Source organism: Cricetulus griseus, assembly GCF_003668045.3.
Source record: "Cricetulus griseus strain 17A/GY chromosome 1 unlocalized genomic scaffold, alternate assembly CriGri-PICRH-1.0 chr1_1, whole genome shotgun sequence".
Lineage (NCBI taxonomy): Eukaryota > Metazoa > Chordata > Mammalia > Rodentia > Cricetidae > Cricetulus > Cricetulus griseus.
The window spans coordinates 99,844,264-99,986,453 of record NW_023276807.1 but is presented as its reverse complement, the minus strand read 5'-3'; the positions used below and the strand labels follow the sequence as shown (position 1 = coordinate 99,986,453).

The 142,190-nt window shown below is 46.3% G+C and overlaps 3 protein-coding genes and 1 non-coding gene across 10 annotated transcripts in view; 3 read left to right on the top strand and 1 right to left on the bottom strand.

The window, feature by feature from the left end:
• The window catches only part of Thoc5 (THO complex 5), a 35,419-nt gene extending 20,207 nt beyond the window's left edge, over nt 1-15,212 (top strand). For 2 of the 3 annotated variants that reach the window (XM_027387346.2, XM_027387347.2), the window contains exons 9-20: nt 230-307; nt 1,501-1,541; nt 1,766-1,865; nt 2,391-2,499; nt 4,624-4,725; nt 5,334-5,430; nt 6,407-6,521; nt 7,787-7,890; nt 8,005-8,092; nt 10,874-10,989; nt 12,255-12,445; nt 15,019-15,212. In XM_027387346.2, coding sequence (XP_027243147.1) covers nt 230-307; nt 1,501-1,541; nt 1,766-1,865; nt 2,391-2,499; nt 4,624-4,725; nt 5,334-5,430; nt 6,407-6,521; nt 7,787-7,890; nt 8,005-8,092; nt 10,874-10,989; nt 12,255-12,445; nt 15,019-15,082 — 1,205 coding nt within the window. In that variant the 3' untranslated portion in view covers nt 15,083-15,212. Of the gene's footprint in view, nt 1-229; nt 308-1,500; nt 1,542-1,765; nt 1,866-2,390; nt 2,500-4,623; nt 4,726-5,333; nt 5,431-6,406; nt 6,522-7,786; nt 7,891-8,004; nt 8,093-9,283; nt 9,398-10,873; nt 10,990-12,254; nt 12,446-15,018 lie in introns of those variants that run through there. The other variant, XM_035452236.1, reaches the window with a different exon arrangement.
• A 12,686-nt stretch (nt 15,213-27,898) lies between these two features.
• Nucleotides 27,899-37,457, bottom strand: Nefh (neurofilament heavy). Its single transcript, XM_027387349.2, has 4 exons — nt 36,572-37,457; nt 34,586-34,785; nt 33,005-33,129; nt 27,899-29,840 (listed from the first exon to the last, which is right to left on the bottom strand). Exons 1-4 carry the CDS (start codon nt 37,455-37,457, stop codon nt 27,899-27,901), a joined length of 3,153 nt encoding a protein of 1,050 aa, XP_027243150.1.
• Nucleotides 37,458-73,522: 36,065 nt separating this feature from the next.
• Nucleotides 73,523-129,919, top strand: Ap1b1 (adaptor related protein complex 1 subunit beta 1). Of its 5 annotated transcripts, XM_035452101.1 has the most exons (23): nt 73,534-73,674; nt 76,403-76,465; nt 96,011-96,073; nt 98,611-98,716; nt 100,978-101,113; nt 102,005-102,250; nt 103,437-103,627; nt 104,682-104,903; nt 107,154-107,274; nt 108,662-108,757; nt 109,748-109,863; nt 110,156-110,321; nt 115,843-115,941; nt 116,518-116,777; nt 117,332-117,536; nt 118,636-118,791; nt 124,286-124,431; nt 126,046-126,175; nt 126,424-126,508; nt 127,097-127,183; nt 127,266-127,420; nt 128,022-128,030; nt 128,887-129,919. In XM_035452101.1, the coding sequence occupies exons 3-23, from the start codon at nt 96,037-96,039 to the stop codon at nt 128,959-128,961; spliced, it is 2,844 nt and encodes a 947-aa protein (XP_035307992.1). In that variant the 5' UTR covers nt 73,534-73,674; nt 76,403-76,465; nt 96,011-96,036; the 3' UTR covers nt 128,962-129,919. The 5 variants fall into 5 exon arrangements, with proteins under 5 accessions (XP_027243154.1, XP_027243152.1, XP_027243156.1 ...); XM_027387353.2 differs by lacking the exon at nt 76,403-76,465 and having other exon boundaries at nt 73,523-73,674; nt 117,335-117,536; XM_027387351.2 differs by lacking the exon at nt 76,403-76,465 and having other exon boundaries at nt 73,523-73,674.
• LOC113832308 lies at nt 124,864-124,960 on the top strand. Its single transcript, XR_003479525.1, has one exon. It is a non-coding gene; the product is annotated as a small nucleolar RNA SNORD125 (small nucleolar RNA).
• Nucleotides 129,920-142,190: the final 12,271 nt, after the last annotated feature.

Below are 142,190 nucleotides of genomic sequence, written 5' to 3'. Positions count from 1 at the left end.
CCTGTCTCAGGGATGCTTACCTGGGAAGCAGTACTCTGGATTATTTGTTCTTAGCAAATCATAGAGAAAAGATTTGAGTTTCTATCTCCTTCCTCTGTGTGGAGTGAGTTTGCCCTCCCCCTCAGTCGGCAAGAAACGGGGGCAGGTGTAGAAGAAACACAGCTGCCGAGTTGGCTTGTACTCAGCAACCTCCCAGCAGCTTTCCAAAGAGGCCTTTTCTTACCTCCAGATAAGACGTTGTCTGTGGCAATTGAAGGCAGTGTGGATGAAGCCAAAGCTCTCTTCAAGCCCCCTGAGGACTCTCAAGGTAATATGGTGATTGAGATACCTTACCCAAGGATACTAAATCACTACCAAAGGACCAAGAGTCCTTTGAGAAATAGCTGGACTGATGAAGTATAGCAGGAGGCCTGACCTTAATGTCAGTTCCCAGAGTCACCAAAGGCAGCCTTTGGATCTTAGCCCTGCCACTTACTAGCACTCACCAGCACTTTGAGCCTGAGGAAGGCTGTTGACTTATTGTAAAAGGTAGCTGGTAGCTGGTTACAGGTTAATGCTTGTAATACCCAAATTCTAGAAGTTGCAGTAGGAAAATTGCGATAGGTTTGAAAATTGGTCTATAAAGCAACTTCCAGGCCAGCCAGGGTGACATATTGAGACCCTGTTTCAGTGCCCCCTGCCACCCCTAAAAGAAAGATAAATTCCTCATATAGAATTATCATGTGGGTTACATGAAAGAACAGTCTTAACTTCTGCACACAGCAGCCCTCTAATTATACAGGCAGCTACTGTTATTTATGCTACTTTTACAAGCATACCACCAACAAAGGGTTTTATGCTCCGTAGAAATGGCATTTAAAATACTCTTGAAAAACAGGATGGGAGGCTGGGGAGATGACTCAGCAGGTAAAGTGCTTGCTGCTAAGATGAAGACCTGAATTCTGATCCCCAGCACCCACATCAAAAAAAAGCTGGGCTTTGCAGTACATGCTTTTAACTTCAATGCTGGGGGTGAAGTGAGGCAGATCCCAGGAGCTGGATGGTCAGCCAGTCTTGCCAGAATGTCTAGCTCAGTAAAAGACTGCCTCAAAAATAAATAAACAAGCAAACAGGTGGGCATGGCACACACCTTTAATCCAAGCAGGTGATTCTCTGTTAGTTCAGACAGGGCTATATACACCCTGTTTCAAAAAACAAAAATAAGGTGGAGAAATGATTTAGAAGTGCATTCTGAGTACAACCTCTGGCCTCCTTATGTGCCTATATGGGCAAGTTCACACACACACACCAAACAAACAAGTCAGGCTGATAGGCTTATAGTCATTCTTTTCATTATGTTTTCTATACCAAGTATGAAGCAGGCAGTTAACTCAATTCTTATTTAAAGAAACTCATACAAAGGACAGACTGGGTGGGCCCCTCAGTATCTGTGGTTGAGGTTTGTCATCAGGGAGCCTGTGCAGTTGTCCACTTCTCACTACCTTTTCTGTGTGGCTTCAGATGATGAGAGCGACTCCGATGCTGAGGAGGAGCAGACCACGGTAAGCCCCATTTCCTGTTACAGGAATATCATGCAACCATGCTGATGTTTTCAAGAGCACAGTCCTAAAGCAAAGGAGAAATCTGAATAAGTGTCTGTGGGGACAGGAGCCGGGCAGCTGGGTAGCTGAGGCATAAGGTCTCAGGCAGCTGTGCTGAGCTCGGGGAGGCAGAGATGCAAATGGGAGATTCGTATAACTCATGATTGGCTATTTCTTTTGTCCAGAAACGGCGTCGACCCACACTTGGGGTTCAGTTGGATGACAAGCGCAAAGAGATGCTGAAAAGGCACCCACTGTCTGTCTTACTTGATCTGAAGTGCAAAGGTCTGACTGTACTCACTTAATTCCCATAGTACCTACGAGATTAACCAGTTGTTGGTGCAAAGAGTTTAGTAAGCTTGGCCTGTAATATTTCAGTCTCCTTTTCCTATTTTTCCTCCTTTAAAAAAATTTTACCATGTTTTTGTCGTGTGTGTGTGTGTGTGTGTGTGTGTGTGTGTGTGTGTGTGTGTGTGTGTGTGTTTGCATATACCACTGCAGCAGGCAAATAGAAGTCAGAGAACATGTAGGAATTGAGTCTTTCTACCATGTGAGTCTCAGGAATTGAGTTGAGACTGTCAGGTAGCAAGTGCCTTTACCCTCTGAACTGTCTCATTGACCATTTTACATGAAGTCATGTTTTTGCTTTTTTAATTTTTATTCTTGTGAGATGTGGCAGGGGTGGGGGATCTGCCTCACTATGGCTGTCCTAGAACTTTGTAGGCCCAGTGGCCTTGAACTTAGAGATCCTCTTGCCTGGCCTCTGATGTGTTGTTTCATAAATGATCTCTTGTCTCCCTGCTCTTCTAGACAACAGTGTGCTTCATCTGACTTTCTACTATCTCATGAACCTCAACATCATGACAGTGAAAGCCAAAGTGACAACCGCGGTAGAGCTGATCACCCCCATCAGTGCAGGGTAAGGGGAAGGCACTGGGGATGGGGCATGGCGGGGCAGAGAAAGGTGGTGGTGGTGGTGGTGGTGGTGATGGTGAGAGCCCCTGTTCTCCAGTCCTCCCTCTGACTATGAGAGGGTCCTTTGCCATGTTGACTTGTTATTGTATCCCCACGGCATGGGAGTCCTGGCACATCACTGAGATTTATAAGTGCTCTTTGATTGACATTTGTGAAGACCTCTTATGGCACAGCATATAAAACAAGTGATAACAGTATATTTGCTGTGTAGGGCAGAGACATAGGCTTTTGTAGCCAGTAAAATGCATGGAAATGCATAAATGAAGTATGGGAGATGTAACCAAATTGACAAGTTTTGGCCCTTCTTTTCCCATTTCAGACCCAAAGTGTCAAGCATTTTAGTTTCCCAGTTCAGTTCAGTCCCCAGATTTGTCCTTAACTTGGGTGGTAAGTAGAGGACTATAAACAGGTAGCGACCACATCCCCAGTCTTGTTCTGCAGTCCAGAGTAGGAAGAACAGAGAATAGAAAAAACCTGGGGGTAAACTAGCCTACCCCTAGAGGATCACTGCCCTGGCCTGGCCCTACCTGGCCTGGTCCTGCTGTCAGCTGGAGAAAGAACACTGAGGCTCAGAAAGGCACAGGCCTGGTGCCTAGTGGAGCAGAGCTCTGCCTATCCCTTCCCATTCTGGGAGAAGTCTCTCTTCAGGCCTCTGCAGCCTTTGCAGTAGTGTTGAACTACCTAGGGGCATGCTGGGTGCAGTTGACCATGTTCCCAGCAGAGGGAGCCCAGAACTTGGTTCCTCTATGTTCCACATCTCAGCTGGTTCTTTCATTCTCTGAGCATTTCTAGGACATGCTTTTTGAGAGGCTTGTCACCGTGTAGTCCTTGCTGGTCTGGAACTTACTATGTAGACCAGGCTGGCTCCCAAATCATGGAGATACTGCTGCTTCTTGAATTTAGGGTAGTGGGGTCCTGGGTAGTGTAGCAAGTTCCTGGCTAGGATATATAGTGAGATAAGACTGGCTGGCCAGCAAGTCCCAGTAATCCTTCTGTCTCTGCCTCCTCAGCGATTGTAGGTATGTACGTACGGCTATACCTGATTTTTTTTATGTGATGGCAGACATTGAATTCAAGCTATCATGCTTGTGTAGTGGTCACTTTACCAACTGAGTCACCTTCTCAGCCCCACTGTATAATTCTGGAAGGGATAATTTTTAAAATGGAGTAAAACAAAACAAATCAGGAAGGTAACTTATCAGTAAAATCACTTGGTATGTAAGCCTGATAATCTGAGTTCAGTTCCTAGAACTCCTGTAGAAAGCCAGCTATGACTGTATCTGTTCTTCCAGCAAGATGGGAGTTTAGGGCAGGAAAATCACCTGGAATCTCTCAGCCCAGCTTGCCTAGAGTACACTGTGCATGGCAAAAGCAGGAAAGACCCGCTTCAATAAGACAGAATACAAAAACTGTCTTATAGGTGGTTTTTTTCTTTGGACCACCAGCTCACAAAAAATGACACAGAGACTTCTTTTTAATTATAAAAGTTCGGTCTATAGCTTAGGTTTGTCCCAATAGCTCTTATAACTTAAATTAGCTCATTTCTATTCATTTACATGTTACCACATGACTGGTGGCTTTTACCTCTTGTATGTTTTGCTCTCTCTGCATCTGGCTGGTGACTCCACCCTCTTCTTTCCAGAGCTCTCTATACCTATTAGCATCATGAGCTTCAATGTCCTACCTTTCAAAGCCTCAAGTTTATACTTTGAGAAATGGTATGATAATCCTCTCTGCTTCACAATGTTGTGAGAGTCCACTGGCTTGAAGCAGGAAGCAGTCTGTGAAAGTTGGTAGTAGAACCAGGTGTGGTGGCGCACACCTTTAGTCTCTGTACTCGGGAGGCAGAGGCAGGCAGACCTCTGAGTTCCAGGACAGCCTTGTCTAGAGGGAGTTTCAAGACAGCCAGGGCTGCACAGAGATTGCTTGATTCCAAAAACAAATAAATCCAAAATGATGGTAGTTAACATCTTAAGAGCTTAGTGGCACATTGCCACTCCTAAATGCCCAGGTCCATTTTGAGGCACCATGTTGGTTGGCATTCTCACTGTGGTCTTTTCTTCTGTAGAGACTTGCTGTCTCCTGACTCGGTCCTGAGCTGCTTGTATCCTGGAGACCATGGAAAGAAAACTCCAAATCCAGCCAATCAGTATCAGTTTGATAAAGTTGGGTGAGTAAGCAGGGCTTCAACTTTCCCTGATTCTTTGTCTGTATCTGGTAGTTCAGGCCAAGCTAGAGATCTGTTAGGGTCAGAGGATCTTGGAGCTGGAGGGGACATCTTCCTATTCTTGCATAAAAGACAAAGGGATGTCATGGAAAGATGAAAACTTGGGGAATATAGGTACATGAGAGTTAGGGATGTGGCTCAGTAGTGGTATGGTGGGTTAAATCGCTAGTACTGCAGACAGCAACAAAACAGTATCAGCAATAAAGTGAATGGCACTTTATTTCTCTTGAATATTCAAGATTTTAAAGACTATTTTATGAGTGGGTAGAGCAGTGAAGAGGTCAGTAACTGCCTTTTTGAGATTTGCTTTATGAGGCAAAGGCACAAAGAATGACTATTGGAGATGAAGTTCTAGGTAGAGATTTGATGCAGCCAAGGAGCTTCAGTTTGTGGGACTGGGGTTGGCCTGTTTTGGGGACTCTGGGGAATGCCCCAGGGTATATAGGAGGGCTTTATTGGGGCCAGGCCGTGAGCCTACGGCCTGTGTAAGGGCTCTGCTCCTCAGATGCATTCTTAACTCATAAAATTATTTTATTCTGTCTTTTCTGCAGCATCCTGACTCTGAGAGACTATGTACTTGAGTTAGGTCATCCCTACTTGTGGGTACAGAAGCTGGGTGGCCTCCACTTCCCCAAAGAGCAGCCCCAGGTGTGTACTCTGGCCCTGCCTCCTTGGCTGAAGGTCTGTGCCGCTCCTCTTCCTGGACAGATTCCAGAAAGGCCTCTGATAGCCTCATAGGGTTTCGATCTAACAGAGGCTGTGATTTGACCTCCATCTACTCAGAGCACTAAAATACCCTACCTAGTGTAACGATAAGTTTTTACTCCATCCGACTGAGCCCCGCCGCCACATGGGCATTCAGAATAACAACCAGAGACTTATATTAATTACAATGCTGCTGGCCAATTGACTAGGATTTCTTATCTGCTAGCTCAGTCTTGATTATCAATCAACCATAATCATAAGACTTATCTTATGGAGGATGCCGGTGGTAAGTGCCCTCTCGCTGGCAGATCACATGGTGGCTCCAAAGCAGAGAGCAGGGGGAAGAGTAAGAGCAAGAGCAAAAAGGAGCACTTCGTGCTTGTCCTTGCTTAAATTCTGAATCTGTCTGCTATGTCACTTCCTGCCTGGATCGCCAGACTTCTTTTTCCTACGTTTCCCAGAATTCTCCTTGACTCCTAGTCCCTCCTAACTTGCTGCCTCATTGGCCAAACAGTGCTTTATTCAACAATCAATAAGATAAACATACACAGAAGGATATTCCCCATCGACCTAGTCTTCATACATTGAAATGACTTGGCCTTCCCTATGAGCTTATAAACCAAAGATAACTTGGTCTTGTCCCAGATATAGCACAGCTACCGCTTTTGCGGTCCTTATCTCAGGAACCAGGGACCATAGAAGCCTGCCTTTTCTCAGGAGCTGGTCACAGCCCCAGTATCTTGTGTTCTTGCCAGGGCTTTATCATTTGATCTGTTAAAGTGGGTAAACACTGCCATTCCCAAATAGCACCCACCTTGCGACATAACCGTTCAGTCTGGCTAGTCCAGGAGGGATGGAGGTCCCTGAAGGAAGGAAAGGGGAGCTCTCATATGTACCTTTCATTGTCATTCACTATTAGCACACAGTGATAGCAGACCACTCACAGAGTGCCAGCCACATGGAGACCACCATGAAACTGCTGAAGACCAGGGTACAGTCTCGCCTGGCTCTCCACAAACAGTTCGCATCTCTAGGTAAGCTGGGGCAGGAACTAGGGTCTGACAGCCATTTGGCCAACATAGGAATAAAAGCCACCTCCTTTCCTTCAGAACTTGTAAATCCTGATTACAGATCAAAGAGACCTGTGTTCCTGGCATCACTGAGCAGTAGATGGTAGGGCCAGTGGGGAGAGCTGCAGACCCCCTCAGGCAGAAGTCTGAGCTCCCTGCAGAGTCATCAGTTCTGGGCCTGCCTTCCCAGAGGACACAAAGCCATTGGCACAAGTTCACAGGTTCATCAAGGCAGCTTATCCTAGGTCCATGCATCACAGACTCATGTATGTACTTGGCAGGTATTTAATGAGAGTCTAATTCATGCTGGTACCCCATTTAGCCTGAAGGGAGAACAATAGGACTCTTGTGTTTCCTGAGCTCATATTCAGCTCACTGATTGTAGCTATACAGGGGTCACCCCATTATCCTTTCCCTAAGACCTACTGAACTGGTGCTTCCAAGGGTACAGCTGAGCCCCTTGGATTTTCTCCTAAGCTCCCAGGTGATTATGATGAGTCACTGACCTAGGCAGTAGCCACATAGCTTCTTTCAGTTCATTGGGTATTTACAAGACACTTGTAGGGTGGAGGTGAGGTTTTGGAGGGAGTCAGATTTTGGGGTATTAGAGTCACTGTCAAGGTAGGCACTGAATTTCCAGGACCCAGCTGGAGACAAGACCCCTCTTCCCCACCTCCAGGCCAGTTCTTTGGTTTCATGTGGACACTGATTTCCAGGGCAATATCACCTATCTATCCCTCAGGCCTTGCTCCCCATTCAGCATTGCCAGTATTACCAAGGTTGGATGACTGTCATCCAGACAGTGTTCCCTGTGCTGGCATATTTGTTCATTGAAACACCAGCAGGGAACTGACACAGAACACTGCAGTTTTTTTTCTGTCAAGGTCAGCTGAGAAAACACAGTCCTCTCAGCTATTTGATCTAATTAACAGTTCCTGCAACAGAGACACCGATGCTAGTTATGACTGCAGGGATTTGTTTTGCTAGACATTGTCGGCATTAAGGATAAAGCACCCATGAATGAAGGTGCTAGGTCTGACTACAGGCAAATAGCCCTGCATGAAGTGGGCTATTCCTGGCATGTGATGAGCGGGTACTTCTTGAATAACCAGGTGTATAGACAAGTGTCAAGACCATGGTAGCCTTCTAGCAAGCCACAGGCAGATTCTAGTTCCCAGCTGTGGTACCTGATTTCTACCTGTAATACTTCCTGCCTTGCTCTCTTTTAGAACACGGCATTGTGCCAGTTACCAGTGACTGCCAGTACCTCTTCCCTGCCAAGGTTGTTTCTCGCCTGGTAAAGTGGGTAATAATTGCCCATGAAGATTACATGGTAGGTAGAACTGTGGCCCCTATGATCATGTCACTCATCAGCTCCTGTCTCCATCCTCTGTCATCAGGGCAGAGGCTTTAGGGGAGCAGCAGCTCACCCTGGTTCTTGTTCTAGGAGCTGCATTTCACTAAGGACATAGTAGAGGCTGGACTGGCTGGGGACACCAATCTCTACTACCTGGCGCTTATTGAAAGGGGGACAGGTAGGTGATTGCTCTGTGGACCACAGGGCTGTGAAATAGAATATGTGCCTGGAGGTTTCCTGAAAGAAGCAAAAGGTCCTAAACTCTTCCATAGAGATTTACAAACACTAGTGGCCAGGGAACCACCCTTTCAGTGAGGACTTGTTCTGCAAAACAGGCACACACGTGTTGTGTCATTGAATCCTCACGTAGTCACTATGGTGGTGGGCTCATCCTATTTCAGAGCTGAGTCAGTCCTGGCTGAATCACAAGTTTCATCTCACCTCAGCTTCATTTTGGTTTTTTTTGTTTGCTTGTTTTAGTTCCCTGTAGCAGCCTACCTCATTTCTACCTCACATACAGAAGGGTGAGACTGTTACTCTGATTGTAAAGATTAGGTAGCAGGACCTCCCTCCCTCTTCTGACATCTGACCTTGCTGGTGCCTTTTACTGGAGCCACACAGATGCCATGCTTGGGCAGTTAGGCTGTTATCCCATCCCAGCCTCAGCAGCTGGTACCTGCCCACTCATCCCAACCCCCGTCCTCACAACTGTGACTCCTGAGCTGAGGAGTCTGTGGTCCTGTATTAGTCAGTATTTTGAATGATGTAAAAATCTTGGGCTGGGGATATAGATCAGGAATAAATCACCTAGCATACCTGAGGCCTTAGATTTTTTCCCCAGCACCACAAAAGAGAAATAAGATAAGTAAAACAACATTAAATCCCCCAAGCTGAAAACTTTACAAAGGAGAACTTATTTACTCCTACATTTGTGAGTATGTTTGTTAACAATTTTTGTTACATTTACTTAGTGCATGTGTGTGTGCACTCAGGTCTAAGCAACACACACACACACACACACACACACACACACACACACACACACACACACAGTTATCAGAGGACAACTTGAGGGAGTCTGTTCAGTTTTTTCCTTCAACCTTATGGATTCCAGGGATCAAACTTGGGTCATGATGCTTAGGAGCAGCCACCATTGCCTACTGAACTATCTCACTGCCTGTTTGTCTTCTTGAGAAAGAGTCTCACTGTGTGATCTGGAACTCACAGAGAGCCATTTATCTCTGGAGTGCTAGGGTTAAAACTTTGTACCACCACACTGCTTTGTTTTTGTTCTTGAAATTAGCTAAGGCTGGCCAGAAACCCATTATGTAGTCCAGGCTGGCCTTGAACTCCTGATCTTCTTTCTTAGCTTCCAGAGTACTGGGATTGGACACATGGGCCACCATGCCTGAGGAGCTCAAATATTTGAAGGCTGAGAATCAAAGATGACCCAATGACTCTCTGGTGAAGGCCTTCATGGCAGGTGAAAAATACAAAGACGTATAGAAGAAATCATGTGGTAAAAGAGGAAGCCAGAGTGATTTGGGAGCCATGATTGTTCTATAACAACTTTCTTGGCACTAACCAGAGTACCTTAGTCCTTTCAGAAGTGCCAATCAAAAGACATCTGGCAGCCAGGAAAGGGGCTCAGTGGGTTAAGGCCTAATGACCTGAACTCAATTCCTGGAACTTACATAAAAAAGCTGAATGGAGTGGTATGCAGCTGTAACCCCAGAGATAGGATAATCTTCTGGAAGACCCAATAAGTAGCATAGCTATGGAAGGAGAGCCCCTGCCTCAAAACAAAGTGGAACGAGAGAAGTGGTTTCTGAGAAACAGTCTTCTACCCACATGCACACTGTGGCACGCTCCTGCACTCAAACACATACTCTTAATAGCAACAGGGGTCAAAAGTGTCATGGGGGGGAGAATTAATATATGGAGATATTTTATTTAGGGATTTTGAATGCAGATTTGATGCCAGGCAGTTCTGGTTATACTCAGTCTTATGCTTTTGTAGCTGTTTTATGATAGAGAAGTTTCTGTCAGAGCCTTATTTTCCTCATATATAAATTGGATTTGAGAAGCTGGGAACATTTGCCACCAATCCTAGTTGGTAATCAGAAGCAAGAGGATCAAGAATTCAGAGTCATTCTTGGTTATTTATTGAATTTGAGGCTAGCCTGGTATGTGGCTATGTGATATTCTCAACAGCAACAACAAATTTTTTTGTCTAAAAATTTATTTTTTATTTTACATACCAACCTCAGTTCCTCCTCCTTCCCCTTCTCCCACCTCCCCCATCCACTCCTCAGAGGGGGTAAGGCCTTCCTTGGGGACACAACCAAGTTGACTGGTATACCAAGTTGAGGCAGGACCAAACCCCTCCCCCAATAACAAGGCTGAACAAGGTATCTAACCATAGGGGATGGGCTCCAAAAAGCTAGTTCATGTACAATAGCAACAACAAATTCTTTAAAGGGAGGGGGGCACTGGAGAGATGGATCAGTGGTTAAGAGCACTGGCTGCTCATCTCAAGGACCTGAGTTCAGTCTCCAGCACCTACATGGCAGGTCACAGTTACCATCTGTAACTCCAGTTTCATGATGCATTGCCTTCTTCAGGCTTCGAAAGGGACTGTTGGTGCAAAGATACATGGAGGCAAACAACCAACCCCCCCCACACACACACACAGTGTTAAAAATTATAGTGACATTTCTTGAGGTAGCAGATTTACTCTGTTGACAAATGCCAGTAATTAGACCAGATTTTGGAGGAAGCAGAATTACTATACCTTACACTCAGCAACCTGGCAGTTTTACTTAGATTCTAAAACAGTACCAGTATACTTGGCAGCACTTAAATTAATGGGAGACATTTGTGTTGGCTTTGGTATGGTGTGGAGACCATCGTGGGAAGCTGGGTGATCACTGATTTTCTCCCTTTCCTCTGTTCCCAGCTAAACTTCAGGCTGCTGTGGTATTGAACCCGGGCTACTCCTCCATCCCACCCATTTTCCGACTCTGTCTAAACTGGAAAGGGGAGAAAACCAACAGCAATGATGACAATATTCGGGTAAGACCCACATGTGTGTCAGGAGGAACAGGGAGAACCCCTAGAAAGGTGGGCAGTGGCCACGCCTGCAGCTGCTGAGGCCATGTGCTTCAGTCCCAGAATAGGAGCTTACAGGATTTATAGAATGTGCTCACCCCTTAATTTCCCTGAGGCCCACAGCTTTTCCCACTCATCAAATAGCATTGTTAACTGGGTGCAGCATCCTTGCACTCCAGGGACTTAGAACTCACTAAGGGAGATGAGGGAGAAAAGACAGGCACACAGAAAGCTCAGAAAGCTGGAATCCAGTGCTCTGGTCTCTCAGCTGGAGAAATCTTAGTCCACCCCCAAGCCCAGCATGTTTATTACATAGAGTTGAACATGGAAGCGGGGTCATGGTACACAGATGGACCAAGAAGGCAAGGTTAGCTAATCCCAGTAGGAGCAGGCTCCAGGCCGTAAATATGCAGGGGGTATAAAATTATGGTTGATCAACATTCCCATTTGGATCAGAAGGGAAGGCTTTCCCATTCCTTTTAGCCTTATGTGGGGGAGGGGAAGGCTTTGCCATACCTGCGTGGATGTGAGGTTAGGGTCCCAGCTCATGATGACAACACATATTCACTCAGGACTTTATACATACTCATTCTGGATTTCATACACTCAGGGTTTCCTCTGTTCCCTACAGCAAGGCATGGTACTGCACACCTTTAATCCCAGCATTGGGGAGGCAGAAGCAGACAGATCTCTGTGAATTCAAAGCCAGCCTGGTCTGCATAGTAAGTTCCAGGCCATCCAAGACTACACAGTGAAACCCTGCCTCCAAAGAAAACAAAAAGTTTTCTTAAAATCTTGTCACCTGGGGCTTCTGTGAGATGGTAAATAAACTCTGGAAACATTACAGAAACACTCAGATTCAATGACAGTGAGTGTGCTGAGACTGTTGTTTAAGGCATTGCCTCTTGACAGGATTTGGTAGCCTATGGCCATAGATCAAGTTTTTAAAGCCTAGTGCCTTCTGACTTGGGACTTAAGATTTATCCTCTACAAACCTGTAACCCTTGCTGTAGGCATTTAGGGGAAATCCTTATAATCAGGGGTCTCTGGACAAAGCTGTGGCACGACTCTGTGTGTGTGTATGTGTGTGTGTATGTGCACTCAGGGGCCAAGTGTAAGGCTTGTGGTGTTCTCAGGTACAGCAATGAGGTAAAAGCCTGGCCAGTGTGGTAAAAGCCCATCCATACTTAGGAAGGAAATGCTGATGTGCTGGCTTCCCACCCATACAGGCTATGGAGAGTGAGGTCAACGTGTGCTATAAGGAACTGTGTGGCCCTCGGCCCAGCCACCAACTCTTGACCAACCAGCTGCAGAGGCTGTGTGTGCTGCTGGATGTCTACCTGGAGACGGAGAGCCATGATGACAGTGTAGAGGGCCCCAAGGAATTTCCCCAGGAGAAGATGTGCCTGCGGCTTTTTAGGTGAGTAGAGGGCTGGGCTTTTGTGACTCCTCATGAGGACATGGACAAAGATCAGAGTCCTCCAAAGACTAGGTCTCATTGGAAGGGCCTGAAACAGAGGGCGCCTGTTTCCATTCATGGCAGAAAATTGTGCTGCCATATTGCCAAGAAGAACGTGTTTTCTCCTTCCTGAGACTTACCTGCAGCTGGCTCACCTGTTCTTGGTCACCCCCTGGAGAAGGCCATCCAACTAAGGAAATTGCACCAGACCATGCTAAAAAGCTTTGGCTAAACTTGAGTGTTTTCTGTGGAAACAGCAGGGCCTGTTTACTTTTGATACCCAAGTGAACACTTAGGGTGGTACACCCCACAGTCCTAGTGAGCTTGCTGGCATCTTTGAGTGTTCTTTCCTCAGTGAGAAAAGACAGAGGGCATCCAGGCAGCATAGAAAAAAAACAAAACAAAACAGAGCTTCTAGAAGGCCAGCAGGTGAGCACCCTAAAGACAGAGTAGTCCATTCTGCCTAGCACCAAGCCCTTGGTCCTAGGCCTGAAGAGGAGGAGAAAGACCTTCTATGGGGTTCAGGGTGACTCAGATAATTTTTGTGACGTTTCTAGATGATTCCTGCTCCAAGTTAGGGTCTCAGAGTGTGTTAGCAGGCCTTGGCAACTTGTTGTGTAGAGTGTCTGGGCTTGCAGTACCTCAGGGTAGTTTTCCATTTTCTTGGGTGTTGAGGTTTTCTTTCCTGTTTGTTCCCTAATGTGGTTTATTTATTCTTTTTTTTTTTATTTATTTAAAAACTCTAGAGATGACTGTTAGATCTCCCTTCTCTTTTGAGCAAAGGAGTGAGGAAGGTGAGGGTGTTTGGATTATAATTCTTTATAATCTATCAGGCCTAGCATTGTGGCTCATGCCTAAAATCTTAGCACTTGGAAGCTGGAGGCAGGAGGACTGCCATGAGTTCAGCCTTGGCTACAGAACAGATAAAACAAAGGAGTTCTCACCTTGCTCTCAGTCTTGTTCTTGAATAGCCAGTTCTGACATCTTCCTTCCTGTCTGACACCTCCATTACCCTAAGGAGATACAAGGAAGCAGAGCTGAGCACCAAATGTCAGTCTGATTGAGGCTTGTTCCCCCCAGTGGGTCTGTGTGAGATCTAATCTCTTCCCACCTCTCCACCTACTCTAACACATTTGCAGGATGGGAGCCCCACACAGCCTGTGCTTATATTCTCTTAAATGGTTCCCAGAAGACTCATTTCCTGAGGTGTTGAGCTCTGCCAGTGCTCTGGGAGGTGAAAACATGTAATTGATGGGTGGGGCTGCAAGGTTCTTGACCTGGGTCCAGCCGACTACGAGTGCAGGGTGCTGGCTTGGTGTAAGCAGTGGTAGACCTGAGGTGCAGCTTGGACTGAGACCTGGCCCCTCTGCCTAGGTGTACCCTCTGGTTGGTGGCTTATAATGCCATGGAAGATCCTAGGCTCCCACCTATGAGATAAGTATCTCTGTGCTGAATTGATCAAGTAGCATATACTCCAAGTGTTAATGGAAAGATTAAATTGAGATGGAGAATGTTATGTGCCAGCATAATGCAGGCTGGATAAGCCCTCAGCCACTGGTGAAGAATAAAAACTTTCCTCACATCTTTCCACTCCCCGCCACCAACTCACACATTCCCCTAGTTACTTTTCTACTGTGTTAAACATGTGACCAAAAGCAATCTGGGGAGGAAAGGGTTTACTTCAGTTGTAGTCCTTCTTGAAGAGAAGACAGGACAGGAACTGAGGCAGAGATCATGGAGGGATGCTGCTTACCACTTGCTCACTCAACTAACTTCTTCCCATTTGACTCCGATGTGTGTAAGTTGACAAAAACAAAACAAAACAAAACAAAAAACAACTGTCCTGTGCCCATCCTTACTCCCATAGACCACGTCCCAGAGTGTAGCTGTTGTTTGGATGTCAGTCACGGACAGACAAACATGGAGAAGGAAGAAGTCCTTTTTGTAGATGTTTGTCTTTGTGGAGGTGTGTGGAAGTCCCTCTGTTGAGACTTGGTTTGAGGACCCATTTTCCTGCTAAAATCTTTACAGGTTGGAAGTTTGAACATAGGTCTTGCTGGGCCTGGCTGTGACTCAGCCTTCCTGGAGCAAACAGGCTTTGGTGTGACACCTCTGGGTTTTGTGTTAGTTGCTTCCTGGCCATATACATTGTGCAAAATTTTGCCTCCTTTGCTTGTGTCTTCAGTTTTAAATGTTTTCTTCACTTTTCAATTATAGAAATCTAGTGTTTGATGATAAAGTTATAAACAGTGATCCAAAAAATGAGAATGTTCATGTACTGTCCCCAGAATGTCTGCTGCATTAAGGGATCTTCCAGGTTCACACATTTGTAAGCATATAGAGGCACTTTTACAAAAATGGTACCACACCTTAACCAGTGTGATTTGATTTTTCTCACTGTGCCCTGTGCCTGAACTGTGCAATTCTGACATTTCCCCCCATGACAGCTCCATGGCATGCTCTTGTGAATAAACTGTAATTTATTTTATCAGTCCAGGAAGCACGTTAACAGTTCTCTTTTCTTGTTTCTCTAGGGGTCCAAGTAGGATGAAGCCATTTAAATATAACCATCCTCAAGGATTCTTCAGCCACCGATGATGTCCCTTTCTACCTCTCATTCCCCAAAGCCCAACCCTGGGTCCTGTGTCTCTGCTCTTTGCTCTGGCCACATGTAATTCTTGATATTTTCCAAAAACACCAGCTGATTAAAATGTTACCTGGCCAAATAGTCTGTGTTTGCAGCTACTTGGGCTGACTGGAAGAACAGGAGGGACCATGGCAGCATGAGGACTATTTCTGGATGGTTTTTGTTTGTTTGTTTTGTTTTTTTCAAGACAGGGTTTCTTTATGTAGTCCTGGCTGTCTTGGAACTTAGAACTTACTCTCTAGACTAGGCTAGCCTCAAACTCAGAGATCTGCTTGCCTCTGCCTCCCAAGTGCTGGGATTAAAGGTGTGCACCATCACCACCCTCCAACTTGGGTGCGCTTTTTAAAGGTGGCTGAGGGATGTTGGTTCTAGAGAGGTGTCATCTGTTTGTCCACATCTACTTTGTGTAGTTTTGCAGGGACAAAGTATCTTGGTGCTTATTATCCTAGATCTGTACTTATTAGAAAGTTATAGGAGAAATCAAAGTCAGTAGTTTCTTTCTCAGCCCTCATTCTTTCTACTAGACCTGTCTTTGTGCCTATGATTCATGAAGCCCTGGATTTGATCCCCAACAACACATAAGCCAGCTGTAGTGGTGTATGCCTATAATCCTGGCACGAGGAGGAGTTAGGAGGGGCACAAACTCAAGGTTCAAGGTCACTGTCTGCTTCCCAGGAAGTTTGAGGCCCCTGGGCTACCTAACACATTATCTCAACAATATAACTCATATTTTTGGAAGTATAATCTAGTTTGCTAACTCAAAGACAAATTAACTGTACCTTTTGTTATAGTCCAGGCAAGATTTTTCAAGCTTTTCTCCCTGTAGAACAGTCAGTGCAATCCAGCACTTTACAAACACATCTACTCTAAGTAGATTATTCTTGACAGCATGGACTTCGAGTATAGAAACTGCTTTTTCTGCCTATCTCAAGAATAAAGATTTCAGGGAGCACCAGGCAGTGGTGGCGCATGCCTTTGATCCCAGCACTTGGTAAGCAGAGGCAGGCAGATCTCTGTGAGTTTGAGACCAGCCTGGTCTAAGGAACAAGTTCCAAGGCAGCCAGGGTAACACAGAGAAACCCTGTCTTGGAAGGAAAAAAAAAAAAAAGAAGAAGAAAAACAGATTCTGGGGAGCTTGGGGCTGGAAAGATGGCTCAACAGTTAAGAGGATGTACTGCTCTTATAGAGGCCCCCAAGTTTGGTTCCCACAATCTATGTCAGGTGGCTTACAACCACCTGTACCTCTAGCTTCCGGGGAATCCACTGTGTCTGGCCTCCACAGGCACTGGCACCCATGCACACACCACCACCACCACCACTACCCCCCTACACACACTTAAAGATAAATTTTTAAGACAGACTGGGAGACTCCAAAACCTGCCTAGGTTCTTCATTCCAGCAAGAGGAGAATGGTACCTTAGGGTAGCCTTAAATGTCCAGCACCACTCAACACATAGACTCTTCCCTCTGACTACCAGAGGGAGGCACTCTCTGTCACAGGCCCTCAAACTACACAGGACTTAACTGTCTACAAGCTGACTAAAATCACTTTCCCAAGCAACTCAGCTGACCTAAGATGGGCAAGGAAGTATATTTTTTATATAACAAGCTCCCTAAATGCATTTTTCCCTGGCCTCTCTTTGAAGGAGTTGTACTTTTTTGTCCCCTTTGTTCCCTCAATTTTCTTGGTGATATAGAACACAGGAGAGCCAGTTTTTCTAGGTAGCTCCTTCTCTGCTGGCTTAGGCAGCTTGAACATCTGGGTGCTTTTTTTCCTGACCTAGTTGCTTGGGACTTAGTCCCTCCTGGCATAGTCTTGGTCTGGCTACTTTCAGGCCTACTGCCTGTGCTGAATAAGATTAAAATAGGGCCTAAAAATAGTTTCTTTAATGGCCCCTGCATTGCAGCCACCACTTTGGTCTTGTCTGGAAGACAGCCAAACTGACTCAGCACAAAAACTCACCTCTAGAAAGAAGCAGGGACTGGGCTGCAAAGACTGCTGTGAATGTTGGGGAGAGCTCTGTTTGCTACGAACAGCTTAGCCCTATCAGAAGAGGGTTTTTTTCTTCCAAAGAGCAGGCAGAGCAAAGGAATCCCTTAGTCTTACAGAGTAAAGCAAACTCGAGACAACCCAGCCCCTTCAGAATGCTTAGTGGAGCCACCCATGTCTATAGTGGGAAGAATCTCACAGCTGGAATTGTCCAGTCTTTGCAGTTTCTGAGCTGGGACACACCCCAAGCTGCAGCCCCTGCCAGCACTTGCCCTGCACCAGGAAACCCCCTTCATGTTCCTTGTCTTTTCTTTATTGCAGTGCCAGGGATCCAATAATCCAGGCCATCATGCTTACTAGGCAAATACTACTGAGCGGCAACCCTCAGCCCATCTGTCTAAGTGTTCCTACAGCTGTGATGAAGTTGGGGAGAAAAGGGTTTATTTGGCTTACACTTACACATCAGTGCACATCGTTGAAAGAAGGTCGGACAGGAACTCAAACAGGGCAGGAACTTGAACGCAGGAGTTGAAGTAGAGGCCATGGAATGGTGCTGCTTACTAGCTTGCTCTTCATGGCTTACTCTTACTTTCTCTGTCTCTCTCCTTCCTTCACTCCCTTTCCCTTCCTTCCTTTCTTTTTTTTTTTTTTTTTTTTTTTTTTTTTTTTTGTCTTTCCAGACAGGGTTTCTCTATGTAACAGCCCTAAATGTCCTGGAACTAGCTCTGTAGACCAGGTTAGCCTTGAACTCATATGGATCCGCCTGCTTCTACCTCCCAAGTGCTGGGATTAAAGGCGTGCATCACTTCCTTTTTATAACAGAGAAAACTGGCTGAGGATGGAATAACTGTCCATGTTCCTTTGTCTCTGGAGCTCTGTCCCAGGTTTGAACTCAGAGTCTGTCTGCATCTAAAAGGCTTACTCAGTAGCTGTAGGCTAAAGCCTATCCAGGCAGGCACTTTTTCTGGGCTGTAAACCATTTCAATAATACTGTTGTTCATGCCTATATACTAAGAGGAACCTGGTGGTCAGTGTTGTTCTTTTGTTTAAAAACTCGGCAGATGAGCCGGGCGTTGATGGTGCATGCTTTTAATCCCAGCACTCGGGAGGCAGAGGCAGGAGGATCTCTGTGAGTTTGAGGCCAGCCTGGTTTATAGAGCGAGTTCCAGGACAACCTCCAAAGCCACAGAGAAACCATGTCTCGGGGAAAAAAAAAAGAACGAGCTAGGTGGACTTGGAACATGAAACACAAGATACATTAACCATGGAGTTTATTACAGAGGTGGTGGGGAGAGAGGGGGGAAGTGAACAAGAGAGAGAGAGGAAAAGGGTAAGAGGAAGAGAAGAGAGCAAAGAGGAAGGGGTCCTTTACACCTGTGTGTAGACTAGCTTTCATGGTACCCTGGGCTGACCAGAGTACTGCCTGAGTGCATTCTGCCAGCTAACGGGCAGTCCAGCATAATGCCTGAATCCTTTCACTCCCACCTTTGCTTATTATTAAAAAGGTGGGGAGTTAGGCATGGCAGGTTAGGGGATAAGGACATCAAGTTCTCAAAACTACTTCCTGCTGATGTGGGGGGTGTTGACCATCTTTGGGGGACCTGAGAAAGCTGGGGTGTTGCCACGTCCTGGGATAGCTGGTTGTTCCATCGCTGTCCTGGCTGTATGGAACTCTGGCACCTCTTAGACCTAGCAAGATGTTAGCAGAGGTGAGGACAAGGTTAAGTTTAGGGAAAAAATTATTTTCTTAGGTCCTGGTACTTGAGGATCATTATAAGATGGGGGAGGGATTCCCCAGGGGGTCCCAAGATGAGGGAAGGGATTCCTGGGGACCAGGGAAAGAGTGAATAATATTTATCTGGAGTGAATCTGACCTGTTTGGGTGGGTCCAATTTGGCTCCCTGGAACCTACAAGAATCCTTTGAGTTTGTGAAAACATAAGTAGTAGACACATTGGCAGCATATTTATGTTAGAAGCAACATGGCTGAAAGCATTAACATTTTTAAAACTGACAGATATTTTAGGACAATGAAAAGTACCTTAATTTTGACTTTGTACTTATTGTATAGTGGGATAATATGATGTTTTGCACTCTGTCAGAGCTGGATTAGTAGCTTATTAAAACTTTATTGATTAATGTAAAGACTATGAACAGTAGCATAATGAGAAAGAGACAAATCTGGAACATGTTTCATTCTTTTGAATGTCTCAACTCGCTTTTTTTGTCATGACTTAAGCCTTTTTATCCTCAGACCTTCTTAACTTTAGTTTATCTACCTTACATTACCATCTTAGACCTTCTATTCTCAGACCTTTATAACTCTCATATTTAGACCTTCACACACTTTACACTTTCCAATCTTCACATAGATAAACCTTAAAATACCTGTTCCTGAAATCTGTTCTGCTTTAAGCTGGCAAAGTCATCAAAGCATCAAAAGCATCAGTTTTTGAGAAGGATAAAATTTTACCTGAGTTAATTAATAACAAATAACAGAGACTTGCCAGCTGGTTGCATGTACAGCCATCCCAAGGTCCTTCATAGTTGTTGAGGGCAATGGCTTTAAGGACACCTGTCTTCTGCTGATAGCATGCTACCTGTGGATTAGGAGTAGTAGAAAGATTTGCCTACCATTGGCCCAAGCAACGTGGAGAAAGTCAATTCCACTGTCCTCTTATCTGCGGTCTGAAGAGTTCTTTTGCAGTAGTTGAGGTGAAAGGCAGGGTTTCTCAGTGGCTAGCGTTGCTACTTTTTGTGGGTGGAGTTTCTTCAGTGCCCACCAGTCTTCTTGGAGGAAATGGGGTGGAGCCAGAAGCTGGCCTGTCTCTCTATTATAAAAAACTTTTAAATAAAACATTTTAAGTGCCATATTCTCTAGATCTCTGAGCATTTGAGGGCTGTCTGTCTGTTTAGTATATCTCAGCAGACAAAATTTGTCTTTAGTTACTTGCCTTAAGCACATAGGTGGCTACAGATTAGTGTAGGATCTGTCTGGAGAACTGGATTGAAGCTGAGAGGCTATGGAGGGATGTTTTAATTAGAGCCCTCTAGCCTGAGTGTAGCTGGTTTTAAGTTAGTAGGTTAGATTGACACCTCTACAGGACAAAGAAGTAGAGAAAAGTCCCCTTTTGTAATAGAAGCTTTACCTTTGTAAACAGCTTACAGGAAGGACTGGGTGGTATAAATATTTTGTTAAGTTGAAATGACCTTTATAACTTTAAATTTTTATCATCATTTAAAGATATATAGCAATTTAGAAATATTTGAGACTTAGCATAGTTGAATCTAAGTTGCATATAGAGTCAACCTACATTATTAAACAGTAGGTAGACCTTTATAACCTTAAATGTTTACCATCATTTAAAGATATATAACAATTTAGAAATATTTGAGACAGCATAGTTGAATTTAAGTTGTATAGAGTTACCTTACATTTATGAATATAAAGTTAAATTTAAAACACATGTACAGAGACAAGCAGACACATCAAACAGGACTGGATAAAAGCAAAAAGGGAGAAGAGTGTAATATCTGATTTTCATTCACATTGCAGCAAACAGACAGGAGGCTTTTTGTTTGTTTGTTTTTTCAAGACAGGATTTCTCTGAGTAGCTTTGGAGCGTATCCTGGCACTTGCTCTGGAGACCAGGCTGGCCTTGAACTCACAGAGATCTGCCTGCCTCTGCCTCCCAAGTGCTGGGATTAAAGGCATGCACCACCAATGCCCAGCTTTCAGACAGGAGGTTTACAGAGACAGAGTAGACTTTGTTAGACCCCCAGAAAACTAAGGTATCCGGGGTCCCAGGCCACGACCGAGGTCACCCCAATCACCAGGCAGATTCCAGAGCTTGCTGCAAACTGCATGAGGCTTTATTGTTTTTTAACGAGCTAACCCCATGTTAGCTTGGGTCTTTCACCCACCCGCCATGGCAGATGGCTAGCAAAAGACAGTTCCTAGGGGCCCCTGAGAGATCTTGTAGGGCAGCGTAAGGGGAGTGTCTAGGGGTATGCACAGGCTCACGATTGGTGTGCCTCCAGGCTTGGAGGGCTTACTTTGTGTTGATTGGTCAACTGGTTGTTATGGCCCATAGGCCCTCCCAGGGTGGTTGCTATGCTCTGTGCGTCATTGCTGTGCGCTTGTCTGTAAAGCACACCCAGGGTTGTAAAGCATAGCACCACCAGCTAACTTCTGATTGGTTCCTTGTCACAAGGCAGGCACCTAACCTCAAGTGACTAAGACAAGGTCATAGAGCACGTGTTACTGTCATGGCTGCCGAAATGGGGAGCTGGTCCCTTCAGACTTAAAACTGCCAGTGACAAGAGAGCAGATCTGCTGCAGATAGAACAGGAGGCCCTGGAAAGGCACAGTATTCCATAAACAAGCTGTGCGCAACAGGGCCAGTGAAAGAAGAAATCAGAGATGAAAATAAAAGGCTAGATTGCCGTCTGCCTAGGGAGTAACCCATAGAGTGGGTGTGCCTACAGTTAGGCCATGTGGTCAAGATGGCTGTCTCCATAAACCAGTTCCCAAGCTAGGCCACATGGCCAAGATGGCGGCTGCCATAAGCACGTTCCTGCCTGTCCACAGAAGTGGCTTTTTTCCCCACAAGTGAGGCAGAAAGATGTGTGAAACCAACAGGACACCAGAGTCCAAGTGGCACAACATCCAAAAAAGACCACCATAGGTCTGAGAAACGAACGCACCAGTCTATGGACAGTGCTAAGATACAAAACCCGAGAGACCCCTCGTGGGTCTGAGAAATAAATGTACCAGTCAATACAAAACCCGAAAACCTCAAACCTCATTCTCGGGGAAAGAATGAAAAATAAAAAATTCTCAGAGTGTCCCGAGCAGATGCTGCCCCAGGCCAGCTCACTGTGAGCCGCTGGCATCTGCACGGAGAAGAAACACGGTAGAAGGGCAGCAGAGAGGTAGAAGAAAGCTTAGAAGAATTACTCATTCCTGTTTGCTGGCTGTAACCAGAAAGGTCCAGTAAAATGATGAAAATTAGGTTGTCAATTTGAGAGCAGAATCCCCATGTCCCAGGTGGCTGCCAGCAGGCGATGGATGGGAGACATTACAGGGATCGCCTCCTCAGTTTCACCAACCAAATGTTGTTCTTTTGTTTAAGCTAAAGATACGCTCTATGGATGGAACCGGTGCGATGGAACATGAACTAAGAGATACATTAACCATAGAGGCCGGGGTGTCAGTGGCGCATGCCTTTAATCCCAGCACTCGTGAGGCAGAGGCAGGCAGATCTCTGTGGGTTCGAGGCCAGCCTGGTCTACGTAGCGAGTGCCAGGATAGGCTCCAAAGCTACACAGAGAAACCCTGTCTCGAAAAACTAAAAAAAGAAAAAGAAAAAAAAATTAAACATAGAGTTTATTACAGGTGTGGAGGGGGAGAAGAGAGAGAGAGAAGGGAAAGAGGGGAGAGAGAGGGAGGAGAATATGAGAGAGAGAGAGAGAGAGAGAGAGAGAGAGAGAGAGAGGAGAGAGAGAGAGAGCACAAAAAGGAAGGGGGAAGGGACGAACACTTGGAGGTGCTCACTTAAAAGGGGAAACTTGCACATGCATTCCGAGTCCTTAGGCGGCCCCATAACAAGTGAGGGGGGTGAGGTCAGCATAATGCCCCAGGTTCCAACAGTCAGGAATTAAGTTTAGTGTCATAATGGCCTATTGGGTGCCTTTCACCTGTGAGCAGCCTATTGATCCTGGACAGGCTGCTCAATTCATCTTTGGTGTTGGGATGAATCCTCATTTCCAAATGGAGACAGCTGTGCAGTGATTGTGGGGATTAAGAACCCACTTTTAGGGGCTACCAAAATAGCTCAATGGGGTAAGGAAAAAAAGCGTTTTCTGTACAACTCCATTTCACCTAAGTTAAATCCCAGGAACCCAAGTAAAGGTGGAAGGAGAAAACTGACCCTGTCTCAAGAAAGCAAAAAGAAAAAAAAAAGAAAAAAAAGAAAAAGAAAGCAAAACTCAAGTGTTAAGTGTTGTAATACACAGGTGCAGGATATCTTTCAACTTATATGGATTTCAACTTATATATGAAACTCACTGTTTAGGCTGGGCTGGTCTCACACATTGCTCTACTTGCCTTTGCAAGTGGCTCTTTTAATGCTATTACAAATTATTTTTAGATTCTCTGTTCAGCCAGATGTGGTAGCACACCCCTTTAACCTCAGTGCTCAGAAGGTAGACGCAGTGGATCTTTTTGAGTTCAAGGCCAACCTGGTTTCCATAGTAAGTTTTACGCCTGCTGGGGTTACAGGTGAGACCCTATCTAAAACAAACAAACAAAAAATCTGTTCAGATTGTTCATTGCTGGTGTGTCCAGTGTGTTCATATTGTTCATTGCTGGTGTGTCCAGTGTGTTCATATTGTGCATTGCTGGTGTGTCCAGTGTGTTCATATTATGCATTGCTGGTGTGTCCAGTGTGTTCATGTTGTTCATTGCTGGTGTGTCCAGTGTGTTCATATTGTGTATTGCTGGTGTGTCCAGTGTGTTCATATTATGCATTGCTGGTGTGTCCAGTGTGTTCATGTTGTTCATTGCTGGTGTGTCCAGTGTGTTCATATTGTGCATTGCTGGTGTGTCCAGTGTGTTCATATTGTTCATTGCTGGTGTGTCCAGTGTGGTCATATTATGCATTGCTGGTGTGTCCAGTGTGTTCATGTTGTTCATTGCTGGTATGTCCAGTGTGTTCATGTTGTTCATTGCTGGTGTGTCCAGTGTGTTCATGTTGTTCATTGCTGGTATGTCCAGTGTGTTTATATTGTGTGTTGCTGGTGTGTCCAGTGTGTTCAGATTGTGTATTGCTGGTGTCTCCAGAATGTTCAGTGTGTCATGTTCATTACTAGTAGTGAGTAGATACAAATAGACTCAATTGTTCTTTTCAATTTTTTCAGACAGGGTCTCATCTGTCTCCAACTATTTAAAAATTATTTTTGTTTTATTTTATGTATGTTAACTTTCTGCATTATGTTCTATCTGCACCTGTGTGCCTAGTACCTGTGGAGGCCAGAAGAGGGCATCACATGCCCTGAGATAGGAGCTGTATACAGACAGCTATAAAACACCATGTCGGAGCTGGGAATGGAATCTGAGTTTCTCTGCAAGAGCAACAAGTACTCTTAACCACTGACTCATCTCTCCAGCCCCTCCAACTTCTTATGTAGCGCTAGGATGACCTTGAACTTTTAATCCTCCCACCTCCACCTCTTGAGTGTTGGGATTACAAGTGTGCACCACACACCCAGTTTACGTATGTGTTATTGGTGTGTTGATCTATACCCTGAAGCTTTGCCAAATATACATTTTAATAACTCTAGTAATTAAAAAAAAAACTTCTAGAGTCGAATTCTGGTTCTAACATTTACAAGTGGTATTGCAATATTCTGAAAATCTCTCACATCCCAAGAGACTGGAACTTGTGCAGCACCTCACAGTTAATAACACACCTTGGAGTCACTTAAGACTGTTGTAGTGGGGTTGGAGATGGCTCAGGGGTTAAGAGCACTGGTTGCTCTTCCAGGAGGCCTGAGTTCAATTCCCAGCAACCACATGGTGGCTCACAACCATCTGTAGAGAGAGCTGGTGCCCTCTTCTGGCCTGCAGACATACATGGAGGCAGAACACTGTATATATAACAAATAAATCTTTTTTTTTAAAAAAAGACTATTTTTGGTTTATCTAAACTTGTTCTTTGTTAAATGAGATTTATCACTTCCACAATTTAACCTTTTATTTCCTTCTTTACTTAATACAACAAACATTGATGCATTATGGGTGACTCAAGAGTTAACCACTAATTTATTTAATCTATAAACCAGCCAAGTAGCTTTGGGCTCCCACCTCACTGTTTCTTCATCATTTACTCACCTTGAAAAATGGGATTAAGGATAAAGTTCTACTGGTAGAGAGCACAAGCCCCGGATTTGATCCCTGGGACTACATAAACCAGGGGTGGGACACACCTGGAACCCCGGCACTTGGGAGGTTAAGGAAGAAAGATCATGAGTTCCATGTCATTCTCCACGTAGTGAATTAGGAGATACCCTGAACTACTCAAGACCTCATCTCAGAAGAATAATATCCACATAGACCACAGATCATTTATATTATATGGTTATTTCTTAACATGGTACTTGCAGCTGTATTTCTTGTCCCGCTTCCCGCCACCCTTTCAGGCCCAAATAAGCACACAGAGATATATATTAATTTATAAACTATTGGCCGGTGGCTAGGGCTTCTTATTGGCTACCTCTGTCTTAATTATTAACCCATTTCTATTAATCTATGTATTTCCACATGGTCTTGGCTTACTGGAGAAGGGTCTGGACCTGTTACTCCTTCCTTGGCATCTCTCCAAGGTCTCCCTCTCTGCCTACCTTTCCCAGAATTCTCCTCATCTCCTAGTCCCTCCTATCTTTCTGCCTCTACTTGTCAATCAGTGTTTTATTCATCAACCAATAAGAGAAACACATACAGAAGGACATCCCCCATCAGGTACTTCATTATAAGAAATTTTGGGGTATTCAGACATCTGTAACCTTTTTAGGCAAGCCACATGGGGGAGAGCCAGGTGAGGCAGCCCATGCCTGTAACAATAGTACTCGGAGGCTGGGACGAGAGGATTGTAATTACTGATTTTGTTTCCTGCCTTAAGATGTCCACTTTAAGTTCAGATGTGGCTATGTGCAAGGGCATAAGGATGTCTGATTTCTCCAGGGCAGACAGCTCAGGTAATTAATGCTCAGTTTTCAGAGTCCTTGTCCATGTTGATAAGTGATTATTTGCCAGAGCCCATGGTATGTGCCCATAACCGTAGCCCTCAGGAAGTGGAAGCAGGAACTCAGTGCCATCTGGGAACATATCAAGTTAGAGGTAACCCCAGGATACATGAGACTGGGTCAATTTTTTTTTTTTTTATCTAAAAGCGATCACTCTAAATTGCCTTGGCATTCTTTTGATAATTCAATGTTTGTGACAGATGGAGATGGGTGCCAAAGATGATATGTGGATCCTAGCCTGGAGTGTTGACTAGAATTTTGGGGTATGGTGAGAGGGGTCACTTGCTCATTCCCTGAAGTATCACCATTTAGTTTCTACTATAGCAACTACTCCCTTAGTCACTGTATTATTCAAATCCCTTCTGTGTCTTAACCCACAGAGTTGTGGTAAAGAAGGGGATTTATCACTTCAAGGATTGACCACCATCTGTGGATTGGATCATGGCTTGAAATCCACATGGCTCTCTAAGAATCTTATCCCTGTTCATTTCACCTTCTCTCAGACTATCTTACCATAGGTCTGGAAACATGGGGGCCCACAGCTCCTACTCACATCACAATACCAGCCACTGTGGTACCAAGTTTAAAATCCCAGAAAATAGTTTCATTGGCCATTCTGGATCAGTCATCAGAATGACCAGAGGTAGGAAAATTAGAAACTTGATAGCTGAGAGCCATCTGGCAGGGGTGGGGGTGGGGGCAAGAGGCAACTCCTGTGAGGGGTTGTTGAGCAAGCAGAATAAGGGGTCATGCCAGTACCACCAAGGATTTAACAGTGAGGATGTCATGGAAACCTATAGGAGGACCATAGCTTTCAAAATTACTTCTGGAGCCTGGGATAGTGGTGCATGCATGTAACCCCAGATATTCGGGAGGGAGAGACAGGTTCAAGATAAACCTGGGCATTTAAGCAAGACACTGTCTCAAAATAAAAATATAAAAGGGGTGGGAGTGGGGTGCTGAAAAAATAAAATGCATGCCCAGAGAAGCACATTGGGTATAAATCAGGTGATTATTGTAGTCTTCACCACAGATGAATTAACTACGTGGGGCCTTATACATAGGTACTTTTCATCTAACATGCAGAGTCCATGGGCCATTCAACATCCTCCTGGGGCTCACTGTTCCAAGGCATCAGTGTTCAATAGGGTGAACTGGGGTTTGGCAAAGTGTGTACTTTCCCTGTGTCTCCCTCTCAGATTTCGATGTCAATCAACAGCATGGAGTCAGGAGTCTGTGGCTCCCAGGTGATGCTGATGAAGGTGATCCATGAACCATACTGAGGAATGTGCCCCAGGCCACTGACACAGATCTGGTGTGACATCTAGACCTCCTGCCCCTGCTACTAGCCTTCCCAGGAGAAGAAAACAAACAAGAACAGCCACAGTTTTATTTTAGAAGCACTTGGTTTTATTGCATGGAAGCAATTGAAAGTGGACTCCAGTGGAAAGTATGCCCTGGCATGGTTCACCTGCTGCAGCTCTTCCCGGATAGAGTGCTGGGTAAGGGCCTGACCACTCCTTTGGAAAACAAGAAGGCATTCAGGAATAGGTTACATCTCAAGCATAATGCATTACTAACTGCTCATTCATTATTGCGGTCATCTGTCAGTTGTACATACAGGAAATAAATGCACTTATTTGGAAAGGAGGGGGCAGTTTTTAGTCAAGTGGTTTTCATGTAGCATTCAGCATACATCACTTTCGGCTATAATAAGCTATCATAATTGTCCATCACCTGGGGTGGGCTTGGGGTATTGGGGGCCAGGGCTGAGGGTATCTTCTCTTGCTAACTTAATCCTAACAGAAATTCCTGTTTGGTGAGGGCAGACCCATCATCTAAACAGTGTTTCTTCTTACAGAAAGGAAAGAAATAAATAAAATTTATTACTCTGACTCTTGAGTACTGGGACTCTCCTGAGTTTCTTTGGCTGTTCTGGATGTTCTGAACATCCTCTGGATGTTCCTCTGGCCTTACTTCTCCCCCTTGGTGGCCTTGTCCTCTGTGGCCTTCTCTGGGGGCTGGCTGTCCTTTTGGTCCGTGCTAGAGGATTTTTCAGCCTTTTCCGTCTTGGGTTTGCTGGGCTCTTTGGGAAGGCCCTTGTCGTCCTCTTTGGCCTTGGCCTCCATTGTGGGCTTCTCCTCGGGCTTCTTGGACTCTGTGGCCTTCTCCTCCTTGCTGTCTTTCTTCTCTGGTGCTGCCAGCATCTCTTCTTTCTGTGGCTTTTCCTTCTCTGTGGGTTTGCTGGGTTCTTTGGCCTTGGTGTCATCCACTTCTGTCTTTGTCTCCGTCTTCTCTTTGGATTTAACCTCATCCTTCACCTCCACCTTGGCAGGAGTCTCCTTCTCTGGGGTCACTGCTTTCTTCTTCTCTTCGGACTCTTCCTTCTTGGCTTCCACTGTGGAGTCCTTGGGCTTTTCTACTGGGGTTTCCTTCTTCTCCTCCACCTTGGGCTTTGCAGCCTCCTTCTTGGGTGGTTCATCTTTCTTGATCACCTTCTCCTCCGTTTTTGGTGTAGCGGGGGTCTTCTCTTCCTCTACTTTCTTTGGGAGTTCTTTGGCTTTCACCTCCTCCTTCACAGGGGACTTCACCTCGTCCTTCTTGGGAACTTCCTTCTCAGAAGCCTTGGCATCTTCCTTTTCAGGGGACTTGAGCTTCTCTGGGGACTTGAGCTCCTCCTTGGCAGGACTTTTGGCCTGCTCAGGGGATTTGATGTCTGCAGGGTACTTTGCTTCCCCTTTCCCTAGAGTCTTGGCTTCTGGGGATTTCACATCTAGAGTCTTGGTCTTCTCAGGAGACTTTGATTCCTCCTTCACTGGGCTCTTAGCCTTGTCAGGGGATTTCACCTCAGCTGGAGGCTTGATCTCTTCCTTCACAGGGGACTTGGCCTTCTCAGGAGATTTGACCGCTGCTGGTGATTTAGCTTCTTCCTTCTCTGGAGACTTGGCTTGAGCCGGAGACATTGCTTCTTCCTTAACTGGGGACTTGGCCTTCTCTGGAGATTTTACTTCAGCTGGGGACTTCACTTCTTCCTTCACAGGGGACTTGGACTCTTCAGCTGGGGATTTTGCTCCTTCCTTCACAGGAGTCTTGGCTTTCTCTGGAGATTTTATCTCAGCTGGTGACTTGGCCTCAGCTGGTGACTTGGCTGCAGTTGGGGACTTGGCCTCAGTAGGTGACTTGGCCTCAGCAGGTGACTTGGTCTCAGCTGGAGATTTTACCTCAGCTGGTGACTTGGCCTCAGCTGGTGACTTGGCTGCAGTTGGGGACTTGGCCTCAGTAGGTGACTTGGCCTCAGCAGGTGACTTGGTCTCAGCTGGAGATTTTACCTCAGCTGGTGACTTGGCCTCAGCAGGTGACTTGGTCTCAGCTGGAGATTTTACCTCAGCAGGTGACTTGGCCTCAGCTGGAGATTTTACCTCAGCAGGTGACTTGGCCTCAGCTGGAGATTTTACCTCAGCAGGTGACTTGGCCTCAGCTGGAGGTTTTACCTCAGCTGGTGACTTGGCCTTAGTAGGTGACTTGGCCTCAGTTGGAGATTTTACCTCAGCTGGAGACTTGGCCTCTTCCTTCACAGGAGGCTTGGTTTCCTTTTCTGGAGATGCTGCCTCTTCTGCGGGGGGAGATGTTACTTCTTCTTCTTCTTCTTCTTCTCCTCCCTCTTCCGTTTCTTCTCCTTCCTCCTCTTTGGCTTCTTTTTCCTCCTCTTCTGTCACTTCTTCAGTCACCTGGATCTCTTCTGTCTGCTCTTCCACAATCACAGTTTCCTTCTCTGATTTTTCTACCACTTTTATCTTCTCTTCACTTTTGACTTTTATGTGAGTTGATGCGGAGGGGATTTTCGGGAGTCCCTCAGTAAGAGAGAAGGGACTTGGACCAAAGCCAATTCGACACTCTTCACCTTCCAGGAGCTTTCTGCAGAATGGATAATGAAACACACCATTAACTCAGAGCACATTTTGCACATTTTCAGGTTTGGAATCTTCCTTCGTTTCCCAGAAACCCCACTGCATTCAATGACAGGGTTTGGTGAATGATGGATATGAATGAATAGCAGGAATTTCATTTTCGTTCCCCTTCTTTTTTTCTTCTTTCCTTCCTCTCACTTTCCTTTTTTTATTAAAATATTTTCTTTTTTAAAAAAATTATTTATTTTGTATACAGTGTTCTGTCTGCATATATGCCTGAAGGCAAGAAGAGAGTGCCAGATCTCGTTAAGATGGTTGTGAGCCACCATGTGGTTGCTGGGAATTGAACTCAGGTCCTCTGGAAGAACAGCCAGTGTTCTTAACCGCTGAGCCATTTCTCCAGCCCCCTCTCTTTTTACTTATTTTTTCTGGTGCTGAGGATTGGGTCATGCTAAGCACACAGTCTCCATTGGGTCACAGCCTCAGCAGGAAGCACTCTGAGCATGAAGAAAGTTATTTAACAAAGTGTTCTAGTGACCACCCACAGAGCTTGATCCTCAGAGGGCTGTACTGCCATTTATAGGAGGAAGCATCTCCCTAAAGAATGGTCCTCAATAAAAAAACTACATCAACAAAACACACGTATTGCCTCTCAACTAAAACCTAATTCAAGAGAAAGCTGGAGGATTGGGGGTATGGCTCAGTGGTGTATTGCTGGTCCAGTATGTTGAGGTCATGGGTTTAGACTATGACTCCTGAAAGTTGTAGATAACCTCTCCATGCACATTGTGTGTGTGTGTGTGTGTGTGTGTGTGTGTGTGTGTGTGTGTGTGTGCACACACACAAAAAAAAAGAAAGATAAATCCCTCCCATGGCTGAAAGAAAAAAGATGGGGACAAGTAAGCCGATACTTATAAATTTAGTTTGACAGGTTTTAGAATATTGCCATTTAGAGTTGTCCCATCACCTTTTACAGCCATTCTTTGGGATTTCTCCTCCCACTTAGCTACTTACTAGATGTGAGCTTATCTGAGCTACCCAGACTCTTAAGGCCTCCTTTACCTCACTGGTAGAGAAATGACCACCAGAGTCCTTACCTCAGAGGGTTGTTTCTGTGAGATAGTGAATGTCAAGAGCTTGGCAGAGGGTTTCCCCTGGAACAGTGTTTTCCAAATACAACAGCTGAAAAATTACCCTGGCTCTTATTAAACTACAAATCTCAATCCAGCAGCCTGGGCCTGTCTTTCTAACTCAAGGATCACTCTGATTCCTGGTGTGTGCACTGCATTGAGTAGCAAGATTAGACCAGAGCCAGGAGGTAGACACAGCTAAGGGTCACCAACCAGAAGAGGCCTGCTAGAGCGGGAGGGCTCATCTTTGGGGAACAGTCTTTCAAAGGCTGCCATTCAGTGAGCACTATGTGGCTGCCCAGAAGAACCTGTGTCGGCTGGATTTCCCTATGAACAAGACTGGTTGAGCCTCCCAACAGCCCATGGTATGCATGCTGTTTCTGTTATCTCCATTTATTTTTGCAAGGAATGAAGGCCTAGTGAGCTAATGGTCCCTGACTACCTAATACCTCTTTTCCTCCAAAGCAAGTCTCTGACTAGCTGGGTTTGGGGTAGATAAAGGACTTTAAACTATAAATCACAGTCATAAAGAAAACAAGTCACTCTTGAGCCAATGAGATGGCTCAGCAGGTAAGTATAATTACCATTGAGCCCAAGGACTTGGTAAGTTTTATACCCAGGACCTGCATGGTGGAAGCAAAAAACCAACTCCCCAAACTCTTCTGATCTCCATATATGTGTGCATGCAAACATACACAGAGACCACACCCAGACACACACACCCTCTAATCTCCATGTGTGTGCATGCAGGCCACACACATACACATATAAATAAATAAAATATAATTAAAAGAAAATAAGTCAGCTTCAAGATTTCTGCCTCTTGGGAAGTAGAATAGCTATCAGGGGCTGAGGGTAGTGGACAAAAAGGAGTCTTGTAAAGTCTGTGCAGCTTGAATCTGGGATGCTAAAAATAGCTCTGGGAAAGGATGGGGTGAGTGCTGCATATGCAAATGTACTTAATACCACTGAACTGTTTATTTAAAAATCGATAAAAGGCTAATTTTAAGATATAGATTTTAAAACTTAAAAATTTTATTGTGTGTGTGCATATAGGTACATGTGTGCATACATGACAACTTTCAGGTATCAGTTATCTTTCTGCAGTAGATTCTGGTGATCAAACTTAGGCCCTCAGATAGCAAGTGCATTTACCCACTGAACCATCTTGCCTATTATATAGCATTAAAATATATTTTTACTATAATGAGGACTGGATGGATAGCTGAGCCCTTAAAGGTTCAGATTTAGAACTGAAATACTTTTAGCTGGTGAGATGGCAATGTGGGTAGTGATGCCTGCTGCACAAACCTGAATGCCTGAATCCAATGCCTAGAACCCATGTAAAAGTGAAGGATAGAACAGACACACGCGCACACACGCGCACGCGCACGCGCACACACGCGCGCGCGCGCGCACACACACACACACACACACACACACACACACCTTTTGTCTTAGGTAGGCTGAGGTGGCGCACACCTTTAGTCCCAGCAGTTGGGAGGCAGCGGTAGGTGGGTCTCTAAGAGCTATAAAGCATGTTGGTCTACATAGTGACTTCAAGGCCAGACAGGGCTACATAGTAAGATCTCTTTCAAAAAACAAAACAAGACAAAAACCAAAAAAAAAATTGTCTCTAAAAAGTAGCAGGCTACCTAAACACAACTTGAAACTGGAAGCGTATTACTTCATTGGAACACAGGGCGCTATGCAGCTATAAGACTCGAGAACACAGGGCTCTATACTGCCTCAGGGCCCTGAGAACACAGGGCTCTGTGCTGCCTCAAGGCACTGAGAACACAGGGCTCTATGCTTCCTCAAGGCCCTGAGAACACAGGGCTCTATGCTTCCTCAAGGCCCTGAGAACACAGGGCTCTATGCAACCTCAAGGCTCTGAGAACACAGGGCTCTATGCAACCTCAAGGATCTAAGAACATGGGCTCTGTGCTGCCTGAAGGATCTAAGAACATGGGCTCTATGCTGCCTCAAGGCTCTGAGAACATGGAGCGCTATACCACTCAAGACACCTGGGCTGTCTCACCTGTAAGCAGCAATTTCAATATCCAGGGCCATCTTGACATTGAGCAGGTCCTGGTACTCTCGGAGCTGCGCTGCCATCTCCCACTTGGTGTTTCTCAGCTCATTGTCCAACTGCTGAATAGCATCCTGTGGGTGACAGATCAGGCAAGTCATCTGCCAGTCAGTACCTGGCCCTCAGTTCCAGATAAGCTGGGGCCACCCTGCTCAGCCACCTCACTGGGGACAAAGCCCCACCCTGTCAAAACTGCAAGCTACTCATGTACAGACAAGGAAAAATCTGGATCAAAAATCTTAGCCTGAACTGGGTGGTAGTGGTGCACCCCTTTAGTCCCAGCACTTGGGAGGCAGAGGCAGGCGGATCTCTGTGAGTTCCAGACCAGCCTGGTCTATAAGAGCTATTTCCAGGATAGGCTCCAAAGCCACAGAGAAACCCTGTCTCAAAAAAAAAAAAAAAAAAAAAATCTTAGCCTGAGGAAAGATCTGGAATGATATACAACTGACACTGGCTCAGTCAGTAAAATGACGGGTGAATTTTTACAAATGTCTTAGAAAGTGCTCCATGAAAGGGTTGAGGTGTAGCCCAGCGGTAGAACACTTGAGTAGCATCATACACAGGGCCCTGGGAAAAGAGCAGTTTTAGCTACTTGGTTTTCTGTTCTTTCCAAAAGTGCCTGCAAGTGTCAATGCTTGGCAAGTGTCTGCTCTTTGATTACCCAGCAAGCTAGAGGGTCCCCAGAAGCATATTGATAGAGATGAAACTCCTTCCCACTGGAGCACTGCTTAAAGTAAACCTTTACAACTACCCTTTATCTCCTGCGCTGTTTCTCCAGTTCCCAATGTCTCTGCAATTATCACGTTTACTTGTTTATGCTCTTCTAAGAAAGTACACTTTTCTCCCCAATTGTTTTCGACTGAAGAAATCTGCCAAAGCTTAAGGATATAAAACTGCAGTTGGACAAGAGGCATGGACTCTGTGAAGTCTTGAGGTCTACTGAGAGCATGATAAATATGGTTTATAACAATGTGTTATATTTTAAAAGTTGTGAGATAGTATACTTTAAGTGTTCTCAAAACAAAAATGATGAATATGTGATATAACATGTTAATTGGTTTAATTTAACCATGCCATTGTGAACATACTGTATTGTGTATCATAATTGTGCATGACTTTATTTATGAGCTAAATAAATGAATGGGAAAAAAAAAGAAATCTGCCAAAGCTGCCCCTCAGACTACTCCCACGGACGCTGGTGACTATAACCTACTCTAACCAAGATTATGCTGAGCGTTTATATTTAAGTAGTAAATTATTTATTAGGTGCTAGGATGGGGCCCAGGACCTCATGCATAGCAGGAAGGCAAGAACTCTACTACTGTGCTATACGCCCCTGTATTGGTGACCTTCACAGCTCTGCAACGAGGTGGTTTTTGTTCTTGTTTTTCCTTATTTTCACTTCAGAAAAGGAATATTAATTCAGATAGGCAGATAAGTCTCCAGGTCACACAATGGAAAATATGTGGCTGACTCAGAGTACAAGGTCCTTCTCTAAGAAAAGAAATGACTCCGTGTTCCCCTGCTCACCTGGTAGGATGCAATGTCTGCCTGATGACGGTCTTCTAGCTCAGAGCGCTGCCTCTCCAGTGAATCCTTGGTGCTTTTCAGTGCCTCCAACTCCGTGGTCCTAGCCTGCAGCTGCCGCCGGTACTCGGTTATCTCCTCCTGTGCCGAACGCATGGCATCTGTATTCACCTTGGCCGCCTCTGACAGTCGGTCCAACCTCACTGAACAGGGGAGGAACCAGGGCACAGGGTTAGGCACATCTGAACTTGGTTCCAATGCTCAGATTTGGAAAGTGACACGCATTGGTTGAAGATGTACCAACATGTTAATACATCCCATCCTATGACAGTCAAGTCACTCTTGTCCAAAGCCACCCAGTTAGTGAGTGGCAGGACTCAAATTTTGTCTATTTGGTTTTGAAAAACAGACTATGTCCCCCTCAACTTGATCCATAACACTCAGGAGAAAGGAAGGTCCCATTCCTGGTGCCAGGGCGTGGCAGAGCTCCTTAATAAAGGAGCTGGCATACTGAGGAGTGCAGGTGGGAAATCTAGCATGAGGCCTAATGCTTAGCTAGGGTCTGCAGGCTTGTGGAAGAAGTTAATATTCCTGTGATCTCACCAGGCATGAAAGCTCTGGGGGTGATCAGTTACAATGTAGCCATGGTAACTTCCTGGTAGGCTCCTGCAGAATCCAAGGTCACAGGGGCGCCAAAGGCCTGTGTACCAGCCCTTTGTCCCTTCCTCTACCTGACTTCATCCTCAGGTATGGCAGCTCCCGAGCCAATCGAGGCCATACATTGGCCTCTGACACCAGCTGGCTACGGGTTCTCAGATCTTCCAGTGGAAATCAGAAATTGTTTTAATCTCCTGAAAGGGAACACCCCATATCCAAGAGCTGATCCTGGTGGAAAGATAGAGGCCAGCTGGTAGGGACATATATCCTTGGATGCTCTGCTTGGGTGAAGGGCAAACCTAAAAGAGAAGAGGTCCCCTCTGGGAGGAGCCTTGCTGCAGAGATGGGGGAGGGGACGGTTCACTGCCACTGCAAAGGCGTGGAGCATGAAAAGGGAATTCCAAGCATCCAAATCCCAGTATCCCTGGCTTTCCCTGATGTTAGCAAACTTTAAAACCACCCAAGTGAGGAGTCTCAGCTATTATGGATGGCAGACAACACTTGGAAAGCACCTGAGCTCTGTCTGCACTCTCCTCCAGAAAAATGCACAGGTTTATAGCCGATGTCAGGAAGGAGTCTGCCTCCGAAACTAGGAAGCCCGGTGATTCCATGTCAAAAGAAACAAGAACCAGAGAGAGTCGATGTTGGTCAAGGTCACCCTGCAGCTACTGGGTAGTGTGCTTCAGGGCAACTGCAGTCTAGCCAATTCAGAAACCCTGGAATTTGGGGGAGAAAGGGAGATGGGAGGTCCTAGCTTTGAGAGGAGGAAGAGTATATTAAATAAGACAGAAGTTGCCTTGGCCACTGGCAGTCATGAGGTCCCCATGCTGGTTCCATACTGGTTAGAAAGGGTGTGAAAATGGAAGACTCCTTTCATCTTACACAGCAGATTATTAAAGTGGGGACATTATGTACTGAACAAGTAGCGGGGAGAAGAATGGTAAGTCAGCAGAATATTCCTGTTTCTCCCTCTGTGCTCGGTGCGAGAGAGGCTGGTCAGAGTTGGTAGGGCAAGTGGGTGCTGAATATACCTTGGCTTGTCTGTTCGAAAGGGAGACCAGTATGAAACTGGGGTCCGCCTAACAGTGTGGGATGCAGAGGGGTTGGCTGGGCGTTTAAGTACAGACATAAATACTGTGGGAGGCGGCAACTGAGGGAAAATCCAGGGTTGGGGCCCCGCAAGGGAGGACCCGAGTAAAACTGCTACTTTATGAGGTGGCATGCACTTTGCAGGGGCTCCAGCTACTTTCGGGAGGACTCCTCTACCATCTCGTTGGTGTACCTATCGGCTGCTCCCTGCCCGCCAGGAGGGGGCGACCCCTTCCCACGCACCTCGGAACCACTCCTCCGACTGCAGCGTGCTCTGCACCGCATGGCCTTCGAGCTGCGCGCGGATCTCCCGCAGCGCCGACGTCACGTCGCACTTGAGGGCGTCGCGCGCCTCGGCGTGCGCCTGCGCTTGCAGGGCACCGCAACCCTGGATCTGACCGAGCAGCTCGCCCACCTCCTCCTGGTGGTGGCGCCGCAGGTAACCGCACTCCTCCTGCAGCGCCTGCGCCTTCTTCTGCAGCTCCGCGCGCGCCGCTTCCGCCTCTTGCGCGAAGCGCGCTAGAGCGCGCGCCGCCGCCTCTGCCTCCTCGCGCTGCCGGGCCTCTTCGTCCAGCCGCTGTCGCACGTGCGCGATGTCCTCCAGCAGGTGCTCCTGCTCCAGGCGCAGCTGCCCGCGCGCCGCCCCCAGGCGCAGCACGGCGCCGCGCATCTCGCGCACCTCGCGCTCGTACAGCTCGCCCATGGCGGCGCGGCCGGCTTGCTGCTGCCGCAGCGCCGCCGCCTCACCCTCCAGGCTGCGGTTGTGCGCCTCGAGCTGCCTCACCTTGTCGATGTAGCCCGCGAAGCGGTCGTTCAGAGCCTGCAGCTGCTCCTTTTCGCTGCGCGCCGCGGCCGCCGCCACCACGCAGCCCTCCGGCCCGTTGCTGAGTGTGTCTAGCGAGTCGGTGCTCGAGGCGGCGCCCGCTCCGCGGAAGCGGCTGGGCGAGGCGGACACGGAGCTCACGGACGTCCGCGCCCACGAGTGGAAGCCGCTGGAGGAGCCGGCCGCGGAGCGCGTGCCGCCGGTGCCCGCCTTGCGGCCCAGCGTGTAGTGCAGGCTGCCGCCTCCGTGCAGCGGCGCGAACGGGGCGCCCAGCAGCGCATCGGCGCCGCCGCCGAAGCTCATCATGGCCGAAGCAGGTGCGGCCGCCGGCAGAGCGGGAGCGAGGGGCCGGGCCGGGGCGGGCAGCACTGCGGCAGCTCCGGGACGCCCGGCTCTTTTATATCCGCGGTGGCCGGGTCCGGCCCCTCGGCAGTGGGGGGCTGGGGAGCGGGGCCCCGCCCTCTCCACCTCCTCCCCCGCGGCCCCCGGCGGACCGGCTCCGCCGCAGTGAGATGGGCGGGGCTGGGGGGGACCCAGGAGTGAAGGGGAATCGTCGCATCGTCAGTGAAGCCTCCCGAGGTCAGACCAAGGAGTAAAGGACTTACGGAGCGGACAAGTGCAGACCTCCAGGTGCATGTAGGAAGACCCTCTTGGTGTGCTCAGAATAAGAGAGGGTACTCCTAGGAAGTAGGGAGAAGGCTTGAGAACTGACGGGGCAGGGTGGCTGCGGGTTGAAGTGACTCTGCAATGATGAGTATGCAAGGACCCCTTATGAGAGGAGACACAAGGTTCCCTAATAGTTAGAGGGGACCTGGAGATGAAGAGTGTAGAGACCGCAACCACCCACGAAGGGATTCTGAATGGTGTTGCATGATGCACGCTATCGAGGGTAGATGGGGACCCCGTAGCTGAAGGTACAGTGCTTTCCTGAGGATAGTTAGAGCGGCCACTGGGGGGGGGGGCGCTTATGGAACTCTACAGCTGACATCGGGGTAGAAAAGGGGGACGTGGAGTTTGAAAGGACTGCAGAGCTACCCTGAGGGAACATAGGAAACTGCAGAAGGAGAAAGGGAACGCAGGACGGGAGGGGAACTTGGCGCTCTCCAAAAAGTCCTGTGGCTAAGACTGGAAGTGGAGACTGCATCTTGCTCAGCAAGCGAAACTGTCCTCGAAGAAGAAGCAGAGGGTCCCTGAGTAGGCAGCGAAACGCTGCTCTGAGTGTGGAATCAGAGAACACCCAAGGGCGGGGGGAGGGGGTCAGCGCTGTGCTTTGCTAGCTGAATGACCTTGTGCAAATCTGTTCCCTTCTGCTTGGTTTTCCCTTGTGAACAACAGAGACCAGATTCGATTCCAAACCCCCAAGTAGCCCCAGGAGCTTCCAGCTGGGGGGATCGCTGGTTGAATTTTGGGAAGGTAGCCCACATTGCCACACCTGAGAAGTTTGGCCTTCTACCTTCCTCTGCTGATTTTTCTCAGTTTCATCTTGTCATCTCACTCCTATCTCCACAATAGCCAGTACCATAGGCATCCCTTCATGTTCCCAAGGAAGTGGTGGGTGGTTTCTCAGTGCCAAAGTCCACCGCCCTCATGAGCCCCACAGAACATTCAGGTAAAAGCGCTGCGGGATGTGTGTGTGTCAGACCCGGAGTCCTTGCTTTGTCATATGGCTTGTTCTTGGTTTAGTCTTCCTGTCAAAGGGCATGTTAGTGGAGGCTTCCGTGCCGCTGTCACTTCAGCACCAGGGACAGAGACCAGTGGGAAGGGTTGATCTAGGCCTCACAGAGTGGGGAGGGTCCAGGCTCTCACAAGCCACAACCCTGTGCTGTGGGATGAGAACTGGGGGGAAGTAGATGAGTCATAAGGCAGGATCTTGAAGTGATCTACCCTTGCATGTAAGTGACCCGCCCCCGCATATCCTGTCCAGTTTCTGGCTTTTTCTGAAGCTCTCTCTCCCTGCAAACCTCCTCTACCCGAAGCAGAGAGAAGCCCACTCCAATGCCCAATGACTAGCGCTGCACTTCTCCCAGGAAACTACCTCAAGTCCCACAGCACCCCAGTTTACTGTGGTTTTCTTTCTAGAGGGATCTCAAGACAGAAACTGACAGATTGACTAAAAAAGACCTCTGCCTGCCCCTCTCCTTGCCCTCTGTTTTATCCCCAACCCCTGGCTGCAGTCTAACCCTCATAGCTAGGGAAGTGATGGCACTGTCCCTTTAACCACGTTTTACTGGAAGGAGAGTGCACTAGGGAGGAGGGGGGAGGGAGTTTCTAGTTTCTCATGGCGAAGCAGAGCATGATGAAGCATTTTCCCAATTTAAAGGTCTAGTCATACTGCTGTTTGCAGGGGTACAAAGGCTAGTTGACAGATGTTGAGAGTATGAGGCAAGTGGCTTGTCTGAGACACTGAAAAATGTCATGGGGAGGGGTCCTGAGTAGGGATGCCCCTTGCATCCAGATTGCTCCCCATTTATTTTTCACCCTGCTTGGAATTTCGCCACTAGATCCTTGTTCCTTTGAGTCTCTTCAGCTGTCTGCAGAATGTGCATGCTTTCCTTGGATGTGGGAAGTCTGACAAGCAGTTGATAGCAAAAAGGAATGAAGGGAATGTGGGGTGAAGGGGGGACCATTAGATTTCAGGTGACATGTGGATTCTAAGAGGTACCAGGTGTGACTTCTGTGGTTATAAAATGGGCATGAATGCTGGACCCCCTAGTCAGTCCTTCAGACTCACCTTCAGAAAACTGTCTGTGGCCTCCATCACCCTGGGCTCAAGTCATCATCCCCTCTTGGGTTCTGTGGCCCCCATGCTAATCCCTGCAGTATACTTACCAGTTTATCATGTATCCTGAGGTTCTGTGATTCCCCATGCTAATCCCTGTAGTATCCTTACCAACCTGTTATTGTGAGTGGATGGATGGATGAATGGGTGAATGAATGAATGGATTCTATCATTTCTCTAGCAAAATATGTGATTCTGTGAAAGCTAAGAATGATTCTTTTCTAAGACCTTGTGGTTCAAATTACTTTTGCCTTCTTTCCTGCATTCTTAACATTTAGCAGTGAATAAGACAATATCTAGCATCCATCCGTTAATTGCTTATAAGCCTCTGTTGTGTGATAGGCACACATTAGATGATGATGTCACTGAATCCCATAAGCCCACCTTCCCAGATGTCTCCTTGGGACAATTCTCAATCCTTCCCAGATCTCAGCCCAGAATGTCCCAGGGTAGCTTTAAGGTGATTCCAGGTATGACTTAGACCCCAAATATTCCATGTTAGAGATTTAGTTCCCAGAAAGTTGCCATTGGAAGATGGTGAAAATTTTAAGCAATTACGCCCTACTCAGGTCTTTAGAAACTATGTGCACACTCCTGAAGGAGGCTGTGAATCCCAGGTTCTCCTTCCTCTCCTCTTCCCCCCATCTTCCTCCCTTCCCTCCTCCCTTAGTTTTCTCTTCTTCTTTCTCCTCCTCTTCCTTCCTCCCTTCCTCTCTGTGTTAACAAGAGTTTCTGTTACTGTGATGAAACACCAAGGCCAAAAAGCAAGTTGGGAGGAAGGGGCTTATTTCAGCTTACACTTCCATATTGTAGTCCATCACTGGAGAAAGTCAGGACAGGACCCTGGAAGCAGGAGCTGATGAAGAAGCCATGGAGGGTGTTCCTTACAGGCTTGTGCCTCATGGCTTGCTCAGCCTGCTCTCTTATAGAATCCAGAACTGCCAGTCCAGGAGTGGCACCACCCACTGTGAGCTGGGCCCTCCTCATCAGTCACTAAGAAAATGGCCTTACAATCAGATCTGATGGAGGCATTTTCTCAATTGAGATTCTCTCCTTTCAGATAACATAAAACTATTTCAGTAGACATAAAACTAGCCAGGACACTCTCCCTCTTTCTTTATAAACAGGGTCTTGCCATATAGACTAGGCTAGCTTTAAAGTCTGTCCTCCTGTCTCAGGCTTCTGAGTGTTGGTATTGCAGGCATTTTTATTGGTTTATTGAGGCAGGGTATCATTATGTGGCACACACTGGCCTTGAACTCTCGATACCCCGTCTCAGCCTCCTGAGTACTGGTATTACAGTAATTTTTGTTAATTTTTCATAGGGTCTTAACTTTTCAACCCAGACTATCTTTGAACTCTTGACCCGCCTGTGTAAGAGCCAAGGCTACAGGTGTGCACCACTATGACTGGCATTGTCATTTCTTTTTCTTCCTGGTCATGGAGTGAGTTTTTTTCACTCCGTCATGCTGCCTTACCACAGAACTCCAAAGCAGCATGCTCAAGTGATCCTGGACCAGAACCTCCAAAACTGTGAGCCAAGATGAACCTTTTTATGAATATGTTGGCTATTTCTCCAACAAAAAGGAAAAGAGAAGCCAGGTGTAATGACTTACTACTTCTATCACTTGGAAAGCTGAGACAGGAAGATTGCTATAAGTTCAAGATCAGTCTGGACTATATAGTGAGTTTCAGGCCAGCTTAGACTACACAGTAAGAGGTGGGGGCATCATGGCTAAGTATGCTAACTAGAGTTAACTGCACTGTGTCTTCTCAGAGCCCTGGGACTCTTCCAGAGGCAAGTGTACACACTGGAGTACCCAAGCTTATTTGCTCTTGAGCCCATCTTGCTTCAAGTGTCTCCCAGACAAAGTCCCAGTGGCCCAAGGTGGAGGACTCACCCTCTGCTGTCCCAGGGCTGCTGCCTAAATTCCATGGACCCGGCTGGTGCTCCTCAGGAACATATTTGCAGGGTGAAAGATGAAGCTACGCCCCCCCCTGTGAGTACCCACCACTTCTCTCACTTAGTATTGCTGGTGAGTTCTGATAACTCTGAAGAATGAGGCTGCAGGGGAAGGGGGATCCTCTCCTTCTGTGTGTACAGTCCAGAATTTTCATACTACATTGTCCTTGGTACTCTGCTGTGCAGGGATCCTTCTTCCAGTTTTACAGGCATGTAAACTGGGGCCTGAGTGAGGGAGTGGGTTATCTGAGTTAACTCAGGAATATAACAGAACCCAGGGTCTCAAGTCACCCAAGTCTAAGCCAGTACTGCACATACCCATTTCCCCTCCACAGTGGAGGCTGAGATGGGGAAGGGGGATGGCCTCTGCAATGAGTCCTGTGACCCAGCATCAACATGCCCTGGCTTATATTTTGATTTTAGTGTCAAGTGTCGGATTCAGGCCCTCATGCATGTCAAGCACTCCTCTTTGTTTTTAAAAGAGTATTACATTTCATATTAGCTACTTCTCTGTTGCTATGATAAAAACAAATGGCCAAGGTAAGTTATGGATGGAAGGGATTATTGGGGGCTTATGGTTCAATCTAGAGGTATGAGTTCCTCACTATCAGGGAGTCATGGCAGCAGGAACAGCTGGGAGCTCCTATCTGAAGCCACAAGCAGCAAACAGAGATGAGTGGGAATGGCATGTGGATTTTAAGACCTTAAAGCCCACCACCAGGGACACCCTTTCTTGCAGCAAAGCCACACCCCCTAAGCCTCCCTAAATGGTACCACCAACTGAGGACCAAGTATTCAGGTTTCCAAGAATATGGGGGACATTTCATTTAAAACACCACACGTTTGCCTACTTCTTTATTTATCTAGTTCTTTATGTGTGTGTATGGAGTTTGGAGGAGAAGTTAGCTCTCTCTTTCCATCATGTGGGTTCCAGCACTCAAACCTACCTAACCGCCTTTTCTTCCCTTCCTCTTTCCCATATCTGGTAGCCTACACTGACCTTGAATTCAGTATAGAGCTGAAACTTGACTCTGAATTCATGATCCTTCTGTCTCTACCTCTCAAATGCCCTTTTCTCTTTCTCAAGAGTTTATTGCAAGTGTGTGTGTGTGTGTGTGTGTGTGTGTGTGTGTGTGTGTACATGTGCGCACATGTGTGTGGAAGTCAGAAAATAACTTTGGCTTGGCAGCAAGTACCTTTCCCATCTCACCAGCCCAGTTGTTTCTCTTTTCCTAACTAAGGTATACCCTAACTAAGGTATAAGGTCTTGGACCTTACATTACCATACAATGTAAGTTTTACAAAGAAAAAAAAAAACTGTCCATGTTATCCACTGCTGATTCCCTCCAGTGCTTGGAATAATGGTTGCATACTGTAGGTGCTTAGCAAGGAAATAAGAAACGATAGCAATGCTTTGTCTAATTAACAAAACATTTCAGCACCAGGCATGTGGACTTCATATCCAGCTCCTGTGAGGTCACCTTTGCAGAGGCTCAGGCCCTGCCCACTGTTTACCTGTAGACTTGCTTTTCTGGTTCAGCAATTTTATGTCTGTGAAATCTGCTCACTTGTTTTGCTTCTTTCTCTTCAGTGGCCATAATTCCCTACACCCTTTGACTCTGTCCCTTGTCCCTTTCTCTGCTTCATCCCCATTCCCCTTCTTTCCCTCCCCTTCACTTCCCTCATCTTTCCTCCCCTTCCTTCCCCTCTCCTCCCCTCCTCTCCTCTCATTCACCATGTGCCTCCTCCTTTCTCCTTAGCCTTCATTCCTCCTGTCCCTCTTTCCCTTTCCAACCTCTCATTTCTAAGATGCATCCTCTTTTTCCTAATTTAAATATGATTCCTAGTAAAGAGGAGGTAGCCTCCCCACCCCTACACCCTTGAATAAGCAAACTGCCAAGACAGAATTGTGCACAGTTTTGCCTCTTTCCCTCCCAGCTCCATTCAGGCCTTACCACCTCTGGACAGGCTAGTGCAGATGAAACTGCATCCAGCCCACACATCTGATGCCCTGGGACTTAGTGGAGAGGGAAGCTAAATTCTACCTCAAAGGCTGGGTGCTGGTGAGTGGGTCCATGGGTCTGGTTCACCCCATACCCACCAGCTCCAACACCTATTCTGGGCTGTTTTGGTTGAATGGCTTGTTAACTATGGCTTCTGAGATGGGGAATGAAAAACAGTTGTTTGTCCTGAGGAACCTATATCTAGTGACTCAGTGTGGCTTGCTCATCACAAGTCCTTTGTGGCTCTTAGAATTCTCCTTACCTAGAGCAGGAAGCTAAGTAGCAGCATCTGTGCAGTTTGTAGACTATGGAAAGGAAGGGTGTTGTTTACTTATTTGTTTATGCTAAGAGTCAAACACAGTGGCCTTCATGCTAGTGCTAGTGCTCTGCTTCTGAGCTATACCCCCAGCTCTTGGTTTAATTTGTCTTTTATTAATTATATTAGTTCATGTCTGAGTGTTTTCTGTGCATGTATGTCTGCACTGTGTGTGCCTGGTGCTTGTGGACATCACAAGACGATGAAAGATCCCCTGGGGATGAATCTGCAGGTGTTGTGAGCTGTCCCATTGGTGCTCGGAATTGAACCTGGGTCCTCTAGAGGGCCAGCCAGTTAGTTCTCTTAACCTCTGGACGTCTCTTGTTTTAAAGCAAGATCTTACTGCATAGCTTAGGCTGGCCTTGAGCTGTCTATATTGCCTAGGCTAGAGTCACACTTGTACTCCCTCTGTCTCTACCCCCAAGTTCTAGGATTGTAGACATGTGCCACCAGCCCTGGCTAGGGCCTCTGCTTTATGCCTGCCCTTTCATGCCTCCAGCACTAAGAAGTAAATTCTGTTACTGTACCTACTTACTCTCTGAGAGGTTGAGTAACTTGCCTCAAATCACACAGCTAGAACATGTAAACTGGGATCTGAGTCCAGTGTCTGGGCTGTGCTGCAGGTGTTCTCAGCTGTGAGACTGCCATCACACTTCACTTTCACAGGGAGGCCCAGGGGAGCCAGTGCTTCCCCAGTTCATTACAACTAGCTGGAGGCTTTGCTCTGTGGTTCATCCTGGCACCTGTTGAGGGCAAGAGATGTTGAGAAATGTCTTTGGGCTTTCTGCATTTAGGTTTTTATCTCTTCTAGGTTGTCTTGGGGCTCATGGGAGAGGAAGAATTCCCAGATGGCATAGTCAGGAAGTCAAAATGATGATGAGTTCGGCTTTCTGATATGCCCAGTCCTGGAGACGCCTAAGTCAAAAGTGATGATGAGGGGATGATTGATTTTCACAGTGTAAATCTGAGTCACCAAGGAAGCAGTGGAGCAGCTTCAGGATGTGAGTACCTGCCTGCTTGTTCCGGCTGCTGACACATGTGGTTCTGGCAGCAGCTCTGCTGGTGTGCAGGGTCATCCTCCTGCAGAGCAGGACACTGAGGTCAAAGAAACAGTGTGCCTGCTGAGGTTGCAGGAAGAGGAGCTGGAGAGGCGGTGGCCACACCACACTGATGCTTCATCTAGTGCCTGAGGAGGAAGAAGCCCACAGTTCAGAATAGTCAATGCCAGAGTTTAGAGGGAGTTGTTGGAACTGGAAATAATTAACATTGGCTTAAAAGTTCATTCCTGGCTGGGCATAGCGGTACACACCTTTAATCCCAATATTTGGGATGTGGAGAGACCAGCCTGGCCTACATAGTGAGTTCTAGGACAGCCAGAGCTACATAGTGAGATGCTGTCTTGAAAACAAAATAAAGCAGAAATAGACAAACAAACAAGAAAATTTCATTCCTGATGATCAGGTTTGATAGGTCAACGAGGCAAGGCTGAACATTGAGCTAGGTCTGTCGGGGGCTAGGGATACAATTCAACTGGCCCCCTGCACTACATATGGTGGGCATGTCTGTAATCTTAGCTCTTGGGAGATAGAGGCCGGACTATCAGAAGTTTAAGGTCATCCTCAGGTTACAACAAATTTGAGGATTATCTTGGACACATTAGACCCTGTCTCATACAAATAAATAAATAAGACTGCAACTCAAGTCTGGGTGGATATGAAGCTTGTCCTTCCTGGGACAGTACACTCTGACTTGTCACTCTGCAGTCAGGTTGTGTGAGGACATAGAATGCCGGACAGCAGTGTGACACTTGCTCAAAGACAAGAGATGCCAATGTGGAAGACATTTGCCAGGAAAGCACCTAAATTCTGCCTCAGCCCTGACTACACATGCCCACCCATACCCAAATGTAGTCATGTGTGTGTGCAACACGTATGCAAAATACTCTCTCACTTCAACTGTTTGTTATGCTGAGTCCCAGGCTCCTTCAGATCATTTGGCTCAGAATCTCTGAAGCACTCCTAGGGATATCCCTTCTAAACTAGTGTCCCTAAAGCAGAAGTTCCTTTGCATCTGGTCTCAATGACCCATCCAGATGCTGTAAATGACCATGCTGTTAAGTCTCATACACACATTACTTTGTTTAGATGCCACAACAATGCAGCAAAGAATTGGTGCCAGCTGTGGTTGGAAGAGGCTACATCACTTGCTAGCTTAGGCTGGGAGAGTGCTTGCTAGCACCCATGAGGTCCTAAATGCCATCCTCAGCACTGAAAGAATAGCACCTGCCAAATACAGAGCTAGAATTTGAAACTTCACAGCCTGGCTCTAGAAGACCCGTTCTCACTCGAGAGCTTGCCTTCTCTCAGGATGCCTTTCCTCATCCTCTGTGTGCCTCCTGCCTGGTGCTGTGTGTCTCGCTCATTTCCTAAGTGTGTATCCTGTGACCTACCTAGGCAGTGACATGAACTGGAGTCACTGGTGCCTACATCTTCTGATCCTTCCCAGCTCATGAGCTTGTGGGAGCAGGGAGTGGTTCTTGAATCTAGGGGCCCAGGATTTGAGCATGAGCAGCCATTAGTGAATGAATGGTGGGATATCCCAGCTGAAATGCTCCCACAACATTGGCCTCTGGGCAAGCCTGTAGTGTATTTTCTTAACCAGTGATTAATGTGGGAGGGTCCAGCCCGTTGTGGGTGGTGCCACCCCTGGGTTCTATAATAAAGCAAGCTAAACAAGCCATGGGGAGCAAGCCAGTAAGCTGCAGCACTCCTCCATGGCCTCTGCATCCACTCCTGCCTCCAGGTTCTGGCCCTGACTTTCCTTAATAATGGAGTATATCCTGAGACTCAGATGAAATAAACTCCAAGATATTTATGTCAAGGTGTGTGGTCACAGCAATAGAAACCCTTAGACATCAGTGCTGGGATTACAGGCTTGTACCACCATTCTCCACTCTCTCTCTCTCTCTCTCTCTCTCTCTCTCTCTCTCTCTCTCTCTCTGTGTGTGTGTGTGTGTGTGTGTGTGTGTGTGTGTGTGTGTGTGTGTGTGTGTGTACACACACCTAAGGCTAAGGATGGCATGTAAAGCCTCATACACACAAGTATCTTACCACTAGGCTACACCCCCAGCCAACCTTTCATCTTTCATCTTGAATGCTTTGTGGATGATAAGACAGCCTGAGATTCAGCAAACTACATCCTCTGAGAATTTCTCTTTCCTCCTCCCTCTGCTCTGCTCTGCTCAGCTCAGCTCCACTGCCCATCCCCTCCTCTTCTCTCCTGTCCTCTTTTTTCTTCCAGCTGCTCCTCCTCCTCCTATTCTTTGTCTGTACCTCCCACTACACTACTGAGCATGACCCCTGGAACTCGCACATGCTAGCCAAGCTCTTTCCCCAGGTCTGAGAATTTCTAATGAGAGTAAAATTTGCTCCCTTACTCAGCAGATCCCTGGTGACTCCAGCTGCATATCTGCATCTGCAGTGACTGTAACGCTTGCTCCCCGTGTGATCTAGAGCCTCCCTCTGAAGTTGGACTAACCCAAAGCTGGGTGCCAGCACTACCACTTCGGGTTAGGCACTGTAGGTACCTTCTCCTTTCTGTGTAGCTCTGGCTGTCCTAGAACTTGTATTGTAGACCAGGCTACCTGGAACTCAAAGGTCTCCATGCCTCTGCCTCTTGAGTACCAGGATTAAAGGTGTGTGCTACCATGCTACCATGCCTGGTTGCCTACAGACCCTTAACACATCACAGAGACACTTACACATCCAAAATTTTTATTACACTATTCACAACAGCTGGGTTATGGGTTGTGGAATCAGCCTTGATGTTTATGCTCTCAGCAGATGTAAAAGAAAAGAAAATGGCCCATATATACTGTCTTAGTCACTGTTGTATCACTGTGAAGAAACACCATGACCAAGGCAACTTATAAAGAAAGAATTTAATCGGGCATATTGATTGAGAGGGTTAGAGTCCATGATGGTAGAGCAAAAACATGGTGGTGGCAAGGAATAGCTGAGAGCTCATATCTCAATCCACATGTGGGAGGGAGGGAGAGAGAGAGCACTAATTGGGCTTGACATGGGTTTTTAAAACCTCAAAGCCTCCCACCCCCTGACACACCTCCTCCAACAAAGGCACACCTCCTAATCCATCCCAAACACTTCCACCAACCGGGGCCCCAAGTACTCAAATATGTGAGCATGGAGGCCATTCTTTTCAAATCACTATAAACACAATGACACCTTCTTCAGCCTGAAGGAGAATGGACTTATGTCATAGCAGGAAAATGGATGGGAAAACATGTTAAGAAAACAAACCAGACGCAGAAGGACAAATACTGCTTGTTTTCTCATTTTGTAGATCCTAGACTTTGGTTTTTAGGATTTGTTTTGTTTTTGTTTTCTGATTGTTTGTTTGAGACAGGGTTTTTCTCTGTAGTCCTGGCTGACCTGTAATTCACTCTGGGGACCAGGCTGGCCTTGAATCCACCTGCCTCTGCGTCCCAAATACTGGGATTAAAGGCGTGCACCACAACTACAGCAGGACATAGTATTTATTTGTGTGTGTGTGTGTGTGTGTGTGTGTGTGTGTGTGTGAGAGAGAGAGAGAGAGAGAGAGAGAGAGAGAGAGAGAGAGAGAAAGAGAGAGAGAGTGCACATGAGTATAGATAACCACAGAGACCAGAGAAATCAGTTAGCCCTGGAGCTGGAGTTAGAGGCCATGGAGCTACCTGATGTGGGTTCTGGGAAATGACCTCAGTCCTCTGGAAGAGCAGTATGAGCTCTTAACCCCTGAGACATTGCTCCAGCCCTGGGCCCTAGACTTCATGTATATATATATATATAAAGTCATTTGTATATAACAAGCCAAATGGAGAAGGAAGAAGACTCAAGAGTTGGGAGAAGAGAGGTTGGGGGATGAGTGTGGCCCAAGTTCATGCTATACTTGAATAAAAATGTATGACACTCCTCTCTATACAATGAATGCTGATAGCAAACATTGCTAGAATTAGATGAAAAGCTACATGTCTAAGCCGGACGTTGGTGTTGCACACCTTTAATCCCAGCACTCAGGAGGCAGAGGCAGGTGGATCTCTGTGAGTTTGAGACCAGCCTGGTCTCCAGAGGGAGTGCCAGGACAGCCTCCAAAGCTACACAGAGAAACCCTGTCTTGAAAAACCGGAAGAAAAAAAAAAGCTACATGTCTAGTACATCATGAATCTACCCTAACTGTTCATTACTCTGGTGTTATATAGATAGATCTCACTGAGCTGGAACCATCTGAGCCCAGCTTAGTATCAACTTGCAAGTCCCTCCTTCTGCAGAGCCGGGGCCACCAGGGAGGATCTGCTGGGCCCTGGTGCCTGCTCCCTGCATTGCGCCAGTAGCCTCAGTTCCTGATCTGTGGCTCTGTCTTGGGCTCCCTCCAGGAAAACTGCTGGCAAACCAGTCCTTTTGGAGAGTTCTGTTAGGTCCCTGTGTGCAGACAGTCAGGTTGTTCCAGACCACAGCCTGGGTTGCCCAGCAGGATTCCAAGATGTTAGGGTAGGTTGTCCCAGCCTAAGTTGGGCTGAGTGTCTTCTACTGTAGTGGAGAAGGCACTCCATTTGTCCAGGGTAAATTATTGGGAAACTGGCTATCTACTGATATCCATACTTCTGATTACCCTCCATGTCCCCTACCCATGAGTCCGTTGACTGAATCATTTATGAGTCTGCACAGGGACCATGATAACCAGGCATGCAGGAGTTGACTAGAAAGAGGTATATAATAGCAGAGGAGGAGATTCCTACCCAGCCTTGAAATTCTGTGGCCCTGGGCAGGACTCCTGCCTTCCTCAGTGCTTCCAGCCTCTCATCCAGAAAAAGAGACAACCCCAGCTATTAAAATACAGCCCCTGTGGCTGGTCTCAGCACAGGCTGGCTCCCTCAAGGCTCAGCCAGCACCCCTGAGTCTCATTCACAGAGCCCAGGCCCAAGCTCCAGCTAGCAGCAGGAAGATGGATTGTGAGTGTTTGTGGTGGTCAAGGTAGTGGTGACACAGCACTTGGGTGGTGGTATCTGCAAGTACTGTAGGTGACACCAGTTCCATGGCAGGAAGGAAAAGGGACATTGGAGTGGGTCCCAACACTGGGGGTCTGTGAGGAGAGCATGGGACTGCCAAGAGTTTGACAGTGTTCTTTGACGGTTGTTGTGGTCCTGTGGAGGACAGTCCTACAGTACCTTCCTGCAGTAACTTGTTCTTAGACACTACTATGGCTGATTTAACACAGAGGTTACTCAGCTGGCCCAAGGTCACCTAGAAGATAGGTGGTTTAATCAGGACCTGAAGCCCAGTTGTAGGGGATCACCTTCAATTGGCAACTTAATCCCCCCCCCCCACACACACACAGATGAGCCTCCTTAGGATTCTCCACTCTCAGAGGCTAGAAATCGAAAGATCTAAATCTACTTAAGGACTAGAGGAAGCACTTCCTAAGAGAAGACTGAGTTGCTTTAATTACAGAGACCCTGGGCTTTTCTATTGCCCAGTTTGTATCTGGTTCCTGGAGGCATCAGGGCCTTGGAGCCAGTGTCTAGAACCGGGTGGTGGCTCACTCCTTTGATCCCTGAACTTGGTAGGCAGAGGCAGTAGGAATCTGTGTGAGTTGGAGGCCAGCTTGGTTTACAGAGTGAGTTCCAGGACAGTGAGAGCTGTTATATAGAGAAAACCTGTCTTGAAAAACAGAGAGAGAAGCCGGGCATTGGTGGCACATGCCTTTAATCCCAGCACTCGGGAGGCAGAGGCAGACGCAGGTGGATCTCTGTGAGTTCGAGACCAGCCTGGTCTACAAGAGCTAGTTCTAGGACAGCCTCCAAACCCACAGAGAAACCCTGTCTCGAAAAACCAAAAGAAAGAAAAACAGAGAGAGAGAGAGAGAGAGAGAGAGAGAGAGAGAGAGAGAGAGAGAACGCCAAGGCTCTTTCCCACAGACTGCAATTGAGCATGTATCAACAAGATGTGGATTTGGTTATTGTCATTATTGCTGTGCTTTTACCTGGTATCCTTAGGTGTGTGGACAGCAGAGACCCAGAACACCCCACCCCTCCCAGCAGGTGACACTCAATGGGCAAATCAAATGACAGCAATTACTCTCACCTGGAGACTGGCAGCAGTGAGTTTGTGCACAGGTATGGAGAGGAAGGGAGGAGCTAACAAGAGAGCCAAAGTGGGGGCTATAAACATTGCAGGTCGGGAGTCAGATTTCTGGGCCTACTTCTTTGGGCCTGCCTGAGCCTCAGTTTCCACCCCAGTGAAATGGGCTTTGTCTTTCCTCTCACATTAACCCCATGAGATTTGGGGTGGTAGGGGAAGGGAGTGCCTGAGCAGGTTTTTGCCACCTGCCAAGCAGAAGTCAGGAGCAAGTAGTTCCTAGGATTTGGAAAGTTGACAGTGATGATAGGGGGACAGCATGAGCACTGTGAATGTTCATGATGCCGATGGAGTGAACTTAAAAACTAATAAATTATTTTAGAGGCAAGATGTAGGCAAAGATGACCTTGAGCTTTTTATTTCCCAGTCTCTACCTCCCATGCCTGGGTTATACGATTCTGGGGACTGAAGCAGGGCTTTGTGCATACTCTGCATACACCAGCTAAGCTATATCCCCAGCCTGAGATGGTCTGCAATGCAAGATGAGCTCCCCCCACAGCTATTTTATACAAAAAATTTAAATCATGTATATGTGAGAGGAAGGGATTTGAAGTAATTGCTTTGTGAGGAAAACTGCTCTTTAGAGAGCTTAATGGGGATGATTGGAAAGGTCCAGCCCAATCTCTCTCTCTCTCTCTCTCTCTCTCTCTCTCTCTCTCTCTCTCTCTCTATCTCTATCTGTGTGTGTGTGTGTGTGTGTGTGTGTGTGTGTGTGTGTGTGTGCATGGATTGTGTGCCTCAAATCCAAGCCCTTTGGAACTATGAGGAATTGTGTCCCTGGGGAACTGGGATCAGGAAATCCTAGCCACTACACATCCAAGCCAGTACAGGCCTCTCTCTGTTTCCCTTAGCTGGACCTGACCAGAGAAGGTTGGCAAAGGAGCTTGGGAAATGAGGTTTGCAGAGGTGAACTCTCAGGAGGCTGAGCATGTAGAGGAAGGCCAGGCGGTGGGTCTGAGATGACCAAATAGTGGAACAGTTGCCACCATTAACCAACTGAATAACCAAATACCTCTGGGAGGAATACCAAAGTATTCAGGAGGGGGGTTCAGACCTTAATCAGACCTGAATTCCCCTTGGGATTTGAAGGAGAGTTTGACCAGCAGGATATACATGATACAGTCCTGTAATACTGGATAGTTAGAAGGCAGAGCCAGGAGGAGAGCAAGTTCACGGTCCACCTGGGCTACATATGAGAGGGGAGAGCTGTGCTCACATCAGAGGCCTGGGAAGCTGAGGCCTCCAGCTCTGGAGTTACTTAGTTGCACTGCAAATTCAGACTGTAGCCAGGACCCAGGCAAGTGGCTGTGCATCAGGAAGCAGGTTCTTAGGAGACATGGATAGCAACAGTTCCATCATGGGGTTACAGGGTTGCAGGGCAGGGGTAAAGTGGACAGAACCCACACAGTGCCTGGGAGTCAGATCCCATGTTTACCAAGAGGAAGTCCAGGGCTGCTGTACTGCCTGGGCCTATCCTCTAACCCCCAAGAGGGGGAGAACCCTGCAGGTCCTCCATCCTGCCCCCTCTTCCTCCCAGGCAGCACACTGGCAGGAGTTTGTCCTCTGGAAAGGGAGGCAGGAAAATGCTCTTTTTTTGATGAGACAGCAATGAGGTGATGTCTGGGTTTTTATAGCCCCATGGCTGAGCTGGTGCCAGATGCCAGTCCAGGCCAAATCTCATGAGTTACATTTGTCCTTTGTGCTCCTGGCCTTGGGGAGACCTTCTAGGGGTCTCCTTTGAGATCCAGCCTTGGGGGAAAGTTGCCTATAGCAAATAAAACCTACACCCTCCTCTGGGACCTGGGCAGAGTCCTTAAGTGTCTCTCTCTCTGTCTTCCTTTTTTCCCTCTTTCCTTGACTTTTTGAAATAGGGTCTCCCATGGTTCAGGTTAGCCCAAGACTCAGTGTGTAGCCAAGCATGACTTTCAGTTCCTGATCTTCCTCTCTCACCTCCAAATTTGAGTCTTTTCTTTAATAAATAATAGCTATTTTTATTTAATTTTACCAAAGTAAGTAACTCTTTGAGGCATAGGAACTACCACTTACCCTTTGGAGGATAAACTGAGGCCTAGATGGATTTATTATCTTCCATTTAGAGGCCCAGAACTAAGTGTCAAATCATGGCTTCATGATATTGATGAATTGTGTGTCATACTTTCAAGGCCTGAGTCTTCATGGTTATTCTGGGTCCCTTCCTGCCTCCCAGTGTGCTCCATGAAAGGATCAGTGGCCTAGAGAGTTTGAAGGTGTTAATAACATTATACAGGCATTTCACTTAAAAATTGTTTTCTAGGCTGGGCAGTGGTGGTGCATGCCTTTAATCCCAGCACTCGGGAGGCAGAGGCAAGGGGATCTCTGTGAGTTCGAGACCAGCCTGGTCTACAAGAGCTAGTTCCAGGTCAGCCCCCAAAGCCACAGAGAAACCCTGTCTCAAAAAACCAAAAACAAAATTTTTCTTTTTTGTTCCTTTCTTTGAAAGAGGGTTCCTCACTGTAGACTGTAACTTGCTGAGTATCCCTAGCTGGCCTCAAACTCAAAATCCTGCTTCAGTCTCCTGGGTGCTGGGAACTCAGGTCTTTGCTACCACACCCAATCTAGGATTGTATTTTAGATGGAGAAGAATCCACAAAAGAAACATGCACCTAGTAAAAGGGAAATCCCATGACAGAAGTGTCTGCCGGATGCAGTGAGAGCTTACAAGGCTCTTCTCTTCAGAGAAAAGCATGGACTATTTATTCATCCTAGGGCTCCTCCAGACTTCCCTCTGCAGGTAGAGTATATGTTAAAACTTAGGTTTTTAAGATGGGCGGTGGTGGCCCACAGCACACAGGAAGCAGAGGCGGGTGGATCTCTGAGTTTGAGGCCAGCCTGATGTACAGAGCAAGTTCCAGGAAACTTGAAACACAGAGAAACCCTGTCTGGTGGTGGGGGGAGGCTTAAATTTTAAACAATCATGTTGTATTTATCCTGTTTTTACTGTCTGCTTTTTGCAGAGAGTAGTAGCTCTTTGGGTATGGAGATGATAGACCATTTGCTGAAGTTCTAGGGGGCCAGAAATCAAAAACCCAAACCAATCAAAAATGCAGAATTTTCTGGCGGGGGGGGGGGGGCAGCTTTCCAATACAGATTTCTCTGTGTAACAGCTCTGGCTATCCTGGTACTCACTCTGTAGACCAGGCTGGCTTTGAACTCAGAGGTCCACCTGCCTTTCCTCCCCTGAGTGCTGGAATTAAAGGTGTGCACCACCACCACCTGACTGAAATGCAGAAATTCTTAACCTGGTGGTTCGTGAAGTGAACTGTATTAAATAGTGTGCTGTGTGCATCTGTGAGCAATTCTTAGGGGTGGTGGCCATGGACCTCTTCTCAATTTTAATTATGATCCAGATCTTGTCTTTTAGATGGAGAAAGAGAGGCTAAGATGGAAAGATGAGGCAAATGAGGAGCCGGCCCCTCAGATGGCCTTGAGATCAGTACCAGAATACTGCAGTCGCCTGGACCTGGGCACCCTGCCCTGGCCTCATCAAGGAGCTGTGTCCTGCAGAGCCAGGAGAGTGAGGGAGTCAGCCTGCTCAAGCTGCCAGGATGAGCCTCTGCAGTCTCTGCTGAGAGATTTACAGCTGCCAGGTACTCACAGAGGTTACAGAGAAAAGGCTTGATGCAGTACCAGGGACTCTGCAGTGCCTGTGGGAGGCCTGGCTTCTCCAAGCTCTAGGCAGCCCTCCCAGAGCTAGCCTAAGCTAGTATAAGCATGAGTGAGTAAGGGGCAAACAAGGACCCCAATCGTCAGAACCTGAGCACTGGACCCGTCCCCTCCTTTATTTTAGTTGTTTTTGTTGTCATTGGTTTTGTGGAGCTGTGTGCATACTAGGCAAGGGCTTACTCACTTATTAACTACATCCCTAGCCTGTCTGAGAATGATTCATTAATACAGGCAGGCAGGCCTTCTAACTGCAGCAGGATGGTTTCATATCATCCAAGCAAGCAGCCACCATCACTGAGTGAGTCTCTTCTACTAAGTTGGGCACCACACAACACCCCATCACACCCACACATATATTTCATCCTTCAACTAGCCCAGGCCAAGCAGCTTTAAACCCAGGGGGGAGGCTGTATTACTCTCCCCGCTCATATGGCTCAGAGAGGCCAAAATTCTCACACAGTGGCTGGAGGTATAGCTCAGGGAGTGTTAACAAAAACAAAAGCTTGCACAAGACCACTGGATTAGATGTGGATTAGAGCCTGTTATGCCAGTTCTGAAGTCCCTAGCTTTACTGGAGGCTGTCCCCAAACTCAAAATGAAGATGATGATGACCTTGAATTGATCCTCCTGCCTCCACTTCTTGAGTGCTGGGATTACAGGCATGCATGCACCATCACACCTAGTCTTACACAGTGCTGAATATGGAACCCAGAACCTTGTGCATACTAGGTAAGTAAGTCCTCTACCAAATGAGTTACATCCATAGCCCCTATAATTCTTTTTTTTTTTTTTTTTTTTTTTTTTTTTTTTTTTTTTTTTTTTTTTTTGGTTTTTCGAGACAGGGTTTCTCTGTGTAGCTTTGGAGCGTATCCTGGCACTCGCTCTGAAGACCAGTCTGGCCTCGAACTCACAGAGATTCACCTGCTTCTGCCTCCTGAGTGCTGGGATTAAAGGTGTGCACCACCAACGCCTGGCGCCCCTATAATTCTTTTTGTTGTTATTTTGGGGTGTGAGAGTGTGTGGGGTGTGTGTGTGTGTGTGTGGTGTGTGTGTGTGTGTGTGTGTGTGTGTGTGTGTGTGTGTGTGTGTATTTGTGCATCTATATACAGATATGCTCTCAGAAGTGCATCTGGAAAATGACTTAGTGTAGGGATGAAAATCTATGGCAAAAATTGAATAGCTGCACAGTGGTGGCGCACGCCTTTAATCCCAGCACTCAGGAGGCAGAAGCAGGTGAATCTCTGAGTTTGAGGTCAGCCTAGTCTACAGAACTAGTTCCAGGACAGCCAGGGCTAGACAGAGAAACCAGGCCTTGAAATACAAACAAACAAAAAAGTTACACCTGACACAATCCCGAAAAAGAATAACAGCCTCACTCCTTGATGGCATTTCACTCCTGCTCAGGGACAACAGTATCTTCGGAGAACAGCATCTGCTTGGTACCCCAGCAGCTAAACAAGTGGGACCAAGGGGGGCAGCCAGGGTTGGGGGACATCCTGGTTTGCTTTTCTGTTGCTGTGATAAAACACTGACCAAAATCCACTTGGAGAAAAAGTTTATTTCATCTTACAACTCCCAGGTCACACTCCATCACTGATGTAGTTCAGGGCAGAAAGTCAAGGCAGGAACCTGGAGACAGAACTGGAGCAGAGACCATGGAGCCACACTCTTAACTGGCTTGCTTTGCATGGCTTTCTCAGCTTGCTTTCTCACACAGCCCTAGGAATGGAACCGCCCACACTGTGCTGGGAGAAAATGCTCCAGACTTCCCAGGCCAATAAGTAGGCAATTCCTCAACTAAGGCTCCCTCTTCTCAGGTGACTTTAGTTTGTGGCAGATTGACAAAAACTAACCAGCGCAGGGGAGTTACTTGGTGAGGAACTGGGCAGGAGGCCAGGGGACACCAAAGCAACCCCGTTCCAAGTGGCAGGTGAGAGGCTTCTGGGGTGGGATTTCCTCCTTTAGTGGATTTGGAGACTGGACGCTGAGTTTTGAGCAGGTAGGTAGGTGCCTGCTCACTTAGTTACTGGTATGGTTTAGATCTAGAGTATTCATCTGATGCCTTTGTGTCAGAGCCCTGGTCCCCAGCCTTGGGGAAGTGACAGAACCTTTACGAGGTAGGACCAATGGGACATCTTTGAGTCACTGGGGATTTTGAGATCCTGGTCTCCTCCACTTTTTTCTCATGTGCTGATTGTAAGAGGAGCAGTTTTGTTATACCTCTCATTGTGCTATGATCTATCTCACCATAAGCCCAGAGCTGTGGCTTTAGAACTATGAGCCAAAATAACCCTTTTCTCTTTATACATTGAGTGTCTCTGGTCCTTCTCACGGGGATGGAGAGCTGGCTGATGTATCACCCCACAAAGGCTTCATTTTCACCCTGGTCTGAGTGTGGTCACTCTGCCACCCTAATGAGACCCTAGGGGTATCCCTTGGCTTGTTCTTGTGGTCTCTGGAAGATTTGTAGCATGATCTCTGTAACAGCCGTGTGCTGGTCCCTTCAGTCATCTCCTGGTCCACAGCCTGGGATGCCCTGGACTGCAGTGGACTGGAGAACCGTCATACCTGTGGTGGACCAAGAGGCTGAACCTGGGCAGCTGAAGGAGCAAGTGAGCAGCTGGGAAAAAGGGAAGGGCACAAGGGTGACTGGAGCCAGATGTTGTTGTGCCTTCGTCAGAGGCATCTATGTGCCCTTGGCATTTTCACACTTGGGTTTTTATCCACATCTTACAGCCTGTCAGGTGAGAGGTGACTTTTATCCCCATTCTACAGAGGACAGGAAGGAGGTGCCAGAAGGTTTAAAACTTACCTGACTGCTGGGCACAGTGGAACACTGTTGGGATCCAGCCCCCACGGGGTCTCTAAGAGTTGTTTTCCAGCATAACCACAGGTACCTCTGGTTTTCCTGACCTCACCCCACTAGGATCAATATCTTGTTGCGAACCCTTTGACCTGGGGTTTTTCTAAGTTTGTATATAAGGCTGCTCCACAATAAAGGTGAGAGACATTCTCTCAGAAAGTGAACCAGGCGTCTTGTCATTCATCCAAATCTCCAGGCTTTTACCGGATACTCGGACTTAGTGGTGGCCAAGGGTGGCCACAAAACACACCTGTAATCAAAATTTCTCTGGAATCTGAGGCAGGGGGATTCTTGAACCCAGGAGTTTGAGAGCAGCCTGGGCAACACAGTGAGACCTTAAATCAAAAATAATAAAATAATACATTTTAAATGAGAAGTGAAGGAAACTTGCCCAGTGTCACACAGCTAGAAACAGCACTGCCATTTACACCCTCTTTCCTTTTTGTTAACTGACTTACAACCCACTCAACATGGTGTATGCGCCATGTTAAAGTACAGAGTTCAATGGCTTTATCACAATCTGTCTTAGTTAGGGTCTCTATTGCTGTGAACAGAGACCATGACCATGGCAACTCTTACAAGGAAAACATTTAATTGAGGTGGTGGCTTGCAGTTTCAGAGATTTAGTCCATTAGCATAATGACTAGGAGCATTGTGGATGTGATTATGGTGGCATGCAGGCAGGCTTGGTACTGGAAAATTCTACATCTTGATCCAAAGGCAACAGGAAGTGAACTGTCTCACTGGCATGGCTTGAGCATTTATGAAACCTCAAAGCCCTCCTCCACAGTGACACACTTCCTCCAGTAAGACCACACCCACTCCAACAAGGCCACACCTCCTAATAGTGCCACTTCCTTTGAGGGCCTTTTTCTTTCAAACTACCACATAGTCACAGGCTATGCAGCTATCACCTAAGCCCAGAGCACTTTATCTCCTCAGAAAGAAGCCCCTACCCACTGGCCATCCTTCCCTGCGATGGTTTGGATAAATAGTATCCCCCAAAAGTCCATATGTGAAAGTTTGGTCTCAAGAGTGGTGGTTCTGGGCAGCGCTTAGTAGGTGAGAGGTCATTTGGGGTATGGGATTGGATTGTGAGATCCCACGTACCTGTCTGTCTGCCAGTCTGTCTCCATCCCCCTCCCCTCTTTGCTTGCTGGCTAATGACATTACAACTTGGCCCAATGTGTTTCTTCTCCATTGTTCCTCACTGTCTCCTCAGAGGCTGTCTTAGTTACTTTTCTGTCACTATGATAAAACATCGGGATTGAGGCAACTTATAAAAGAAAGTATTTGATTTGGCTTGTGGTTTGACAGGGTTAGAGTCATGATGGTGGAACAAAGGTACAACTTTGAGCTCACATCTTGACCCAAATGAGGCAAACAGAGACTAGGAAACTCACAAGTTTTTTTAAACTTCAAAGCCTGCCCCCCACCTCAGTGATACCCCTCCTCCAGCACCATACCTCCTAATTCTTCCCAAACTTGGTCTCAACTGGAGACCAAGTATTCAAATTATGAGCTTATGCAGGCCACTCTCATTCAAACTGCCACAGAGACTGCAAGCAATTCACCCCTGATCTTGGATTTGAACCTCCAAACTATAAACTAACCTTTTCTCTTTATCACTTGACTGCCTCTGATCTGACTAACATGACACTACAGTTCTCTCCATTCTCTGTAGTCCCAGGCAACTGCTAAATCATTCTTTATGGATTTGCCTATTCTGGGCATGTCAATAAATGAGATATATACACTACTTACCTCTTATGTGTGACTTCTTTCACTTAGCATATTTTCCAAGTTCATTCACATTGTAGCATGAGTTGGTACTTCATTGCTTTGTGTAAATGCAAGCATTTATTCTGTGTATAGATGCAGGCATTTTCTCCATTCACTCATAACCCAGGTTATTTTGGCCCCCAAGCCCAGTGCTTTTTTAGGTGGCTTCAGTACCAGCCACATGGTCTTAAGATCTTAGAAGCTATGTCATTATTAGTGTCTCTCTCTCATCCTGATATGACAATGCTATGCAGATTAATGACTGCACAGCTGATGACCTAAAGTCCTACCAAACCAGAAAAAGGCTCAAAAGGCAGATTGATGGCTGGGATAATAGCTCAGTAACAGAGTACCTGCCTAGCAGATGGGGCCCTAAGTTCAGTTCACAATCTAGAAGAATAAAGGAGAAGAAGGCAACGATGACGAGAAATTGACCAAACGATGTGTTCATTCAGGACTCCAGAAGTGGGCCTGCCAAGACCCATGCCTTGCACCATTGTGGTTGCACTTAGACTCAAAGTGAAGTTTGCTGAGAGATGTGCTCAGAACCACTCCTTAATGTTGGTAGTGATAATTGTTTAAGAGTACTAACTTGCTGGGGTTGTAGCTCACTGGGTAGAGTGCTTGCCTAACATTTGTAAGGCCCTGGACTCAATCACCAGCATCATATAATATTGGAAACATGGTGAGCCATCATTGTATTCCCACCACTTGGGAGGTAGACATTTATGGTCATTGTTAGCTATATGTTGAGTGTGAGGTGATCTAAAAAAAAAAAAAAAGGAATAATATCAATTGTGAAAACTCAAACCAGAGCCAATCATGTACCTGGCTAGCTGGCTTATCTCTTATGTACCCACTGAGCACCTAACCTTCTCTGGGAGTTGGGCTTGCATGAGAGTCATTACACTGTTCACATCCATAACAGCAACAGCTGGGTAGCCACATCAGTGAGCTGAGCCCAGGGAGCTGAAGAGACTCAGCAAGTCACATGGCTAGTAATCAAAACCTTGGTGTGTGATGCTTTGCACCCAAAGACAAGGCCTTACACAGCAATGTCTTTTTCGGAGAGCCCTCATCTGTCTGTTGTATTTGGACTTTATTATCTGAAAGGGCATGGTCTCAGGAGGCAAGTGGGACCCAGAGCCTGACAAAAAAGCCACACACATTCATTATCAACTGTGAACAGATAGTCCAGGTAGAACTCAGTTATAGAGTACCTGCTGAGCCTGTGTGAAGCTCTGTGTTCCATCCCCAGCATTGAAGAGAAAAGAAAAGAGCAAAAATGATAAAAATCCAGGAAATGTCTCTTTTGTTTCAGAGGGACTGAGGCGTGCTGTTCTATTCCTGGGTCCTGGGACCATCCTTTTCTCTGGACAAAGGCAAATAGCATGGCCAACAACTAACAGGTGACATGAGACAGATTTGCACAATGTTGGTGTGGTTCTGGGTCGAGAAAGCAGAACAGTCCAGCCTAATATGGATGAGGCCCTTCCTCAGAGAAGTGTGAGCTGTTGCCTGGCAGAGACACGAGGAGAGACAGAAGATCGGCTAACAATGTGGGCTTTGGAGTAGAACCCTGTAACATCTGGTCTCTAGCGCACTTTTAATCTCAGCATTCTCTGAGTTGGAGGGTAGTCTGGTCTACAGAGCGAGTTTCAGGACAGCCAGTGCTATACAGTGTGTGGGCATCGGGGGAGGGACACACAAACAAGTCCTGTGTCTGTGACTGAGGGAGATGGTGTGTCAAAGCCTCTGACATGGAGCAGAGCATCTACTGATGAAGGAAAGGTGAGGGGCAATGCACCCACGGCTGATTCCAGAAGATTCCAGAATTGACATGGCGAGCAGTTCCTAGCAACAGTTCAGTCCCATGGGACACTCAGGACAAATGGCAGTTCTTGAAACCGGGAAGGTGATACTGAGCCTGACGGGCTGGGAGAAGTGGGCTCCAGCAGGCCTTGCAGAGGAGGCTGAGAGGGTTTAGTGAGGAGACAACAGGAAGAGACTGACTGCCAGGAGGTCATGGTGGGTTGCAGAGGCTGCTGGCTGGGACAGGGGAGAATGCCTGAGTGGGCAGCTTTGCCAGCAGGCCCATGTGTGGGTCCTCTAGGGGAAACCTGAGCTTGTCGTGAAATCCTAGTCCCAGGCTAGGTCCCTGCTGCCTCAAGCCACAGACAGAGATGCACCGAACATACTACAATGATTGATGTCTCTTTGTGCACAGAAAGGGTTCGTTCCATGCTCAGGCCAAAACAGCCCAAAACAGCAGACCCTGTGTCCAGGATGCCCAGGGCCATGTAATCATGGCTAGACCCTTTCCAGAAGTACTGGCTTCCTCCCAGCACAGATCCAGAGCCATGTATGTCTTCATAAAATGAGGATAGCAGCTTTGCTTACCCCATCGGTACTGTGTAAACGAAGGGGTGTATTTGTGTAGTGTAGACGCTAGAGCAATGGTTTCTCAACCCGTGGGCCATGAAACCACCCTCCCCATTGCAGGGCAGCATATCAGACATTTACGTTGTGATTCATAACAATAGCAAAATTACAGTTATGAAGTAGCAACAAAATAACTTTATGGTTGGGGGTCATCACCACATGAACTGTATTAAAGCCTTCTAGAGAATCATTCTAGAGCATGATGAGTTTTAGACAAATGATTGCATGATTCAGCCCAGTTACTGCACAGGGAAGAAAGTGACACCAGACAGGGTATGTGGATCATGGCTGGTAATCAGAAAAGAAACTTCTGCTATCCTCTGGTATGAAGCCTGTCATCTCCAGCCTCCTGCCCTGGCTGGTAGGTGGGAAGCCCAGACACTGCCAACCTTGCTGTGTCCTCCCAGTTGCACAAGGTGGACCATAGGTAGCCACAACATCACGAGTTCTCGCCGGCACAGCTGACAGCCTGCAAGGGAAATCTGCTCTCTTGATATCCGAGACCCCTCAGGCAATTTAGCTCCCTCCCACTCAACCTTTTACAGGGATTAAGCCTCCTCAGTTTTGCACCCTTAGGGACAGACTGCCTTCCTAGACATGACTTTATTGCCTCCTAGTGGCCAGCAAAGGTCATAGCTAGAAAGTGCCTACCTGGGGATCCGGCTTGGCTCAGCAGGGAGCTTGCAGGCCACTGCTGGCCGGCAAGTACAGCAAGCACCAGACCCACTGTAGGGGAGCTGCGGCCCCAAATTGGTTGGGTGAACTGGCTAGCACACACACAAAAAGTTCTCTCACATTTTGTTCCTAGGGCACACCAATTCCAGGTGCCTCACACATCAAAGCCCCTATAATGGGGAAATTTTGTTGCCTAGGGAGCCAGCCTCCAGTAGCAAGGCTCAAAGGGTGATTTTTTTAATCTGAAGGGGTGTGGGGAAAAACACCCACACACTCTCTTCATGGTTTCCTTCAGACCTTTTCTTCCTTCCTTTCTTTCTTTCTTTCTTTCTTTCTTAATTCTGATTGTGTATTCTACATTCTCTTTTCTTATCTCTATCCAGAAATGTCCTTGCTGTCTCTCTTGTTGTTTTCCTTCTAATTCTATCTTTATTCTTCCTTACTCTCTCACTCTTGATGTTTTCCTTCTAACACTCTATCTTTTCCCTTACAGCTTATGTACCCCAGCAAAATCTTACAGATAATATAAAATTTACAATGTGGTTACAGTCTATTTTTCAAGTGAATGATTACAATGAATATAAGTAAGAACCAGCATGTTTTCCATATCCTTTAACATGATTAAACTTTTTACGTATCACAGGTGAAAAACAAATTATCCCCAAGAATCCACGTGCATTCAAACCTAAGAAACTTGTTATAGATTAACTGAGTGTAAGCAAGCTGTTCTTGTCAGGTCTTTTACTGGCAGGCTGTGTTTTTCGGTTACAAAGAAAGGGTCAATCACTTTCTTACTTATCTTGAAAGGTAATCTTATAAGGAATCTTAAAGGAATCACAAACCTAAGCTTACATATGTGAAAAACAGTCTTCTCTGCTTTAAATCTTTAGAGGGTACATACCTACTCATCAATAGTTTTTTTTTTTTTTTATATCATGAGATTGAGTGCAAAAATGGGTACAAGGAATTAATCATCACCTTTGGTCATCAACCAATTCTAGCAAGAAAGACAGGTCAGCTACTGATAATTGGGCTGCTTTGTTTTTGTTCCCTGGCCTTAAGGAGATCCTCATTCAACTATGTACCTTTCTAAAACTTTAGATTATCTCCCTGGGTTTTTCCCCTTAAAGCTATTTAACAAAAACATCTTAGTCTAACTTTGTTATTTTCAAAGCCTTGTTTCAGTTATGATGCACTCTGAATCCTGTGAACACATCTCCCATCGTTAATATTAAACGAATTTAAGCTGACTGGGTGACTGGGACTCAATTGTTTTTCTTAATCATTAACCTAAGCCAGTCTATATGACTCCTCAATTGAAACTCATGTGTTCTAGCTATGTGACAGTAACTTGTTTATATTTTTAATCATCAAAACTCTATTTAAACCAACATTATTATCAATTAGACATTCTAGCTTAGGAAGAAACGAGCTTCCTAATAATCCACAGGTAAAAATTCCCAGTAGAATGGGACGTTTCCATGAGATAAATACACTACATCACAGGCATTGGGGATCTCCCCACACCCATTCACACCATGCCAGACACTAGAGAAAGACTGCAGTGGCAAATGTAAGGCACAGCAGAAGCAAAAAACATTCTAGGGTCTGGGGTCTCTGGGCCTTGCCTACCTGGGATTCACCCATTGGGGAATTTCCTCCTGGTGGACTGACACCTCAAACTTCAGTTGCCACCTGCTGCTGCTCAGCCTCCCAATTAACTGGAGTTACATGTGCACCACACACAACTAGGATTATAGGCTCTTAAAGTGCATTTAATCTAGCATTAGACTAAAATAAAGTTTTTAATCTAATAAGCTTTTATCTAATAGATTTTTATCAAAGTTCATTTTAAACTGGGGGTGGTGGTAGCACACGCCGTTTATCCCAGCACTCTGAAGCAGAGGCAGGCCAATGTGTGTGAGTTCTAGGCCAGCCTGGTCTACAAATCGAGTTCCAAGACAGCCAGAGCTGTTACATAGAGAAACCCTGTCTCAAAAAAAAAAGTTTATTATAATCTAGGATTATAAACTTTTAAAGTTTACTTAAAAGAGAAGGTGTCCTGTAGTCCATGCTGGGCTTGAGCACACTGTGTAGCCAAAGATGACCTTGAACTCTACATCCTCCTGTTTCCACCTCCTAGATAGATACATAGGTGTTACCATATCCATCTCCCTTTCATTTTGTTTGGCCCAAGGTTCAGCTGATAACTGTAGCCTTTTTTGTGGTTGGCACCTGCTTGGGCACAATCACTCCTCCAGACACTGATAGCAACAGGGAGCTGGAACAAATGGAGCCGAGCAGGCCCTTTAAGATCCCTTGCTGCTCGTGGCTTGTGGCCCAGAACTCTTGATCCTGCTGCTTCTGACCCCGGGCAGCCACACCGATTCAGTCAGGGTTTAGAATCAGGAGGCAGAATACTGCGGTCACAGAATAAAGGCTTGTCCTGGGCGTTTGAACTCCTATGATTGTGGGGGCTGCATAAGTATTTTCTGGAAGGCTGTCACCCATTAGTCTAATGTGAGAGCTTTAAGTCCACAGAAAGACAAAAGATGAGAGATTCAAAAAGGGAAATAGCAAGAATATGCTGGAACCCACAGAATGGGGCAAGAACCTAGGTGAGTGGGTGGAACCCCAAGTTGGCCCTTGAAGACCTGGGTGGATGTGTAGGTGTCTTAGAGAAGCAGGACTCCTTCCCAGAAAGCTACACACACACTCTCATGGCCTGGGGCCCCAGGCCATCCAGAGGTCAAAGAGAGCAGCTGTGGAAGGGCTACAGCTTCCCACCAACAAAATGAACTAGTCAGAGGTGCCAGGCCGGAGCTACACACAGCGGTGGCTTCACCTCTGCCCTCCAGTCCTGCACATGCATCTTTCCTATGTCCCACCCAAGAAAGGGGACATGAGGCATGTCAGTCCAGTCAAAATGGTATGTTAAAAATCTGCCGGGAAGCCACGTGTGGTGGTCACACCTGTAACCTTTGCACTAGGTGGGGCAAAGAGGCTAATCTCAGTGAACTCAAGAACAATCTGGGTAGCAAGTTCCAGGCAAGCCTGGGCTATATTGTGAGACCGTGTCTCAGAAAAACTAAAACCAAGCAAACAGCAGTCCACTGGAGGCAGAGAAGAGAGGCTACGGAGATAGCTCCGTTTGTAAAATGTCTGCTGTTCAAGTGTGAGGCCTGGAGTTTGGTCCCCAGAATCCATATGAGAAATGGGGCATGGTGACAAGAGCCTATAACCTCAGTACTTGGGAGGAAGTAGAATTCTGGTGTAGGCTAATTGGTTAGCTGTAGGTTAGCCTGTCACATGGAATTCCAGGCTTGAACTCACGTTGTCAGGCCAGGCAACAAGCCTTTACCCACTGAACCACCTTGCCAGCCCTCCTAGTTTTTCATATTTGCAGTTCTGAGGATTAAGGCCTGGGCTTCAGTCATGCCAGGCAGGTGCTCTACCACCAAGATGTGCTTACCCAGCCCTTCTATACTATGACTCTACATGACTTATGATAAGGAATACAATGTAAATGCTATGGGAAAAGTGGTTAGACCAGTGGTTCTCAATCTGTGGGTCATAATCCCTTTGCCAAACCTCTATCTCCACAAAATACCCATACACATAACATAACGTATTTACATTACAATTCATAACAGTAGCAAAGAAAATTTTATGGTTGGGGGTCACCACAGCATGAGGTCACAGCATTGAGAACCTCTGGGTTAGGCCATATTACTAAGAAAGTAATGAAGAAGAAGAGTTCCTGTGTGTTTTGTTTTGTCTTTTGAGACAGGGTTTATTTTTTTTTCTTGTTTGTTTGTTTTTTGAGACAGGGTTTCTCTGTATAGTCTTGGCTGTCCTAGAACTCCATCTGTAGACTCAGATGATCTCAAACTCACAGAAGTTCACTTGCCTCTGCCTCCTGCATTCTGGGACTGAAGGAATGTGCAACCTCCTGGCTTGTGTGTATTTTGTACACATCTTTTTTCTGACATGTGTGGGTGCTGAGCCCATAGATATATAGTCCATGAATGTACATAGGGTTTGCAGGATGGTAAATCCTGGCTGTGCCACTCTGTTTTTTGTAAACTTGACAAGCTAGAGTCATCTGGGAAGAGGGAACCTCAACTGAGAAAATGCCTCCTTAGACTGCCTATAGGCAAGTCTGTTTGGCATTTTCTTGATTGACAATTGGTGTGCAAGGGCCCAGCCAACTGTGGGCAATGCCACCCATGGTCAGGTGGTGCTGGGGTGTATGTGGAAGCAGGCTGAGCAAACCAGTAAGCAACATTTATTCATTCATGGACTTTGCTTCAGTTCCTGCCTCTGGGTTCCTGCCTGACTTCAAGATGGACTGTAAACTGGAAGGTGAAATAAACCCTTTCTTCTCCAAGTTGCTTTTGGTCCTGATATTTATCATAGCAATAGGAACCTAAGATACCTGGTACCCAATTAATAGTAATATGAAAAAAGTTCAATTAATGAATTTAATCTAAGCTAGACAGTTGTGGCACACTCCTTTAATCCTAGCACTTGGGAGGCAGAGGCAGGCAGGTCTCTGAGTTTGAAGCCAGCCTGGTCTACAGACCTAGTTCCAGGACAGCCAGGACTACACAGAGAAACCCTGTCTTAGGAAAAAATGAAACAAAATAATAAATTAAATCTGCACTTAGTAAAATCCCATAATAATTTCTATTCCAGGAGCTGGAAGTATTGCTCAGTGGTTTAGTATTTGACTAGTATGTGCAAGGTCCTTGGTTCATTCCCCAGCACTGTAAAATAAATGAATAAATGTAAATAGAATTATTATACAAGTATATCCATGTAGAAGAAATAATACATGAAAGGGGGCTGTAAAGATGACTCAGACATAAAAAGCACTGGCTGCTCTTCCAGAGAACCTGGGTTTGATTATTGGAGGCTAATAACTATAGTAACTCCAGTTCCTAGGGATTCTGGCTTCCTCGGGCTCTTGGGCTGAGCATCTTGGCTCCCAGATCCATGAGGCTTTTTTGTTTTGTTTTGTTTTTCAAGACAAGGTTTCTCTGTAGCTTTGGAGCCTGTCCTGGAACTCACTTTGTAGACCAGGCTGGCCTCAAACTCACAGAGATCCACCTGCCTCTGCCTTCCAAGTGCTGGGATTAAAGGCATGTGCCTGGCTCTCATGAGGCTTTTCCTGACAGTTGAAAGGTGACAATTAGCACCTGTCATGCAAACAAAGTGGGATGTGTCCTGCTCACTCCCCAGTGATCGACCTCTCAACACACTCCAAACCATTGCTTCCATCTCTGGACACTGGGGATGTTTATTGCAAGGCTAGGGCCACTGCCTTGGAGACACTTTAAACAGAAGTCAACAACTTCAATTTTTAAGTGGTTCAGAGATAGTGAGGTTTGCCCTCAGTTTATGTTGTAATAGATAGATGACATGGTCAGTTGACTTGTTATAATAGATGATATGGTCAGATGACCACTGAGAAGTTATAGGACACCTCATAGCATTGAGAACACTGAGCACTCAGAGCTGGATTTCTACCACCATTCTTAATAAAAGACAGCAAGAACATTTGGGAAATAGATTGATAATGGTAGTAGAGCAGGGAGAGTACAAGGCCAGCCTGGGACATCTTGAGTTACCAGAAAGTAAGGGAGTTGCTGGACTTGGCAAGGCATACCTGTAATCACAGCACTCAGGAGACTCCAGATGAAGGCTATTTGGACTACACAGCTAGACTTAGTCTCAAAAACAATGTTTTCCAGGGTGGGGGTGTTGTGGGTGGTAGTGTATACCTCTCTATTAATCTCTAGGAGGCAGAGGCAGTCAGATCTCTGAGTTTGAAGTCAGCCTGGTCTACATAGGACAGCCAGGGCTACATAGAGAGACCCTGTCCCAATAAATAAATAGATAAATAAACAAATAATATGATTTTACTGAAAGGAACCAACCTAAAAACTCCTTACAGTTGAGACAAATGAAATATTAAACGATAGGATACATATATATAGGAGTATTGTTCAGCTGTCAAAGAAGGTTTGGGCTGGTGAGATGGCTCAGTGGGTAGAAATGGCTTTCTGGCAAGCCCTATGACTTGGATTTGATCCTTTGGGATGCACATGGCAGAGGAGAGAACTGACTCCTGCAGTTTATCCTGCATCCTCTGTGTAAAACTGTGCATGTGCACACACAGAGAGAAACACATATACAAATTAAAAAGGAGGTCTGGTCCTGGGGGTGGTGGTGACGCACACCTTTAATCTTAGCACTCAGGGTCAGAGAGGCAAGTGGTGCTCAAGTGAGTTCCAGGCCAGCTTGAGCTATATAATAGAGAGACCTGCTGGGTGGTGGTAGTGGCCATGCCTTTAATTCCAGCACTTGAGAGGCAGAGGCAGGTGAATCTCTGAGTTCAAGGCCAGCCTGGTCTATAGAGCAAGTTCAAAGACAGCCAGGGCTGTTACACAGAGAAACCCTGTCTTGAAAAAAAAAACACAGAGAGAGGGTGGGGGAGAGGGAGAGAGAGAGACTGAGTTACATGCTCATGGACACAGTCAGCAAGTGGCCAAGATGTACCAATATCAATACAAACAGTAGATCCTGTTTAACAGAGGCATCAAGATAATAGGCCTTGTCCATAAATGCTAAGACTTAATCTCTCTATCTCCATTAGCAATCTAGCAAGGAGACACAGTCATCCTATTTTCTAGGTTGAGGACAGATCTCCCACACCTGGGGATTTGAATCCAGAATGTATTTGGAGCCTTGGTGGGTGGGTGGGGGCTTCCTTCCTTGCTTCCTTGCTTCCTGCCTGACTGCCTGCCTTTTTTGTGTTGGGGATTGAAACTAGGGCTTTGAGAAAGCTAGGCAAGTGCTTTTCCACTGAGCTCTGTATCCCCAGCTCTAGCCTGGGACTTTTCAATTGTAGAGTAGACACTGGTCCAGCCCAGGGACTGGAGCAAGCAGATAACTCTGAGAGGCAACCTGTGACAGCAGAGCCTGTAGGGTGGGGCAGAATTTTGCTTCTGTGAACAGTAGCAATGGTGGAGTGACAGCCCTGGCAGCAGGGAGGGAGCCTCCAGGCCCTCTGCTCTGCCCACTGTGGCCCCACATGGTGGGAAGGATGTGAATCTGCCCACCTTCTGCAGGTGGAGGGCTGGTGTTGCCAGTGAGGCTGTGAACATAGTCACTTCCTGCCTTGTTCCCAAAAGGATTTGTGGCAACATTTAGGGGTCTAAAGGATTAAAGACAGCGAGCAGTAAGTAGAGACTGGGTTCTCAGGTCCATAAACGTACGAAGAGGAGCCTGGAAACTGGGGGCCAGAAGGGAATATTGCAGGGTCTGGAAACTGGGGACCAGAAAGACATATTGCAGGGCCTGTGCCAAAGTTACATTTGGAGGAAAGGATAGGCAGTTAATGGCATTTGTTGACCCTCTGGTGGACATAGAAGTGAAGAACATTTATTTAATTTGTCCAATTTAAGTCTACCTTGCTGTCTTCCAGGAACTGGTACCAGGACCAAAAATTCCTAGAGGCTCACCCAAGGCCCTGCTATTAAAATATGATGTTTGCATAGTGCCTACATATATCCTCCTGTTTAAGACATTGCTCAGTGACTTATATAATATGTAACACAGCATAGATACTATGTAAATAGCTGTTATAGTGAGGCTGGGAACATAGTTCAGTTAGTAGAGCCCAGGCCTTTGCCTCATCCATCTGACTGTCTAGCACCCACTCACCCAGGACCTGCTGTGCAGTAGAGATTTACAAATCTGGAAGACTCCTCAGATGCCTAGCTAGTTTCCTTTTGCAGGACTTCCCTTGCAAGCCTCCCTGCCAATGAAATATTTTTCTACTTGGAATTCCCTTTCCCATCATCTCAGTCTATGAAGAAACCACATTCTCATTCAGATGATGTAGCAAAAAAGCCACCTGTCCCTGGAAACCTTCCTTGGGAGCCAGGTTGGTGACCTCTGTCTTCTTGGAAACTTTTGGTTTGAGACAAAATCTCCTTATATAGTCCAGGCTTGCATGTATAGGATGATCCTCCTGTCTCTGCCTCCCAAGTGCTGGGTTACAGGCGTGCCCATCGCGCCAACAATTCTTGGATCTTTTAGGTTCTGCCTCTACCATTTGTCACGTAAACATGAACTCTCTCCAGCAGGGTGCTTTTAGGGAATTTTTTATTGTTTTATTTTATTGTTGTTGAATAATTCTTCTCTTTTCACTTCAAATTCCCAGTGAAATTTTGTTTTCTGTATGATTGACAGCTGCCAACGTTTCTCATCAGAGAAATTTCCTCCAGACACCTACTATCACCATACCACCAGACAGCATAATATATTTTCATATACGACCCTTCTATGTGTGCAGAAGAAGAAACCAACCTGGTCTTGGCTTTAGATTTCCAGCCAGCAGAGCTGTGAGAAAATAAGTTTCTGTTGCACCAAAAAGGTTCACCACTTTTTATTTTTTAAAAAAGGATTTAAAAATGGAATAAAGTAAAAAAAATGGAATAAAGTCTGTGACTGAGATAAATATTGTTAGATTTTTGGAGGCAGAAAGCAGAAAGAGACTAGAGTATGACCTTAGTAGATGAGACTGTTTATTAGCACACACAGCAAGGGGCAGCCTCTCTCCAGAGGGAATGGACTGTAAACTGACTGAGACCCCTTACAAGGGCAGGGAAGGGGCAACTGAGAAAGTTGATGCAGTTTTGCAGGCTGTGTGCAGATCTGTGGTCTCTCTTTCCTGGAATTGACTGCAACAAGTAAGACAGATAATCTTGGGAGACAGGCTGTCTCCTCAAGCATTCTTCTCTGGGCTAGGCAAGGTCAGCTGTAATCTCGTACAAATCCTGTTTTTCAAACCAAGGCACTCTATTAAAGATATTTTACTAATGACAACTTCCTGGTGTTAGTATTATCCTACATATATAAAAAATGTCACCATTGAGGGAAGCTGGTGAAGGATACATGGTATTCTTTTTGTTGTTTTGTTTGTTTTTGAGACAGTGTCTCACTATGTAACTTTTGGCTGGTCTGGAACTTTCTATGTAGGTCAGGCTGGTTTTGAACTCACAGAAATCCACCTACCTCTGTTTCCCAAGACCTGCACCATCACTGTCCCTCAAGGTTTATTTATTTTTATTTTATGTTCATATGAATGTGCACCTGTGTACGTGGCTGTGCAGGTCAGAGTGGGTTTTAAATCCCCTAGGACTGTAGTTACAAGATGGCTGTGAGCTGCTATATGGGTGCTGGGAATTAAACTCAGGTTGTCTGGAAGAGCAGCCAGTGTTTTTGTTTTTGTTTTTGTTTTTGTTTAAGATTTATTTATTATGTACAATGCTCTGTGCTGCAGTATGTCTATAGGCCAGAAGAGGGCACCAGATCGCATTATGGATGGTTTGTGAGCCACAATGTGGTTGCTGGGAATTGAACTCAGGACCTCTGGAAGAGCAAGCAGCCAGTGCTCTTAACTACTGGTCGATCTCTCCAGCCCACAGCCAGTGTTCTTAACTGATGAACCGTATCTCCAGTCCAGCATATGGGATTCTATTTTATCTTTTATTTATTTTTTATACAATTTGCTGTAATATTAAGGTTTTTGCAAAGTTTTAAAGAATGTTAAATTGGCTGGGTGTGCTGGTGCACACATTTAACCCTAGCACTGGGAGACAGAAGCAGGCAGATCTTTGCTTGGTTTTCACAGCGAGTTCCAGGTTAGCCAAGGTCAATAACTCAGTTGTTAAAGCTTCGCTTAGGATGCCCCAAACCCTGAGCTAGATCCATAGTGCTACATAAACGAGGCATGGTGGTACATTACTGTAGACTCAATGCTGGGGCCAGCTCGGGTTACATAGTAAGTTCCTGTCTCAAAAACAACAATAACAAACACACAGACAATAAAGTAAAAAAGTCAGAAGACACATCACATCTAGGTTTAATAACCAAATATTAAAAAAGCCTACATGGTTTTTTGGCCTTCCTTTTTCTTACTAGTATATTTCCTGTTCTCTGCAATGCAAATATTGTTGATTCAATAAAAAAAATGTTGGAATAGAGGTTTTATAATGTTTTAAAGGGGATAAATACAAATTATCTAGAAGAAAGAGAAAATTAATAAGACCAAAGTCAGGAATGAAATGGCTGTATCACTTGAGGTCCTGGATAAAGGGACAATTTATACAGCTTAGCTCACTCTGAAGTTCCCCTTGGGCGAAAAGTCTTGGGAGTAGCTTATGTTTTCCTCTTAGAACAATGGATTATCCAAAGACTGCAGAAAAAGTCTAGATAAAGCTTAGCAGACAGACTTAGTCTGGCGGCTAATCAGATTCACAGCTCCAGTTTTGACTCTCCCATTTACCAGGCCAATGATCTTGACCTCAGTCTCCTCATCTGTAACTCAGAAAGAGATGGGCTCTAAAGTCTAAGACCCTTTCTGACTCCATGGTTCTTAACAGGGAGCCTGGCCAGGGTGTCTGGGCAAGGACTGCATGGATTGCCACAGCCGCCAGACCTACCCAGGCCCCGCCCTTCTCACAAGTCCCCGCCCCTCACGCTCCAGGCCCCGCCCTACCCGGCCCCTAACCCCTCCCTCCCGGGGGTTGCACCTTTGACCCCGCCCCCGGGGTGTGCGTCCACCGGAAGTTCCGTGCACGGGCAGCTCACTTCCGCTCGGCAGGTGACAGCCGCGGGGCTTGGAGCGGCCGGCTGCAGCGACGCACCGGCGGAGAGGGAGGCGGCGGCTGCGGACATTTTGCTGCTGAAGCGAGCCGAGCCGTGGCGCCCGGAGCCGTTTGGACTTGCGGGTGAGGAAAAAGGCAGTCCGGAGAGATAGGAGAAGAACTGAAGGGGTCCGAGGAGAGGGGTCCGCGGGGTCAGAGGTCACGGAAGGACGCTAAGCTGGAGGGTCTCGAGCTGCGTGTGGTGAAAGGGCTACGTGCTCATTCATTCACTCCGGCTTGGTGGCCCGGCGTCATCCCGTCATCTGAGGTCCGCAGTCCCTTTTGGAGAGTCCGGCTGGAGAGACTCCTGGACTTAGGCCCCTCCTCCGCTGTGCTTCCCCGTTCCCACTCCGTGGCTAACCTGAGGCCTCCTCGTTCAGGGCCTTCTCTTTTGGCCACCGCAACCAAAATGGGGCAAAAATCTAGAAATGGCCTTATGCCGCCCGCCCCTCGTCCTTTGGGTCCTCAGGGACAAGTTGACAGAATGGGGACACTTGTACTAGTGCTAACACAACAAGAATGTCTGTCACTGGTTATCCAGCCCTATTTGACTTCGAGGCTCAGTGCTAAGCATTTTGTGTCCAGAGCTCACGGCAACCCCTGTAAGATAGCTACTATTACTTTACCCATCTTAGCCACGAGGACAGGGAGGCACAGGAGGTTAAATCACACATGAAAGGTCATTCGAGTAGTGGAGGCAAAACCAGGCTTCTATGCAGGTTTCCAGGGACCATCAAAGTGTGGGGACAAAGGAACCTGGAGCCGGTTTGGGGCCTAGGAGTGATTAGATGTATTTAGTCGTCGTTATATTGTTTGGACTGGTGTCAGGATGCAGCCTTCTAGCCTCCTGTTGGTCTGCTCTTCGTAAGGCCCATTTGATTCACTTTCATGGGAGGCTGTTCTGTCAGTGTTTTGCCTTTCAGAGCAAGAGTCCGAAGGTTTTCCTGACTGTTGGGAACTGAGACACCAAATGGGCTATTCATGAAACTAATATCCAAACACTCCTTTCGTCCTGGTTGAGCCTCGTTCCTTTTGGAGTAAAGAGAGTGGAACAACAGAATTACTTAGGAGATCTTTTGGCCATAGGTTCTAGAGGAACATACTCAAAGGAAGGGGCTTTGGCCTCGTCATGGTGCCTGGGATGAGTGATCTGTCTGGGAGATGGGACAGTGATTTGGTGGCTGGAGGGTGAGGTTCCTTTCCTTTGTAGACATTTTCTTGTTCCACTTATGCCTTGGTTCCCTTAACAGCAACACAAAAAGACTTACTACTTTTCTACTTCCTGTCGAGTGCAGTGAACTGTAATGAACCTGTGAATGTTTTCTTGTGCTTTTGAAAAAAGTACTATGTAAAAATGTTATATTAGTTTTCTCCTTTTTATTTTTTTTAAGCCTGTCTCTAGCCCCAGGCTGGCCAGGATCTCCTTGTGTCTTGAATTCATAACAATCATTCCTGCCTCAGTCTCCAAGTTCTGGGCAGATTACAGACCTGAGCCACCACACCCAGCTCTTCTATTTATTTTTTTAAGTTTACTTTTATTTTATGTATGTCAGTGTGAGGGTGCCCTGAATTGGGAGTTGTGAGCTGTCATATGGGTGCTGGGAATTGAACCCATGTCCTCTGGAGGAACCGCCAGTGCTCTTAACTGCTGAGCTATCTCTCTAGCCCCTCTTCTATTTATTTATTATAAGCTCTGAGATCCGTTTTTCTAGTTCTATTGAACTCACAGAAACTTAATAGTGTCACCTTATCCCTAACCTTCCAGGGGATAATTGGAGATAGAGCAACTTGTTACAGGTTGTAAGAACATAAACAGAGCTCAGAGCTCTGGCGCTCTGTCTTGATGAGCCCACCAGTCCTCTGCCTCTTAGGAACTATCTGTGTAGAGGTCATCTGATGAATGTGGGTAGACTGGAAGCTTCACAGTGGAAAGATCACTCTGACTCCCTGACAGTCAGTTCCTGGCTCCAACCCCAGGTCAGCAGCTTCCTAGTATTATGGCCTGGATAATTCACTTCATTTGGGTTTCTATCCTAATAAAATATGTAGATATAGCTAAGTGGAAGATCACTTCCCCAGCATTTGCAACACCCTGGATTCCATTCCCAGCACCAAGGGAGACATGGTGGTCCATGCCTATAATCCCAGCTAGCACTTATTAGTCTGAGGCAGAAAGAGAGCTAACATGATCTACATAGTAAGTTCCAGTCATGGCTACATAAAAATACTTTGTCTCAAAATAATAAGAAAACACTATCGGGCAGTGGTGGCGCATACCTTTAATCCCAGCACTCCAGAGGCAGAGGTGGGTAGATCTCTATTAGTTCCAGGTCAGCCTAGTCTACAAAGTGAGTTCCAGGACAGCCAGGGCTGTTACACAGAGAAACCCTGTCTCGAAAAACCAAAAAAGAAGGAAAGAAACCACTATTGACTCAGCAGTGTCTGCAGGTGTCAGATGATGATATCTTGCAGAGCATGTTACTATTGACCCTAAGCCATGATACCTGCCGGGGCCTCTGTCTGAGGAATGCTGTCTGCACTGCGACTGTATTGCTTCCTTCACCAGTTAGACCATTAACTGCTGAGGACCACTCCCATCCTTCTCACTTCACTTCCTAAAAGTATTTGCAGACATTTTAGTTGTGGGTACAACTGGGACTGGGTTTGGACTTTTATCTTTTGCTAGTCATACCCAAGGCTTCTGTCTTCACTGCTCACTTCCCAAAAAACCCTCAAGTCTGGTATCAAAGCCCGAAGTGCTAACAGGAAGCAGGCATGATTTGGGCTAGGTTTTTACTCTGTTGTTTTTCAGATGGTGGAGGGGCACTTGTTCCTTGAAGGCACTTCTGTTTCTCAACAGGTCTTTTTTCCTAAGGTATGTTGCTGAGATTGTCACAAGCCAGAAGAGATTTCTCCCCAGCCCCATCTTTATACTTTATATCTCAAGGAAAAAATACTCTTGGAACCTTAAAAAAAATACTACTTGGTCAGGCACATGCCTTCAATCCCAGCCCTAGGGAGGCAGAGTCAAGCAGATCTGTGAATTTGAAGCCCGCTTTGTCTACAAACTAAGTTCAAAGCCAGCCCGGGCTACACAGAGAAACCCTGACTTGGAAAAACAAAACCAAAAATAAAAATCCTACTTCAATCTATCAATGGGTCCCCTTTTCCCCCAGGCTGGAGCACAGCATCCAGGCCCTTTAGACTGTGACTTCTTAGCACAGCATCCAGGCCCTTTAGACTCTGACTTCACCAGGCTCACCGGCTTCATTTTTCCATTCTACTCTTCTACTTTCTCCCAGTCATATTCAGCTGCTGCCAGTTCTGCAGGCTGCACCCTGTGCTTTGCCTTTGCTTTGTGCTCTTCTCTCTGCCTGTACCCGACTCCTGCTGCTCTTGCCCAAACTCCTTTGCTGAACTACTGCTTGAGGCTTGTCAATTGCTCATTACCTCCACCTTGCAAGAGGCCTGAGCTGATGCTCTTCTAGTGTCCTGTGGCAGTAATCACAATGAGTGTAATTGCCTGTTTACTTGGCTTCCTTCTTAGTAAAGATCTCTTAGTCTTTGCAAGAACTTGTCTGAACTGTGTGTGTCTCCAGCATCTAGTGAGGTGTATGGCACACACAGCCAATGTGTAATAAGGGTTTGGGGAAAGAACAAACGAATGAATATTCCATTGCGTTGTTAGGTTTCTAGGTGATGTTATGTGCATCCTCATGTTATCCCACAGGGATGGGGGAAAATGTGACTGGTAGAGGGACTTAACTACTCTGAACTCTCCATTGCTGTTCTCAGTCATCAGAGTGCCTGAGAGCCTCCAGGGTTCTGGGGAGCAGGGAGATGGTAAACCTTCAGTAGTGTTGGCTGATATTTGCCAAACCAGTGGGTTGGATTCTGCATGTGTTGACCTGTTTTAGCTTTACAAACCTCTAATTCCAGGATACATCCTGTTAGTAGTGGGGCCAAGAGGCTTAGCTGTGGTTCTAGGTTCTGAAGCTCCCTGTGTCTTCAGTCTAACAGGATGGTGTCTGAAGATGGGAGGCCCTTTCTAGTTAAGGCCAAAGTATAACTGGTTGACTCTAGAAGTTCCAGAGTCCATCAACTAGGACGCCTTAGTTACTGACCCCCCCAGGTTCCAATCTTTCCTCTCAGTGTTTCCTAAGACAGGAGATGATAGAATTGGAAGTTATACTTAAATATCTTTTATTTTGTACTCTGTGTGTGTGTGTGTGTGTGTGCGCGCGCGCGCGCACCTGTTCTCAGGAATTGGCTCTCTTCTTCTACCATGGGAGTTCTGGGGATCACACTCAGGCCTGGCAACAAACACCTCTTTCCACTGGGCTGTGTCACCATCTGTGTTTTGTTTTATTTGTGGTACTGAAGAGTTAAAACTCAGGGCCTCATGTACACCAGGAAGCTGCACCACCACTGATATATATATATATATATATATATATATATATATATATATATATTAAAAAGCTCTTTTACAAAAGTTATTTTATGTGTATGACTGCCTGCATATATGTATATGCAACATGTGTGAGCTTGGTGCCCTTGGATACCAGAAGAGACCAACAGGTCCCTAGGACTAGAGTTACAGAGCTGCCATGTTGGTGTTGGAAATGGAACCTGAGTCCTCTGCAAGAGCAGCGAATGCATTTAATCCACTGAGCCATCTCTCCAGATCCATCAAGAACCTTTAATTACATTTATTTATTTTCTGTGGGATCAGGGACACCCTTGCAATGGCCTTTGCTTTTGAAAGTCAGAAGATAACTTTTGGGAGTGGGTTCTCTTCTGCCACCAGGGGTTCCACTCAAGGCTCAAATCAGGTTATCAGGCTTGGTAGCAGAAACTTCTACTACTGGGCCATCTCACTGACCCTTTCCTCAAAAGTTCTAAAACCAGTGCTTTGGTTATATGTTATATACATGAGTAGACTTGGGCAGCTTATATTTTTTAACCACACCTAATTGCTTTTTGGTCTTAAGCTCTTTGAGGTGGAGAGACTTTTTTTGTGTAGCCAGCTATTGGGTCTGCTTCTATCATCTTCATTCTTTGACCTTGAACAGTTGAAGTGTTTGATGTTGAGGTTCTGATAACAGAGACTTCCTAAGTCTAGCATTCACTCATTCATTAAGTGTTCATAGTGTCCAGCAATGGAATGTGCCAGTAGGTACACAAGCCAGGCTTAGTTTCTGCCATGGTGTTGCTTTCTTCTGGGGGCGAGACAAAGCAGAAATAGAAAACAAATGCAATGATTGAAAAATTAATAAGATATGAGGAAAACAGAAGACATAGCCGCCAGAGCCTGTTAAAATGAAATCTTGTCTCAGGACTCCACTACACCAGTGTAAAGCCAGCACCCTTATAGTGACTGTAAGCCATTCTTCTGACACTTAGAGCATCCTCATTGCTCATTCAGACACACTCACGTCAGACACACCAGGTACACTCGCACTTCTGCCCTGGTGGTGGTAGGCATGTATCTGGGACCTCATGCTTGCTAAGTAAGCTTCTGCTCTATTGCTTTGCCCCATACCTAACCCCAGATGTTCATTTGGTCTGGCTGATGTTTCCCATACATCCTTCACCTCAAGGAAGCCTTCTGTGGCCACTAGTTAAATTTAAATTTCAACCTCCTTTCCCCCTGCCCCATGCTTGCTGTCCTCCTTTCCTATTTGTTTGTTTATTTGTTTTGTTTTTTCAAGACAGAGTTTCTCTGTGTAGACTTGACTGTCCTGGAACTCATTCTGTAGACCAGACTGGTTCACAGAGATCTGACTCTGACTCTCCAAGTGCTGGGATTAAAGGTGTGTACCACTGCCTGGCTCTCTCTCTCTCTCTCTCTCTCTCTCTCTCTCTCTCTCTCTCTCTCTCTCTGTGTGTGTGTGTGTGTGTGTGTCTGTCTGTCTGTCTGTCTGTCTGTCTGTCTGTCTGTCTGAGTGTCTGTGAGTATATGTGTGTGTGTGTGCTTCTTCGGAACTGGCTAATGTCTACAGCTCTGTTTTATGTTTTTTTGTTTTTTAAATCTTCCTTTTCTGCAAAGATTTCTCTTTCTTTCATTGCACATAAACAGCTTCCACTGTATGGTCGGTGCTTGGTATGCAAATGTATAAAAATACTGGAGATAATGCCTTCTGCAGATGGTAGGTGTAGGGAATGTATCTTTGAAGTGGTGCCATCTAAGCTGAGATTTGAAGGATAAGTTGGAGCTGCTAGGGCAGGAGAGGATAATCTTGGTAGGATCAGCAAATACAGAGACAATGGGAAGGAAGTGCTTAGCAAAACACTGAGGGCCTGATGGTCTGAGGTCCTTGCGAGCCTGGTAGTGCTCTCATGGCAGCCCATGTCATATTTCCCCACCTCCTATAATCTATTCACTCTGAGTCTGTGGGGACAGGTTGCTATGGCCTGCCTCACTGAAGGAAGGGGCCTGAACATTTCTCTCCTCCATTTTATTATTGTCTTAGTTACTTTTCTGTTGCCGTGAAGAGACATCATGACTGAGGAAACTTATAAAAGAAAGCATTTAATCTGAGGACTCAGAGTTCCAGAGGGTTAGAGTCCTTGACTGTTGACTGTCATGGTGGGGAGCATGGCAACAGTCAGACATGGGGCTAGAGCAGTAGCTGAGAGCTTGCATCTGATCCACAAGCATGAGGCAGAGAGAGAGCCCATAAACACTACTGGGAATAGTGTAAGTTTTTGAAACCTCAAAGCCCATTCCCAGTGTCACACCTCCTCTTAACAAGGCCATACATCCTTCCCAAACAGTTCTACCAACTGAGGACCAAACATCTAAGCTTATAGGGGCCATTCTCACTCAAACTACCACAATTATATATTTATAGTTAATTAATTTTTTGTGGTCCTGAGGGTGGATGGAATCTTGGCCTTTACCACTGATCTCTCTTCTCAGCCCATTTCTCCCATTTGAGATGTTGCCAACGGGACATCTACCCTGCGCCATTTCTTCTCTAATCACTTTTATGCTTAACCTTCTAATTATTGGCTTTAAAATGAGCTTGGAGGTCTGGCATTTTCCATTTCAAGATAATCAACACTAGTTTGGGATTGGTTTACAAAACTTGAAATTTCCCCAAGAGTTAGTTATCATGTCTATTGATCACCTGTTTGCTGATGCATGGATAAGAGGTGGGAATATAGTATTGAACAAACCTAAGTTCTAGCTCTCATGAAATCTGCTTTATGGAGGAAGAAAAATAGACACTATAAGTACTCTTTATAATTGTAATACTTTGAAAAAATGAAAGGTTGGAAAGTTTGGGGAATTGATTGGAGAGGTGTACTGTTTTAGAGAAAGGAATCAGTCAGGCATAATAGTGCAGACCTGTAATCCCAGCACTTGGGAGGACGAGGAAGACCTGTCTAAAAGCAAGGGAAAACAGGTCTGGTGATGTGTCCCGTACTCAAGAGGCAGAGACAGGTAGATCTCTAGGAGTTCAAGGCCAGACTGGTCTACATATCGAGTTCTAGGCCAGCCAAGACTGAACTTTTTTTTTTTTTAAATAATAAAAGAACACAGGGATGGCAAGATAATTCAGTTGATAAAAGGCATTTGCCACCATGCCTGACAATCTGAATTTGATTCTGTTGGCACTCCATGAGGTATAAGAAAAGAACCAGCTAGGTGGTGATGGCACATGCTTTTAATCCCAACACTAAGGAGGCAGGGGGGCTGATCTTTATGAGTTTGAGGCCAGCCAAGACATCCAGGGGTGTACAGAGAAACCATGTCTTGAAAAACCAAAAGGGAGGGAGGGAGAGAGAGAGAGAGAGAACGAGAACAAACACTAACAAAAAAAGTGATATTAGAAGCCTTAAGAAGAAGGTAACAGCTGAGGCCTATGAATTGAGGCCAGTGTGGTCTACATAGCAAGCTCCAGAACAGCTAAGACTACAAGAGAGACCCTATCTTAGAAGAAGGAGAAGAAGGAGAAGAAGAAGAAGAAGAAGGAGGAGGAGGAGGAGGAGGAGGAGGAGGAGGAGGAGGAGGAGGTGGTGGTGGTGGTGGTGGTGGTGACGACATCTGAGCCAAGACCTAAAAGAGTAATGTCCAAGTTATGAAGGTATCTGGAGTGCTCGCTTCGGCAGCACATATACTAAAATTGGAATGAAGGTATCTGGTTAAAAAGCCTTCCTAGAAAGTAGACCAAATGTCTAAAGGCCTTAGACATTATAGAACATGCCTATTGTACTTATAGATTAGAAAAGAAGCTTGATCTGGAGAGGTGGCCCAGTGGTTAAGAGTAGTTGTTCTTGCAGAAGACCTGGGTTCAAATCCCAGTACCCACGTGAAGACTCACCACTGTCGTCCATAACTGCAGTTAAAAGGAATCCAACTGATTTACCAGGCATGCACTTGGTACACAGACATACAGGCAGGTAAAACCCTCATACACATAAAATTTTAATTTTGTTTTTGTTTTGGGTTTTTTTTTGAGACAGGGTTTCTCTATGTAGCCCTGGATATCCTGGAACTAGCTCTGTAGACCAGGCTGGCCTTGAACTCATAGAGATTTGCCTGACTCTGCCTTCCAAGTGCTGGGATTAAAGTATCTGAGGAGGCAAGGTTGGGCAGTGGCAAATGCCACTTGATATTTGACAAGGCCTCTACATCTTCTGTTGGCAGAGTCCACCATGCTGGCCTCCAAGGCCGTCCCTGAAGCTTGTACTACCTTCTCTAATCTTATCTGCTCTTCTCTTCTCCCAAGTCCTTGTTTGTTTGTATTGTGATACAGTCTTGCCCAGCCCAGTCTTCAAACTCTCCATTCCTCTTGGCTCCACTTCCCAAGTACATCCATCACCATATTTGGCTCAGTTGAGGCTTTTTTTTTTTTAAGAGATTTTATTTATTATGTATACAACATTCTGCTTCCATGAATATCTGCACACCAGAAGAGGGCACCAGATCTCATAACAGATGGTTGTCAGCCACCATGTGGTTGCTGGGAATTGAACTCAGGACCTCTGGAAGAGCAGCCGGTGCTCTTAACCTCTGAGCCATCTCTCCAGCTCTCAATTGAGGCTTTTTATATATTAAGGAAAAGAATTGCCCTTGTCACAGACTCCTTAATACGTGGGCTTCTTTGGGCTTATACATGGTGCTGGCTCTTTTCTTGGTGTCGCAGTCCTTGTTTTTAAATGGATTACCATGAGAGTGAAATGAAACAGAAGCTGTAAATCAGTACTGAACCTCCTTCTAGCTGGCACTGGTGGCTCCACTGTTCTCAAGACTCACTTGTTATACTTGAATTTAGTGAGCATTCTCCATCTCACCCGTCCTTCCACATCTGCATAACCTTCCCTTCACCTCAGAGAACTTCCCTGGTGCTCCACCCATCTCAGGAATCTCCTCTGAGCTTTGGTGACTGTTTTCTGAAGGGCAGGATCATTCTCCTGTCCTCTGCAATCCAGTTTTGGCCTACTGTGTACAACTGTGTGGGCCTGCTGTGGATAACACTCCACACTGACCGATGAATGGATGGCCACACTTCTCCAAAAAGTGTTCCCTTTGGTAGGTGGGAGAACAGAAATTGTAATAAGCCTTGTTCTGTGGTCTCTGGTTTCTGTTTCCTTATTTTAATTAACATGAGTATTGTCCCAAAGAAGTCCTTATACTAATTTATTTATTTTGTTTTATTTTTTGTTACTATTAGTGTTGATTTGTTTTCCAAGACAGGGTCTTACTACGTAGCTCTGGCTGTCCTGAAACTCATTCTGTAGACCATGCTGGTCTCGAACTTGCAAAGATCCACCTGCCTCTGCCTCCCAAGTGCTAGGATCAAAGGTGTGTGCCACTAGCTTGGTTTGTTTTTATTTTTTATTTTTCAAGGGTGGGAGGGACTAGGGGGGTTAGTTTTTTAAGACAGGATTTCTTTGTGTAGCCCTGGCTGTCCTGGAACTTGCTCTGTAGACCAGCCTGGCCTCAAACTCAGAGAATTGCCTACCTCTGCCTCCTGAGTGTTGGGATTAAAGGTATATGCATTAACCATCGTTTTTGTTTTGTTTTTGTTTTTTTAATCCAGAGTAATGTGGCTCTTTCTTGACAGCAGCTTTTTTAGAACATTGTTGGCAGATTAGTGGGAAACTGACTCTGAAATAAGGTTCTTGACGCTCACTGCTGATGAAGGACTTTTGTTTGTGTGTGGTACTTTTTTCTACCTTTGGGTCCTTTTCATTTTAAAGCTTTTAATTACTATGATCCTCAAGAGATTCCTTTGATTAATCAGTTCTCATCCAAATCTCAAGAGACCCACAGCTTGGCAAGCTCACCCAGACAGGCTTTTACTAGGCATGTTACCAAACCTGCTGTTCCTGCTGTTTGAGGTAGATAGATGGGCCCTAAAGTAACCTGCTGTTCAACATCTGAGTTCTACGGGATATGTGGCAACCCGTATCCTGTACCCTTTAGCTTGACCTGTGTGCATTTCCACCAGGGCTTCATTCAGAGAAGAGTGTCTGCCTCCCTGGATAGAGTGGGGCATGTGACTGCTCTTAAGACAGTGTTAGGGGATGTTGGCACCATTATTTCCCAGCTGTGTGACTCTAAACAAATGCCTTGGCTCTCTTGGCTTCTGTTTTCCTTAACTGTGAGAATAAAATTTTCACAGATATTAGGAAGATGGAATTTAAGTGATATACTTTTGTTACATTTATTTATTGTGTGTGCCCTGACAAGTGTGTGGAAATAAGAAGACGACTTGCAGGATTCTCTCTCTCCATCATGTAGGTCCTGGGAGTCAACTCAGTTTGTCAAGCTTGGTGGCAATCACCTTTACCTGCTGAGCCATCTTGCCAGCTCTCTGAGGACTCAATTTAAAATTCTATGTGGTGTCTGGCCCACAGTATATGTCTGTTTGTCATACTTCTATAATCATCATCTTTGTTCTGCATTTCATGCCAAGCCTGAAGAAAATGGAATATTTTCTCATAGTTGCTGAGCTCACTTGAATGATCCTGTCTATGAGTCTGGTGACCTCATTGTCTCAGAGAGAAAGTCTAAAGTCTGGTTTCTCTACTGATGACTCACCTTTTCGTCTTTGAGTTGGTCTTACCTATTTCCCTAACATTAAAGTGAACGTTTGTACTTACCTGTGAAATACCTTTTCCTTTTTAAAAGACTGTTGGGTAGAGTGTGTCTGTAGCTTCTTAGTAGAGTGTTTGCTTTGTAAGTATGACACTAGTTTCTATCACCAACATCACCAGAAAAAAGTAAGATAAAAGATTGGCAGATGGGGAGAAGTGCCTGGAATCCGACTCGGCCTCATAGGGAGGGTCACAGTCAGGCAGGGCATAGCATAGAGGGTATATATGTGAGATAAACCAGTCTCCATCCATGAGACAGAGCTGAAAGAGCATAGCACATGTAATGACCAAAATATGGCTTTTCTGCTTACGGTGAAGGAGAAGTGGCAACTACACTCTAGTCCCTCCATTGTGTGTGTTTCCATGTGTGTGCTGGTGCACAAGCGTGTGAATACATGCATGTCTTTGTGGAGGCCAGAGATCGACTTGATGTGTTGTTCCTCAGGTGCTGTCCATCTGGATTTTTGAGTCAGTCTGTCACTGGCCTAGAACTCACTAATTAGTCTAGTTTGGCTGGCTAGTAAGCTTGCACCAGAGATCTGTCACAAGTGTGGACCACCATTTTTTTATGAGTTCTGGAGTACTGGCATCCTCATGCTTGCTTGGCAAGCACTTTACCAAAATTGAACTTTCTTTGTGACTGAAGAAAGCCCTTTTCATTCTCTTTCTTAGCCTTTCTGCTTCTTTTCTTTTTACCTCTGAGACTGGGTGTCACTATGAAACCCAAGCTGACCTAGAACTCATGGTCCTTGTTCCTTGGTCTCCCAAGGGCTGGAATTACAGGTATGCAGTGCTGTGCCAGTCTAACTTAGTCCTGACTGTCCTGAGGTCCATATGTCCACATAGCAATTTCTGAGCAGCTGTCATCATGGAAGGGTTTAACATGGATGCCCCAGCATAGACCTTCACAGGACAACCCTGAGTCAGACCTCCTTAAATGGTTCTCATCTCTTTCCTGTTGGTTTTGCTGACCAGATCCCTATTTAATTCACAAGTGCCCTCAGTGTGCAATACAAGTGGTAGCATGGCCACCCTCAGAGTTTCTCAGTGTAGAGACTGGATAGCTCTGACAAGATACTGCTCAAAAAGGAAAGAAGTCCTACCCCTGCAATGTTTGGCCTTGTGGAGGATGAAAACACTTTGCTCCCCAGAGTGTTACAGTTTTTCTTCCTACTGAAGACTTAATAAACTGAGCATGGTGGTACATACCTGTAATCCTAATACTCAGCTGAGGCAAGAGGATCATTTGTATGAGGCTAGCCTGACCTACATAATGAAATCCTTTCTTAGTTACTTTTCCGTTGCTGTGATAAAATACTATGACCAATATCAACTTGGAGAGAAAAGGTTTTATTTCAGTTTTCAGTTCACACCATAGTCCATTGTGAAGGAAGTAAGAGCAGGACTGAAGCAGAAGCTACAGTTTACTGGAATGCTGTTTACTGGCTTGCTCAGCCTGTTTTCTATACACCCAGGACCACCTGCCTGGGGTGGTGGGTTTTTTTGTTTGTTTGTTTGTTTGTTTGTTTGTTTGTTTGTTTGTTTCTCAAGACAGGGTTTCTCTGTGTAGCTTTGGAGCCTATCCTGATCCTGGCACTCACTCTGTAGACCAGGCTGGCCTCGAAGTCACAGAGATCTACCTGTCTCTGCCTCCCAAGTGCTGGGATTAAAAGTGTGCACCACCACTGCCCAACCCACACCAATCATTAATCAAGAAGATGCCCTCTACAGACTTGCCTATAGGCAATCTAGGGGAAGCCATTTTCTCAAGATCACCTCTTCCTAGCTATGTCTAGGTTTGTGTCAAGTTGACAAAAAAAAAAAAAAAAAAAAAAAAAAAAATCAGGACATTCTGTCTCAAAAGTCCAAACAGACCCTGTGGGATGGTTCAGTGGGTAAAGGCATTGGCCACCAACCCTGATGAACTGAATTAATTCCTGGAGTCTGCCTGTTGGAAGGGGAGAACCCACTCCTACAAATCGTCCTCTCATTACCACATTCAAGCTGTGGCATGTACATCCCTCAGCCCCAGACAGACAAATAAGTAAATGTAAAAAGGCCTAAATAAATGGAGAAACTAAATAAGATTTACTGGTGCTAGCTGGCTGCATGATGATTTTTTTTTCCTCTTTTGTCCTTTTAGAAACATATTGTGCATTTACAGTGAGTGGCAAATCAGAACATTTGAAATGTGGGAGGAGTCTTTTCTCTGTTTTCTTTGATGTGGGTTTTTTTTGTTTGTTTTGTTTTGGGGGTGGGGTTCTGAGACAGGGTTTCTCTGTATAGCCCTAGTTGCCCAAGAACTTGCTCTGTAGACCAGAGATCCTCCTGCCTCTGCCTCCCAACTGCTGGGATTAAAGGTGTGTGCCACCACCACTTGACTTGGCTGGTTTTCACACTTGAACTATGCGCTGCTGGGGGCCCTGATAAGGGGAGAAATATAGGACATAGTTGGAAGAGCCAGGATGTAGCCACCCCTACGTAGCCCCAGCCTTCCTTTTGTCATCTCAGTTCCACTTTCACCTGTTGTGTATGTTGGAGGAGGGGAGGGTCTGAGGTTCCTTTGACAATTGGAAATATAAGGCCAGAGTCAGGAGATTTATTTTACTTCCAAGACCACACAGCAGTTTGTATAGTAAAGCCAGACTTCCAGCCGCTATCTTGGCGTTGGCTCAGCCTTGCTGTATTTGTTCAAAGTTAACTGCAAAGCCTTCTGTTCCTGGTCTGTGTGGTGCTTGTCATGGAGTTTGATTTGTAAGTCCTTGGTTTTGTAGCCTCCTTGTGAACTTGTCTTCATCAACTGAGCCAGCCATCATTTGGTGAACTTTTAGACTGTGCCAGGCACAGTGCCAGTTGCTGGGTTGACAGCGTTAAACATAACAGATCCCAGATTAGAGGTATGAAGAAGACTATGGAGAGGTTGGAGATGCTTGAGAGGCCTGTGTCCCTCTAGCTATAGAGGAAGGAAGCTGTGGGGTGGGAGAGTTAAAGCTGAGGCTAAAGAATGAGCATATTGGTGGAAGTAGTATTTGGGATAAATGTACCAGTCCATCTAAGCTGCTTTATGTTTAAACAGGTAACGTGTACACACAGCACAGAGTTTCCAAGTTCTGTCAAAGGGTAAATAGAGAGTCAGTCTCACATCCCATTGGTTAATCACCCATTTTCTTTTTTGGAAGAAACTACTGATAACTTTTCTGTCCTTTTAGGGATAGTGGATCCATTTGTAAACTTGTAAGATACTAGCATTTTATTAATATTCATTTAAAATAGTGATACTGGCATACTTTGTATACTTTGCATCTTGCTTTTCCATTGGCTGTCTTGGATAATTATGATAAAAGCATGTTGGGATGGAGAGAGGACTTGGCGGTTAAGAGCACTGGCTCCTCTTCCAGAGGACTCAGGTCCCACATGGTGGTCACAGCCATCTGTAACTCCAGTTCCAGGGAGTCCCACACCCTCCCCTGGCTCCTGCAGGCACCAGGCATACACATAAAACTTTAAAAACCATGTTTAAGCTGGGTATGGTAGCACAGGATTTTAATCCTAGCACTCAAGAGGTGGAGGCAAATGGATCTCTATGAGTTAAAGTATTCACAGCATTTTGCTATTATGAAGGTTGTTGAGTAAATAACTTTGTTTTTTATATGGAAAGTCCTAAAAGTTCAATTACTGAACCACCGACTAAGTACATTTGCAGTTTTGAAAGCTATTGCCAAACTACTCAAGAGTTGTATAAGGCCGTTAGTCTCTTGTTGACATCAAATGAGGATCCTTATTTCCTGTATTTGTACCACCATGGAATGTTAGCAGACTTTTAGGTTTTCACTAGTCCAGTAGCCACTTAATAGTATTTTATTGTCATTTCAGTTTCTGTGCCTCTTATGAGTAGGCATGAAAGTTTTATATTTGGTAAACTGTCTCCATTCTTCTCCATTCTCCTCTTTATATTGGTGGGTTTTGTTTGTTTTGTGACAAGGTCTTGTTATGTAGCCTAGGCTGGCCTCAAACTCTCCACCCATCTTGTTTCCCTGAGTGCCCCATGTCCACTACTTGCCTCAGTTCTGGATTTTGATGTTATGGAAACAAGTTTGCCTTTGTCATCAATGGGATGACAATTTTTGTGAGTTTGTAATTTGCCTCTTTATTATTATTATTATTGTTTTTGGTCATGCAAGAAAATTGACTTTTTATAATTGGACCTTTTAAGTCTAGCTTTTATGTCACACAAAGGCTTTTTTTTCTTCTGGATTTTGGTCCAGTCTACCTTTTCCTCTCCAATATCCGTATTACTGTTTTGTTTTTGTTTTTCTGAGACAGTATTTCTCTGTACAGCCCTCTCTGTCCTGTCAAACTCACAGAAATCTGCCTGCTTCTGCCTCCCTAGTGCTGGGATTAAAGGTGTGTGTCACCACGCCAGGTTGCATGCATGGATGTCAAAGGACAACCTGTGTAAGTCAGTTCTTTCCTTCTACCTTTACCTAATGAACAATCATGCTAGCCCAAAATATTCTCCCCTCCCCTCTCCTCCTTTTCTCTCTCTCTCCATAGGGTCTTTTTAGCCCTGGCCTGGAAATTGCTTTGTAGATCAGGCTGGCCTCAAATTTACAGTGTGGCCAGGATATGCATCAGGACACAGATCATCTTCATCACCTGCAGGGAGCTTCCAGGCCTCCTTTAGCTAGGGTCCCCTGACCTAACTTATACCACCAGAACTTAGTTTTGCTTTTTCTACTCTACAGCTTCATGACATCCCTTGATACTTAAGGTGTTTGTTTTTTCTGTTTGGTTGGCTGATTTGTTTGATGCTGAGTATCAAACCCAGGGTTTCATGCATGTTCAGTATATGCTGTATCATTGAAGCACTTTTCAGTTTTTGTTTACATTTGATCTTGTCACTGAGTTTTCGTTCTCATGCTATCCGGTTAGAAGAAATATGTGAGATACATAGACCCGCAAGTAGTGCTCTCCACATTTTAAAACATGGAAACTAAATAGAAGCCAGCACAGTGGCTTAGGAAGTAGACACTTGCCGCCAAGCCTGATAAAGCTGTGTTCTATCTCTGGGACCCACATGGTGGGAAGAGAGATTACAATTTAGCAAGTTGTCCTCTTACATACACACCCATACAATTATAATTTTTTTTAAAAAAGGCAATGGAGTTAACTAACTTCAGAACAGTAGTCATTCCTTTAAAAAGTTAGCATTGTAGCAACTGGAGAGATGGCTCATCAGTTAAGAGCTGTGTTTGATACTTAGTACCTACATGGTGGTTTATAGTCACCCATAACTCCATTTCCAAGGGATCCAGGGCACCAGGCACACATGTGGTATACATGTAGGCAAAACACTTATACACATAAGTAAAATTTAAAAAATTTAAAGTTACTATTGGGCTGGGGAAATGATTCAATGGATAGAGTTCTTGCCACATAATTGTGAAGACCTGAGTTCAGATCTCTAGGATATGATGTGATATGTCTATCTGTAATCCCAACACTTCCTTGGCAAGGTGAGAGGTACTTATGGTCCAGTGAGCCTGGGATACTCCACAAGGAATAGAGACCATGTCTCAACCAAGGTAAAAGGAGGGATTGGTACTTAGAGTGGCCTTTGACCTCCATACATGTGCTGAGGTATGAGTGTGCCTGCACTTACATACGAATACACAGTTTTGTTTTAAAGTTGCTATTATTAAGAGCTGGAGAGATGACTCAGCAGTAAGAGCACCTATTGCTCTTGCAGAGGACCTGCATTCAATTCCTGGTACCCACATGGTGGCTTCAACCATCCATAACACCAGTTTCAGAGGATCTGTTGCTCTCTTCTGATCTTTTCAGGCACTAAGCACGCATATGGTGAACATACACACATGCAAGCAAAACACTCATACACATAAAATAAATAAACCTAAAAAATTTAAAAACATAAGTGAAGTTATAAAAAGTCACTCACAAAGACAGAATCAAAACCTTATACTTTTTCTTGTTTAAGCTGACCACCTACTTTTAAATGTGGTTCATGTACTTGACCAGATGTGTCAGACGACAGAATTTTAGCACCTTTGGCCTTGTGGGAGAGGAATTGGATGCAGGCCACAGATGGCAAGTACAAGTGCTTTCAGGACTGAACTGTTTGTTTGTTTGTTTGTTTGTTCCTATTCCTTTGGAGAGAATGCAAGATCTCTCCTTCAGTGACATCTAGGAGACAACTAAACATAAGACTAGGCACTGGATGCTCATTAAACAGCAGATCTTGCTGCTGTGGGTGCTTGCTTTCCCAGTGGAGTAAGGGTGTTTTTATTTTTAGCTTGGGCATTGGGTAGCTTTCCAGATCATTCTCATTTTTCCCTGTATCCCTTTATTTCTCTAATTTCTGGATATGATCAGCTTCAGAAGAACACAATTTCTGTATCATCTGTCCCACTGGGCCTCTACAGAGGGATCTGCAAAATAGATGCTGCAGAAATTAGCATATTAAGGCCAGTTCAAATTTATGGGTAGTTGTTACATTATGGAAGAAGATGTGTCTGAAGCTTGGCTACAGATCTGTGCTGGTTTGACTGGCTTACCATGCAACAGTGTCTCATTGTATTACCTAGGCTAACCCCAAGTTCTTGGTCTCAAGTAGTTCTTGCCTCAGCCTTCTGAGGAGCTGGGAGTATAGACTGTGCCCATCTTCTGTCATTATTTTAATCTACAAAAAAAAAAAAAGCTTTCCTGTCCTTTCTTCTCCTGGTCAGTTGCATGCAATACAGAATCTATTCCTGAAAGGTTTTGTCTTGGGAATTCAGGGCTCCTAGATAATATACTGTGTCTACAGAGGACAGAAAGTCCTTGACAGCCTCCTCCACTGCAGAAGAAAACTCCCAGCATCCTACAGTTGGACATCTGAGGCGATTCTTGTTTTGTTTTGCTTTTTCTTCCAATTTTATTTTTCATAGGTTGTTTGCTTGTTGCTTTCAGAATTGGTCTTCCTATGTACTCTGCTCTCATCCTTTCTCTGTCTCCCAATTGCTGAGGCTACAGGCATGCACCTCCATGCCCAGCTGTTCCCTTCAGTCTTAGACTCAGCAGGGAGCAGGAGCTCTTCCTATTTTGGACCCTTTGGGCAGTTATGCTCTCAAATCTGACTTCTTAAACCATGTAGCCCTTTATGGTACAACAGAAAACCCATTATCTTTTTCACCTTCTCATTATTAGCATTATGAAAAAGTGGCTTGCACATGTGCAAAAGAACATATTTAAGAACATAAAGAACATAAAAGAACATACTGATGGTGAATGCACAGCATTACATAATGGAGTTGCCAGTAAAAAAGTGTCCCTGGGATCTCCAGTGGCCCCTTTATGTTTCTTTGAAGAATTGTCAATTGAACACTGGCCTTATGCAGAGTTCTATATGGACCTGAAGGTAGATGATGCCAGCTGTGAAGCAAGCCCACATGCCCCTCCCCTTATGTGTTGTTTCCAGCCCTGGCTCATGCTGTGAGGCCCAGCAACGCAGAGGCTCCCCTGTAGCACTTGAATCTTTTCTGAAGTGCCATACGGACTTACATCCTTAGATCTGGTCTTTTCTGCTCTTTCCTGCAGCTCTGAAAAGAAAGGGCCTTCATTCTTTCTGAACTTTGCAAAAGCAAAGTGGAATTGTGTCTTTTTTTTCTTTAGACTGTTGCTAGTGAAGCTTCTATTCTTTTGTTCTCTGGCAGTGGTTCTCAACCTTCCTAATGCTGTGACCCTTTAATACAACAGTTCCTCATCTTGTGGTGACCCCAACCATAAAATTACTTCATTGCTACTACATAACTGTAGTTTTGCTGCTGTTATGAATCTTTTTGGAGATAGAGGTTTGCCTAAGGTTGAGAACCATTGTTCTGTGGCATCCATAAGAACCTAAAGTCCATGCTAATGTTCCATTGATGACTGAAAATGGGTGGGGTCAACTCCAGTGCCATCCTGCCATAATACAAGATGAACTTGAAAAAAATACAGTCAGGCTGGAATGGCTCTGTATAGCCCAAATCATGGCCTTGCCTTTTGCCTCCTCATAATAGGAAATACAAAGGTCATATTGAAGGTACATGTATGAGTCCTTCCAGTGAGGCAACTGAATGGACACATGAAGTGGCTTTGCTCCATTTGGATGTCTTTCTTGCTCCTCCTCTCCCTTTCTTTCTTTCCTGTTTGTGCACCTGCACTTTGGAGGTCAGAGATCACTTTTAAGAATTGGCTCTGCTAGGGGCTGGAGAGATGGTTTAGCTGTTAAGAGCACTAGCTGTTCTTCCAGAGGACTCCAGTTCAACTCCCAGAACCGTATGACAGCTCGCCCCTGTCTGTAGCTCCAGTTTCAGGTGATCAGACACTCACAAACATGTAGGCAAAACACCAATGTACACAAAATAAAAATAAATCATTAAAAAGAATTGGCTCTGCCATCATGTGGGGCCCAGAGACTGAACTCAGGTCATCATGCTTAGCAGCAAGCACCCTCCTGAACTATTAGCTCACCAACCTCAGGTATCATTTTTTGCAGGAGAGGGATTTTGAAGACAGGATTTCTCTTTGTAGCCCTGGCTGTGGAACTCACTCTGGAACTCGGAGATCCACATGCCTCTGCCTCCTGAGTGCTGGGATCAAAGGCATATGTCATCACTCCCAGCTTGGTTTTGTTTTTGAGGCAGGGTCCCACTCTGTAGCCCAAACTGGATTCACCTTACAATTTTTCTGCCTCAGCCTGTTAGGTACTAAGATTACAGGTGTGCCACCACTACATCTAGCACGGGCGTGGTTTTTCTCTGCCATGAAAAACTACAGGTAGATTAGAAAGTTCCCCTTTGATTAAGTCCTTAGTGCTGATAAAGCCCTGCCCTCCCTCTCAAATGAGGAAGAATTTCTTCTTCAAGAGAACAAGCCCTGAGCTCAGGTAGAACTGAGATGCTCCCCACTTAGCTACCTACAAGCTGTGACCTTGAGCAGGTTACCCAGCATCTTTTGAGTCTCTTTCTGTAAAACACAGTTAAAAACTGGGGAGATGGTTCTGTCAAGGAAGTAAGGACCTTAGTTTAGATCCCTAGTGCCTATGTAAAATCCAGGTGCAGAGGTGCATGATTGTAAGCCAGTGTCAGTGGGGTGGAAGCTGGTGGATCCCAAGAACTCACTAGCCAGCCAGTCTTTTTTGAGAACCTCTTAAAAAAGTAAGGTAGAGTGTGACTGAGGAAGACATTTGATGTTAGCCTCTGGCCTGCACAGCACAGTACAGCACACCACAGGTGCACACACACACACACACACACACAGAGAGAGACACACACAAAGTACACTCACATGCACAGAGGAAAAGGAAAGGAAAAGGATATTGCCCAAAATCTCTGGTTGTTATTTTTCTCATTTTCATATATGAGTGGTTGGCATGTGTGTGGATGTGCATGGGGTTGCATGATATCTAGAATCATCTGTGATAGCTCTTTACCATACTCATCAAACTAAGAGTTTAACAATATGGCTAATACTGCTAGGCAGCATGCTTTGGAGACTCCACCTTCTGACTGGAATTCTAGGCAGACTGCTGTACCTACTCACCATTTGCATGAGTTCTGAGCACTCTGGTCTTCACAATTAATAGCTAAGTGCTTTAATCACTGAGCTATCTCCCTGGCCCCATAAACCTCTAATTTTAGTAGAGGTGCCAATAAATGATTACTTCTTACTAAATCTCAGAGCAGTTCCAGAAGTTGCTGCTATCCAAAGTGTTGTAGACCCTGGGTAACTTTTGCGGGGGAGGGGGTGGTTGAGACCGAGTTTTAGTAGTTCAGGTTGACCTTAAACCCATGATCCTTCTGCCTCTACTTTCCAAGACTGGGATTGCAGACATATGCCACCATGACTCTTAAAGTTTATTTATATGTTTGTTTGTTTATTATTACTTGTGAGAGAGAATGCACATAGAGATCATAGGTCAATTTTGAGGAGGAGTCAGTTCTCTCAGTCTACTATAGATCCCAGGAATTGAACTTGGGTCAAATTTGCATGGCATAGTGCTTTTCCCTGCTGAGCCATCTCACGGGTGTCCCTCCCACTTCCTTTTTAATCTTTCATCTGTTGATCAAGAGGAACTTTTGAGGTACAAAGTAGTTGCTCAGTACATGCTTGCTGGATAAACTTGGGAGCTTCAGTATTTTCTTTGACCTCCTGACTTCTACAGCTGGGTAATATCTTGAGAGATGTTTTAAGAAAACTGGACAGACTTGAGAAATGGTGTAGTCACCATGTGCAAATGCTAGCCTTCTAGAGATAACTGTAGATTTTTAGAAACTTGAGGGAAGTTGTGGAAAGAAGAAACCTCCTTGCTTCTTTAAGATTTATTTACTTAGGGGGCTGGAGAGAGAGCTCAGCAGTTAAAAGCACCAACTGTTCTTCCAGAGACCCCAAGTTCAGTTCCTACATGTGACTCATAACCATCTGAATCTTCAGCTCCAAGAGATGTAATGTCCTCTTGCTTCCACCGGCACACATTTGGTACATAAATATACATGCAGGCAAAACCACTAGTGCACATAAATAAAAATTTTAAGATACCTATTTACTTATTTTATGTGTGTGTGTGTGTGTGTGTGTGTATGTATGTATGTATATATGTGCAATGTATGTGTGCAGTGTCCTTTGAGGCCAGAAGAGTGTGTTTGGAGCTGCCATTTGGGTGCTGAGAACCAAATCTGGTGTCTTCTGCAAGAGTAGCAAGTGCTCTTAACTCTTGGCCACCTCTCCAGTCCTCCTCCTCTGCTTCTTAAACTTTGCATTTCTCAAGATCACTTGTATGCATGAGGTGAGGATAGAACTGCCTGAACTTTGGTGAGCTGAGCCCCACAGCTAAGAACATTCTGAACATGATGACTACTACAAGGGGCTGTTGTGACTAACACCAGGGCTTTTTATTTCTAGTCTATGGATTAATCTACAGTTACTCTGTCTGCCTACTGACAGCCATGGAAGAGTGTCTCAGTAACATGGTCATAGATAACGATACTGAAAAAGGCAGATGGCCTTGGGCTCCTGTTCTGTGGGAGAGATACCTCGAAGGAAACTTCTTGGGTTAAAAGATATGGACAGTCAAAACACTGATAGATTCCCTCAGTTACCCTCCAAAATAAGACCAACTGTGACCAACAGTTCACTTGCCTGGAAAAAGAGATAAATACGTATCTTCCCCTACTCTGTGTTCTGGATTCTTCTCTTCCTTCCTGTGCAAAGCCTAAGTGAACATGGAATAGAACACAGATCCACCCTTTTCTTCTCTGTATTGCAGAGTCTGGCCACAGCTAAAGGACCAAAATGACTGATTCAAAATACTTCACAACAACCAAGAAAGGTACTGTATGTTTCACCAAGACCCATGCTATGTCTGCCAGATCTTCTGTTTCCTGCTGTGTTGGGGAGCCTGGGGAAGGTGGAGGCCTGGAGGCATCATTGGGAGTGGTGATGTAAGAACTTAAGTGTTGCTTTTAGAACCCAGGAAATAACATTAATGCTAAGCATGGGGGAAAGTACCTGTTTTGTTCCCCATGGCTTAAAAATAGTTAAATACATTCCTCCCTGGGGAAAGTACACCATTTGTCAGCAGCCCTGCTGTTGGAGGAGGCTGGTTCTTATCTATGGCATTGTTCTTCAAGTTGTAGCAAAAGTTTTTATCCTGTTATTCATTTGACATCATCGTAAACATTTCCCAGCGGTTCTCATGACTCAGTATTAAGCCAGTTAAGTTGCTGCACTGCAGTTTACTAAGCTGAGTTAGTGAAATAGTGGAAGTCGTGACCGAAAAGTGTGCTTTAACCTCTCTGACCAGCCCTTCCCTTGCCCTCTCCTTTCCAGTGCCTGCTGATGAGATGGAAAGTGTCTTAGTCTGATTTAGATTTTTATATTTATATATATAAATTTATTTGTGCAGATATTTTGCCTGTATGGATGTCTTTGTCTGGTACCCAAGGAGACCAGAAGAGTGTGTTGGATCCTCAGAACAGGAATTACAGTGTTGTAAGCCACCATGGGGGTCCTGGGAGTCAAACCCCAGTCCTCTAGAAGTGCTTTTAACCACTGAGCCATCTCTCCAACTTCCAGCAGGCATTTTATTTATTGGTCCACCTGTTGCGTATTTGTTAAGACAGTCTTGCCAGGTGTGCTGGGTCTAGGCTTTGGGAGGCAAAGACAGAAAGAAAGATCAGGGGTTAAAGGCCATGCTTGGATACATAACAAGTTCAAGCTTAACCTGCTTTGTGTGAAGCCCTGTTGGAGGGCCCCTGACAGTGAGAAAGAGATTGAGAGCCAGTGAATAGAAATAGAGACACCTAGACTCAAATCTAAATCTGACACCATGGATAGTTTTAAGTGAGGAAAGATCCAAGGTAGATTATAATAAAAGACTGAAGTGAGTTAGTGTTGAGACAACAGCACCAGAGTCTGGGGGTGTGGTTTTGGATGTGAAAAGAATTGGTTGTCATCAATGAGTGAGGAGCCAGGTTTAATGGCTTCATTGGGGTCTGTTGGAGGAAGGATCTCAGGGCAGTCTGCCCTGAACTCACCTCACCAGCCTTCTTGGGATGGGTTTGACTGGCCTCCACCACCTGGCCACAAGCTTTGAGTAAAGTAGTAACACCCCTGTGGAGATGGGCCAAGGCTGTCCCTGTCTGCTGAATCTAGGCCCCTTTTGTAGGACGAAGATGGTTCATAAATTTGAACCACAGAGCCTGTAGATTATTCCTGGCCCTGTTAAGCAGTGCCCTTAATGTGACCCTGCTCAGGCTTTGTTAGATCATTGTTCTTAATTAACTGTGTTTATTTTCTTTTTGTGATCATGGTTTAAAAAACAAAAGCAAAACTCATTTTCTTTTCTCTCATTATGAGTCTACTTAGAACTTTCTCAGCACTTTCCCCCATATAGCAGTCCTTTCTCACTCCCACCCCAAAATGACTTGGAAAAAAACCTAGGGCTAGAGTCCTTCACATGGCTAATTAATATCAGCAGTTGTCCTTGATGGAGAACAGAGTGCCAGGCACTGAGATGGACATTTCACAGCTGAGACTTAAGTGAGAGAATTCATTGCCCAGTCCAGAGAGAGGAGCAGGGGGGGAAATGGGGTCAGAGAGGCAAAGGGGTGTCCATGGCAGGGCCAACCAAGCAAAGGGATTTATTTAGAGCATAGACTTTATAAGGAATAGACCTGGTTCCAGGCTTAGTCTGTCCCATCTGCTATGGAACAGCCTCCATTGCTCATCTGTAAAAAGGGGAAAAGGCAGGTTGTGAATATGAAATGAGAAAGGCTCTGGAAAAAATTAGTGTAGTTATGTGTTCAGAGAAAGGTTCAGGAATTGTTTACCACCTAACCTGCTAGCACGTCCTGACTATCTCCATGGGATGGAGGTGCGGAGCAACTACACATCTTCATTTTCTTTTTCTACATCATCAAGTTCTTGAGAACAATTTATTGCATACTACAGCCCTTATAAACAGCTGAATTCCCATCTCCAGGTTGAGGAAGTGAAACCCTGAGCAAGCTGTTTGAGCTCAGGGTTCTGGGAAAACAGGAAAAGCCAATGTGTGAGATCAGACACTCCCCCCACTCCCCAATTCCACTCAATCTTGAGGGAATCAGGGCAATTGAGAAGGCTAAGGGGAGCTTGCTGTCCTCTGCATTTTTAGCAGGCTAGCTGAGCAGGTCCCCAGGTCCTATTCCTTTAGTCCAACATGGATTCCAGATTTCTATCACCTTAATTTCTCTCTTTACCTTTCCTCATTGTCACTTGTCCTACCTGAAGCCGAAGGCCCTAAAGCTTCCCTACCTCTGGAAAGTTGGTGCAAGCAATCATCTTATGGGGTGGGATGGACTGCTCATTCCTGTCTCCTGTCCTTAGGGGAGATCTTCGAGCTGAAGGCAGAGCTTAACAGTGACAAGAAGGAGAAGAAGAAGGAGGCAGTAAAGAAAGTGATTGCATCAATGACTGTGGGCAAAGATGTCAGGTATGCAAGAGTGTGCTGGTGACAGCCAGATGCTGACTAACACGAGGCTTCATAGCTTGGGTCCAGTTTGGCTCTCCTTACATCTTCCTTCATTTGTCTCCTTTGCAAACCTCATTTCCAAACATAGGATTCTGTTTGCACATGAGTGACAAACTGAAATGCTAATGGCTCAGGCAAAAAGTAAAGTAAGTAAATGCAGCAGACTGGGTTGAAATGGCAGTAGGCATTCAAGAGAGTGTGGTAGAAGCCCTCAGAAGCTCTGGAGGATCGCTGCCCATTAAGGAAGATGAACCCAGTACATCTGGGTATTCTGTTTTTTGTTTTGTTTGTTTTAAGAACAGGAAATGTGCTTTTTATTTTTTTGTTGTTGTTCTCTGTTCTGCCTCTCAGTGCCTGGTTTAGGCTCTTTGTGTTGTAAGTTGTTGTGTTTGACTGCCTGTTGGATTGAGAAATCTCCAAGTGATAGATTTCATGGCAGCTCAGTATTTCATTGGCAAGTCTGCAGAACACCTTCAGATACATTTTCTCAATGGTTCTCTACACTTTACTGCCAAACAAATGAGGAAAAATATTCCCTAACAATCCCATGGCTAATGAAGAACTAGAAATCGAGCCTGGGCCTTCCAGAATCCAGACTGTCCTCTGTATGTCATGGTACCTTGTACATACCACAGAGGTTCTGTTGTCCAGCTGGATCTTAGAAAATGATCCCCCTGTTCCAGGTTTCCACAGGTTGCCCACCCTATTGCTCACCTTAGCAAGGACCTCCTATAGCTAGTTTAGGAGAGTTCTCAGCAGAGACCTCCGTAGTACAGATTGTAAGAGGATTGGGGCTGTTATGTGTCTCAGTGGGTAAAGATGTCTGCCACCAAGCCTGATGACCCAAGATCTGCATAGTTGTCTTTTACTACTTGTCTTATGACCTCCACGTGTGCATTGTGGCACACATGAGCCAGAATGTGTACACACACGTTTAGTAAACTATGATTTAAAAATATGGATTGGGCATTGTAAATCTCATTCTTTTTAGAAAAAAAATCTCCTTCAGTTAGAGCAGATCTGTCACTTCCTAATAAAGAAAACATCTTTGTTCTTCCTCCTCAAAAGAGCTTGCTTTGCTGATAATGCCTGAGAGAACCATTTGGGCGATTCACTTCCTCTTCCTCTCTCCAGAGTGGCTCTGTTCTTGATGGTGCATCATCTTTCCAGGTGATTTTATCCATTGCAGCTCTGAAGGAACATGGCCTGATGGGTATCCACTTCATTTTCTATGTTACCTTGTTCTTGGCATTAAAACCCAAGAATTAAGCTGGGCATTGTAGGCACATGCCTTTAATCCCAGCACTCAGGAGGCAGAGGCAGGCGAATCTCTTGAGTTCAAGGCCAGCCTGGTCTACAGATCGAGTTCCAGGACAGGCTCCAAAGCAATACAGAGAAACCCAGACTCAAAAACCAAACCAAAACAAAAACCCCAAGAATTAAGAGGGAGGGTGATGGTTCAAATTCCAGGAAACTGATCTTTGTATTTCACATCTCAAGGCCTGTAACTCTGGGGTGATTATGGTACCATGTTGGGAAGAGTCACACCATGTACATCAAAGATCGTAGTCAGATCTGGCTCCTCGTGTTGTTTGACATTTCTTAAACTTAGAATTATCAGAAATGGTAACATTTCCTGGGACTGTTAAATGAGATGAATCATGTCCAGCCATTAGCACAAAGCCTGGCACATAGCATATGTCCCAAATACTTTGCTGGTTCTTAGTGATTGCCAAACCTGTCCCTTCAGCCCTGCTTCCCTGAGATGCCCTGGAACCAGCAGCCCAATATAAGGTACGATATGAAGTTTTAGGGAGAGAAGAAAAAATAATATTTTGCAAATACCAGATGCTTTAGGTATTTTCTGTCTCATTAAGTATCACAGGGGCCTGGAGAAGTGGGTTTCTGGAGGTAGGGAGAAGTCCTGGGAATTGAACCCTGGTCCTTGTGTATGCTAGACAAGTATTTTACCACTAAGCGCCAGCCCCAACCTCAAAGTCAATTTCTGTTGCACGTTCTTTACAAATACTTATACTTAGGAACTTATACTTAGGGCCTGGAAGAAGTTTCCCATGAAGCAAACAAACCTTTAAAATCACTGCTTATTTTCCTTCTTCCCCATTTCTCACTGTCATCCCTTCCCTCCCCTGCAGTTAGCTAGCTGCCTGAAAAGCTTGTGTTCTCTGTATTCAACCTCTACTGATGCTACTTTGATTTTGCAGTGCCCTCTTCCCTGATGTGGTGAACTGCATGCAAACAGATAACCTGGAGCTAAAGAAGCTGGTGTACCTGTACTTAATGAATTATGCCAAGAGTCAGCCTGATATGGCCATCATGGCTGTCAACACCTTTGTGAAGGTGAGTAGGAACCCAGTGGGAATGCGGATAAGGACTGCTCACTGTCTCATGTCCCTGTCTCTTTGGAATACTGGGGTACTCTGGCTTGGATGGAATTTTCAGGCACATTTGCAGGCCTGCAGGCTTCCTTCTGCCTGATCAGGCTGAGGGCCTCTTCCTCCAGCAGAGGGCCCCCTCTCTCTCCAGAACCACAGACCTAAAGACTGTGGTTTATTCATTCCCTATGAGGTGGCACTAGGCCTATTGGCCTTTCATTTTCCTGGGCTGGGCCACTCACTCCTCGTGTCTGTTGCCATGGCAGATTTAAGCAAGCATCTGAGAGCAGCTCTATTCCCTTACCAGATGGCTCCTTTCTGTATTTTCTGTTACTAGATGAGCAGAGCATGAACTTGGACACTGAGTCCAGCCCACATACAGGAAAATGAACGTTTCTATGGCTGTGTGTGCCTATAATTCCAGCACTTGGGAGGCTAGGAAGGAAGGTTGCCAAGAGTTGTGGGTCAGTGTAGGCTACATAGTGAGTTCCAGGCCAGTCTCAGCAACAGGGCAAGGCCTTGTCTGAAAAGATTGAGGACTATAGTGCTAGGAGCATATGGGTTTGCATAGCTGCTCTGCTCTGATGGGGTGAGCACAGAACCTTCTGCAGAGCCTCAGCTTCCTTGATTGTGAAACAGGGCCCCAGGAAGCAACAGAGAAAGTGTATAAAGCCCCTCACACAGTATCTGGCAGATGCTTGGCATCCATTCTGTGGCATTTACTTTGAGTGTTATTGGCTGTGGTCAGTGGACACCCCACAGCAGCTGCCTGATGTTGTCTAGAGTTGGAAGCCAGGAAGAATAGGAAGCCACAGATGACTCATCCTGCCCCTGCCCAATGACTGGTCCCCCTTAGGACTGTGAGGACCCCAACCCCCTCATCCGGGCCCTGGCTGTAAGGACCATGGGCTGCATTCGAGTTGACAAGATCACAGAGTACTTGTGTGAACCACTCCGAAAGTGCCTGAAGGATGAAGATCCATATGTGCGCAAGACAGCGGCTGTGTGTGTAGCCAAGCTCCATGACATCAATGCCCAGCTGGTAGAAGACCAGGGTTTCCTGGATACACTTAAAGACCTCATCTCTGACTCTAACCCCATGGTAAGTGCTAACAGCCCTTGGGATGCCCACAGACTTCTGGGTTCCTTGGGAAGAACACCTGGCATGATTCCCACCTGGCTTTCCTTTTCTTAGAAATTAGGTCCTTGAGGAATATCTAGTACCTGTTCCTTGCAGTGGCTTGCAGGGAGCTGGGCCTGGATTTCTTTTGGCCCTCTCAAACTATCTACATGGCTTCAGGAAAGCTGCCTAATCTTGGGATCCCTGTTTGTCTCATTAGACTGTGGGAAGGTGACATACCTGATCTAGCTGGCCTGACCTGGCAAGCAGTGACTCTGCAGTTAGTGCTAGTGTCCTTCCCTTTCTAATCGCTGTCACTGTTACTAGCTCCTAACCAAGACCTGTAATTCCCGAACACATAGCTCTCTTCTAGTAGAGTTGCAGAGATGTCACCTTACAATACTATAGTGTGGAAGACAGGACACCAGGACTCGGTGGGAACCCGAATCCCCTCACTCACTGTGATGACAAGACTTTGCAGTGTAGTTTGTCAGGGCCTGTAACCCCAGCAATCAGTAGGCTGAAGCAGAAGGACTAAGAGGTAAAGGCCACCCTCTGCTATATAATGAGATCCTTCCTAAAAATTTAACACTATGAAAGAAAAAAATGAAATATTCAAAACATTGGGCACAGCCCCTCTCTGTACCCAAACAAAACACTGATTGCTCTTAAAGACTGATTACTATAACACTGTGTCATAGAGGAAAGTTGAAAACATTATAGATTGTACATAAAAGGAGCTGTCTTGGTGGAAACATTATTTGGTAAACCCCTCTATAGTCTAGACCCATCCACTCTCAGCAGCCTTGAAGAGATCTGCAGGATTCTTCTGTCTCTGAGAAGCACAGGTGACAACCACTGCAATGAGCGGCTCTAGCCAGTAGAGGGAGGTTGGACTGGTACTGGGCATTGCCTTCCATTGCTAGGTGCCTGGAGCTGGGTCTTTCTTTCCCTTCTTTCCAATGACAGGTGTACTTATTTTAGTTCTGCTTTACAGAGGAGTCAGTGGGGTGAGTGTTGTAAGTCAGACATTTTTCAGACTCTAAAACCTACCAGTAGGGTCATATTCTTTATCGAGTGTCCCATCTTGACCTACTAGTGTCATTAGCCCCTGTGCTCCCTAACTTGAGCAGTCCCTCCAGCCTCTACCCCTTCCACTCTCAACCAGGTGGTGGCAAATGCAGTGGCTGCCCTCTCAGAGATTGCGGAGTCTCACCCCAGTAGCAACCTGCTTGACTTGAACCCACAGTCCATCAACAAGCTGCTGACAGCCCTTAATGAATGCACTGAGTGGGGCCAGATCTTCATTCTGGACTGTCTGGCCAACTACATGCCCAAGGATGACCGTGAGGCACAGAGGTGAGCATACAAACCCCTTGCTTACCAGCCTGGTTGGATATGGTCCTCATGACCTCTCTGAGCTGGGCCTCAGGCCTGAATGGGCCTCCTTCCAAGACCTTTCTTCTGTCATCAGACATACTTTAAGGGAGCCAGCCGGCTTCTCATCTCCTGAACCATGCTGTCAGTTGTATGGGGTCTGGCCAGGAACTGACAAGGATCCATCTGGGCTGAATGAAGAGCTTTATAGCTTCAGAACCACTGAGTTCTCTAGGTATCTGACCTCTGCTGGGTGCCTTCCATGTTATGTAATGTTTATAGCAGATCTTTGAAATGTATCCCATCATTATTAGCCATCTTACAGACAAGGAGACTGAATTAGAGAGGTGCAAGGAATTGCGTAGTTCACCCAGCTGGGACTGTCTTGACCAACATGAAAGAATTTGACAGTAGAAGGGAAAGAGCTTACATTTAGAGATATTTACTATGTTCCAGGCTCTGTATTCACTGTTTTCACTTAGGTGTCCAACAAACCTGTGGAGTAGACACCGTTACACCAACTCTGAGATGAGGAAAGTGAGGCTCACTGTGTTCTAGGCCTGCTAGAATCAGTAGGCAGCAGACCAGAAGGCCTTCCTCCTATAGAAAACATCCTGTTTTACCTGGAGATAGTTCAGTTGGTGGAGTGATTACTAAGCATACATGAAGCCCTGGGTTCTAGCCCCAGCCCCACATAAACCAGACATGGTGGTGTGTGCATGTAATCTCAGCACTTGGAAGGTGGAGGCAAGAGGATCAGACATGTTAAGACCAGTGGGAAAGCACTTGTCTCACATATATGAGACCCTAGGTTCAGTGTAAGTCCTGGAAGAAAAAGAAAAAGTGGGGGTGGAGCAACCCTTTTCTTGGGCAGTTCATTGGCTACATAGTGAGTTTAAGGCCCACATGGGTTATATGAGGCCCTGTCTCAAAAAGAAAAAGAAAAAAAAAAAAAAAGACATGCTATTTTGATAAGTGAACCAGGACTTTTCCCTTGTCTATCTCTCTTTGCACTACTGCAATGGCTGGACCCCAGCATCTGTGAAAGGGTCACTCCTAGGCTCTCCCATGCCAACTCTGCTGTGGTGCTGTCTGCTGTGAAGGTGTTAATGAAGTTCATGGAGATGTTGTCCAAGGACCTGGACTACTATGGCACACTGCTCAAGAAGCTAGCACCTCCTCTGGTCACACTGCTGTCAGCAGAGCCAGAGCTGCAGTATGTGGCTCTGCGCAACATCAACCTCATCGTGCAGAAAAGGTACAGAGACTGCCATTACATGTTTGCTACATGCTAGAGACAGGGACCTTCAAGGGAAACTGATCTGTCACCAGGCAGGAAGTCTAAAGAGTACTGCAGGGCTCTCAACCAGAGAACTTTACCCCCCAGGGGACACTTATAAGAAACTACCTGGCCTAGGTCAGGGTGTCAATGTTACAAAGCCCTGACTCAGACTTAGAGAAAGCGAATAAGTAAAGGCAAGCATGGTGCTGCTTCGCCCAGACATTTAGTGGCTCAGAGTCTGTAGAGTCCTTCGGGATATCTGAAGATTTTATATGTGTGCAGTTTGCTTGGGGACAAAGTTCATAGGTATCATCAAAATCCTTGAATTTGGAGACCCTAGAGATGGTGAGAAGTCATGGATTTGGCATCAGCCTCAAAGCCTGAAGGGAGAAGTAGAACAGAATGCTGGGCAACCTGCTTCCTTCCTCCAAGGATGACTCCAATAAGTCAGTCACTGTGCCCAAGGAAGGGGTCTGGTGCTTGATGGGTAAGGTCTGAAACTCCATAAGCAGCAGTGGGTCTGCAGTGTCTCTGGAATGGCCTTCTCCTTCCTCTAAGGCAGGGTTCCTGCAGTGTGGTGAGATCCACCTCCCAAACTCTCCTTCCAGCCTCTCTGCACTCAGGGCTTAGCAATGGCAACTCATTTTTACTGTCTGCTGCTAGGAACCAGGACCACAGTAAACAGGGCCCCTTGTGGTCATGCCTTAGGAAATTAGCATACTTTCTTTGTTACAGGAGCAATCTGGTTCTTAATGTCTCTTAGATGGACAGAGATACTTACTGAGCTGGGACATTTATGAAGACTTGGAGAGTAAACATGGGTAAAGTGTTCTAAGTCTCTGAGTAACGTGATATGACTAGGGCTTTGCTGTTACAGTGTGGGTCTCTATATACCAGTGTCCTCGGATCACTGCATTTATTAGAATACAGGAACAAGACCAGCCTGAAGGGTTCTGTGTGCTATATTTAACACAATCTCTTAAGAAGTTGTCTATGTCACCTAGTCATGACGTGGACCAGCCTGACGTGATTGGGCAGCCTTTGTAAAGTCTCAATTGTAGAAGTCATCTTCCTACTACTCATCTCAGAGTCTTTTCTCCCCCATAGAGCACCACAAAAGCTCCTTACTCAGCCAGGCTCTCCACAGTTTGTATGGCAACACAGACCCTTGAACTCCTCTTTCCTCTGTCCCCATCACAGAGCTTCATCCCTGGCTGTAACTTTGTTTTACAATTATTAGTTTCTATCCTGGGAAGGACATAGAAGTAGGAACCAGGATGGTACCTCTTACCTTGTTCTCAACTTTTTAGTTTGTGACAAATGCAAGCTTTGTAACCTCTCAATATTCCCTTGTCTTAGAAAAATGTGTCCCGTGGTACCATTTGAGGGCAGCAGGCAGCAAGGGAGGAGCAGTAGATACACTTAGATAGCTCAGCAGGTGACAGTTCCTATTGGCAAGTGCCTTCATATAGCAGGCATTGATCATGCTAGATGCTTCCATCTCCCACAGTTGACCTATTGTGCAGGAGTCTGTTTGTGTTCAGAGATTGGCTAGCATTTCCCAGTAGTCATTTGTGTTCCTTATCTGAGATTTAGTAGAGTGACCTACATAAGGGAGAGTATAGAAGAATCCATGAAAGGCTTTCTCTTGAGCTTTCCTCTATTGGAAGGTCAGCAGAGAACAGCAACAAGTGTGGAATGTTTCCTCCCAAGGAGCCAAATTGAGACAGGGCACCTAGGGGCAATAGGGCAATAGGGGCACACTATTTCAGGACTGCAGAAGGAAAGCAGGGTTTAAGCATAAACTGTATTGTTTATAAATGGTCTAGGCATAGCCAGCCGTCTTTATCTTTGAATGAACAGGATGAATGTTCCGAGAGTTTGAGTTCATACACACCAGATTCAGGCCTGGGTTAGTAATTATTCCTGCGCAATTCATTCTCATTTCATGAGTAAGGAAACAAGGGTTGAGGTCACACATTGGGATTAGAACCCTGGCCTGCTGCCTACTATCCATGTAAATTACTTTTCCTTCCTGAGATGTGACCCAGCAAGCTGTAGCCAGGAAGAACCACTACCTATGGCCACACAGTCATGATTATTGTTCTGCCTCCCTGGACATCAAGCTTCACCTATAGCCCAGGAATTCCCCAGCAGATGTGGAATGACGACTCATGGGTCTTATGGCTTCTTTTTTATTCTCTGGGCATCTTGCCCCACCACCAGGCCAGAAATCTTGAAGCATGAAATGAAAGTTTTCTTTGTGAAGTACAATGACCCCATCTACGTGAAGCTGGAGAAACTGGACATTATGATCCGCCTGGCCTCCCAGGCCAACATCGCCCAGGCAAGCAGAGTATGGTGGTGTGGGGCACAAGCTTTGGTGTCAGACAACTTCCTAGGTGTGTCTAGGTCAGCATGCTCACTGTGACATTCTATCTCATGGAGAGTTGTGGATGATAGAGCTCTGTAAGCAAGCAAAAACAACTAATGTCTGTATTAATAAAGAATATTCTCAAGCTGTCCACAAAGGTACACTCCTGAAGTCCCAGATACTTGGGTGGCTGAAGCAGGAGAATCACTTGTCATAAGATCAAAACTACCTTGGACAACATAAATAGACTCCCTATACATACTCAAAAAATTCTCCTTATTCTCTCTATTATTATCTATCATTTATTCACTAAAAAATGGTAGTTGGTCACCTAGGGATATGGTACAATTGGTAAAGCACTTACTAGGGGCAGTCATGAAGACCTGAAATTAATATCCAGAACCTATGTTTAAAAATCTGTGTGTGGGAACTGAAGAGATGGCTGGCTCCATAGTTAAGAGCACTTACTACTTTTTCAAAAGACATGGGTTTAGTTCTCAGCACCCACAGAGGGTCTCACAACCACCTGTAACACCAGTTTCAAGGTATCTGATACCTTCTTCTATCCTCTGTGGCACCTACCCCCTCCCTACACACATACCCCACCCCCCATATCACTGGTTCTCTCTCTCTGTCTCTGTCTCTGTCTCTGTCTCTCTCTCTCTCTCTCTCTCTCTCTCTCTCTCTCTCTGTGTGTGTGTGTGTGTGTGTGTGTGTGTGTGTGTGTGTGTGTGTCTGCCCCCCCCTCTCTGCCTCGGTCTCTCTCCCCATCCCCTACACACACAGTCTGGTGTAGTGCACTGGAGAAGTGGAGACAAGCAGATCCCTGGGGCTGACTAGCCAGCCAGCCAGCCTAGCCTCACTGGCAAACCCCAGGCCAGTTAGAGACCCTATCTCAAAACAAAAATAACAACAAAAGTAGATTGATCCTGGGAAATGACACCCAAGGATGTCCTGGCTTCCACATGTGGAGACATGTGTATAAGCGTACCTCCTTATGTCTGCCTCCCCACCGCCTCCGCCCCCCACAAAAAAAGCAGTAGCTGAGGCTGAAAAATGTAGTTTGGGGGTAGAATATCTACTTAGCATCCCCAACACCACACACACAAAATGAGGTTCTTGGATATAGTAGCTGTCAGTGTAAAGCAAGGTTTGTTGAACCTTGCTACATAGTCATCCTCTACCTTCCTTTTGAATTCTCTTCCTTTTGAGGAGCCTGATGACACGCTCCCCTGAGCCGTCCATTGTGAGCAGACAACAGAGTCCCGTCCCTTTGGGAGTTCATGCATTTCTGTTACCCAAGTATTCTAACAGATTGTTCCATCGGATATCTCCAATCCATTTTCTGTTTGGATCACAGGTATTGGCGGAACTCAAAGAGTATGCTACAGAAGTAGATGTGGATTTTGTACGGAAGGCAGTGCGTGCCATCGGTCGCTGTGCCATCAAGGTGGAGGTGAATAGGTTCTGGGATTCCATTCCTAGCCAGGGAGGGAGAAGGTTGTTGAAAACAGAAAGCCAGTCTGATCCTAGAAGCTGTTTATGGTTCAGGAAGTCCAAGGGTCACCAACAGGGCCTCCAAGGTACCCACTACACAGAATTACATTGGCTCTTTTTCACTTCAGGCTCTTGAGTTGTAACAGGTGAAATGATGCCCCTGTAATGATGGTTCTTAATGATGGTTCTCCTACAGCATTATCTAAGGCCACAGGACAGCCACCAGCTCATGGAGTTCCTGTTAGACTTACCACAGAGATCTGCGGCAGGACCTCTGCCTGATAGATACTTCAGAAGATACCTTGATTGAGCTACTGGGCTGCTTCTTCTGACCTACTAAATCACTCTAAACCCAGTGCCCTGACATTTCATTCTCTCCACTCTGCCTGGGGAGCTATTCCTTGACATTGACCTGTACACAGTGGGTCTGCTGGTGGCTTAAGGACCCTGGGATAGCTGGTCATACCCACTCAGGACCCTGAAAACAGCATCTTAAGCTGTTTTCCCCTTGATTTTTATTATTGCTCTCCTGAGACATCTGCCCCTTCGGGCTATTATATAGTATGTAGAAATAAAAGCAAAAGACTAGGTACAGAAACTTTGTAGGTCTAGCCATTGCAGCCAATTTTATGAAACAAGCCAGAGAGATGGGGCCAAATAGGGTCACTCAGCCCTTTGCCTGGAGGAACTCCCAATGACCTCACACTTTCAAGAGCTACACCTCTGGCTGTCTTGTGTTCTCATTCTATCTGTGTGTCCTTTTCATCCAGGGCCCTCATTTGGCCCTTGTCCTCTGCCTCCCCATTGTCAAGGGAAAGAGATCTGTTTTCATGCTATAATAAAGAAGGTGGGCAATGGGTCTGAAGCTGCTTGACTGCAGCAGGATCATTAGCCCAATTGGAAACTGTGTGCAGAGACCTTGCCTACACTGCCTCTTCTTCCCACACAGCAATCTGCAGAGCGCTGTGTGAGCACATTGCTTGATCTCATCCAGACCAAGGTCAACTATGTAGTCCAGGAAGCCATTGTGGTCATTAAGGACATCTTCCGCAAGTACCCCAACAAGTAGGTGCCCACCCCGCATGGGAAGAGAGCAGCTCGGCTTCCTCTTCCTCCTTTCCCTTTCTTCCCATTTCATAGCTTTCTCAGAAGAAACTTTTTGTCTTTTTTGTTCTTTTACCCAAGCTGGCCCTCCAGGCCAAAATAAGATCAGCTAAACTCCAGCTAAACACCCCCTGTCTTCACCATCTCTCCGGGTCTGGGCAGCTGCCTATCTGACTTGGCCCTTAACCCTCCACCACACACATTGGCCAAAATTCCTTGGTGCTTACCTGCTGGCTCAATCCTGCTTTCCTAGGTATGAGAGCGTGATAGCCACACTGTGTGAGAACCTAGACTCCCTGGATGAGCCTGAGGCCCGGGCTGCTATGATCTGGATAGTGGGCGAGTATGCTGAGCGGATTGACAATGCAGATGAGCTGCTGGAGAGCTTCCTTGAAGGTTTTCATGATGAGAGCACCCAGGTGAGCCTTCATGTGAGCACACCCATCACTGATTGCCTAGCCCAATTCTGGCCTGTTCCACCCCTATATCCTTCCTTCCTCCCTCCGATTGCATTGCCACTGTGTATAGACATTAATTGACAGGCTCTGTGTGGCCCCTTTTTCTCCCCCACAGCAGTGCCTCAGAAGACATAGGACAGTCTGTGGTGTGTGTGGAAGTTGGTCAGAAGTTTCTGGCTTTGTTTTGATTTCATATTTATCTTTTGGTAGTACATTGACATGGTTCCAAATAGAAATACTCCTGGGACTATATAATGAAAATTCTTCCTCTAACTGCTTTCAAAGTGGCCATAGTTCTCCCAGTTACTAGCATACTTAAGTTTCTTGGTCATTAGAGATTATAGGAATGGTCCACTAGATGTTCATGCAGACATTTGAGCCAGTTCTATTGTTCTTGGCATTTGTGTTTTATAACCACCACATTTCCTGAATAAGTACTGAGCTAGCACTTCCAGGAGAGGGGAAAAGTTAGATCTATGACATCTAGACACATTTTTATCAGTTGGTCAACATGTAACCTTTACCGTTGATTCATTAGCATTGAACTCAGTGGCCAACAACACTGACTTATGCCTGACTGATTTATCTAGCATGTATATTTCTCCACAGAGAACATTTCTAGAGCCTTCTAGACAAGCACTATAACACTATACTTGGGAGCCATTTTAAATGAGAAGAAGGATACATTTTTTACAGAATGAGAGCTGAAATGAAGGGTAGAATCAGCCTTGCCTTGTCCCAGCCTCAGCTTGGAAGTATTCATCAGCTGATTTAGGTTTCCATTGCTCAGCCTTTATCTACAGATGACCACTTAAGCCCTGTGAATATTGATTTTCAGGGGCAACAAGTGGCAGATTTACAAACATGGAAGCAGGGTGTGACGGTGTACACATGTAATCCCAGCATTTGTGAGGCAATTTTATCGGGTGTTGGTGGTCATCCTTGGCTATATAAAGACTTTGAATCCAGCCTGGGCTACATGAGACCTTGTCAATAAAAACAAGGCTGGTGAAATGGCTCAATGGGTAAAGGCACCTGCCACCAAGCCTAACAGCTTGAGTTCAGTCATAGGAACCATCTGGTCGTAGGAGAGAACCAACTCCTGCAAGTTGTCCTCTATCTTCCACCATGTCTCAATGGCATACATACCTCGCACACACATGAATAAATAGTAAACAGTTGTAATAAAAATACGCCAAGTGTTTAAAAAGCATGGTATTACAAATGAAGAGAAGTGGTGTGTGTCTGTGTCTGTGTCTGTTTCCTTCTCACTTAAATGCTATAGTAGTCCACTATGCAACTTCAGATTGCTTAGAACCTTGCCTTCTCCCCTTAGGGTAATTCTGAAGGCATGTCTTTGTTAATGTATGCTTTATTATTTAAGTCCATTGGACGTTTGTGTGTCTAGTCTGTTCTTGTGAGCGGGCTGCTGTGGCTAGGTGACATGGCGTAGAATTGTGAATATTTCAGGGAGGAAGCCTTACGCAGATAGCTTGGAAAGAAGGGATTGTGCCCTTGAAATCTGGGTAACTCTTGCCTGATTTCATTTGGTAGAATGGTTGTCTTTATTTGACCTCCCATCTCAGATGGTACTGTCCTGCCTCTTGTACTTGATTTGAACAGCTCAGAAGGTAATGGGTATAGTTTTGTCTGCATCTCTTTATTGTTGTTCCTTTTGCTGTGAATTAGGAAATGTCTTCTGCCCAGTGCCAGCAGTGTAACCTAGTGAGTCCAAACATGGGCCATGGAATCATAAACCCCAGAGCCCATACCTCTCATCTGCCTCACCCTTGCTTAATAATTTTATGCTCATCGTTAACATATTTCTAGTCCATAGTAAGTACTCATCAGTGATAGTATTGACCTGGGTCAGAATTAGATTTAAAAGTGAAGTGGCCCAGGAAAAAGCAGGGCCTGCTAGTTCCCGTAGCTGACACTTCTAAACAGCACACTCCCTCCCCATACTCTTGCCTTGGAGTGTTAGGGCTATCTCTGCCACCCTAAGTGGCTTCTGCCTTGGTCACATTCCCATGAGCAGGAACTACAATTAGGCAACAGTTTAGACTCTGTCCTTATAGTTTAACTACTACCATGGACAAAGAGAACTTCTACCTCAGCAGTTCAACAAAAGTCCCAAGATCTGTGTTTTGTGGAGCCATTTACCAAGACTCATGGGCCTGGTGTTCATCCTAGCCTGTATGGGTCGAAAGAGACAAAATGGCAGTTCCCTGAAGGAAAGCCAGCAGAGTGGGTGCTAAGTGAACAAGAACACCAGATGTCCATAGCAGAGTCCTAGCATTGATTCTCATTACCGCTTGCCCTCCCACTGCCACCCGCCTGCACTGCCCACTCCCTCCATGTAGCTTCACTTTTAACATCAGCCGCTCATCTGTGGCTCCCCAGAAGCCAAGCCTTGCCTGTACTGTGTCTGCTTCTATGGAGGATTGCCTGGGCAGGGGGGTAAGTTGCCAGATATTTGGGTTAAGTCTTGTAGCCTCTTCAGCCACAGAAATAAACCTGCTAAAGAGCCAGGGACTAGAGAAGTCAGAAGGAAAAGCTGAGTCAGGAATCTATAGGGAAGAAAACAGCCCTGAAGATCTGAACTCAGGTTTCCTGTGTTCCTTAAATTTACCAAGTCGTCAAAAGGGGATGGTGGTGCACAGCTTCACAAGGATTATTTACATTGTTGTCTGCTTGACTCTTGCAGTTAACCATATGAGTTATACCCATTTTACAAATGAGGAAACTAACTCAGGTCAGGTAACTTTAATGACTGTTGGTAAATGATAGAGTCAGAGTTCAGATGAGGTGTGATCTTACTCTAGCTCCAAATCAAGTGCTGTAGGTTTGCAAAGCTCTTAAGACACCAACTCCCACCTGAAGTGGGTCATGCCTTTTTCTTTTTCTTTTTTTTCTTCCTCCTCCTCCTCCTCCTTCTCTCTCTCTCTCTCTCTCTCTCTCTCTCTCTCCTCTCTCTCTCTGTGTGTGTGTGTGTGTGTGTGTGTGTGTGTAAACCGATAAATCTTCCCACCAGCCGCCCAAGTTCCGCTCACCGTGTTAGGGCCCCAAGTAACACACAGAGACTTATATTAGGTACAGTGCTGCTGGCCAATGACTAAGATTTTTTATTTGCCAGCTCTGTCTTAAGTATCACCCATAACTGTTAATCTATATATTTTATAAACTTATCTTATTGAGGATGCCGGCAGAATGTGTCCTGTCTTCCTGGCGGTCACATGGTGACGCCGCTTTCCTACATTTCCCAGAATCCTCCTTCTCTCTTAGTCCCGCCTCACTTGCTCCCCTATTGGCCAACAGGGCTTTATTTATCAACCAATAAGACAAACATATACTCAGAAGGACCTCCCCCATCATGTGTGTGTGTGTGTGTGTTTATGTGCATTGGTGTTTTGTACTCATTTTTGTCTGTGTGAGTGTCTGATCTTGGAGTTACAGACAGTTGTGAGCTGCTGTCTTGTGGGTGCTAAGAATTGAACCCAGGTACTCTGGAAGAGAAGCCAGTGCTCTTAACCGCTGAGCCATCTATCTCTCCAGCCCCTTTGTGCTTTTTCAAAGGGTGCTTTTGTAACAAGGTTTCCATACATCTTGGGCTGGCCTCCCTCTTGCTAGGTAGCTGAGGATGACCTTGAATTTCTGGTCCTTCTGCTTCCACTCTCCAGGACTGGGATTGCAGTTATGAACCACCATCCCCTGACCAAAGGTGAATGAATGACTAGAGCCAGATGTGGAAGTCACATTCTGGGCTTACTCCTGCCTTGGAAATAGTCAGCTGCTGCTCCTTTTCCACTGACCCATATACAAGCAGATGTCAAGGGGCTGTGGATGACTCATTCCCAGAAGAAGCCTCCTTTGTTTTGTTTTCTTTTTTTAAATGGGGTTGCAGGGTGTATTAAAGTACTAGAGTAGAGATCAAATACAGCTTCTGGAAATTAGTTCTCTCTCCACCATGTGAGTCCCAGGGATTGAACTCACATCATCAGCCTTAACAGCATGTATCTTTACCCACAGCAATTTTCACTGGCCCATCCTCTCCATTCTTATTCCTGTTGTCAGACTACCCTGCAAGCTAGGATGATGAAGCCATGCATTTCAGTGCATACCATCCTACTGAACAAGCAAGAGTTAGCTACTAGTACTGTGGCTACTGAGCTGCCTGGGCCATTGCTCCCACCTTCCCCAAAAGACCTGTTCTAGGCTGGGAGGGGAAAAAAAAAAAAAAAGGATTTTGGCTTCTGAAGGACCAAATACATGGCCTTGTGTGCAGTTTTTTCAACTATCATGTATTTCTTTCTTTCTCTCTTTCGTCTTCCTTTTTCTTTTCTTTCTTCCCTCCCTCCTTTATCCCTCCCTACCTCCTTCCCTCTTTCTTCCTCTCTCCTCTTTCTCTTCTCTCTCTCCCCCTTCCCCCCCTCAGGATTTCTCTGTATAGAGCCTCAGCAACTCACAGAGATCTACCTACCTCTGCCTTCCTAGTGCTGAGATCAAAAGTGTGTACCACCACCTGTTGGTGATCATCTGATCATCATGGGTTTCTTAAGCACCTGATGTTCCCTAGGCAGTAGCCTAAGCAGTATAGGGTCACACAGTGAGCTAGACAGACCCTATCCCCATCCATCAAAAGCTCATGGTCAGCTCAGTGTGGTGGTGCATGCCTTTAATCTCAGCACTTGGGAGGCAGAGACAGACAAGATCCCTGTCCGTTCCAAGCTAGCTTGGTCTACATAATGAGATCCAGGACAGCCAGAGCTACATAATGAGATCTGACTTTAAAAACAAAAAAGAAGCCAGGCAGTGGTGGCTCACGCCTGTAATCCCAGCACTTGGGAGGCAGAGGCAGATGGATCTCTGTGAGTTCGAGACCAGCCTGGTCTACATAATGAGATCCAGGACAGCCTCCAAAGCCACAGAGAAACCCTGTCTCAAAAAAAAAAAAGAAAGAAAGAAAGAAAGAAAAAGAAAAAGCTTACAGCCATAGCTGATGACACTAATGGGGGAGTAGAGGAGATTATGGAAGTATGGGGCTGGGGTCAGCATGAGGACTACAGTGAGGAGTGTCAGCAAGGCTGAGTATATCCTGATGAAATGAGATGGAGGGGTCAGGAATGCTTGCTACTTTCTGATAGCCATGTATTTCCTCGGTGGCAGGCTAGCTCTGAGGAGCCCTGCTGGCCTGTCCTCTGACTCTCTGTGGTACCATCAACAGCTTTAAGGAGTATACTAGTCACATGTGTTGCCTTTTGAAGCTCTGAACCTCTTTTGGAGCTACAGACTTGAAGCTCTTACAGGCATCTGGGAGCCCAGCTGAGCCCTTCCTACCAGATAGTACCATGCCCCACTCCAGATCCAAGTTCCTCAGCAGAAGCCCCAAGACTACAAGAGCTGTTCTTGATTTCCGGCTGTTCTTAGACCCACCAAGCTTCCTTTGTTGTGCACCCCACCCTCGTTGCCTTGTCCCCTGCAGGTCCAGCTACAGCTACTGACAGCCATTGTGAAGCTCTTCCTGAAGAAGCCAACAGAGACTCAGGAGCTGGTGCAACAGGTCCTCAGTTTGGCCACTCAGGTAGTTTCCCCACCTCCCCTGCTGCTCCCCACATTGAAGTCTTCCCCTTAACCAAGGGTAGCATCTGTGGGAATTGATGCCAGAGTAGATGACATCCTGACTTCTGGGAGTCAGATTCACAGATAGATCCACATAGGGTGGCGTCACCAGGGGAAATTGAAGGGGATATGGGAAAGCCAAAGGTTTGCTGGAAGGTTCACAGAGATAGGGATGGGAGACCTGGACTAGGAAACTAAGGAGCCCCAGCTGAAAGTTGAGGGACTAGGATATGTCTCTAAAGTGGTTATGTTTAGAATTGTTGGTTGAGACAGGAAGCTGTACACATTTTTACCCTGCACTTGGAAGGCAGAGGTAGGAAGTTCTCTGTGAGTTCAGGCCCAGATTTTGAGTTCCAGGACAGCCAGGGCTCCACAGAGAAACCCTCTCTCAAAAAAAAAAAAAAAAAAAAAAAAATTCAAAAAGAAAAAAACAAAACCAAGCAAACACAATTGTTAGATGCTAAGGCTGGTCTGTGGGAGGGCCCCCTTCTCTCACTGGGTAAGAGTTACATGGGTGTCTCCATCTCCACCCCGTAAGGACTCAGACAACCCAGACCTTCGGGATCGTGGCTACATCTACTGGCGCCTGCTCTCCACCGACCCTGTGGCTGCCAAAGAGGTGGTGCTGGCTGAGAAGCCCCTCATCTCAGAGGAAACAGACCTTATTGAGCCTACACTACTAGATGAGCTCATCTGCTACATTGGCACACTGGCTTCTGTCTACCACAAGCCACCCAGTGCCTTTGTGGAGGGTGGTCGAGGAGTGGTGCATAAGAGCCTGCCACCCCGCACTGCCTCGTGAGTACAGCTGGCCCCCAAGCATGAAGGCCTTAGAAAATGGCCCCTGGAAAGGCCTTAGTTTAAGCAAACTAGAATCCTAGCCACCTTCTGCCAATGCTAAGTGTCCTATATACTGGGAGCGCCCATTTAATCCTCTGAGTTCTTGAACAAAGTGTCCATTTAACAGATGAGGATAGTGGGTTTGGAGAGTGCGGACAGTCCAGGACTCCACAGCTAGCAGAGCTGACTTCTAGTTCCAAAGACCTGTTCCCACCACCTCTGTTGCTCCCGGGTAGCTGGTTTGGCCCAATGACAGTCTTGGAGGCTGGCATCTAGTTTCCTCTTTAGCACGGCCAGAATATATACAGCTGGCTCACCACATGGCGAGCTTAAAAAGTAGGTGGGACTAGGGAGGCAGAGAGACAAGCCATATAGATGCCCATCCCCCACCTCCATCCCCAGACAGTGAGGTGACCCAGTGCCTTCTTAGGGAAGGATTTTGGAGATGAATGTCTCTTTACTTTCCCTGAAACACTCTGATACCTCCACCCCATCTAACCCTTTCTGTCCAGCAGGAGCGAGAGCACAGAGAGCCCTGAGACAGCCCCTGCTGGAGCACCTTCTGGTGATCAGCCTGATGTCATCCCTGCCCAGGGTGACCTGTTAGGTGACCTCCTCAACCTGGACCTTGGGCCTCCAGTGAGCGCCCCACCTTTAGCTGCCTCCTCAGTGCAAATGGGAGCTGTGGACCTTCTTGGTGGTGGCCTCGACAGCCTGGTATGTCTTAGGTCTCCCAGGTGATGTTACTAATGATCTCAGATGAGCAGGTTTTGATGCCCCTCTGTGTTATCATCAGCCAAGACAGGTGTGTGGAATGTTCATTCTACCCTCAGTGGTGATTGGGTAGCTCCATGCTCGGTCACCTGCATCCTGTTAGAATGTTCCTAGCTTTGAGGAACCAGGCCTTTGTCCACTTACACTCAGGCCACACCACCTAGGGAGAGCAGCCCAGCCAGACTTCCATGGAAGGTCAGGGTGAAATCTCCTCTGCCCTTTGAAAGCAGTGTGGTAAGCCTGGCCCAGGGTCTCTCTGCCCTTCCTTGGGTACCTAAGTGGTGCTGGGTAGAGGCAGCTGCTGAACCTTTCCCTTAGTGTCAGTAGTCTAGCCATGAGAGATCCTACAACACAGGGTGTGAGGGTGCCAGGCTAAAGCCATAAGGAAGGGTAGTATCTTTCAAAAGGTTGGGGCTCTGGGCCTCAGAACATACTCATCCTGACTAGAGCCACAGTTAACTAACCTTTCTCTTTCTCTTGTCTCATGTTCTTTCCTGGCCTTTCTCTCTGCATGTCGCTGCCTGTCTCTTCACCCTGCCTGCTTCTGCTTGGAGATGGGGGATGAGCCTGAAGGGGTACGGTTCAACCCTCTGTCACCAATTCTTCATCTGTACTGAGCCTCGGCTGGTGGCCCAGTGTCTGGGCAGTCTCTACTTTGACCTCCTGGCATGCAGTTGCCACTGGCCCCATGCCCACAAGTTTTTCAGTGTCCTTACCACCCCATGGCAATGATGCCTTGTCATCCTAAGGACTACTGTCCCTCAGCCCGTGAGCTTTCCTAGAGGAGAGCCCCTCTATGCTTAGCTCCCTGCTACTACCAGTGGACATTGGCCCCCGTCTTAGGGAATGAGTCCTCTCCCAGAGGTTACTCCTTGAGATTCAAAGCTCATGAGACTCAGGAGTGCTTAGCCTCTCTTCTCCACCTACCTTACTTTGTCTTATTTCTGCAACTTAAAGTTGATGTGGAGGTGGTCCTGTTCCTACTCCACGGGCCCCTAATGCCCCTGCCTTTCTTGCATGTCTCTTCTGATCTCTTTGCCAGATTGGAGACAGCAACTTTGGGGCACCTCCAGCAGCAGTGACAACAGCAGCAGCACCAGCCAGACTTGGAGCACCCGTCAGCAGTGGCTTAAGTGATCTCTTTGACCTGACCAGTGGTGTGGGCACCCTTTCAGGATCCTATGTAGCTCCCAAAACAGTAAGTGCCTCACTTTTCTCCTGGCAGGAACAGAGAAGGGGAACTGAATTGGGATTGGTAAGGCCTCCCACTGAACTCAGTACCATGGAGATGGTTGATGAGTCTTTCATTCTTACTGTGCCCTAGCTAAGGTCTTATGTTCTGACAGCCTCTGCTTTGACCTGTCTATGACAGCAATGCCTTGTCTAGTTGGCACAGTGAGCATTTGTTGAGCAAAGATGGGTAATGCACCACAGGCTGTTGCCTGTGGAAGAAGGCCTAGAGGGAAGGGAATACCTTGTCAGAGTACCGGTTCTTGGTACTATTAGATCCAGTGTATTAGACACAGAGAACTTCTTTTTTTTTATAATTATTTATTTATTGTGAATACAGTGTTCTGCATGTTGCCTGCATGCCAGAAAAGAGTACCAGATCTCATTATAGATGGCTGTGAGCTACCATGTGGTTGCTGGGAATTGAACTCGGGTCCTCTGCAAGAGCAGCCAGTGCTCTTAACCTCTGAGCCATCTCTCCAGTCCCCACAGGGAACTTCTTGTCTCTGAAGAAAACTGATGGCTCTACACAGAATGGAAATTAAAAAATAACCACATGCCGGGTGGTGGTGCTACTTGCCTTTAATCTCAGCACTCTTGAGAGGCAGAGGCCAGCCTGGTCTGCATAGCTAGTTCCAGGATAGCTAGGGCTGTTACACAGAGAAACCCTGTCTCAAAAAACCAATAAATAAATAAATAAATAAATAAATAAATAAATAAATAAATAAATACCACATGTCTCCATCAGTATATGAAGAAGACAAAAGGAGAAAAATCTGCCCTAGAAGACATTGTGACAGGACAGGCATGGGTGACATTAGTTCAGCACGAGGGTGTGTACTGGTAATTTCTGAAGAGACAACTGACTCTCAATAAAGTTCTCAACACAACAAGTGCTGGGTGTGCTGATGCAAGCCTCTAATGTCGGCATTAGGGAAGTAGAGGCAAGAGGATCAAGAGTTCAATGTCACTAGGGATTGTGGCGCAGACCTTTAGTCCCAGCACTTTGGTGGCAGAGACAGGCAGATTTCTGTGAGTTCCAGGCCAAATAGAGCTATATAGTAAAATCCTGTTTCCAAGGGAGGGGCAGCAGCTATAGTAGCATTCCTTTAATGTCAGCACTCAGGAAGCAGAGGCAAATGGATCTCTGTGAGTTCAAGGCCATAGAGTTCCAACATAGAGTTCCAGGACAGCCAGGGCTACGTAATAAACAGACCCTATCAAAAAAAGAAAAAAGAAAAACACAAAACATGCTCCCCATGAGTTAGTCTTGGGAACGTCTGTTTATTTATTTCTGTGTGTGTAAAGTATTCAGAGAAGACTCCAGGGATGTAAGAGAGTTAAAAGTTGTTCATGGCAGAATGCTCAGCATTCCCATCTCCCGTCCCTAAAACATAGTAGTTTTAGGACACCCCCCTTACCTCATCATGCTTCTTGGAGAATGGCCTACAAGTACCCAATGTGCTCCTGAGGGTGTCGTCACCCACCAAGACATTTTGTTAGACTAGAGATTCTTGAGGTAAAAGGCTAAGCCAGGCTAAGTCTTGCACATGACTTGCTCATAACTCTCCGTGCTAGCCATTGGAGAGTTCTAAACTGAATGATGAAATACTTTGATTTGAGCTTTGGCCCTAAGGAAGGTGTGGATGGAGTTGCATAGAGCCCAAAGGAGATTATCAGGGTGCTCCTCGAAGCCTAGACACCAACAACTTTGGAAGCACAGAGAGAGACTGTGAAGTGAGAACTTTCTCAGCGGTAGGAATAGGAGCATATTGAAGGGGCTGAACAAGGAGACAATAGGTACTGAGGTGGAGCCATTGGAGGATGGGTGAGAACAGCTATGTTTGGCGTGTAAATGTTTGTGCCTGGGACTTTGAGGAGCACAGTGTGAGTCATTTTAACCTGTGTCAGGGAAGCTCCTCAAGGATATATATAGCCTAATCCTTTAACAACACAAGTCAGAGGCCATGTCTGCTGAACCGTCATCTTCTGAGGTTCCTACCTCAGAAGCTTCAGGACCCACCCGTAGAGGTCTTTGGTGATAAGGGTGTAAGCAGCACCTGTGTTTCTCTGACCTGGCTTCTCCTACAGAGGTGGCAGCTAGGGCCCCAGGCAGTCTCTGACAGGCTTGGGCTGAGAAGTCCACATGATAGCAGCTCTTCTGCCTGCAATAGCAGGCTTGATGCCAGGCACGCACCAGCCTTCCACAGCAGCAGCCTACTGGGTCCTCCTACAGCCATATGTTGCTGTTATTCATTTTATGGTTGAGAAACTTGAATGCTTTTGCATGTGGCCACATAGCTGGTAAGTGACAGAATATGGAATTAAATGTAATGCAGTGACACTGTAGTTTAATCTTCAACTTCTATGTCATTGTGCTACAAAGTAAGAACACTTGTGTGTCTTCCATTTTTGAGACAGGGTCTCGCTATGAAGTCCCATGCTGGCCTTGATCTTGTGGCAATTCTCCTGCCTCAGTCTCCAGGGGGCTGGGATTGTAGGGTTGCAGACATGAGCCATCATGCCTAGCTATATACTCTCTAAGGTCACAAGTCACAGTCAATAGGACCAGAGAGTACAGGGTGTGATATAAACCACATTTAGTTGCCTACTACACAGGTTGTTGACAGTGACTGCCAGGACAAACCATACCCATTAAAAGCCTAACAACAGCCAGGCATTGGTGGCACAACGCCTTTAATCCCAGTACTTGAGGGGCAGAGGTAGGCAGATCTTTGTGAGTTCGAGGCCAGCCTAGTCTACAGAGCAAGTTCCAGGACAGGCTCCAAAACTACACAGAGAAACCGTGTCTCATAAAACAAACAAAAAAAAACCAAAAACAATTAATAAATTTTAAAAATTGGTCAGTAGGGCACAGTGTAGCAGGCTTTTTCTTTGGGGCCATCAACCAGCTCCCATATCATGACACAAAGACTTATTATCAGTTATGAATGCTTGGCTTTATCTTATGCTTGTCCCATTAGCTCTTATAACTGAACCTATTTCATCTACATTTTGCCTCAGGGTTTTTAACCTTTCTTTCCTTCTATATATCTTATTTTCACTGCTTTTCTTGTCTGGCTGGCTGGTGGCTGCCTGGCTGCTGGCTCTGGGTATGTCCCTCTTTTTCTCCCTCATTCTCCTTCTCTCCTCTTTTGCCTAGATTTCTCTCCTACTTATCCTGTCTGCCCACCAGCCCCGCCTATCCCTTTCCTGCCCTGGCTATTGGCCTTTCAGCTTTTTTGTTGTTGTTGTTTTGAGACAGGGTTTCTCTGTGTAGCTTTGTAGACCAGGAGGCCTCAAACTCACAAGAGTTCCACCTGCCTCTGTCTCCTGAGCACTGGGAGTAAAGGTGCACACCACGGGCTTGGCTGTTCAGCTTTTTATTAGAGCAATCAGGTGCCTTAGGCAAGGTGAACCAAATGCAACACATCTTTGCATAATTAAACACACATCCTTACACCTTAAACAAATGCAGCATAAATAAATGTAGCAAACTTAAGAAAACCTCTTGTCTCTGCCTCTCAAGTGTTGGCATTAAAGGCATGTGCTACCATCACCTGGCTGTATGTGTGTATAGCTTTTAACTGATGACATCACAGCTAGTCTGGTAGAGATGATATAGCTGCTCACACTTAGTGCTAGTGATAAGAGCTGTGAGGACTGGCCTGGAAGTAACTAGGCAGGCTCCTAGAGGAAGAGTCATTGCCACAGGACAGGACTTTCCCACCTTCTTAGTCACTGCTCCCTTCTCAAGCAGTAGCAGGTGATCTATACTTCCTTCAGAACACTATCACTGCTAGGATTGTTTGTCCTTTTAGAAAATATCCCCTCCCCCCTTCCATATGTAGTATGCACCCTACATATGGAGCATGGAGCTCCCTGCATTTGAAAACTTCAAGTTGGTCCAGCATGGCATAGCAGCTAGTCGAGGGGTTCAGCCAGCCAGTGAGATTTAATTCTATTTGGACTTTCTCCAGACTGAGTCCACAGTGACCGTCAGAGTGCCAGGTCAGACATGACTTGGTGATTGGGAGAGGACCAGTTCTGTAAGCCTAAGAGGCCTGCTGAGACAGAATCACCCAGCCTGATATGTGGGAGCCATGCCTAGGGCTAAGCTTAGCAGCTCTCCGAGTGCTCTTATACTCAAAGCCTTGGCTGGGGACTCAGTGCTGGTGGTTTCTGTTCCCTGAGACAGAGGGTGCTCAGAGCCTGCCAGGTGAGATGAGAACAGAGAAGAGCTTTCCAGGAATGGGAGACAGCAAGTGAGACATCTTAGGGAAAAAGGACAGGATAAGCCTGAATTAGGCCCCAGGCTATGAATACCAGTGCAAGGTGGAAAGGTTTTCTAGGGGTTTGTGACCATGTTTGCATCCTACAGGAGAATGCCAGCTGCTGTGAAAAAAGGGATCTAGGCAGCCATCTGGGTGAAGCTATGCTACCTTGAGAAATGGAAGCCCAGCCGGGCGGTGGTGGCGCACGCCTTTAGTTCCAGCACTCGGGAGGTAGAGGCAGATGGATCTCTGTGAGTTCCAGGCCAGCCTGGTCTACAGAGTTCCAGGATAGCCAGGGCTACACAGAAACTCTTGTGGGGGAGGGAGGGGAGACTGAGAGAAGTGGAAGCCCTGAGGGCAGATGTAGGCAGAAGCATTGAAAAGACTTGGGCTGTGTACATATAACAGAAGGGCATGTAGACTGGGGCACTGTGGAAACTGTCTGGTAGAACTGTAGCCTTTTATTATCAAGGGGCCAGCAAGCCAGTCATGAGAGACAAAGGGCCTGAGAGGCACATTTGTAGTTGTCCTTCACAGCAGGATTGATTCCTGCTACTTATTTTGTAAGCACCCTGTGCATAGCAGCACCACACTAGCTCTGAGACAGGTGTAGACAGAACAGCATACTTTCCTTAACGAGCTCCTTGCAAACGGTAAGGAGGACAGATACATAAGCTCATGAGGACAGGTTTCCTGATGGAGACATTCCTTTCCTGAGCCTGCTAAGGACAACCAGGACACTGGCAGGCAGAGCTTCTTTGGTACATTCTGTGGTGCGGCCAGTTTCTTCAGTGGAAGACCAGCCATATCTCCTGCACAAAAAGACAGGCTGTAACAGCCAAGAAGTCAGGTTGTGGCCAGGATCCAGAATGCTATTGTATACTCAGCTCTGACCTTGGCTTGTCACAGTACTGGCAAGGCTCACCTATCTTCTCACTGTTCTTTAGTCTTTCTTGGTATTGCCTTTTTTGACCTCTGAAGATGTCCTTCCTGTCTTCAACTACTCTGATACACAACTATGCTATGGTGCTGGTCCTGGGTGAGCTACAGAGTGAGCCTGTTTCTCATGCCTCAGTGATGGAGGCAGGTTGGTCAGAAGGCTCTTCAAGAAAGAGAAAAGATCTCAGGCTTGCTATGACTTTAGGGTGGGGAAGAGTCACACAGCCCTTCCTATCCTCTTCCCTACAGGTCTGGCTCCCTGCCATAAAGGCCAAAGGTCTAGAGATCTCTGGCACCTTCACCCGCCAGGTTGGCTCCATCTCCATGGACCTGCAGCTGACTAACAAGGCCCTGCAGGTCATGACAGATTTCGCCATCCAGTTCAATCGCAACAGGTGAGCCCTTGGCCAAACTCAACAGCAGTCACTCTTTTGTCCACTTTGTGGGAGCCAAAGCACCAGACAGAGTGGAGAGGTCTTCTCCCCTAACTTACTCTCCTCCACTGCCCAGAGAAGAGTTTTGTGTCAGAAGTCACAACTCCAAGCCAGCAACCCACCACTGGAAGCACCCTGCATCTCCCACCTGCCTCTCTCCTCCTAGGCCTGAGTCATATTTGTGTTTGGGAGCAGCTCTGAGAGCGTGGGTGGTTAGTAGGCCTGCCAGCCAGCCTCCCCCAAGAACAAAAGATTGATCAAACAAGGAATCTGAGAATGAGTAGTGGGTGCTCCCAGCTCTTTGTTGTCCCCTGTCCCCCATATTTCCTGGACTGTGTTGGTGAGAAAACATACTTGGTAGCACCATGAGCCAGCAAGGCCAGGCTCTCTAGGAACCTTGGTAGCCCCTCTTGATGATTCCTCTTCCTGAGCGGCTCTAGTGATGAGCAAACTGAGCCTCTAAGAAGTTGACTGAAGGGGTGGCTTCCTCAGAAGAGCCTTAGACACACTGGGAAGGCTGAGGCAGCTCTGCCTCTTCCCCTCACGGGACTCAAGAGGCTGTAGGTGCATGACTGCTGATAACAAACCCTCTGCACTGAACACTTCCTGGGTAGCAGATCCTAGGCCAAGGGCTGTAGAGTATTGGTCCAGTAGAGTGGATGTTATCTCCTCCTTATAATGGTAATAACTCCTGTGCTCAGGGAAAGGCCCTGCCCAAGGTCACAGAGCTGACAGTGATGGCACTCCCACACAGCCTGGAGTGCAGAGCCACCATGCAAATCTAGGTTCCCTCTGGATTCTAGGCAAACCTGAGTAGAGAGCATAGTTTCAGTTCTCAGCAGTGCCTGCCATTCATTTAGTAGCTACAAGTTGGGTATGAGCCAGTCCCTCATTTAAGTTGTGTCCTCATCAGGAAGAAGGAATTGTGTACTTCTGGTTTTTATCAGTATAGAAACTAGCATATTTCTGTGTGCTGCCCTGGACGTACTGAGTTCATTCGGTTCAGGCTCTCCTCCATACGACTGTGACTCGCCTTCCAGAAGTTTGTGTCCTACTGAAGCAGCCTTCCCAGTTTACTTACCTAGAAAGAAAGGCAGGACTTTCCTGAACCTGTGGTGTTTGTGTAGCATGGCCAGTTCCAGGCCAGACAGCGAAATCTTGTCTTTGCTGGGGGTGGTCAGATCCCTCTTGAGTTAGGGGTCTAAACACTAAATACCTAGACTGTCAGAGTTTTCCATTGAGAAGCATGAAGTCCAGACCGCTGGTACTGGGTTAGGTCCTAAAGAAAAGGGCAAGGATATGCCGCCTGACCTATCAGGATCCAGCACTAAGATAAACAGCGGCAGAGGTTAGCCTGCCTTAACCAGACTGGAGTGTAGTGCTGGTCTCAGATTCTTGCCTCCTGTCTACATGGCCAGTAGAGCAGGGAAGGTCATGAGTTTGGGAAAAGCTTACTTGATGAAGGAGTTCTTTGTCCATCACCTCTCACCCCACTCCAGAGCACAAAGAGCCAGCCTATCCCATGTCAGTACCCACTCCCCTGGCACCCCTGTGGGGGCTTCTCTCTTTCTTCAGCTTTGGCTTGGCCCCTGCTGCACCACTCCAGGTGCATGCGCCGCTCAGTCCCAACCAGACTGTGGAGCTCTCCCTGCCTCTCAACACAGTGGGCTCAGTCATGAAGATGGAGCCTCTGAACAATCTTCAGGTGTGTCCCCACAGGGCCAGCACCCCATTTCTACTCATGCTCAGTCCTGGGGTGGATGTTAGCCATATCTGTGGAAGGCCTGATAGAGAATTGTGCTCTTGGTTGCACATGGAACCTGGGCAAGGGGACAAAAGGGCATGGCTACAAGGGAGGGTTCTATGAGAAAGCCTGTGGGGTCTCAGAGGTGGTATAAGCCCAAGAATCAGGGTGTCAAGCCTTGGAGACTGACTGGGGACCCCCATGCCTAGGTGGCTGTGAAGAACAACATTGATGTCTTCTACTTCAGCACCTTATACCCACTGCATGTCCTCTTTGTGGAGGATGGGAAGATGGGTGAGTTGTGAAGGGCCCTGGGGATTTGTGCAATGGGACTGAAGCTAGGGAACCTGAGAAGGCTAGTGCTTATAATAAGGATTAACAAGCTTTGCCTTATGATGGGATCTTTGGCAAATCCTAAGGGCCCCATCTCTGGCTTGCAGGTGGCCTATGCCACCTTCCTTGTGAGCCTTGCTGCTCACCCTTCAGCTTGCCCCATGGGCTGCAAAGAACCAGTCACCATACCTGGTGTCCGCCGTCTCCTCAGTACTGGAGTCAGGACCCCAAGAAGGATGCAGGGAAAGCTGGACCTGGGCTGTGTGTGGCATCTCATCATCCTTGCCACAGAGCCATGTCTAAGGAGCAGGCTCCACAGAGGTGGAAGAAGATGAGGTCAGATGTAGGCTAAAGGAGAGGAGAAGCAGGAAGCAGAGGGCACTTAAGAGCAGGCCTGTGTCCTTGTGAGCTGAAGCAGATGGAACTGTGGAAGAGCCAGTGCTTCACTCAGGTGGCACACTGGAGACCAGACCCATTTCCTGCCATGTGATGCTGAGGGGTACAGATTATCAGGGTCCCATCTCTCACCCAATCCTCCTCACCCTGCAGACCGGCAGATGTTCTTGGCCACATGGAAAGACATTCCCAACGAGAATGAAGCCCAGTTCCAGATCAGAGACTGTCCACTCAACACAGGTAAGCCCTGCCCCCAGTGTCCCACTAATTCTCTCCCTGTATCCACCGAATGTGGGCCTCCCATGGCTGTCTGACCCTGCAGAGGCTGCAAGCAACAAGCTGCAGAGCAGTAACATCTTCACTGTGGCCAAGAGGAGCGTGGAGGGCCAGGACATGCTCTACCAGTCTCTGAAGTTGACCAACGGCATCTGGGTACTGGCGGAGCTACGGATCCAGCCAGGCAACCCCAGCTTGACGGTGAGAACCCCTGTTCCCACTCAGGTCTTGACCCTCTACCTCCCTGCCCTGGCGGCACTTCCCCAGTCAGCATTTCTAGTCTGGGCTGTTAAAAAATGGTGATGGGTGTCACTCTGCCACAATCTCTGAGCCTGGTGTGAGAATTGGTTCTTTGAACGTTTAGAAACTTCAGCTCAACCCCCTCAAGTTACCCAGATAAGACACCAAGGGATATAAACACATATACTCAGATAGGGAAATAGTATCACTGGCTACAGGCTTTGGCCCTGCTGCCATATGGGTGCCTGAGTGCCTGGCTAGGGGCACACTGATTCTCAGCAGCTCGTGCCTCTAGACCTTAAATCAGAGCTATCAGAGGACACCTTCAGGGTGGTCTGGATATTCTGTAAACTGCACTGCTGTTCCCAGGCCTAGAGTTCCCAGGCTTTGCTTCCTCCATGCACCCTTGCCTGGTAGGTGTGGCCCTGTAGACACTACCTCCCAATTCTGGTGACCTTGGCGCTGGTGGGTGGGGCTGTGGTGTTAGCTGAGGTGGTGGTAATTTACATCTCCCTGTTTGGTTGCTGCATGTCCACCTTCCCTGCCTTCTGCCATGGCACAGGACTTGGAGGTTAGCAGATTGCTTCTCTCTTCTTCTGCCCCACCTCCATCCTTCCTAGCAGTGTTGCGCATGCCTCATCTCCTGGTCTGACCCCAGTGCATTCTGCTTCCCTCTGTAACTTGGCCTTGCTTAAACATGATGCTCCCAAGGCCCAGCAGATGTGCATGGAGGCTACCAACACAAGGGTCTACCTACCACTTCCAAATACATGGTATGTAGAGCCCTTAAAAGGAGGCCTGTGGACCCTTCTGTGGCTACTGCTGCTGAATTCCAGAATTCTACTTGCCACTCCTTCCTAATTGCAGCCTCGGACAGATCTGATGCTCTCAAGTAGAAAGGCACACTGGCTGGCTTCCATCCCCTCTGCTTAGACTCTAGGCTAAGACCTCAGCCAGCACTGAGGTGGTCTTGTGCAAACCTGCTTCCTGCAGGAGCCGGAGCCAGACCTACACACCTTGCAGTCCCCAGCAGAGACCTGCTCCCTCTTAACCCTCTGCCCACCAGGACTGCCTGTCAGAACCGCTCCTGACCTAGACCTGCAGTGGTTGTAGGAGCAAACAGCCCCGAAAGGGGGTGGGGTCTGGGTACTACCAACAGCTCATGAGTCATGCCTCCTGCCAGAGGCTCTGGTGGCAGAACTGACAGCAGGTGTGGGGGCTGCAAGTATATTTGGTTCCCACCCAGCTGACTGTGATGGCCACCCCCTCTGCTTTACCTCACATCTGCCCCACTCTGAGCTGCCATCCTGCCATGTGTGCATGCACATACACTCAAGCTCACTTTTCCATCTGGTGCCCACTCTCTACCATCTAAACTGAAGAGCCCCAGGGATAAGTTCTTTCCCTGCCCTCCTCTTCTCCTGCAGCTGTCCCTGAAGTGTCGAGCACCAGAGGTGTCCCAGCATGTATACCAGGCCTACGAGACAATCCTCAAGAACTGAAGTCCCTCCAGCATCCACCCAGCCTTCTGCCAGCCCTATCATGGAGCCCCTGTGTGTGGCAGTACCTCCTCCTCTATTTGGGGAAAGGCCAGGTGGGCTCCTGACCATCCAGGAGGCTCCCCCATCCTAATTGAGGGCCCAGAGCAGGTCCATGCCCCCTCCTGGAGTGAAATCTCTGTGCATCTCCAGTGGCTGTTTTCCATTGCTGTTGATGCGGGATCAAAAGAAACGGAACCAGCACAGCAGCAGAAGCTGGACAGGAGACCACAGGGTGCTCTTCCTTCTCCCTTTGCCTGGGGGTGAGCATGGAACTCCCCTTGGGGTCCCAGCCCATAATCCTTGCCTTGTCTCCCCACCAAGCCTGTCCTGGGTAGAGTCTGGGTGCCAATATTACTGCTCCATCACAGTCTTGAGACTCTGGGGGCTAGATGTGGTGATGGGCAGAGATGGGCCAGCACCATCCACCCCGTGTACACCAGTTGGTGCTCTGTGACTGCCTGTGTGGTCCAGAGCCATCTGGAATTCTGTCCCCTCATGCCCTGGAGGATGGTCACTGCCTACAAAACATTCCTTGGTGTCCCCTCTGAGGGTCCAGGGCTCTTAGGACAGAAATAGGGTGAAAGGTGGAGCAAGCAGCAGTGGAAATGCTCCCAATATAGGGCTCCTGTGGGTTCTCTAGCATCCGCTGCCCTCTCCTGGCTCCCCAGCCCCAGTGTGTATAACAGTGATAGGTTTTCCCGTCACTGCTGTTTGATAATAAAGAGATTCTGCTTTTGGCAGTCACGCACACTTCTTTCCCTCTACAAAGAAAGACCAGCCTAAGAAATTGCTCCTGGGTGGTTGGGGATAACATCTGACCCCTGCAGTGATTATAGCTAATACGTATAAATAGAAAATATATATTGTATGTTTACTCTTATTTTCAAAAAGAGAAAACGAATAAAAATGATGACATTAAGTGTGTCCCTAGCCAGTGTGTCAGGTCGCAAGGCTGTTCTGGGCAAGGGTCCTGGGCTGAAGCCATATACCTGACTGTGGTCCCTGCCCTGATTCTCCTTCTGTTCATTCATTCAGTGTGTGGCCTACTGTGGCCTGTGGTGTCCCTGCCATCTTCCTGTCGTTGATGCTAAGTCCCGCCTAGCTGATGCTGTGTCCCCTTTGATTCAGGGAAGGGCTTGCAGTCCCACTTGAGTTTCCTCCTCTTTGGTGCTATCTTGGAGCAGTAGGAATGACCAGAGGGGTGGGGGCTGGGCAGTGTTGCATGTCTTTCCCTGGGGAGATGTTATCTGGGGAGAGACTCACCCAAGAAGAGGACTTACAAGAGACCAAAGAAACAATTAGCCCAAGGAACATGTACTCCTTTTTTTTTTTTTTAAAGACTTTATTTATTATGTATACAACATTCTGCTTCCATGTACATCTGCACACTAGAAGAGGGCACCAGATCTTATAATGATGGTTGTGAGCTACCATGTGGTTGCTGGGAATTGAACTCAGGACCTCTGAAAGAGCAGTCGGTGCTCTTAACCACTGAGCCATCTCTCCAGCCCCCATTGTTAACCTCTTTATTACCCTTTGGGAGGGGAGGAGTCTCCTGTTACCTGCTTCCATGAGCTAATGTTGATAGATCCAACTTCCTGATGGTCTTGTGCAATTAATCACAGCTACTCTGGTTTCAGGACAGTAATGGTCAGCCATGTCATGCCTGAACAGGGGTCCACAGTAACCTACTCCTTTCTTCAGCTCTTATTTTTTTCCCCATCCCCTCTTTAGGAATGAACTTTGTGCCAATAGACCAAAGCAGCAGTCATTTATTCTCAGTATTTTAGCCAGTTATGAGTCTGCTGTAAACATTGCCCGTTGCAAAAGAGCAGCTTCCCTGACCAAGGCCTACAGCAGCAATGATTTCAACAGCAATAACATGTCCACTAGGAGCTAAGACTTCACCAGTCACAGACTTTTGTCTTATAGTAAACAAGAGTTCCCTGCTGTGGAGCAGGACTTCAATCCAATTAGAAAGCAATTGGTTGCACTCATAACAATTGTTCCACTATTGTATCACCAAGCACATCTTGTGTGGCAGGCTGATGTCAATGTGCTGCCTGTGTACAAGCTGAGAAGGACCACTTGTAGCAATTGGTGAGAAGTCTGCATAGCACCTGGAGCTATGAAAGCCAGCTAACAGGGAGGAATCTTCCAGGCCAGCCCTTGACAGACTTACCATACCCTGCAACATAGCTTATGGTGTATTCAACAATAAGGACTTACATCTAGTTCTAATGTGCAGTCAATAACAATGGCAGTTACCTTTGTGATTTGTAAGGCATCAGGAATCTCCCTGGCCATCAGCTACTAGAAAAAGAACATCCCTAGGAACTGGGATTTTCATTCAAAAACATTCTGAATATGCCTTTTCCCGCCACACAGTACCTTCATCACTTAAACTCCATAACTCTCTTTGTAGACCAAGCTGGCCTTAAACTCACCTCTGCTTCCCAAGTGCTGGGATTGAAGGTGTGTGCCACCAATGCCCAGCCTTTTTTTACATTTATAGACATAGCCTGTTGTTGGGTTTCAAGAGGACAGCAACCCAGAGAAGAGTTCCACAGCAGCTACCCAACACCAAGACCTGCCATCGACTGAAAACCTCACACTAGCCTGGTTCCCCAGCAATCTCTTCTGGCAGGGTTACAGTCTGGCCCCAGAGGCTTCTGCTTCTAGAAGGTCCTGCTCATGTACCCCATCAACCCTGCCTCCTGTCCACCTCAGACACTGCTGCCTAACTGGCCTAACTGCTGCAAAAAGAGAGCAAGTGCCCCACCACTGCTCCAGCTCAACCTTGTGTGTCAACTGTGCAGCTAGCCAAAACCCTTGATTACACACACCTCATTCTTAATTGAAAGTCTGGGCTTGGAAAGCCCCAGGCCAATGCAACCTGAGTCTCTGACTTGTCAAGTAGAGTAGCTGAGTGTCTGTGCCCTTGAAAAGAAAGACTGTCATCTGTCACCTTCCTCCCCTGACCCAGCTTCCTGAGTGCACTCCTGAGGAACAGCTGCAGAGATCACCACTCCCATAGCCTCGTGGGGCCTTGTAGGCCTCCCTGTCTCCACCCCTTCTTTGCTGAAACCAGGAGAGTATAGAAACAGGATGGCTGTCCCCCATGGAAGGCAATGAGCAATAAAAGAACAAGGACACTTAACCTGGGGAAAGGAAAGCTGATGAAAAAGTTTGGATGGAAGATGAAGAGGTCACCATCCTCACCCTTGGGTCACTCTCCCACTTCAGCCTATGCCTTCATCTCAAGTTTGGGTAGAACCTTACAGTTCTGCCGCATCCACTCACAGACACTCAGTAAAAATGGCCCAGCATGAGGGGAGGAGAGGTAAGAAGGGAGCAGGGAAGGAACACATGGAATATGAAAGTAGATGGAAGGAACACTAGGGTGGCAGGAGAAGCAGGGAATAAGGAAGAAGAGGGAGTGTCTAGAGGGATGACTCAATGGCTAAGAGAACCTACTGCTCTTTCAGAGGACCCAGGTTTGGTTCTTATCACCCACACAGTTGCTCACAACCACCTATAATTCCAGTTCCAGGGGATCCAGTCCCTGCTGACCTCTACAGGCACCTGCAGATAGGTGGTACATGTACACTTATATAGGCACACAAATTTTAAAATAATAAAGAAGAGGGAGGTTAGGGAGAGGGTTACCCAAAACCAAGGATGAATAAGGAAGCCATTTGGAAGATCAGGCAGTGGTGGCACACACCTTTAATCCCAGCACTCAGGAGGCAGAGGCAGGCAGATCTCCGTGAGTTCAAGGGCAGCCTGATCTACAGAGTAAGTTCCAGGACAGTCAGGGCTACACAGAGAAAAAAAAAAAAAAAAAGAGGGGGAAGGAGAAGGAGGCACCACCATGTGGAAATTTCTACTACTATAAGCTAATTTTTAACTTTTTTTTTTTTTTTTTTTTTTTTTTTTTTTTTTTTTTTGCTTTTGGTGGCTCATCTTGGTTGCAGGACAAGAAGTCAAGCTGGAACTGAACTGGAAGCTTCCTCCCTGCTGGCAAATTTTCCCAGTGCCAGAAGGTGTTATACAGGCCACTGGGGGAGAAAAATCATCAGGGGTTACTCATCTGTGAACCCTATGTACTATACTAGTAGTCTGTGAAGTCATGATGGCATGATTGTTACGAAGGTAACCAGCTGATTCCAATTTGAGCTGAGATCTGCTCCGCAGGAGTTTGGACATGGCACTGTGGACTTCAGCCTGTGGTCCTCACATTGCACCTACTGCTTTTGTCTTGCTAAGTGGGAATGTAGTCAAACTAGCTCCTAAAAAGTGGTGTTTGTACCCACAGCCGTGTAGCTTTCTGCCTTATCAGAGAAGCTTCCTTTTACAGCAAATAGCAATTCATGCAGATTCATTGCTGCTCAAGGTGCTGAGAATAACGAGCTGTTAAGTGCTCAGCCCTAAATGGAACATATATATGTTACCCTCTCCAAGACTCAGGGAACATCACAGAAGCAGCAACAGAAAGAATGTAGGAGCTGGATGGTGCTGGCTGGGGAACTAAGAACACTCACTGCTCTTCCAAAGGACTTTAGTTCAGTTTCTAGAACCCCTGTCAAGAGACACAATTATCTCTTACTCCAGCTCCAGAGGGTCTTCTGGACTCCATGAGCACTTGCACTCAAATGCACACACCACATACTAACACATACACACAATCCAAAACAATGACACCAGGCATGGTGGCGCTCACCTTTAATCCCAGCACTCTGGAGGCAGAGGCAGGTGGATCTCTGTGAGTTCAAGGCCAGCCTGGTCTACAGAACGAGTTCTAAGACAGCCAGGGCTACACAGAGAAACCCAGTCTTGCGCAGGGGGGTGGGTATCTAGATGATGATAAGGGCCAGGAAATACTATCTTCTGGGCATGACTTGACTGTTGAAATCATGAACCCACACCCCCCAAGATTGCCTACATGGTGTCCGCACCAGACTGGTCTAACAACATCTGGCCATGAGTGAAGGAGGGGCTCACAGAGCCCTACCCCTCCCTGGGGAACTATTGGCTGTTGATCGGGGAGTGGGAAGCATTATCTTAGCTACTGGTAAGTTTCCCATGCAGGTGGCTGTCCTTAAACTTTGAACCACAAGACAAAAGTCAGAGGATACATGGGGTCAATGTATCAGACTGAATTATATACATGAATGAAACTGTGAACAAATAAAAGAACAGGCGCTGGAGAGATGGCTCAGGGGTTTGGAGCACTTACTGCTCTGCCTGAGGGCCATAGTTTGGTTTGCAGCACCCACATGGCTGCTCACAACTATCAGTAACTCCATCCTGGGGATCTGACCACCTCTTCTGACCTCTACAGCACCACACACAGGTGCTAGGCAAACAGACACAAGCAAAACACCATATGCATACAATTTTTAAAAATAAACAAAAGGGGACTGGAGAAATGGCCTCAGTGGTTAAGAGCACTGGCTGTTCTTCCAGATGACCTGAGTTCAACTCCCAGCAACCACATGGGAGCTTACAACTGCCTATATCTGTAGTTCCAGGAGATCTGATATCCTCACACAGACATACATGCAGGCAAAACACCAATGCATATAAAATAAATAAATTATTAAAAGAAACTCCTTATGCCGGGTGTTGGTGGCGCACGCCTTTAATCCCAGCACTTGGGAGGCAGAGGCAGGCGGATCTCTGTGAGTTCGAGCTCAGCCTGGTCTCCAGAGCGAGTGCCAGGATAGGTTTCAAAGCTACACAGAGAAACCCTGTCTCAAAAAACCAAAAAAATAAATAAATAAAATAAAAGAAACTCCTTGATCAAAAAAAAAAAATAAATGAAATAAACAAAAAACTAGGCACTGGTAACACATACCTTTAATTCCAGCACTCAGGAGGCAGAGAGGCTGGCGGATGTCTGCAAATGTTACACAAAGAAACCCTGTCTTGAAAAACCATAAATAAATAAATAAATAAATAAATAAAATTAAAAAGAACAACACAAAGAGGAGGTGAGGAGGAGGGAAGGCCTCAGCATAGGCATGGCTTAATAAACACAGGGAGAAACGGAGGCAGGGGGCCAAGTTCTCCAAGCCTCTTGTGACAAACATGAGCTTTATCATATCACTGCACCAAGGAAACAAATACCCAGTATTCCCTCCTGCGGTTTTAGTTGCCTAGAAGATAAAGTAGGGTTGTTGTTATTGTTATTATTAGCTACTTGTTTTGGGGCTTGTTTTTTTTTTAAATAGAGTTTTACTATGGCCCCTGTTGGCCTCACTATGTAGCCCAGGCTGGCCTCAAACCTGTAGCAGTCCTTCTGGGTTTACAGGCATGTGCCACAATTCCCAGCAAGATTTTTGGTTTCTTCCAGGAATAGAACATTGATGCCTCCAAGCAAACCCTGGAGAAGCTTCTAACAAAAGACCATGTCTATGCCAGGCATTGGTGTTGCACACCTTTAATCCCAGCACTTGGGAGGCAGAGACAGGGGATCTCTGTGAATTTGAGACCAGCCTGGTCTACAAGAGCTAGTTCCAGGACAGCCTCCAAAGCCACAGAGAAACCCTGTCTCAAAAACAAACAAACAAACAAACAAACAATGACCATTGCTGGCACGTTGCTGGCATGCTTCTGCTGTTGGTATATCACTCTGGGATTTGAACTCAGGGCCTCTTGAGTTAGACTAGGCAAGTAGCTTTCCACTGACTAAATCCTCATCCCTGTTGCTACTTCGTTTGATGGTAATTTCTGGAGCTCATTCCCTATGTGTGCAGATCGACCCACCTTAGGAGTTCGGGGCCAGTCCCTGTCAGTGGATGAACACAAGAGATATTTTTGTCTTTTATGAGTCTCAGCGATGCTGCAGCCACACCCTGCCACACCCACCCATGAACACTGGCACAATAAAGGCATGGGGTCTCACTTTAGGTGCCTGCAATAGAGGAAATATGAAGTTTATATCTGAAACTGTGGTTTGGGGACTAGGGGATGCTAAGTAGACTAGTGTACCGGAATGCACAATGCCCTGTTTTTTTTTTTTTTTCTTAAAAAAAAAAAAAAACATTTGTTTTTCAAGATTTATTTATTATGTATACTGTGTTCTACCTGCATGTATGCTTGCAGGCCAGAAGGGGGCACTAGATGTTATTACAGATGGTTGTGAGCCACCATGTGGTTGCTGGGAATTGAACTCAGGACCTCTGAAAGAGCAGCCAGTGCTCTTAACCTCTGAGCCATCTCTCTAGTCCCCTGCCCTGAGTTTTATTACAGCACAAAAATGTAACGATGACTGTTTCCGCCAGCCGCCTAAGTTCTGCCACCACGTTAGGGCCCACAAATAACACACAGAGTCTTATATTAATTACAATGCTGCTGGCCAATGACTAGGGTTTCTTATATGCTAGCTCTGACTTAAGTATCAACCATAACCATTAATTTATATATTTTATAAAGACTTACCTTATCGAGGATGCCATTGGCATGTGTCCTCTCTTTTTGGGATCACATGGAGACCGTCCTTCTTTACTACATTTCCCAGAATCCTCCTCAAATCCTAGCCCCACCTATCTTGCTTTCCTATTGGCCAACAGTGCTTTATTTATCAACCAATAAGACAAACATACACAGAAGGACATCCCACATCACAAAAAGAAAAAAAAAAGGAAACCACTCCTCTCCCCAAAGGAGGTTATCTAATGTCTAATATTAATATCTTCTTTTTCTCTCTCTCTTTTTTTTTTTTTTTTTTGAAACAGGGTCTTACTATGTACACCAGGCTGTCCTGGAGATCAATCAAAAGACTGCCAGTCTCTGCCTCCCGAGTGCTGGGATTAAAGGTGCGCACCACACCTGACTTTTTTCTCTTTTAAGGCAGGGTCTCACTGGGCGGTGGTAGTGCATGCCTTTAGTCCCAGCACTCGGGAGGCAGAGGCAGGCGGATCTCTGTGAGTTTGAGACCAGCCTGGTCTACAAAGTGAGTTCCAGGATAGGCTCCAAAGCCACAGAGAAACCCTACCTTGAACACCCCCCCTAAAAAAAAAGACAGGATCTCACTATGTATCTCTGGATAGACTGGAATTTTTTATGTAGACCATGCTGACCTTGAACTCACACAGATTGCCTGACTCCCAAGTCCTGGGATTAAAGGAATGCAGGACCAAGCTTGGCTTGATTTTTCTGTCTTGCATATACAAATGGTGTTGCTAAAATTCCTTGGACAAGGGAAAGAACATCTACCCCTCCTCTCAAGATCCCATGACAAACCAAATGAGGCACAATCCCACCATCATTCAATTTGGGGAAACTGCAAATGTATTCTGTTGATTTATTTGCAGAGCATAGGGGATAGCTTCCCTGGGGTGGAGGTCACACCAAAGGTCTTTGCTTTCCCATGGCTGCTCTCCTGCCTACACTGTAGCCCCTCCACGTGTAAACAAGAGCTGCAGACCGCTAATGGTAAAGAGCAGCTGGATCCTCAGTGAGGATGTCCTGACCCTACCCCCCACTTCCCTGTGAGGGGTGTAAACATCCAACAAGCCCAGCTGGGACTATCCTTTTGCAAAGGGCAGCCCTGAACTCCCCAAAGTGAAGTTGCTTGGTGTTTTCCTGCGGCTGATACATTACAGAGGCATTCCTGTGCCCTTTTCCAGATAGACAGTGTGGAGGACGAGGATCCAGTTAGCACCAGCCTTGGGTGATTCAAATGGACTTGTCATGGTATCACCAGTACAACTGGATTAGTCAGGGTTTTCTAGAGAAACAACTAATAGAAATAATATGTATTAGCCAGGTGGTGGTGGCACACACCTTTAATCCCAGTACTTGAGAGGCAGAGGCAGGTGGATCTCTGAATTCAAGACCAGCCTGATCTATAGAGCAATTTCCAGGACAGCCAGGATTACACAGAGAAACCCTCTCTGGAAAAACCAAAGGAAAAAGAATAACTATTAAAAAGGATTTATGAGTTGGAGAGGTGACTCGTCAATTAAGAGCACTGGTTGCTCTTTCCTAGCACCTACATGGTGGCTCACAACCTTCGGTAAGTCTACTTTGAGGGGACCTGGTGCCTTCTCTAACCTTATGTGGTCAGCTGGCACTAACACGGTGCACGCACAAAACATCCCCCTACTCACAACATAAAATAAAATAATTTTCAGCCATCCAACCTGGTGCTAATGGCCTAGAGAATTCCTGGAGAGCCTTAGTCTTCAGTCCACGTTAGAATCTGAGGATGCTGGGCTCTGACAACAGCAAGGACAGCTGTGTCTGTGTTCACCAGCAAGAGGTGAAGGCAAGCAGGCAAGATGCAAAAGTTCCTGCCCAACCTTTCGTAGAGCTGGGCTTCTGCTGGGCGGTGCCACCACATTTAGGGGAGGTCTTCTCAATTCAATTGATTTAATCAAGAAAGCCCTCACAAGTGTGCCCTGGGGCTCGCCTCTCAGCTGATCCCAGATCCAGTCAGGTTGCCAACCAAAACAAACTGTCACAGCCATATCTGCAGAGAGCACCTTGTTCATCATGTTCACAGGCAGATAAACTCCCCAGGTAGGAACTTCTGGGCCACAGATAGACGCGGTGGTAATCCTGACAGGGATAGCTAAAATGACCTTCCCTTCACACTCCCACTGGTCAGGAGGATGTTGTACATCCCAAACTGCAGGTGAAGAATGCCGGCTTACTGTGTTTGTTTTCATTTCATTATCTGATGGACTGTTTTGGAGTACGCTTTTTCTCTTACTTTTGTGTGCCATGGCTTGAGTGTAGAGTACTTCTAGGAGTAGTTTCTCTTCTTCTACTTCATGGGGTGGAACTCTGGTCCTCAGGCTTGCAGCATATTACTTTACCTTTTCACCCAGCTCACCAGCTCCCCTTTTTTCCTTCTTAGGGACACAGGGTCTCATATGGCCCAGGCTACCCTCAAAGTCCGTATGTAGTAAGGCCACCCGAACTGACCCTGCCTCCACATACCAAGGGCTAAGACTCCCGGTGCATGCTAGCACCCCAACAATACTGTGTTTAAAGACTTTTATGTTTGTTTGTTTGTTTTTGTTTTTTCAAAACAGGGTTTCTCTGTGGCTTTGGAGGCTGTCCTGGAACTAGCTCTTGTAGACCAGGCTGGTCTCGAACTCACAGAGATCCACCTGCCTCTGCCTCCTGAGTGCTGGGACTAAAGGCGTGCGCCACCACCTGATTGTCTTTTTTTAGATTTACTTATTTTTCTTTATGTATGTGTTTTGCCTGCATGTGTGTATGTGCACCATGTAGGTGCTTCAGGGGTCTCAAGAGAGAACTGGAGTCACTGGTAGTTGTGAGCTGCCCTAGGAATGGTGCTTGGATTCTCTGAAGTGCAGTCTGTGCTCTCAGCCATCTCAGAGTGTTTATTTGCAACTTTCTTATATTCTTTCTAGTACTTGTCTGGTGTGAGCATTCGCATTTCACTCCCACTCCATCTGGCTGTGTGTAGGAATGAAGTAGGGATCCAACTTCCCCTCCCCCTAACAGTCCCCCAGTTGCCTCCACACCACATATTGAATATTCATATTTCTCCTCAGATCTGCAATGCATTTTTATCACACACTGAACTTGCACACATACTTGGATGTCTTTCTGAACTCCATCCTGTACCAGGAAATTTCACTACTTCTTGTCTTCTGTCCTTTCCAAAGAGTGCCTGCCAGGGCACGCATTAACCCCGGCACTCAGGAGGCAGAGACAGGCAGATCTCTGTGAGTTACAAGTCATGCTGGTCTACATAGTGAGATCCTGCCTCAAAAAGAAGAAAGAAACAAAACAACAAAACAAAGAACCAAAAACACACCTACACAAAACAACACCCTCCACAGCCCGCTTGAACTTCAGAACTAGCTAGTGTTTGGGGAGAAAAAGTGCTTTTATTAAGATTGCATCAACTGTTTATATCATTTTGAAGACTTGGTATCCTTATAATGATCTCAGTCAACAATGAGGGGATGAGGGTAGCCAAGTGCTAAGAACTTATCTAGCATGTACAAGGCCCTGGCTGTGATCCCCAATACCACGAGAACACACGCGCGCACATACACACACACACACACACACACACACACACACACGTTGGTTCCAATGTTTGACTTTTTAGAAAGGTTCTCACTTCGTAGATGTAGATGAAGCTGACCTGGCACTCACAGAGATCCACCTTCCTCTGCCTCCTGAGTGCTGAGACTAAAGGCATCTGTCACCATACTTGGATGCACACATGGATTTTTTTAAATTAAAAATAAAAATATTTTTTAAAAGAACCCTTTACAGAATGGTAGAGGAGGCCATCCAGCACCCTCCCCTGGCTTCAGTGCACACATAGGATACCTGTGCTAGCATATGTGGGTGCATATTCAGTACTCATACAACACACAAATAAATAAGTAAACAAACAAATAACAACAAATGTGCTTGGTAAAGGCCAGATTACAGAGGCACATCTGGTTACCAGATGGCAGAATGATTCCCCAAGTTCAGGGCCAGCCTTGTCTACATAGTTCCAGGCCAGCCAATGTTATATAATGAGATCCTGTCTGGAAAGGAAGAAAGTGCTTCTTGGATCTGCTGGCACATGCATTTATTACCAGCTTCAGGAGGCTGAGACAAGAGGGCCATGTGTTTGAGGACTACATGACAAACCAACAAAATAATAAATAAGTGAATAAACTTTGTTTATACATATCTCCCATGTTGGGGATTAAACAAGGAGCTTGCACATGCTAGGCCAGAAATCTATCTGCCTTGATTTTCCCCCTTTCCTGCCTCCCTTCCCCCACCACGGGGCAGCCTGGGCCTGAACTGGAATTCCTCTTCCTTTTGCCTCTCCAGTGCTAGGATTAAGTCACCCTTATGTCCAGCTTCTAATTTTTCTTTCTTCTTCCAGAGCCAGGGATGCAGCAAGCATCGTGCTAGGCAAGTGCTATGCTACTGAGCCATCCCCAGTTCTGTGCCCCAGACTCTTCTCTCAGGAAACAAGTCTCCAGTGCAGCACTCTGGGAGAGCATGGTGGGAGGGTCCAAACAATCTTTGAAATTCTTCTGAGAGAAAAATAAGTTTATTCTCTCTGGATTGTTTGTGTATTCAATCATTTTTATCAGTTTGGACTTAACAGATCAGTTTTTTCTGGTTGTTACATATTTGTGTGTACATGTATGTGGGGGTTAGCATGCCCCATCCTTTTTTTTTTTTTTTTTTGAAATGGCATGTCCAAGACTAGGGATCTTCCTGTCTCCACCTCCCATGCACCAGAGTTGCAGGCACACTGCTTCACTCAGCTTTTTGTGTGGGTGGTGGGCATCCCAACTCAGGCACTCAGGCTACAATCACTGACTGAGACATCTTCCCAGACCTTGCTTTGTTGTTCTTGCTATACAGCTTAGACAGGTCTCAAACTCATGTTCGTCTGCCTTAGCCCCTGTGTGCTGGGGTTACAGGCTGCACCACAGTGCCCAATTTATGAATCCCTATAACCTGAGCAAGTTTGCCACATTGTTATACCACGGCTGGACCAGCTCCAGGCACCAGGATCCCTTTCCTGTCCTACTCTGTCCCTTTGACACACCATCCTTGTGCTAATTTATTTGCTTTGGCATTTCCTCTTTTCCTGGCTGCCCAGGCTATTCTGGGTTGTGTTTGTCCTGTCCCAACCTTATGGCTGGGCATTTTTTAAAGAGCCTGGTTCCTGTCACTGGACATAGAGTACGGAACCAAGACCTGGGTCTGAATGTCACCTTGGTCCTCACAGCTGACAGAACTAGAAAACATGTGTGCCTGCTTACTATGTAGACACATATCCCACCATCATGTCTTTACAGTTACATATAACATGGAATTGTTTTCTCTGTGCAGATTTGCTTTCCCCAGCTCATTGTTTTCTTGTGTCATACCATCACATCCCACAACAACTCTGTGAGGTCCCAACTATTAATTTTAATAATTTTAACTTATTATATAACTTCAACTTATTTTCTTATATGTTTATTTTGAGACAGGGCCTTGCTGTGCAGTCCCTTGTGCTCTGGGGTAACACATGTGTGCCACCATCGGCTGGGTTACCATCCCTTTTAGAGAGATGGAAACTGAGACCTTAAGCAATCTGCACAGGTGACACAGCTCGGATCTGTCTGGCCTCTCTTCAGCACCTGAGTTGACTCTTTGTGCCTGATGACTGAGAAATCCCATTTTTC

Excerpts from the sequence above, each read along its gene's own strand:
- Nefh (XM_027387349.2), bottom strand. The coding sequence starts at position 37,457 with ATGATGAGCTTCGGCGGCGGCGCCGATGCGCTGCTGGGCGCCCCGTTC. Across the intron at positions 34,786-36,571 it reads GTCGGAGGAGTGGTTCCGAG|TGAGGTTGGACCGACTGTCA; the intron begins GTGCGTGGGAAG and ends TCCCCTGTTCAG. Across the intron at positions 29,841-33,004 it reads ATTGAAATTGCTGCTTACAG|AAAGCTCCTGGAAGGTGAAG; the intron begins GTGAGACAGCCC and ends TCCATTCTGCAG.
- Ap1b1 (XM_027387351.2), top strand. The coding sequence starts at position 96,037 with ATGACTGATTCAAAATACTTCACAACAACCAAGAAAG. Across the intron at positions 116,778-117,331 it reads CTGCCACCCCGCACTGCCTC|CAGGAGCGAGAGCACAGAGA; the intron begins GTGAGTACAGCT and ends CTTTCTGTCCAG. Across the intron at positions 117,537-118,635 it reads GTGGTGGCCTCGACAGCCTG|ATTGGAGACAGCAACTTTGG; the intron begins GTATGTCTTAGG and ends TCTCTTTGCCAG.